Here is a 144,179-nt window from a genome sequence, read left to right on the forward strand (position 1 = left end):
CTCTGTCTTAGTGTTCAAAACCGTAAAGAAATTATCACTTTTAAGTGTTTTAAATTATTAGGCATACTTGGATCAGACATTTGTCTCATACAGAATAATGAAAGACCAAATCTGACTGCCTTTGTGGCAATAATGACTCAGGAACATCAAGGAAGTTATTCACTTTCTGCTGATAATCCCATTGGTATTATCTCTTTACCTCCAATAGTAACTCCAAAGAGGAAAGCTTTCCAGACAGGTTACACATTCTCAGGAGTCAGCTGCTTTGCTCAGCCACACACAAGATGCAACACTGCACTTTCATCACTGAAAATTCTTTGCATGTAGGAGTTCCTGTTGCAGAAGAAAAGTTCCATGTGCCCAGTGGAAGGGAGCATTTTCTCCACTGAGGAATAAATCAGTGGTGCACAAGGCCAAAACAGAAATTGCTGCATTTTTATATGTGTGTATATATATACATGTAAACTTCACACAGACATGTACATCTCTTCCTGTGCAGGGCAACATCAAGAATTATTGCTTTTACAAAACCAAGTAAAATCCAGCTCTGCCTGACAACTACCTGCAAAGCACAGAAGCTTTCCTTTCCTTATTTGAAGTACATGAAATGCTACTCCTTGCCCACACAAACCCAAAACCCAAAGATGTTTCTCTGCACACTTGCTGCTTTGCTGTCTCCCCTCAAGGGCAGAATCTTGGGGGTTTCATGTAATTTGTATGAAAATGTAATGCTTTCCAGCTCTTTCATTTATGTTATGCAAAGTCAGTTATTCTCCTCTCCAGAATTTAAAGCATACCCAGTGAAACTTGACAGGTAAGGGAGGGTAGGTGGAGGAAGGTCTTAGAGGTCTGAGAAAGTGAATATAATTTACAACGCCTAAACCCATAAAACCTCATTAAATATGTAAAGACAGCATACCTACCAGGAGAGGAAACTGGGTAGGGCTGGCCCCAAGCACAGCGGACACGCTCTACAGAGACTCCCTGGTGACCTTCAGTGGGGAGAGGACTGTGTGAAAGCCAGGGAGCTTTCCTGTACTGTGCCTCAAGTCCTGTGGGATGTTCTCCAGCAAGGCAAGCTGCTGGGAAACCTCTCCATTCAGCCTCCCCCTGCATCAGGAGCGGATGAGCGTGGGATCTGCGTGTGTATTTGTCCATTGGGCCACTCCTTTGCTGGCAGGGATTGCTGGGGTGAATGAGAAAGCATTACCCAGTTGCACTACATTCAAAACCCATTTCTGTGAAGTGTCCGTGATTTTTTTGCAGTTTCTGCAATAGATCTGATTATCTAGTGCTTTAAGCATATAGGTAGGGTGTAGGAAATGTTGCTGTCCTGTGAACTGTGATCCACCACAACCCAGGAAAGCCCACCACTGGGTAGAATTTACCCTTGTCTCTCATTAAATTCTTCCCCAAGTCCTCTCAAGCCAATTATAAGAAGAGCATTATTAAAATGCTAAGTCTAGGAAATTCTCAATGTTAAAAATTAAATTTTTCAGACCAATGCTGGTTTGGGATTTCCCCAGTCATGTCACACTCAGCCTGTAGACGGGGCCCATTTCTGTGGTCTCAGTAAGACCAGAGTGTCCTTAAAACCCCCCAGACCAGGTATGGAGCCAGATTCTATACTTCATGTGTTAAATCAGGAGTTCACTGGTCAAAAAACAAAAACCATTTCCAAAGATTTTAAAATGCCCAGTGTTCTCTAAAAGGAGGACTAAGTACATAATTTACTATGACACCAACTGAAATCCATCCTTCTCCTTCTAGTTCCTTACCTTTTTTTTACCCCTCTCTCTCCTTTTTGTTCCAGTGAAAAAAAGAAATGTTCCATCTTAAGCATAGCACTCAGCCTCTCAACTTTACCACGAATATGAAAAACAAATGCTCAAAAGAAATGCACCTGGCTCTATGCAGGTCTCTAAAACACAAGATACAGTAAAAGAGCTGTCACAAATCTCACTGCAAGTAAAAAAAAAAAAAACTCTGGGGTTTTTCCTTTGCATGCTTCACATCTAATCAATTTACAGCCTGACAGTATTCCTAGAAAACCTTCTTTCTCAATGTATAAAGGCCTGGAATTCAAGCATTTTTGAGTGATAATTCAATAGGATTAAATTACACTCATGTGACAGCTCAACCTCACTAATGAGGTACATTTCAGTAAACTGTTGACAGAACTGTCTGGAAGGCTTCTTTAATTTACCAACATGTAACAACATGGGAAAAGCATTAGTCAACTAGATGAAGATGAATAAGCACTGGGGTCTGGGGGCATTTTGCATTAACACATGACAACCTAAAAGTGTTTTTGTCATTTGCTCTTTTTAGCCCAAGGCAGTCACTGAATAGCTGGTACCTGCTAGTGTGATTGACTTACCAAAGCAACAGAAGGGATTATATTTACAAATGTCTGTATGGAAAACAAGCCAGAGAAATGTCTTTCTTTTTTCTTAAAAGATAACAGTTGTTCTGTGGGAAGATATCTTACAGCTGCAGCCAGGCTGAAAGAATATTTAAATCTCCTCTGCCTGCCAGTGTGCTACATCCATTATTTCATTTCAGAGGTTCTTTTAAGACCAGAATTTTTTAAAGATTGTTTAAAATATATAATTCCATAGAGTTGTTGACTAGCAATAGTATGTACAACTTTTACTAAGCAGAAAATTTAAAAGGAAGAGTAAAGAATGCAGAGACAAACTCTATGGCTTCATGTGACACAAAACTCTTCATGTGCATCAGTTTCTGCACATATACTACTATTAGCACGCTTAAATAGAAGCTGGGGGGTACTTAAAGAATTGATGACATTATTAAACTAAGGAGACACTTAGGGACACTTAAAATGCATTTGAAAGCAAAGACAAAACAATGCCAGTAATTTTAAATGTGCAGCTTCCTGTAGCTGTAAATCAGCGCAGGCGATTTTAAAGATGTGATGAAAAGTCTCTTGCGCAATGCATTCAACAAATGTATCTGCTGCATTTTAAAAACTAGGAAGGTTAAATACTTGCAAGTTGAATAAGATTTAAGCAAAACAATTTCCATGACTGATGGGAAATTGTTCACTGCAGGAAAAGTCTGCCTTTCTTTATAATCAGGTTGCATATTCTCTGTGTGTGTGTGTGTGTATTTTATTCTATTCTTCCTTGGTATCACTTGGTGCAATGCTCACAGTTCTGTGAGTTTATGTCCTCAACAGGGACTGTCTGTTTCAGAAGAATTAAAACTTTGCTTGGGGGGGGAAGACAAGTGAACCAGATCACAAGTTTTCCAGTGTAGTGGAGACAAGATAATCATCCTAAAATAAGACTGAGGTAGAGGACAGAGGGGTAGCAGGAGGTTTTGTAGGCTTACCAAAAGAGAAAAATTCAAAGGCTGAATTCACTTGAACAGGAATCAGACCCCAAAACCACATAGCTGTCTGATTATATTGAACTTGAACAATATGAAAAGAAGAGAAACAAAAGAGGCGTAAATTAATCTTGCCATGGGTAAAGTTGATGAGGTTAAGTAATAGATAACCACTGAGCCTTCTAAAAGATTCATCTTTTCCCATTTGGATTTGTGCTAGTCTGCAGCTGAAGGCTACAATCGCCTTAATTTTTTCCATCTGTACTGGCTGTACTACCTGAAGTCATCATTTCTTTCATCTGTTCCTTATTAAAACTATATCTCACCAAGGTAACCCTACTGTCTGTGACCACAAAATGAAAAATTCCAAATTTTGACACCAGCGAACAGCCCTCCCCAGTCTCTTCAGAATTTCAGACTGGTAAATATGACTGATGAGAACAAAAAGGACTACGTGGGTAACACCTGGGGAGTAATATAACTGGTGTGGTCTCATGCTGAGTGTCCCTGTCACCTCCCTGCCACTGACACACCGACACCCCTGGCTCTATACAGCAGCAGCTACACAGAACAACTCAAGCACAATATTAAGGACAACCTTAAAAGTGTAGAGTAACCCACATTTTTGTCCCTTCACACAAGTTACTTCCTACAAGAATAAAATTCTGAAGGTCTGGTGTTGGCAGGCACTTCTGTCCTCCTCTGCCAGCAATCCTCTGCACTCCTTCCCCTGTGACCCCCTCTTTTTCCAGCTGTGGTGCTGGAGATTTGTATGGGCTATGATCTTCTCCACAGCAAGTAGTTGGGAAGTCAAGAGCTTTTGACTGCATTTGCAAAACTGTTTTGAAAATGTATAGAGAAGTGTCTCAAGTGATAAATATCCAGAAGGAAGAGCAGAGAGGAAAGCTGATTCTCATATATATAAGAACTCACCTAAAACTGTTTCTGAAGAACCTTGCACCTTGTAATCCCAGTGGCTGAAAGCAATGATGCCACAAAAGGGGAGTAGAAAAACAGACGTGTGCTCTGCCGATTATGTACTATTTTTAAGAGACAGTTTGAGTCTCTGGGGCTAAAAAGGGCTGGTGCATGACTTTATCTCTTCCTCAACTCAGATGCAAGTGTATTTATTATGCAGCAAGCTGAAACCTTTCAGTCACAAAAAGTTAACTGCTTTTATTGAGTTTTACTACTTATTGGACAGGGGAAATACCCACACTCTTTTCATGACTGCCATGCCAGAGCAGTTCACAGTCCTGGTGCATTCATCGTCACAGAATTACTTGAAGGACGCTATTACCTACTCTTTGTGTGTGGCAGAACTTGAGCTCAGAAGCTGGTGCATTCAGACTCAGTGACTTGCCCAACATTACATAAACTTCTCTGCCACAATGAGGCCCTGAACTTGGGCCACCCAAGGTTGTCTATAAGGAAAAATCAGCAATTCAAAGAGTCTCCTTTTCAGACAAATCAGCTTCTGAAAACACCTAATTCCCTTCCTAATTGTTTCTTAGGTCTTCCAAATGTCTACAGCTACCACACAACACCTTGAATAAACCTCAGGATGATATGATCTGGCATATTAGTAAGTCTAATGATGGCTTCAAGTGTTTTTCCTGTTCTTCTATTTTATTATTAATAATTTTTAACTATGGTGTAATCAGTGAGACTGACAAGCCTGGTGTGTATTGGTGAGCCAGGGAAAGGCTAAGAGCACTAGCATCCAAAATACCAAGAGAAGCAATTGTCTAGCTTGTTGAAAACACAGGCTTTTTTTTTTTTTTTTTTTTTTTTTAAGCACAAAACTTTCCTAGCTAGTTACCAGTATCCTTAGGAATAATTTCAACTGGTTTCCAGGGGAAACAGGCAGGAATCTTGTAATTTGTTCCTGCCCATGAATACCTGACCCCTTACAGAAACAGAACAACAATTATAAGGGGAGGTGCTCTTTCAGACACCAGAGGTCATAGGTTTCCTCCCTTTTCCCTTCTAACAAAAATAATTGGAATTAGTTAGACTTAGGAAACTACTCTGATCCTCTGTAATGAAAAGCAGCTTTTTTCAAGTCTATCTCACGCCTTGCCAAAAATATGTAAAAAGCAGGGAAAGTCGAAACACTCACTGCACTCATTTACTTTTGGATGACAGAAGGCAGTTTCAGAGGATACATGAGCCTAAACCTTCTCTTACTTTATCAGGCAGTATTTAGGGACATCCAAGGATTTTGAACTATGTTGTGTTTTCTCTCACACTCCCTGACTTTCTCAGGCACAATCTAGATGATGCTAGGGAAGTGAGAGTAGCTGAATGAGCACAAAGATCTAAATCCATGTAGGCTCTGTAAGTACAGAGAACCACAGAATACTCTGAGCTGGAAGGGATCCACAAGAATCATCAAGTCCAACTCTTAAGTGAATGACCTATACTAGGATCAAACCCACAACCTTAGCATTATTAGCTCAAAGCAAACACATCACAGACATCCAGCAGAGAATTCACCAGTGAGTCAAATTGACACTCCACTGGCACACAGAACAACTAAGAACAACTGGCACTAAGAACAACTAACAACCAGAACAACTAAGTTTGTACTCAATACAGGGGAAGAAACTGGTCAGTGCAGAACTTGAAATAGGACACTGGGGTGGCAGAAAATCTGGTTTTGAGTGTTTCTTCCCCAAAAGCACCAACATGCACACTGCCCGAGCTTGCTGGCACTGCTCAGCCCCTCCAGCACCCTCAGCAAACTCCACAGGCACACAGAGCAGAGCTCAGCAGCCTCCCTTGCTGCATCCCATAAGGGAAGGACAGAAAGGCCGTCTCATCTTCCTGACAGTTTTACTGTGCAGTTCCAGAGCTGGATCTTGGGGCTATTTTCTCTCTGTGTTGAAATATCCATGAGTAACTAATTTGCTATGTGCCCATCACTGTCTTGACTCTTTTGTTCAGTCAAGAGTGCTGTAAGTCAGTGTCCTTTTTCAGGACTGTAACACAAGCACTTTATCCATGGCAATGCCTTCCGGCAGTGATATCTGCAAATCCTGTACTTTCCAGTCCACAGCAGCACAGGCAAGTGTCAGGAATGGCAGCCAGCTCCATCCTGTCCTCCTTGGCTCCAGTTCCTGGAACACAAGTCCCATTCCTATGTCTGCTGACCAAGGGTAACCTCTGGGGCAGAGGTGATGGGCTGGGCTGGAGGTGCAGCACCTGCACATGAGTCAGTGGCCAAGGGTGGCTCCTGCCTGCAGGTGTGGGCCTGAACAACAGTGGAGCAATGACCACAGGTAACACCTGTGGCATCTCACAGCCTCCACCTGGAGGCATCTCACAGCCAACAAACAACTGAGCAAATAGCTCAGGTCCCACCTTGTCCTTCAAAACATGTCCTTATTCATGTCTGGGCAGCACCACCTAATACAAGACAGAGAAGAGGCACCATCCAAAAAAAAATTGTAGTTGTTCTAACAAGTACAGCACCTGTCCCCAAAAATACACACTGCTTGTTTGTGATCCATGGCCTTGAGCTGGCCCAAGAGAGTAGCTGGGTGGGCAGAGCGTGGATATCCTGCTCCATCTTTCACCTCAGGAAGAAAAGCACACCCTAAACTGCTACTGCTGTTATCACTCTGCTCCTGCAGCTCGGAGCACTGACAATTCCAGATCTGCTGCCCTTATCTGCTTGAAGATCTGCCAGCCAAAAGATGACACACACATCTTGTTACGACAAATTGCTTAATTACAAGTTTGGCAATATGCAATACTTTGTATTTGCTGCTATCGTTAAAGCCAAAGAAAATGAAAAAAATTATCCATTACCCAGAGAAAAAAGTCTACTTTTACCATAAATTTCTGATAAAGAAATGAAGTAGGTTTCAGTTTAATCACACCAGCAGTAAATCAAATATCAGATTTAAAACAACGAATTACAAAGAGCCTCCTCACAGTCACTTAGCATTGATAAATTAGTAATGTAATATTAAATTATTCATATCTTTTTTTTTAGCTTAGGACTATAATGATATACTGTACACAGCACTGATAATTTACTTAGGCTGAGTCCATTCATTTAATTATGCTGCTAAACTTGGTAGGCCAATTGGTCATCATGAGAGTTTTCCAGGCAAGCTAATCACAAATATATAGAACATGTCCCTTATTGTCCCCAGCGGCTAAGTGCTAAAATGCTATTTAGTGCTCAGAAGGTTAATGTCCTGCTTATGTAAATTGTCCAATTTAACATTCAGCAGCAGTATCATAAATTCTGGCTCCAGGATTTCATTAAACGTATGTTCAAACTAGTTGACCTTAAAGGTTAACAAGCACAAGTTAAACAGGACAATTATTTAACTCGCTTCTTATCAAGAGACTGAAGCGCTCTAGCCATTTAATAGTTATGCATACTTCACAATTAGAATTCTTAAAAGGTCTCTGATAAAGCGGCAGGTCATGAATTTTCATAAGGATGTCAGATAATAACTATTTATCTGCACTTGTTTTTCTTTCTTATAAACTTAAACTTTGATCTTAACATTCAATTAGAAATTATTCCACAGAGAAAGACTAGGTGACTCAAGGAGCTTGTCTTCACATTAATTTGAATCTAAATTAAGCTTTAAAAACATTGCATCCATATTGTCTCCTACAGAAATTAATTCAGAAGTTAGTGACCTATTCTTCATGCAGAAACCATTTCAGCCTTTCAGCATTAGGCGATCGAAAACCACTGAATGCCAAATTATTACATCAGGTTAACAACCGCATTTTAATGCAAATCATAGGAAGAAAACTCTCCCTATACATCATGCAATAATTTGTATCATACACAATCAACTTGCCTCGTACTATACTAACCAAAGATGAAGACAGATTAGCTGAGATCGTTCCTTTTTTATGCTGCCCTATTTCTCACACAGCCTCTTTTCCGGAGGCTTTGGTGAAATATGAACAGCAGCAGCTCCTGGAAGTGGCTGCCAAAGCCACCGCTACCTATGGCAGCGGTGATGCATTGAGAGCAGCTCCTCTGCTGACATTTCAAATCCCAAACACAACTTCTAAATGCAACAGGATCAAGTCATAGCTTCAGGGAAACATTAAAACAGTAAACAGTAAACGAGAAATCTCTGGAGCTGACAGTACCTATATTCCAAGGAAGTCATAAGAAACCTTTTTTATTTTTTCCAAGCTCAAAGGTACAAGGTGATTTCACTTTCAGATAAAATAGTAACTGCAGTTTTGTATTTATAAATCATGCTATTGCCACAGTATTTTAAAAAGAAAGGAAATGCAAGAGAAATTGAATGGCTATTTGAGAGAAGAAATGTATTTTCCTTTTCCAATATGATTATACTTTCACCCAGCTCATGAGGCTTTTTTTTAGAACAAAATTTTGTTCCTGAGGGTATCTGCTGAAAATAGGACCACAGGACTTTTTAGAGCTAGGACCTAATATTTTCAGTTATACATATAAAAAAATGCAGGTCAGTTGCAGTAAGTCCATGAAGTTGGGAAAGTTGGCTACCATTTTCCAGTATTCTATTTTAAAAGTTTCCTCTCCTAAAAGAGATCAGAAAGCTACACACTTTTACAGTCAGGACAAATAGTCAAGAATAAAGTTACGTCATCTAAGGCTTGAGGGGAATGGACTGACTCTGAGAGAGCTGCTACCTGCAGTACATTTAAACAGCCCAAGGAAGTGTGATATATTCTAATTTTGCGAAATTAGCAGATTACTTTGGCTTGCTTCACCAGAGTTTTGTTTCCTAAAAGCACTGTAATGTAATGATGGCAAAGCAGTACATGATGAATACTCATTTGTTTTTCTAAAGGTTATTGAAAACCTTGCAGAAAGAAAAGAATTTTCTAGCATCCTGAAAGTGACAGCTTTTTATGACCTCATGTGTGGCTCCTTTTCCAAACTTCATCTTTTGAATTCTGGCTTCAAATTCTTCCTGAAAGAGGACATAAATAAACCTGAATGGCTAATGGACTAAAAACACTTATGATCAGGTTTTCATAACGAACATTATTAATGGCTTCCTTTGCACATGCACTGTCATATAGTGCAATACTCATTTCTAAAGTAAGATTTACAGCCCTATTTGCAATAAAAAGCTAACAGATGCAAATAAAAAAATAAGAGGTTCCATTACATAGCTACACACAATGGATTTCTATTAAAGATAAACAGAAACATTTTCTTCTAGAGGCAGAAAAAGCTTCATGAGAAACTCACATATGTATATAGGATTCACATTTTTCTTCTCAGATATGGGTATGTTTGTTTTATTGCTATCAACAGTACTAAAACCTTGGGTCTGGTTTTGAGTAGCAATGGAGACACACACAATCTATTTTGGTTCTTCCCAGAGTTTTGAATGTTCACACCTGAAAAATCAGGTTGACAGAATCCAGATTATCTCCAAACAATGCAAAAACTCCCAGCAAATAACAAAAAAAAACCCCAAACCAACCCTCCAGAAAAACTAAAAAATCAACCCCAAAGAAATGTATATCCTGACAGACTTCTAGTCTTTCCCCCACATCACACCACCACTACCTTTTTCTTTTTAAAGGGCAATAAAAAAACCCAAATTAAATCCAGAAATGAGGACAGGCAACTTGAGGAGTTACTGTTACATAAAAGTCTGTCCAATTATTGGTTCAGATCACCACAAATCCTCTGCTCTGACTCTTCACAAATCTAAGATTTAGGTACAAATTGTCGTCCCTATTTAGAAAGGCAGGTAGTTTTTCCTGCTGCCACAATGGGACCCCAGACAGTCCCATTCCTGCAGAACAAATAAGGATTCTGCCAGCATGGGGAGGTTCACTCAGGCAAGGAGGCTGAACAACTCCCTGAGCCTGATTTATTCCACAGGACTTAGTCTCGCAACAAACCCATGAACATTTACAGAACTAACTGCATTTGAATTTAAAAGTAAAGCTTATTTCTCCGACTCCAAGTTCTTTCAATAATTGCCATAGATCCATTCCAAACATCCAACTCATGGCATCAAAAGAAATTCAGAGATTCCACTTGCATTAATTATTTCTGTTGGGGCTGTGGTAAAAAACAAACAAACAAACAAACAAACAAACAAACAAACAAACAACAGTTTGAGTTTAGCTAACGCCAGTATTCAGATGAAAGCTGAAAGAGTACTTCTATAACAGGTTTGTTCATTAGCAATTCCATCATTAAGGTACATCACTAGAAGTGTATAGGCAAGAAAATGAACTTAACAAACAATGAGTAGTAATTATGGTTTTGCACAGGCAATAGAAATACAGTATGTAATTCTATTTTGCCAGAACACAGTGAGAGATTTGCTACTGAATTTGGGGGAACCAGGAACTTATTCACTTGTCTTTTGCTAAAGATGAAAGAGTCCTAAAATGTTTTGAAAAATAGTCCCAATGTCAACTGGGAGGGTGCCTGTTGTTAGAACAGAGGAAAACTTGAGGATGACAGATTGGATGACGAATCTCTCTAGCAAGTGTCTTAACAGAATGGGCGTCTGGCTTAACAGAGCCACATCTTCCTTTAATTCAACATGACTAAACATAAATTCACTGAAGAGTTTAGGTCCCTCTAAATATGTCCCAGGCCTGGTAATACTCTTGATACATCTCACCTCATTTAAATGAGTCTTAACTACTATTGTAGGCCAAATTCTCTTTCAGTTGAAGGAGTGTTAACTGAATTCACTGATTTGTAGATGATTTTCACTGTGAGGAGAAGGCAATGGAGGAGGGGGAGGAATTGATTTTTAGGAATAAATGACTTTGCAGCAATACATCTGAATGCAAAGTTTAGTTTTGTATGTTTAAAATATTCTTGTGACCTTACTTCTAGGAAAGTTCAGGTTCCTAAAAGCATACCATTACTTGAAAACCTGAGAGTATAACAGGAGACCAGTTGTAAACCAATTCCCATTGTGCTTCTGTTGTCAGGAGGAAAAAAACAACTTAATAATTTTACAGAATATTTGCTGATATGAGAATTATGGCTTTTCATCAGCAATTGGATGCAAGTAGCACACCCCAGTAACAGCTCTTATGCCTGCAACCTCACGTAGTCATCAAGGCTTCAATCAAGATAATTACACACAGGCATAGTAAGCATGTTTCAAGAACTCATGGAGAGATTTCATATACTGAGTGCTGAGCAGTCACAGGTATAGAAGTCTTGCTGAAGAGGGGTTCAGAAGCTTTTTGAAACTGGATTTTATTTGGTTGTTTGGGGTTATTTTTGCTGACTGGGTTTTTTTTTTTTTTATGTGTCAGGTGGTATCAAAGGGAGGTGTATCAAAATCTGGTATTAAATGAAGTGCAAGCATTCATACACTTGCTGATCTTGTGCAAACAAGCTTGAAGTAAAGGTCAAGTTCAGCCAAAACCCAGAATTTTCCTGTCTCAGGGTTTAAAAAAATATATCATGAAAATTTTAAGCTAGTTTAACATGATTTTTCTTCGGCTCTTACACCATTACACACAGGTATTATCTCATCTTCCTCAATTATCCCAGTACAGATTTTGCTTTGTGGTTACAATACTATTTTTGGCTAACTCTTCTGCATCTTTATTTTACAATGACTTTTATGGCCAATGTGAAATCATTGTAGGGAAAATTCAAGTGGCTTTGTGAAGACTGTTACAATAAGGAACAAAGTAGATCTGGAAAATTTTACTATCTGAGGTAATAATTAAGCATAATATAAAAATACTTAGGTGATAAATATATAAAGCTTTAAACTAAAAATATATATAAACTTCCCTGAGATTATTCTGTAGTACGAAATTACTCATAATTAGTCACCTTGCAGAATTATCTTTCTCTGCATTTTGTTGCTTTGTAACTTGTGTCCCTGCACAATCCTCAGTGCATACAAGCTAAGTTGTTATTCTGGCACCCTTGTCCCACTTGGAGGCTTAATTACAACTTGGGAATTAGGTATTTGGATTTTCTACTACAGACAGGCTCAAGCCACAATCTCTTCTGCGATTCTCAGGGAGCAGGAGACAACTTCCTGAGCTTACCTAAGCTTTTCTGATTTTTCATACCTGCAACTTTGTTCTTCTCTTCACTAATGATTACTGAAAAGTCTTAAAAATTATCAGCCACACCGAACATAGCTGACAATAATTTAAATGTAAAAAGCCCTATCCCTAAAGCCTTAAAGATTTGGATAAAATATTCATTGACCATCATGTTCTCCCACCTGCCCTCCTTGACATGTCCTTAAACACTTAAAACCTACCCAGAACATAAACCCACATTTTTGGGGAAAAGCCCTTTTTTTCGGTCGCTCATTGTAACTCCAGCCAACTCCTGCGATGCAGGTATTGATAAAATGGAAAAAAACTGACATGAATTCCTAAAATTCCAGTTGGTTAATGTTTTGAAATTGATTATTTCAGGTCACTACCAGAATTCATTCTTCTGAAATATAGGAACAAGAATGATTATTGAGTGTGAATAAATGAGTGAGTGAATGAATGAATGAATAAATGAATGCATGGAGTTAAAGAAACACAGAAAAAAAATTAAGATTTAGGTACACATTAGGTAAATATAGTCCTTTTATCTCTTTTTAATTTTCCCATATTGATGAGGGAGAAGATAATAACTATTCTTCAACATGACACATAAACTTACATATCACTTAAACCAGGAAGCTGTTTTTCAAATGGCACTGGTAGAAAGCTGATATATAATAATCAACAACCACATGCAGAGTAAATTGTGCCAAATAATAGGGATAGCTTCAAATTCAAGTACTTTAAGTTTGGAAAACACAGATTTAAGATTATCCAGCATCAGTTCACGCATACAGAGTACAAACCTGTTGCATTCAGTGGGCATGATTTCACAATTTCTTTTTAGAATCAATTTTCAGTCCATGATTCTGAACCTGGGGTTGTTTTCAGGTACACAAGGTCTTGTCTTTTCTATGTTTTTCATTGCTGAGGTAGCTAACAGTTGCACAAGCGTTCAGCTAAGTCCACAAACATGTTTATGCTTACAACTACAGGCATAAAGGTTTGAAAATGTTGTATTTACCACTCTGTGTCTTCCTCTTAAAAACATTAAGATTTACTGCACTGGTGTTTGTGAGGCTCAGGGATCAAACGAATTCACATGGAAAAAAGAAAATTTCCACCTGACCTTGCTGGAAGCTGGACTAGAACTCTCATGAGGTAAAACATTTGCAGAGGATCAGGTAGTTCTTTATTATGATTTATTAAATGTCAGTTTATATGAGTTTTATTGAATATGAGATTAAAGCAGTAGTTATTATATGACAGCACAGTATTCTGTGATTTACTCATGAACTGTTCTTTTTTTTCTTCATCTGCAAATACCCTGCAGAGCTGAGAGAGAAACATGGCATCAGCTAAACCAGAGAAATGGAAATGAGAATAAACATGTTTAAATCTTGGTGCACTGGAGAGCTTTATCATCCTCATCTTCTATCTGGTGTTATTGATCTCTCTTAGTGCAGGAATCAGGCTATGAATATGACCTACAAAAGTGGCAAAGATTTTAAACTTTATTATACTGGCTTGGAATTCAGTCTTCATTGGAACAGAAAGGACAATTATTCAGAGGATATGTGCAAGTCAAGGCAATTTGTTCAGAAAGGGAAGAGGAAGAGAGTGATAGCAGCCATAGGAGAAAGCTGGAAAAGAAAAAAACAGCTAGAAAGATCCGAAACACTTAAGCGTTCAGCTGGGATAATATGGGCTCAGATCTTGGGAAGCTGAGGACAATGGCACATGAACACGCGAGGGTTATTCTCCATTTTCACAGATGCCAGTAAAAATTTCCAGCACAGAACAAGGTGCTACATTTGTAATTATTATATTGTTTTTTCATTTCTATTCTATTGAAATTTAAGCATGAACAACTTGATCCAAAGGCTACTGGAGGCAGCAGTTATCTGCATTTACTTCCACACCCATCCAAATAAGCCAAAACTGGAGTCCTATCTAAAAGGCTTTTGGTGGCCTGCACCCAGGGTATCAAGAAGCTCCACTCCTGGAGCTGGGATGAAGATCACAGCCAAGAACTACAGCATGACTGAACGTTTTTAGGAAGGGTAATCCTGTCTGCCTAGGCAAGAGTTCCTTTGCACAGAGTGAGACAAGTCTGTGGAGACTTTCTCACAAGAACTAAGGGTAGTGCAAAACTTTTACTGCTTGCTTAAGCACAAGGTATGTTACTCTGACCTTGTTTTCCTTTATATAAACAAACCCACTACATGTTTCCTTGTGAGTCTGTGCCTTTGTGTTGAAAAACACCCTGCAAACTTCTGTCCTAGAGACAAACTGACAACAGACTTATGCAGACACTGGTCACTTTGTTGCTGTGATCTACAAATTCATTGTAACTATACAATACACCAGGACACAGGAACTGTACAACTCCAAAGAGAAACCAAAGGGAAGTTTTGTCATTATTTGTTTTCTCTTAAAAAGACAGACCAAGAGAGCTGGGGTTATTCAGCCTGGAAAACAAGAGAAGGCTCTAGGGAGGCCTTATAGGAACCTCTCATTACCTAAAACAGCTTAGAAAAAAGCTGAGAGGGATATTTCACAATGTGTGTGGTGATAGGACAAGGGATAGTGGCATCAAAAGGACACAAGGCAGGTTTAGGTGAGATATTAGGAAGACATTCTTTACTGCGAGGGTGGTGAGGTACTGGCACAGGTTGCCTATAGAATCTGTGAATGCCCCCTCCCTGGACGTGTTCAAAGCTAGGTTGGATGGAGCTCTCAGCAACCTGGTCTGGTGGAAGGTGTCCCTGCCCATGGCAAGGATCTGGAACTGGATGACCTTTAAGGTCCCTTACTAACCAAACCATTCTATTGATTCTATGAATTTGCTGTTGCTATTTTTATAATGATAAACACGTAGCAACTGCTTCAACTGAACTTTATCCCAGTATTGATATTTAAATTTTCAGCCAAAAAAATTGAATTTTAGAAAGAAAAGTTAGGATTGCAAATACCTGCACCATCCTTTTTACACTTTTGCGCTAGATTTTTTCCTGATGGTGGCCCTCGTGCACCCACAGATCAAAGTTTTGTGCACTGTTTTATTAGCCAAGGTTTAACTACAGACCCGTATGCACAGAAAGCCAGCTTGTGCCACTGCTGGTCTTCAGCCACAGCTCACAAGAAACTGAGAAACTGGGATGTAACTGCTGCTGTGTCTGGTTTGGAAAGATTCTGTAGTCTGGTTATATCTCCAGCATTCCTCAGACCACAATTTCAACTCAGTAAACATTCAGACCAGACTGATGGGAGACAATGACAGTCATTTGAAATGAGATTTGGCAACAAATTTTCTGACAAATGCTCTGGGATAATGCTCGTGGAGAGAATTGTGCTCTCGGAGATGTGACTTGTTAATTCAGTCTGAGGGAAGAAGATTCAGAGCCGTCATTTATTGGAACCTATTACAGGACTTAATCTGAAGATTTTGACATTCTTCCAAGACAAATAGGCTACCACAAGTGAGACATGTTCAATAAGGTGTGTATTGTAGGAAATGAGGGCTGTAATTGCCACGCTGAGAGAGCTTGTTGTCTGTGCAATTTAATGACCTTCTCCTCGCAGTGTCTCTTCCGACACAATGTGATTCAGAGATGAATCATGCCAAGCACATGGAAAGGGTCTTTATCATCACACAGCAGACTTGACCAAATGGTTACTGCTTATTATTGGTGGGCACTGTAGGATTTGAGCCCCACAGAGTAAAACATTAGGAATTACATCTCCCATAATGCTTGGGCCTCTTCATTAAACATCCTGGGGGTGTTTACAGTTTCCTCGTTACTCTGCAAATCACAGCAGTGGCCCAAGTTTTTCAGCACGAATTTTCTCTTTGCTTGTAACTGTTAGACTGAAATTTGTACCAGATAGCTCCACTTTGCAGCATAGATTACGACAGAAACAAGAAGTCCAATCCTGTTTGTCCTTAGCACTTAACTAATACATACTTACTCAGTCTTTTTAATCCTTCCTTGTGAAACAGTTTCCCCAGTCATGTCAAAATAACTGTCATCGTTTTCTGACCTCTCTCCAGCTTCTAATTTTCCTACCTGATACTGAAGGAGGAAAAGAAATTTGCTATCTTGGCTGTGATCCACAACATTGAGGAAAAAGTGCGGAATGACAGAAGTGCAGAGACATAGGACACTTATTGTGCAGGGTTGCAACACCAAAAGAAATACTTACAGAAAAATGTAGGTTGTAAAAATTAAACAACCTTTTAAAGGTTTTAAACCTAAACAATACTGAAGGCTACACTACATGTAACATTTTCCTGCTGTACTACCTATATTCCTATATATACTTGGCAATGTCCATGGTTATTTCTGCTTCACTACTTCGGGGCTCCAAGGAATCCTGGAGTTTCTGCCCCCCATCAAATTTTTTCACTACAAGAACAGCAGTTCTTGGTAACTAATTTTCATTTGTTTAGTTTAGAGTGCTTTTATGTAAGAAGTCACCTAAGATTTGCTTCTTTTACCTTTCTGGTGTTGTAGGTGGAGCTGTTCTCAGGATGTGCTCCTTACAGATTCATCAAATCCAGTAAATGGATTACTGGCAGGGTTACAATCTGGCCTTAAAACCTGAGTGCCTGTTTAGTGGTTGTGAAATGACAGAAAATTAGTGTTACTAAGATTTCTCTCACCTAAAGTAGGAAAAATGTTGTTTTCCTACACGTGGTGGATGGTTTGCTCTTCTGACCAGCCAGTGCTAACAACAAATACCAGTAAGAGAAAGCGATTTCAGTACATCAGCTGGAATTTATAAGTATTTCCAGCCCATCCTTTTGTGTCTTAAAGCAATGTCTGAAAGCGTGGCTAAGTCTTCTCGGGGATACCAGCACCGTGGCAAAGCCTTCAAATTCCTCTTCGCACAGGCACCCTATATATACAGAGACAGCATTAATTCATTCCTCCCACAGCCGCCCCCCACGGTGGAAGGGAACCATCGGCCGGAGCTCTGCCGTGCTGGAGCGTTTCCCAGGGTACTTCCCGTGCTCCAGGGGAGCGCAGCTCTCCCGGCACAGGGAGCCCCGGGATCGGGGCCTGGGCGACCCCACAAGGGCGCCTCCAGAGACTGGGGCAGCCGAAGGCTCTGCCCAGGGCTGGCAGCGCGGCAGCAGTGCCCGTGGAGCAGCAGGGCCCGGGCCGCGCTGCTCGCCTTATCCGCGGGCTCACCCCAGCCCGCCCGGAGCCCCCGGCCCCGCCGCACCGCCCCGGAAGCGCCGCTCGCCCGCCCGGAACCTCTGGCGCCGGAACGCAGGTTGGCGGCGCTGGGGCCGGGCCGGAGCGCGGCACTGGGCGGACCTCGGGGAAGATGGCGGCGGCCGTGGCGGGCCCACGTGGGCGCGGGGCCGCGGACACGGACACGGATACGGATACGGATAGCGGTAACGGGAGCGGGAAAGGGGTGGGCTTCCCTCTTCTTCTGAAACATCGCCGGCCGCTGCTGTGGGTTGTTTGTGATCTTGGAGGCCTTTCCTTTCTGCCCCGTCCGAGCCCGCCGGTGGGTCTGTGGTCCTTCATTCCCTCCAGCTCGGGACCCTGGGCCGAGGGCCGGCGCCGGTCGGCGCCAGGAACGGGAGCTCAGGCCTCGGCCCGGCCACCTGCTGGGGCCGCTTCCCAGCGGCGTGTCCCGTGGGTGGCATTCCCGCGGTGCCCGGTGCTGTGGCTGCTCCTGCCCGCCCTGCGCTGACCCTTGGGCTTTTCCTTCTCAACCCGGCGAGTACCGACAGCAGCTCCTTAATTCCCTAGGCCCACCGAAACGGCTTCCGCTGCCTTCTTTCTTGGAAGAGGGGGAAACGACTGTGCAGAGCTGCATGAGTTCCGTGTGTGTGCGACATCGGGATCTGCTTCTCTCCGAAGGAAGCGCCCGGGACGCTCTCGTTCCAGTGATTTGCCCTTAACGCGCGGTTCTGCACTGGTTCTGCCCTCCTTGCGCGTTGTGAGCGTGTACCTAACTAGTTGTGATCGCTCCTTAATTCTATCCTGTAACTGGATTTCTTTTTCTCTTAGTTCTGGGAGGAGTCAGGCTTGTGGCCGTTCGGAGCTGTGGCTTGCATTGTTTCTGTTTGGTTTGAGAGTCAAAATTGAACCCAAGGGGAAGCCTTGTGTGGGAGCTTCTCTCAGAGCTCACTGATGAACGTTTGCTGCATTTTGGCTGTCTACGCCTTGATCACTGAGTGAAATTAAAAGAGTGAAGTACAGAGATGCGTATGTGTATTTCACAACACCCACACAGAGAAACAATTAGCACCTTTTATATTAAATCTGTGCCAGATACCAGTCTTTTCAATTCAGAATATGGCCCCAGGTCCTACTTCTGATTGAGTTAATCTGGTTTATTTTTTTTTTAAGTACCTCTTCTTTATCTGATGCTGTTGGCTGATACTCTGATGTATTAAAAAGTAAATTCTGGCTGGTAATGAAAACTTTGTTAATTTTCTGCAATTGTTGAAAGCAAAACGTTGTTGGTATTATTCTCCTGTTATATTGGTGGAAGATGTTATGTAAAGGAAATGATGCATGCTTTTGCAAATTTCCTTTTTTTATAAGTCTGGTTCGGTTTTTATGGCTAACCACATAGTTAGCCATAAGTTGGTCCTAAGCAGTGGCAGGGATTCAGGTTTGGACTATTGGTAGTTGTTAGCTTTTGTGTGTGTAAAAAAAGTCACCAGCAGGGGTTGATTGATTCCTTCTTTAAAAGCTAAATAGCAACATCCTAGCATGGACAAGGCCGAGGGGTGAAAACTTGGCGTTGCTTTATGTGTGAAATGTCATGCAGTGTTGCAGTTACTTCTTTGCAGGCAATGGTTTGGATTTATTTTTTATTTGAAACTCAGAATATGGATGTGAATATCTAGAAGGTTATTAAAGGATGCCTTTAAGTAGTTACTGAATGTGTTGAGAAAATTTGCCAGTTTTAAATTTCCACCTTACAGTAAGGACTGTTGGAAAACAACCCCACAATTTATTTTGAGGGCAGCATGACATACCACTGCCATGGTAGTAATAAAAGTCATACTGATAGAGATAATGACCAAGTATTCAGTAATTATTTCTCTTCCACATTTGTAACCATAGAATCTTACTTATTTCCATCAGGATAGCTAAATGCTCCCCAAGCCTCTAAACATGCCTGGGCAGTAGAGGTTTTGTTTTAAATTGGTAAATGCCACTGTTTTGCTGTTATGTTGCTTGTTAGATTTTTTTTTTCTGGTTTAAACAGGAACATGGAGAAGGCAGAATAATGAATTAGTTTGGCAAGAGAGTGTATGTTTATGTTTGCTTAGTAATTAAATAGACAGTTCATTAATGAGGGATATCATTAATAGCTGCCTTCATGGTTTTGTGGAGAACAGATCTTGTGAAGCACTCCTGGCTTAATTCTCTTAATGGTTTGGTTGATAAAGGCACTTCATGGGACATAGGAGTGCTTGCAAAGTAAAGCACTTGGCTCAGTAGTATTGTGATTTAAAATGTAAATCTTGTAATTTAAGGAGTTTGAGAGTGGTAGATGGATGAAAGTGAACCACGTGAGGAATCGGTCCCTTGTTTGTGGGAGTGGGTGGGATCAGAAACCAGCCTCCTTCTGTTCAACACTTGATTTTGCAGCCTTGAAAGTTGTATATAACATCATCAATTTAAAATTTAATGTGGCACAAATATTAGTGGAATAGTAGTTAATGGTGGCAGAACCTTGTGTATGCTCTGCTCTTGGTTATGAAGTGAAATAACCGAGCATATTTTAGCATACTCTAAACCTGCAACCCATTTCATTCTAGTTAATAACTTGCACTGTTACAGAGTTCTATTTTTGCAGTTTGACCCATTGAACAGAGTAATGAGGACTAATCCTTCATGTATTTGTTGTGCTGTCAGTTGGGCTGTTTTCAGCCGTCTTAATGTTGCTTAATTCCAAACTTTGATATTGTAACTTCAGTTCCTTCTTTTGTTTTGAAGGGCTCATAGGGGTAAGGAAACTTGACTTTGGGGTTTTTTTATTTGTGTAACTTGAGCAGTTACTTATCCCAGAAAAGCTCAGTGCCTCTGGTTTCTTTTGAGCTGTCTGACGACTGTCTTGATGCTGTATTTCACAAAGCAGTCTCCCCTGGGTCCCTTATGCTTAGGTAATTGTATTTTTGCTGGCGGTGTTGTCTCTGAGCAGGTTTTGCTGTCACGTAAGAAATGTCCCCAAGCTTCAGTTTAATTCCTGTGGCTGTTTGCACTCAAACACCAGATGTCACTGTTGCAGTTTCTCTGTGAGTGTGTACATATATATATATATATATATATATATATATATATATATACACACACACATATTTGTGTGGATAGGCATTTGTAGGTTACACTTTTTGAACTGGAAAATAGACAGGTTTTCCCCCCACAATTACCAGCCCTAAACATAAAAATATTCAAAAATGTAATAATAAATATCCAAGACTTCCTTTTCCCTTTTGCTCAGCCTCTTTCAATCACTTTAAATCATCACTGAGGTAAGCAAGCACTTGCACTGCATAGTTTCTAATAAATTCAGTATAATGCTGTGTGCCTGCTTGAGGAATTAATTGTAACAGCACATTTACAGTAATACCTTGCTCTGAAATTGGATAACATTTACATGTGGAGCAAATGGCATTAGTGAAGGATTCTTACTAGAAACAATTCCTGACACTTTGTTTCTTTTCTTACTTTTTTTTTTTTTATCCCTAGATTCTGAGTTGAGCTCGGGACTTCCAGAAGACAGCTACTCTTCAGGAGGTGAAGCCCTGGATGGTGATGATGAAGACGAAGCAGCAGCCTCTGGCAACGTGGCTGAAGAGGCAACAAGCTGCAAAGATGGCCCAAGTTCAGGATGGGCAGATGCCATGGCAAAAGTGCTCAACAAAAAGATTCCACAGAATAAGTCCACCATCTTGGCCAAGAATAAAAGCCTGGAGAAGGAGAGAGAGAAAAAAAAACAAGAAAGGCAAGAAAAGAAAATGAGGGTGAGAAAAAGATTCAGTATTCCATGTGCAGTGACTGTCAGATGGGCTACATGCCATATAGTCTCAGAGTACTGTCCCATATCTTTACTGAGGCTGTTTCAGTTTTGGAGTCTCTCCTTCACAATGATCTTGATTAGCTTATGTTTTTTTTACTTTCCAATCATGCTGTGTAAGATTTTTTCCCTTACTGCTTCTTCTGGGTCATCAGGCAGGCTGAACTTTGGCAGCAGGAGCATTCCAGTCTGTCAGTTTAAGGTGCTTTCTTTTTTGAGGGGGTGAAAGCAGCTGCTTTAAGCTTACTTTTCTAATTGGTGTTGTTAATTTGGGGTGAAATTCACTTTGTTGGCAAATTGAAATAGTTCTCTACCACAGAAAGTGAGAGGGAGAAAGAGAACTTCTTCCATTTAAACTGTGCTGTGCCTTCCAAAATCAAGGCATCTAGGTTGAGATTGCAGTAGTCGTTGATGTGGTTGTACATTTTGTTTGCTCCCCTCAATCATTTTCCTGATTGGAGTTTTCTATTGCCATGTCAGTGCCCTAAATTGCTTCTGGTTCTGAAACTAGTATGCAGAAAACAAAACCATGTTGGCAAGTAAGTCATTTGTTTGTGCCTTCAGTGGAACTTTTAATTCCAGGCTCTGATTGATTTACCTTCAGGCTAGAAATACCTTAATAGTTCTAATGTCTCATCCTTCCAGTTCTGTTTCAGTGGGATAACCAAGTTATTCACCTGACAGTTTGGGACATGCTGCAGTTGGGCCATGGCTTGCCTTTTAAGTACAGAGAGCTTCAGTACAGCATCTGCACAGTTAATGGTTGTCCTAAATACCTGCTCTCATCCAGCAAATACATAAGAGTACTGCAAAACAGAGATGGGCCACTGGTCCTCAAAGTGACTTGTTTGCTTTAGAAAAACTTGAAAGTAATTTGCCTTTCATTGATTTCTTGCTGATGAAAGGAGGGATAGTGCAGTTCTTTTGATCAAAGGCCAAAACATGGTCATAAACTCAGAAATTCATAGTAGTCTGCCTGAAATGATAAAGATAAGGACTCTGAAATTCCATTAAAGACTTGTTGCATGAAACAAATTTAATGGAACATCACCAGACCTAAAAGACTGTTAAATTGTTCAGAGGGGAAGAAAAAAATGTCACTACCTTACTCCTAAAGCAGAGGTCGTGGAATAAGTGGTCTCCTATTGCAGCAGGAACAAAGCTGGTGGTGTTGTGTCTGCTGGTAATGGAAAAGTGCATCAGTTTGGTTTTGAAACAGAGCCTCCAAAAAGAGACAAAACCTAATATTGTACACGTTAAAAAAAAAACAAAACTCAAAAAACCTAATATTGACTTGTCATCTGGTGGACACTTGGTGCTCTTCCTGTGTTAGAGTTCTGCCTGTTGCAGTCTTTGCTGAGTGTCACTTTGGTCATAAAGCCATACCGAGACCAATTCTGTACGGGGAAGTCAAATTCCCAAGGCTCAAAATGGGACATGTCTGTCTTGATGACCCAATATTTTATTATGTATAAATTTTTCTGTGAAAAATTGCTGTGAAAAAGAAAATCCCAGCTTGTGAAGTCTGGGATTCGAAGGCTGTCTTTGAATAGTTTCCTTGCTCAAGGCAGTCAGTGTGAAAGCATCTTTCTCCTAGGCTTTTGTTACTGGAAGCAGATGACATTCTGAGATTTTTGTGTGGCCCTTGTTGTGTCAGTGCAGGAGACTTGCTCAGACCTTTTGTCCAGCCCTATATTGGAGCTCCTTTTGCTTTCAACCAAACTGGACTTTGCAGATACCTTTTTTCCTCCTGCTACATACTCTGTCAGATCATGCTGCATTCCCAAATGTCCATGTTGTTTCACGTAACAATATTTATAACGCAGCTCGATAAAAAGCGGGAATGGGAAATGATGTGCCGAGTGAAGCCAGATGTTGTCAAAGACCGAGAGAAGGAAAGAAACCTTCAGAGAATTGCCACAAGGTAAAAGTTTTTCTGAATGTTTTCCTTAAATATATGTGTATCAAAAAGAGGAGGAAAAAGCCTGTGCAGGTAATCTGTTTCCAATCAGATTGAACTCTTAAGAAGTGACTAGCAGGAGCTGAGAGATTTATAGACAGGTCTGCATTGTACAGTATCAAGTTCAACAAGACATTTCAGAAGCTTTATGAAAGAGTAAAAATTTAGATGGGAATCTAATGTTTGCTTAACAGAAGTGCTTTGTTGGATCCCCTGATTTTGTTAATTTAATGCCTTAAAAATGCAGAACAATTGTTCTACTGTTCTGGTTTGTTTTTTTTATTCTCTGCAGAGGATTCATCAGATCCACGTCTATGAAGTTCAGCTGCCTGTTCACATTGTGGTAGTTTGGTGTCACTGAACTAGTTGAACATTTTGATGTGCTGCCTGTTAATGTCTCCTTACTCATTCCTCTGCCTTATCCCCCAGCTTCAGCTGCCGTTAAGAAACTTGCCTGAGTAATTTAATAAGTGATTTTAGGATGAATTACATGCTCCTAAGGATGAAACATGCTCAAGGATGAAACTGATCTCAGTGCCATGTTACCAGGCTTATTTCAGTCTGCATAGTTTGTAGATTCATTTGTTACTGGTTCCTGGCAGTAAATATGAAGGAGGAGTAAAAATTGAAAGTCTTATGTTTTAGTAAATGTTACTTCTTAACTGAATTGAGGTTCCAGGTAACCATTTTGGGGAGCTAGAAGCCATCCAGCATCTGCACTGATTAGCTTTAGTGGGGGGTTCATTTCTGTAAAAGGAACCTGAGTTTACAAATTGGCTTTGTTGTCTTTTTCCCTGTTCCAGAGGCGTTGTACAATTATTCAACGCTGTCAGGACGCACCAGAAGCAAATGGAGGAGCAGATGAAGAAAGTTGGGAACTCTGAGAGGAAGCGTGCTAAACTGATGTCTTCTGTTTCAAAGAGAGATTTCATTGATGTTTTAAGAAACATGGAGGGGGCTAAAGGAGGCAAGAATCCTGCTGGAAAGGCCACAAAAAGTAAACAGGTAAGCTTCACCTGTGAGAAGAAAAATGCTTACAAGGTACCTTCTCAATATAATGACTCTCTGTTAATATGCCTGCTGTTCATAAACCTGTGGCCCAAATGGCTGGGATGTTTTGACACTTCTGGAAGGGAACAAGTTGCTCTTAGCCTGTTTTCCCTGTCTTTTGACTATCAAAGTACAAAAAACACTGGAAGCTGTTCTGATAAGGCATTGTGCCTTTTACGCAAATAAGTTGGTTTAATTGTGTGTTTAAAAAAAGATTACAAAACACTGGATTTTATCTTGGATTTTGCACCAGGCATGAAAGAAACCACTAGATTATGGTGGGTTGTGACATTTGGAATTTGGCCAATAATAGTTAGCTCCTTGAAATTGTTTAAGACCTGAAGGCTGTTCATCTTACATGGTATATTAGACTGTACTACTTGTGTGTCCCCACAGTTTGGGCATGTCAAACTCGCTTCCTTTGGGTGATTGTGGTGTCTGAAACTGAAAGATTTGCCACACAAAATGAATACCACAACAGAAAGACAGAGACACATTAAACCTTATATGTAGGTTTTTCTTTCTCTGATTCTCTGTGCATTGGGCTGGTGTGGCTTCCTTCATCTTGTGATGTTTTGGAAAGAAATACATTCCACTTTTTCCAACTGTGTTTGAGACACAGTGTAGTTGGACTTGTCCAATTTCATCAGTTCTTTCAGCTCACCAAGTAGCTCAGGGTTGAAAGCAAGTTGCTCAGACACACTCTATCTCGTATTTCAGAAGCTGCACGTTTTTGAAGCGTATTTGTGTTCAGGTTTGAACTCTGTGCTTGGTGGTGGGTGGAATACTGCAGTTGGCCCAGACACACTGCAGTTAACTAAGTGCTTTTCTGTGCCAGGAAGAAATACTTTAATCAGTTGGGAGACAACAGTTTGTCATATGTTTTTTGTTTGTGTGCACTTGGGGAACATGCTGAAACGCTGCCTGGCATGGGCTGCTCATACAATTTTCATGCAAGTGCAATATTAAAGTATTTTTAAAATTCTTCAGATAATGAGAACAATTTAGCTTGGTGCTGACACTTTATTTTTCCTTAAATAATTCCAGCTTGCTTACTTGGGGGGGGGGGGGGGGGGGCATGTGTATGTGTGTGGTTCTCTTTTTTTGGTTTGTTTGTTTGTTTTTCCTCCCTTGCCATAGGAGAATATTGGAACAATGGCACTGCCAATTACTATTGTAGTCAGCATTGAATTAATAGCTGAGCAAGAACTAGGACTTTTGTTTTGTGTCACATTGTAGCAGGGCAGTTTTTTAATTACTAGATCTTAAAACACAGATTGCAAATGTTTCTATACTAAAAAAAAAAGTTTTGTTTTGGCAGTATCATTTAACGGCATGTTTCCATTCAAGACCTCTGGAGATGCTTTAGATGCTGGCTGGTTAGTGCTGGGTTTGAGTATTAATGTAGGTGCTGCTTTCACATTGTTTGTGCACAAAAGCTGGGGTGGGGATGGGGGTTTTTGGTTAGATTTTTCAATTGCATGTCTACCTAGACAGGCCACCCCCCTTCCTCTCTCCCTTGTTGCCTTTGCTTCAGTGACTCTCCATTCAATTTAATACTGAACCAAACTCTTCAATAACTCCTTTTCAAGCTGTTCCTAATCTGCCTTCTTTTCTCTTGAGAACATATCTTACTCATTTAGCAAGCTCCCTTCCTGGTAGTTGTTGAAGCTTGAGGTTGAGGCCAAAATCTGCTCTTCATTCTCCTTCTCAGAATTACACAGATACTTAGCCACTGAACAGTTCTGCTGGCCTCCACTGTCATATCTCTGCTTCTTGGTCTTTGAGGGTGTTTCAGAGGGTAGGAAGCCTGGATGAGGCTTTTCAGTAATAAATTCCTTGCAGCAGTATTTCAACAGATTGTTTGTGCCATCTGAAAGCTTTTGTTTGTTTGTTTTGTGGGTTTGTTTGGTTTCTTTTTAGCAGCCGAGAGTATAGAGTGTATTCATTAAAAAAAAAAATAGAAACTGGGGAGGGGGAGATACATTTATTTATCTCAGCAAAAACAATGGAAGAGATGCCAATCCCAAAATCCAGGCACTCTGCCATCAATTAAAAGGCAGTCCAGAACAATAAAAACATTACCCCACCCACATAAAACAAGCAGTCAGCAGGAAAAATAGCAGAAAAAAGTTTTACCAGTGAAAGCAAACCTTTTTTTGACTCAAACCTCGTGCTATGCCATGAGACTTGACTGTATTTTGAGAATGGGCAAAAGCATTTTCTTGCTCTGCAGGAGTTTTTGAATGTGAAATTTGCTTTGTATTTTTGAAAGTTTGGCAATTTCCAATTTCTTTCAAGTGTCAGGCGTTGTTGAAGCAACTCCTTATAATGCTCTGTTGATTAACTATTTAGCCAAGTATATTTAGGTGTGAAAAAGGAAATTAAATGCTCTGTAAAGGCCCATCTGCAGCAGTATGATTTCAAAGTAGCATGACCACTTTTAAAATTCTGTTCTCTATTTCCATCAGCTTTATGTGTTCCTGGGAAGGACAGGTAATCTGTGCTCCACCTCCATTGTTTTTAGTCTTGTTTACTTTTAGCTATTGGCCTAAATGTTACTTGGCATATACCTACCAACATAACTATGAAGGAAAGACTGTAAGGCTGTGTAATATTTCATGTGCCCTTCTTGTGAAACTGAAGCCCTTCTTGGAGTTCTGTGTGCCCAGCTGGGAGTAATTACTTTTCTGAGCTGGAGCCAAAAGCTTTGCCTTTCATATCATTTGCTGTTTATCAAGGTATTTCTTAATCCTTGCTGAGCCAGCTGACTTGTGTAATATTTTTTCCTGTTTTTTTCCAAGTTACTGTGCATGATGCTTGCCTCTGGGTAAGGTCATCTAATTTCTTTCCCCTCACCACCTTGTCTGAAGCTTTGCAATGTGGGGGAAAAAGTAATTAAAACAAACAAACAAAAAAATTCCGCTTGTTTGTGTTCAGATGGGCTTTAAGTTTTGGGGTGGGTTTTTCTAGGAATCTTGCTCACAGATATGAGAGCATTCAATTTTGTTCAACACAGTCCTTACACACCAGCTTCTCATTTCAGGATGTGTTGGTCATATCTTCCTGTAAGACACTACAAGAAACATTATTAATCTATAGGTTTAGAGAAGGTCTGTATCAGAAATGCTGTTTTTTCAGGCCTGGAGGCTGAAGACATTTTTATGTCTGTAGAATGAATGAATACAAAAGTAGGTAGTGGAAGTAAAGGATTCCTTATAGGAACCTTTTGTTTTCTTTAGGTCCTTAATAAATTTAAGGGTGTTGTGAGGAAGTATGTTTGCTTCCAGGGTTGAGTGAAGTTTCTGTTCTCCTAGAGTTGCACAGAAATGTTGGCTAACGTAGTGAACTGCATGAGGTCTTGAAATCTTAATTGTAAGAAAACAAGGGAATTCAGAGGAAATTCAGTTATTCTCCTTGCTTGCTGTGTGTCAGTGACAATTTCATCTTGACTTTTCTCTTGTCATTTGTGCTGCTTCCTGTAAAGCATTTTACTGTGTGGTGAAACATTTTTTAGTGACACATAAACAACTGGCATGAAAGTTACAGGTACTCTTTATGACAAGCATAACCTGCACTTAAGAACCTTTCTTTTTAATTAGGACTTTGTAGCGTGATTTTGCCTCACCTTGTAAGCTTTTTTACACCAGATCTGTTGTAGAGCATTTCAATGCTGACAGTAAGAGCAGGATTTCCAGGTCTACTTCAGTACCCGTGAACCGAATTCTGCAAGGTAATCTTTCTGTAGGCTAGGCTGACTACATGACCTGGAGGTACAATTTGCTTCCTGTGTTGTGATGGCATCTGCAAAAAATTGGTGTGTTGGTCTCAAAATAGTACCTATTGTAACATAATTTATTGATGGGAAGAAAGATGAGTGGAGAAGAATACAAGTGCTATTTCATATCAGATATTGCTTATATGGGACAAAAAGTCCTTTTCCAGAAAAGTTCCTTCTACCTCAAGCATATTTTATAAATGCTCCAAGTATCTGGTAAGTAATTTGTAAGGACAGAAGACAGTGATTAGAGTCAGGCTTACTACAGGTTTTTCTTCTGTTCGTAAGACATTTTAAGCAATAGTTTGAAGATTGTTCCAGGGCAGGAGGAATACTATGCTTCCAACTTTGACTGATGTTCTTGCTGGGGTACAAGACATGGCATGGGGGCTTTCAGTTTTTTAAGCTAAATAGGGGTATAAATTGTGCTTTCCAGCTTAAAAGTCACATCAGTTTAAAAATTGAGAGTGACTGCTTTCTTCTCCTTGCAGTTTCTTGAGTACTGGCCATCAGCATGGTCTGTTTCTTTCCACTGCTTCCACAGTGTGGAAATGGGGAGGGTGAAAAATTGTTTTCATTCATATACGTCTTTGGAGTGACAATAGCCTGAACAGTTGCTTCAGCCTGTGTTAGGAAATTGTTTCTGAAGTGTGGATGAAGGCAGAGGTGACTTCTGGAAATTTGGTAAGGTGTATCAACACCTCTTTTAATCTTATCAGGAAGCTTCCTTAGGTGATAATGGCATTGCAGACTAGCAGAAGTTTTTTACTACAGCTGTTGTGCACTGGTTTTACAGACCTAATTGAAGGAGTAACCAGGCATACATGTATTCCAGCACATTTGAGGGGGCAGCCAAGTATTAATTTAGTTCAGCTGTAGCCAGAGTAGATGTATTCTCCTAGTTTTAATAAATGCCTTCCCATCATATCCACAAAAACTTTTAATTTGGACTCCTTTGGATCCTGCATTTGTATCTGTTTTTCCCAATTCTCCTGAAGGTCACCCCATATATGTAAGGAGCTGATGCTTTTAATGAAGTTTTTTGGTTTTGTACCAGACAGTTGCTGACAAGTAATTGTATGCTGTATTCTGAGGAATATCCTTAGGGATAAATGCAGTGCAGCCTGTCACCAGTTTGCTATATCCTATATTCCTTATGTTCTTTAAGGTAGAGTGTTATTGTATGTATTAGAGGTTGTTTGGTGGTGACATTTTTACATTAAATCTGTTCAGAAGTTGTATTTACTTACAGAGTACAGGTCATCAACAGGATTAGGTTTTTAAGATGTGCAAGCCCAGTTCTCTGATTGTTGTCATAGCAGGTAATGCACATCTGTGTTAACATGGGAATATAGGGCTTTGTCAATATTTAAATGTCAATTTAAACTTGTCAGTGTTTCAATATTTAAATTTGATTGATTAGATGGCAAGAACTGTAAATTCAACTCCACATAAGACAATTAAGGGTCATGTGAAGGGAAATATTTTACTAGGTTTACCCTTTTTCCTGTGGTTTTATACTCAGATATCCCTTTCTGTCCTCTTTTTAGATATTTGATCAGAAATCAGGAAGGGAAGATCATATGTCATCATGAGTCACTCACAGTTCAGCTGAATGCTGCCTGCTAAGATGCAAATAGTGTGTGATCAATGAGGACAGATATCTTAAGAGAATTTGGATGTTAAATGCCTATTGGATCTACTGAGGTGGTGACCTGAGGTTTGGGGAGGGCTGTCTTCCAGATGTTTATAGCTTGTCCAAATCCAGGCAAATGTTCATGCAGATAGCAAAAGATATGTAGCCAGCACCAAAACACATCCTTAACTGATTTTTAAGTTTACAAAGAATGAATGATGCAAGGTTTTAATGTGTCCTGTAGAAAATGTCTCTTTCTTCCTTCTCTTAGTGTTGAAGACAAAATATTTTAAGTTTGTCTTTCTGTGTAAAGGAATGAAGTGGTTGTATTTGAAACATTGCAAAATCCTTCAGCATGAAGCAGTTGAAGTTTGGCAAATTTTTAAGTGAATATAAACAGGGACTTGTGATTGAAATGTCAGGCAATGCTGAGACAGCTCCATCTGTCACATTTGAGAGTAACTTGCCTTGGTATTTGTTTATTAGTGCACAGGATACAATGATGGTGTTCTGTTTTCCCAGATGATGTTGCAAGGCTTTTTTTTTCAGTAAAACTTTATCTAAAACAACCACATTTAAAAAACTTGTGGCATACATCTTCTTTTGATCCTCTTGTGAGTATACAAAGCACAAAGAGTCAAATCCTATTAGACTTTTATCTGGTAAATCAAGTTGGAAGCCTTATAAAAGCAGCTCTCCACTTTTGACTTTGTTCATAACTCTTATAGGCAGGGCAATGTACTTAGAGAAAAATACATCTAAACATTTCATAAAAGTTTTATAGAAAAATGTTCTCTGGAAGTAAGAAGGTTTGGGTGGAGCTTGTCTATCTGAATAAGTTTGTTTCCCCCATTTGAGCATTTGCTATTGGAAATTATCATGAAAAGTGATTACTTTGAAGTTTTATTAAGGTATAAAGTGCTGTGATTTTCAGAGTGTGTGTGTTATAAATGACCTCTGTGGGTACCTACTCATCTGTTTATCTTGGTAGATAGACTTAAGGAGTGGTGGGTCAAACTGCTTCCAGCTTGCAATGGTTAGAGGGTTGCTGAGTTCAGTACATTTTTTTCAGTACTCTGGGAAATCCTGGCCAGTTTTTGATGAGTGTTTCTGAAATTTACTGAAAGATTAGAAAATGTACTTTTTTAAACCTGGTAGTATTACAAATTACACTAAAACTGCCTCTTGGAAAGGTCTAACCTATTTTTGGTTTGCTGCTGAACTTTGCACAGTGTTGTGCAGGTGGTCTGTGTCATTTCTTCTCCACCTGCAGCTGTTGGGAAAACTCATACAGAAACATAGAAGGAGATGGAATGGTCAGAAATGCAGAGAAAGGGTAGCCAGATGTTTAAGATAAGGGATTGGGATCTTGGGCAGTTTACATCTTCCTTCATCAAATTTAAACTGCTTTTAGAAAGCAGCCTGGGAGTCTTGAGGGGCATGATCTGTTCCTTAATGAGCTTGCCACAGCATGAGGGGAAATTACAGGGATCTAAAATCAGAGAAATTTGGATTTGGAGACCTCTAGGATATGTTGCAAAAGCCATTGAAGTAAAACCAAGGGCAGTGACTGTAGGGAAGTGAAATCAGACAAGCTGCTTAGCAGACATGAAAACATCATTATTTCATATTTAGTAATAAAATTGCACAAAGGTTAGTTCCTTGTAGGCTCTGTTTTGGTGGTGTTTTTTCTTTCCCTCACCCTTCTACCTCAAAGTTTTTTGGATCCTCCTTCTGGGATTCAAAAGTAGAAATCCTGAGTCAGGAAGTGGAGGTTTTTTACTTGCCCCACTTCTTTCTCATCAGCTGTTCTGTGAGAGGCTTTCTTAAGTGCTGGAAGAGATGGGCATGGTTATTACTGTAGCCTCTATTGTTTGAGACAACCTTTTGGGACTCACTCCATTATGCCTCTTCCTGGATCATAATGAAAAATGATGGATGATAGCATCATTTATTGGAAATAATTTGCGTGATATTCATATTATCCAAAATTTTTCAAGCTGCTAATTTATTGTAAAAAAAAAACCAAACAAACAAAAAAAAAAAGGAGAAAAAACCAACCCAACAGAAATAGTTCAAACAGCTGCAGGTCTGCCTGTTTCCTTACTGGGCCAACAGGCAAGCTTTTATAACAACTTGCAGAAAATTTTAGGTACCCGGCTGAGATAGCACATAAGTGTCTTTCAGAAATGGGTGGCATTTGAGAAAAATCTGTTCTGACTGGAAAATGTTTTTCTAAAGTAGGCTGTTGAAAGACATGAGGATGTGACTCTGAGGGACGGCACAGTGGAGGCCTTAATCTTAACTGCATGCATTTATACTAGGCACTCTTGCTGTATCTGTGTATTTTCCAGGTACAGCTTGGTGGTTTAGGAACTGTGCAGCTTGTAACAAAGATGTTTTGGATCTGAGGTGATGTTTAGTTTCGTCTTTGAACACTATGATGTCCTCATTACTGTGGGAAACACACAATAGGAAATGAAGGACCAGCTGATGGAGGGTGTTTTTATTACTTTTGAGAAGTTGTGTGGCATTTATTTCAGGGTTGAAATGCTGCTCATCTAGAAAAGTTCTTTATTCATTCATTTTGATTCCCATCCAAAGAGAAGAATCCTCAGTTCATCATCTTCCTTTTAGTTATAATGATGGAAACAAGTGGGGAATTGTCCATATTAGATTGTTCTTTGTAATTAACCAGAATGCTTTTAATACAGAATGAACAATATTTTGCTCTGAAGCTCATGACTAGCTAGCAAAAGTTTGTTTTTTCTCATGGACAGCACTGTCTTTTCCAAGTCAGAACAGTGATTCAACTAGTTTGGTCACCATAACTGGCCATACAGATTCTTGTCTGATAAGCAGTGAAGGTGTAACAGATTGCTTTAAGTACAAAGGTCTTGATCATGTTTTGTTTTCAACCACAGCACTCAGGAAGTCTTTGTATCAAGTATTACTTGGCGCTGATGCTGTGTGGTGCCAAGTACATGAAGCAGGAAAGCTGTGTGGAGATCTACAGGTGAATAAAGGGTAGGAATAACAGGTGAGTACAGGCATAGATAGGAATGGCCAGTCTGGTAGGCAGGAATTTCACTGTCAGTAGTATGACTGCTGATAAACAGGCATTCAGATGTGAAGGTATACACGTATAGAGGAGGGTGATGAAAAGTTTTGTTCCTAGAGGACACAAAAAGTAACAGGACTGAAAATTCGTATCAATGGCACATAGAATGAATCTGTAAACTTTCTGCTCTGATGTGTTGCATGAGAATCTCATACAGGAAATGTATAAATCCGTTCCTGTCTTTCCAGATAGTTTTTCTGTAATAACTTGCAGTCTACTCTGAACTAATCTTTGCTTGGTACCTACTTAAAAATGCTTACTGGTGGACCTTTTCTTTCTTTATGTTAGTGGAGTGTTTTCGCCTGGCAGTTGGGAAGGTTGTCATTACTTCATATTTGCACCATTGTAATTTTGCCTTGCATTTTAAAGAATTACAAATTTAAAGAGTTACAATTAATGGAGTGTATTCAACAAGGGGAACTGCTGGTATGGGTATAGGTAACAGTTCATGCCTGTGTTGTAACTACAGGATTGTTTTATTGGGTGAGTCTTGTATTCAGGTGAGTTTTATTATCTGTGAGCAGCTCCTGGTGTAGCATGCCCATGCTATTCATCATGCACATTAAAACATGGGAAGGGAGTCTTGATGCCAGTATGGCCAAACACGTCTTGCAGCAACATGTGGTGGAATTCTTGTGCAGCACAGGGGTTTCTGAGATGGCTGCTATCAATAGCTGGAGTACAGCACAGGCTGAGGAGTTCCAGAGCGTCCTGTGTGCAGAAGGGCCCTGTGTTAAGCTTGAATTCTTAAAATATTTTTGCTTTTCCTGACAGAAATAATAATTTATGAGGTTTCTGGTGAACCAAGCCTGAGGAAATCTGTTCTCTCATAAGAATTTTCCTAAGATTCTGCTTTGCAACTGAGCATTTAATAATGACACTTATGAGTTTTCTTCTTTGCTTAGGCCTGGATTAATGTTTGTTTTAGAAATTCTGTAATTGAGTTCTGACCCCTCTAAAGCTGGGCCGTGTTTAGGCCTCTGTGTGCCAACCCAAAGCATTCCTTCTCATTCACACATCCACAGTTGTAGTAAACCCTAGAGGAGAATGTGAGGATGGGGAGATTCCTTGTACAGGTTGTTAATCTCTGGGTGGTCTTCTGGCTGTGCTCAAAAGGAAAATCACTATTTATTGTGCTTGTAGTAATAATTCCAGTCTGATACTTTCAGAGAAGTTTGAACAGGAACAGCAGGTCTCAAAACACACTGTAAAAAAAATTCGTTCTTAGATTTATTTACTAGAATTGCCAGGGCAGATTCTGGTGTGTATGAGAGAGCTTATGATCTGAGTAAATCCCCTGTGCCACTGTTGATACCCGCAGTGTGGTGTCACTTCAAGTAAACAAGGGCAGTTTAGTTCAGTTGCTCTAATTTCTCATTCAGACAGAGAATGCAAATGGGTATTGAATAACTCTCACCCTAAGGAATAAATGACTGTGCAGAATTATACTGCAGCAGAATAGATTTCTGTTGTGCAGCTCACACTTTCTGCAAGCTGGAAAATGCTTCCCAGAGTGAGTTGCTGTGAGAATTCAGCTCAGAATTTCAAGATAATAGTGGTGCAGGTTGTATTCTCAGTTTGCAGTTTTGTGGGGTTTTGGCTGTTTGGGATCAGGCTAATGTAGGAGCCTTTCTTAGAGTTAAGATCTTGCTGCAATTCAAATTGGATAAAGTTGCAGGCAGTTCTAATGATCAAACCCAAGTTTGTTAAAAATCACTACATTTTGTTTTCTGCTTCTATTTCTGCTTTAGATACTTTGGCTGCAGTTTTTTTCAATTCTTCTCAGCCTGAGGGAAATTTATTTTCTTATCCTGTGAGCTTGCATATTGCTGAAAATAAATTTAGGAGAAATTATTATGCTGGTGTTCTTATTTTTTCTCATTCCCTCCCCCTCTTCTGCCAAGTGGAAGTAGTTGTTGCTGTTTCTGTTGCTGTTGTTGTTGTTGTTGTACACAGCTCATTGTATGCCTGTGCTGTTTGTTTGTGGTTTTTGGAGCTCAGTTTACATGGACTTGCTTGGGGATGAGAACCAGAATAGAAGCAGTCATTCAGAGCAAGATGCAGGCTGACAGGGAAGGTAATTGTCAAATGTATGTGAGAATGTGTTCTGGCAGTCACGCTTTTTAACTTCTTCGTCATGACAAAAAGCTTTGCTGTGTCTCAAGGTCTTAAATGTTTGTATTGAGCAAAACAGAGGAACCTGGGGAGACAGTTCAGATTAATTAGACACATTAGAATTGTTTTCTCAGTGCTTAAAGTTGTTGCTTGAGAGATATTTATGTTTGAAATTCCTCCCCTGACAGGTACAAATAAACATTTATTGTAGGTGATGGTAAAGAGAGATGCCCCTGCAAGCTCTGGCATTTCATCTTATACACAGCAAAGGCGTGGGGGTCCAGTGAGCTGGTTGTAATCCCTAGGTCTGAAAACTGTTCCTTTGTTAAAACTGTGGAGTTCCTGTCTTCTGCACACAGCTCTTGGGGAATCTCCACGGTGCTGCAGGCGTGCTGGCTGCTTTGCAGATGCACAAGCTGGAGTGTACTCAAGCTGGTGGACAGTGGAGTAAAATGCTATCTTTTGTCTAATCTCAAGGCATATCTTTTAATGCTATTACTTACCAATAAGCACTATGGACTTTAGTCTGCTTGAGCATAAGGTTCTGAAAAGCTCCAGCAGCATAAGGTTCTGAAGCTCCCCACTTCAGAATGGGCAGAGAGCATTGATCCACTGACCCCAGTGTCAGTGCTGTCTGCCACAGCTCCAGTGTTGAGTTTGGTAGGTCTCAGATGAAGATACTTTCTTGTCATTTACTGAGAGCAAATTTTGTAGCTCCAGTTTTTTGTGGTGGTAAAGAAGGGAACAAGACCAGGGAGATTTCCAACTTGATCATATAGCTGCTGCTGCTTGATCATATATGCTGCTACCATGAGGCTTTCATAGACCAATCCCTTTAAAAGCATCCAGGAGGAAGTTCCAGCCTGAATGCTGCAAGGGTCAGCTGCTCTTCTGTGTGACAGAACTAAGCTTTGTTGGAGCTTAGTTTGGGGCTTTGTTTGGTGGTTTTATTAGGACTTGGCCAAGAATTTCAGTTCATCTTGTCCTGGTGCAGATTTTAGAGTATGTCTTCAAAGCAGAATTAGCTCAGGAAGTATGTCCCCACTACAGAGCCCTACTTCAGTGAATCTTTAGCTAATGCTGTGATGGCCTAGCAAGTAGGCAAGGTTTTTCTGAAAAGTTTGGGGTTTTTTTGGTGTTTTTTGTTTGTTTGTTTGTTGGTTTGATTTGGTTTTGTTTTTTTTTTTTTTTTTTTTTAATTTATATGAACTCTTCAACTGGACTATGAGTCCAGTGAGTCCATCAGGGCAAGTACCAGCACTATAGTAACCACACTGCTTGCTTTGGTCTGCCTCATTTCAGCTCATGATAACAAGTTCACCACCAGCAATTAGTAAAACACCAGTGACTCTTGAGGTATTTTAGTAATTGCTGCCTCTCAGACCCTTTGAAATAGGTTGTCACACCCTTCTGGCAAAGAAAACCCAATTCCAATGTATAAAAGAGAAAAGGAAAAAAAAGCAACATGAGAATTTTTCACTCCTTGCTTTACTGAAGGATTCACATTATGTAGCATTATACTGTTGTTTATATAGACTGCTTTGTTTTCATTTGGGGATGTTCAAAGGGGACTTCAGGGTTGTAGTGAGATGTGCATGAACAGCTGACTGGGAGTTCAAAAGCATTTGTGTAGATTGAAAGCTGGTTTATTTTCCACGTGCCAAGAATCAGTTTTGTTTTATTTAGATGAAAATAGATTATGGCATTGAAAACCCAACTGTATTAACATTCTTACATAAAGCAAGTTGGGAAGTGATGTTGCAGTTCAACTAATTGTTAATTATACAAATACTCTTGCTGCATATTTTCTTAAGACTTTGGGAATGTTTTGTGATGCAGAGTTTTTGTGATGGAGTTTTTATTCTGAGGGGAAAATAGGGTAGTAAATGAGTTAGGAATGAAGATACTAAACAAGACGTTTTCTTCACTTGGAAGCGTGCTTAAAATTGATTAAATATTTGTTTTCAAGCATTTAATCTTCATCTTTGAGGCATGAACATGCTACCTCTGTCTTTCTCCTTTGGGCTTGTTGTAAAACTCTATTCAGGCCTTTGTGGTGCCTTACATAATGGGTAATGCTATGGAGAATCAGCATCCCTCTTTTGTTAAAGTCCTGCTTTTGTCCTGTTGTTCACTTGACATAGCCAGAAAGAAGGGCTAATGGTTGCTGAATAGTAGCTGGTGATGAATTTGAGGACTGAGCTTTTCAAACCCTGAGTCTGCAACTATCATTGCTGATAATAATCTACTCCTCCTGTGCTGTTTAAAAACCAAAACAAAATAAGAAAAAAACCTGTTCTGCACATCTGGGAAAAAAAGGGAGTTCTGTTGAGTTTATTCTTGAAATTGTTTTGTAAAATATATGGGATTTAAGTATTTCAGATTTAAGTTTTGGGTTCCCATTTAAGTGTTTCAGATTCAGCTCTCTTAAATTTCACTGTTCAAATAGTGATTTATCAAAGATCTGGGATTAACAAAGAAAGAACTTGGAGATTTTTGTGGGTTTTTTTAAACTATTCTCTACTCTGCAAAGGCAAAGATGTACAACTGCAATACCATTAAAAAGGAGAAAACAGCATTTACCCTCTCCTTGCAACCTGGAACAGACTACCTGTGTTTGCACTGTTGTAATAGTACAGATGATTCCCATGTGAATATTTTAATGTCTGCCTAGGGACCTACCTTATCTGTAGCTCTTTAATTCCAGGTGATCGATTGCCCCTGCCTGAGATGATTTTAGGTTTACTGGGTGTAGCACTTGAAACAGGTTGCTATAAGAACAGAAAGTGGTTAGGAGACACTCCCCTTGGGAAGAGGGAGTTGTTGGATGGGAGTAGCCATTAATGAGAGCATCTATGAAGGCATAAAAGCAAACCCTAAACCGAAACCTGGTGCAAATATCTTGAGGAACAGCTGTAGGATTTCTCTTGTTTTGAGCTGGGCCCTGGGAAATTCCTTTTGGGAAGGAAAGTGTTAAGACTTGTTGTCCTATTTTTGTGAGGGTGGTGTTTCATAAAGAACTGCAGAAGTCACATGGAGCATTTCTGCTTTGATTACCTATTAAAAACATATACCTTGTTTGGGAGACTTTTTGCACTCAGATAACTTCTGATGGTGTGATAAGACGTGTTTTATTTACAGTAACAGACCCACATTCTTCATTTCTCTTTTCTCCTGCAATCAAATTCCATATGCTGTTCTATCCCAAAGATTGATTCCCACAGGCTTCAGCTTAAATAAGCAGTGGTATCACATTCCTAGATGCATGACAGAGAAGAGGCATAGACAGATGTCTATGGTGATCATACATTTACTGCAGGTTTTGCATGCAGTAGGCAGATCTTGTCCGCAGAGGATGCTGAGGTCCCTTCTTTGGAGTAGTGTGGAGTGAGGAAAGCTTACCTGGGGTTCCAGTGTTAACTTTATTTTCAAAGACTCTGCAGAACTAAAGGAGTGTCCTAATTCCACTTCGGGAGGACAGTTTTTTGCTTGTCTGCTGGACACCGAGCCGTGTCGTTCCTCGGAAATGTTTTGCTGCTAAGGCACAAACACATAAAGAAATCCTTCCCCAGTCCGTGGAGCAGCTTTCGGTGTTTTCTTGCACAGCTCGCAGCTGTTGTTCAGAAGTGTAGCCGCAGGATGGGGCTGTTGCACTGCCCACCCGGGATCTGTCCCTCTTTCCCTGCTAACCTGGAGCTGCGCTCCCGCCCTTCGCTTTGTTATTCCATGGAGTGTGCCTCGACTTTATCTGCTTCCAAGAGGTAGGGAATTTAGAGTAAGGTGTTGTTGGCTTGCTAAGAGTAGATCAACTTTGTTTCTTTTAGAGACAGCTTTGTACCATGTGGCAAGCACAGGTAGTGAGGTAATAATGTACATAAAGGTGATTTGGTTCATGTTATCACTGAATATGTTAAATATTAAATTGGGGGGGGGGGTTTAAGCTTTTATTAAATCCATATTTGTGTTTTAGAAATGTGCCAAGAAGTGTTCTAATGAAGCAGCACCTGGGGGTTAATAAATGATATCATGAATCCATTCTGATTGCCAAGAAAGATTTTAATAAAAGAAGCTATGCCCAGGGTTGGCTGTTTCATCCATGAGGAATAATTGTTTTGTTTCCATACTTCTTTTATTGGTTGGTTAAAATAAGTTTGCATTTTAGCATCAAGTCATTTTTGGTTGTTCTGGGTGTTTCTGTACCATTTGCACAAAGAGCAAATGCCCTCAGTCTCCTGATTGTAGGAGGTGTTATTTTGATTGCATGGAGACCTTGTATCTTTTACTGCCTTCCACATTTATCTTGTTCCTCTGTTCTTTCTTCTCTTCCCCTCAAACATTCAGGGTGAAGTGAAGTCTGAAGAGGGGCCAGAATGGAATATACTGCGTGATGACTTCATGATGGGAGCATCTATGAAGGACTGGGACAAGGAAAGCGATGGAGAGGGCAACACTGAAGAAGGAGGTGGTCTGAAACAAGAAGATGACAGTGACTGAATGAAACTAAAACCCATTCAAGATAATGTTTTATCTTCTTAAGTTTCCTTGGATAAAAAGTCAGCATTCTGTGAATGTACAACACGTGGAGGAGAATTCTTTTAAAAGAAAAAAAGAGACTTGCACAACCTTGGAGTGTTTTCTCCTCCATGTCAAACTTTTATTTAATATAGCTCCATTTGCTATACTGAAATCCTGAAATATTTTCCAAAACAAGTATAATTTTCAACATATTTCCAAAACATTTTGTACAGTCAAAATAGTGGCACTTGCCCAATGAAAGACAGATTTTGCCAAGGTCATTAAAAGTTTATACATTAGTCATGGCAATTGATGTATTAATGTGCCTGCATTTCCAAATCACTGCTGCACTTTGGAAAGTTGTTGCAATTTGCAATAGAAATGGCTTACAATAAACACAGAAATGCCATCACCTTGTAAAGTTATCGGACTCCTATAGAGTCTTTACTGCTTTGGCCAGAAAAGGTTCTGTAGATAATAAAAGAAAGTAACCATTAATGTGATAGTTCTGGTCTTGGAGCATTAGTTTGATTGGAGACAACTCTGGAAACAGAATTGTAAAGAGAGAGAGACTTGACCCTACTGATAGGGTTTAGTGTTTATATGTGTGTGTATATATATATGCATACATATATGGCTTTTCCATGGCAAGTCTGAGACTGCATAAGCTAAGAGTCTGTTAGGAGAGCAAAGGACAGTCACTGCCATTGGTTTCACTGGGGAGGGGAGCTTTTCTAGCAATACCACAGAAAATTGTGTTCAGGCTTGTTTCATTTGCAGTTGTGGTGTTCTGGCCTTTTTCAGTGAGGAGCTGGAGCTCTGAGATTCATCCCGTGGGGTTTAACCAGCTCCAGTGCTAATTCCTCAGGTCTGCAAAGGGTCAAACCAGACCCCTTTGTCTTAGGTGTGGGCCATGACAGTAACAAATTTGGAAGTCATCTCAGGGTAACACAATTGCCTTTGTTTAAGCTACAGCAGTTTCTCCTCAGTAGTTTGCAAAGGTGCAGAAGCTAACACATAAGAATATATCTTATGTAAGCACATGCATACAGAAGGAATGGTGTGGTGATAAGGGTCTTCTAAATGAGAGGCTGGGGTTGAATTCTGCTGCCTTTGCTGTTCCAGACTGACTGTCTGATGCTGTGTCATTTGTTTAACTTTGCTATCACATTTCCCCATTTGCTATGTGAAGAAAAAGCCTTGAGGCCTATTAATTGATAGTTAAAATACATGGTACTGTTCTGTCCATTTCTGCAGATGCCTTCCAGACAAACCTTTCTTTGTACCTGCTTATAGGCAAGATATGATTAGGAGCAACTTTGAAATTTTCAGTCCTCAGCATGGAAATGTGCAGTAGGGTTTAGATTTTCCTAACAAAGGCATTGTTTGAACTTATTGTGTACTTCAGGATAAAAAATACAGGTACAAAATGGCAGAGAAGCCCATCCCAACAACTGGCAATCATTGTCCTATCCCTAGCCTATTCATCTGGTATATATTGTAGCATAATTCTTCCAGGAGAATTCAAAGCTAACAGTAGAAATGTTTAGATTTTCAAGCTGTTTTGAGTGTTAAACATATTAGATATCTGAGGAGACATTAGTTTGTGGCCTGATATTTATTATCACAAATGAAGGCTTACACCCAAAATACCAAGTGGCAAAACCACAGAAGTTTTACATATGGTTATCCCAGCTTCTGAAAGATCAGGATCTGTACAGCTGTGCAGTGAGAGTCACCATCTCTTCAGTGCAGTGCAAGAAATTGCTGCAATGGGATTTGAAGCATGCATGTGCTTCATGAAGCAGCACAACATTCTAACCTGACACTGCTTTCTCTCTACAGAGTTCAGCTGCTTTCTGTGGAAAAATTACATCAGCACCCTTAAATCTACAGTGTTCTCTGGTTTCATATCAGCAGGTTTCTTTTCATAATCAAACTTCTGGAAAATAATCTAAGTTTTCCTTAGGAACTGTGACATCCTGAGGTGATTATTAAAAACTTCAGACTGCTTTCCAAGTGCTTTTAGAGTACTTGGGTGTTTATTTGTGCATTTTTGGAGTAATGTTTTGATTAAAGCACTGAAGTGTCTCTTGTGTGTTTAAGAAAAATGTAGAATCTATCAATATCGCAAAAAGTATTTTGAGCTTCCATTTCATTTAGAGTGCATAGCCTATATGTGGAGAGCATTTCTTGCCTTTCTAGAAGCATAATACTTACATTTTAATGTATACTGAGTAATTATTTAAATGTTATACTGTACCTTGTCTTTGCCTTGTCCTTCTTTTGTGACATATATCGGGAAGCTCCAAGAATTGCTAAAATTGCTAACTACATGTTTTGACTTTGGAGTGCTTTATTTCACAAGTTCTGTCTTTGTTGACTAGCAGTTCAGAAGATCTTGTTTGGCCCAGGCAGCTTCCAGTCTCTTCTCTGGGCTGCCCTACCCCCTTTTTCAGTAATGTTCTTCCTCTTCAACAGCTACCAAGAACAACCTTTAGCAGCTTTTCCCAGCAGTCAGAGTGCTTGCTCTGTTTTTCCTGCTCCCATGAATATCTCTGCTCAAGCAAAGCTGTGCTGCTGCCCTTCATTCCAGAGAGCATGAATCATCTCAACTTTGTATATTTCTGTACCTATCTATATAAAGCCAATAAGGATGGGGTGGTTCCAGTTTTGTTAGGCTTCAAGCCAATTCCAGAGTATGTAAAGTTTAATATTCTATGGATTGCATGCAAAGCAAGGGTTTTGTTTAATAAGAGAAGGCACAGGGTCAGTTCTTCCCCATGTCTCTTGTCCCCTGGTCTAATTTCTCTTCACATTAATTGTGCTAACTTTCTTTCAGCAAGGAAGACATGAGTTGGCCTATGTAAAAAAATAACTGTCTTGTCCCTGCTTTTCTTCAGCCTCCTCTTAGGGAAACACTTTGGGAGTGGTGATGGGATATCCTTGTTGTGCCTGATGCCACTCCACCACAGCATCTTCTCTGCGAAAACCTGGAGGGAAGAGCTCCCACTTCTGCAGCTGTGAGGCAGGTTCTCTTGGGTTCACAGCTGAGCAGAACAAATGAGCTGGAAATTGCTTCCTAGTGAAGATAGGGCTTTTTTGTCTGATTTGTTTTAAAGAGAGAAGTTAATTGTTTGGAGGCCATAAAGGTTTTTTTACTATCTGATGCTTCCAGAAGAAGGTGGTCTGTAGAGCTGCATCTGTTCTGAGCTGGCTCAGTAGCGGTCTCCAGGGAGGAAGGCAGAAGTCATCTGGCACAAAACACTCTGCACAACTGAAAATGACAAGCTTCTCATTCTTATGAAATGAGTCCTGGCACAGTTAATATACACACAGAGCAGTCATCAGTGTTGTTCACTTCCAATCCCTGCAAATTGCTCAATGATTTCTTCAAGACTTGCTGAGGTAAGGAGTGAGAGGGCCAGGAGAAGGCTTGAGGTAGTGGATACTCAAAATCATGTTACACAGATTGGGTCCTTGTGCTAAATAAGATGTTAAACTCGGGAGTCTAAGACCTCAGACACTGGAGGCTGAACAAGTTCTTGAGTAACAGATGGTGGAAGACTGCACATTTCATTTACTGCTGTTCTAAAGCAGTGGCTTCTAACCTCTTGCAGCATGTAAACCTCCAACATTTCACCTCTGTAAGAGATCTAGCAGATAAGGGCTTTTTCTTAATCATTCTTCAGACTTTTAGCAACGGCTGATACTTCTTGGACAAAGCATTGTTTTCAAATGCATCTTTTCAATTGCTTTTCTGTCTTAAGGGACATGTTAAAAATGAAACTCCAGTCAAACTGAATACCTTCAACACGAAATATCCTTGTGTTTGTGTAATGCTCCATCCCTTGAAACTACTTACTTTTGCTTAAATCCATGTGTTAAACCTGTTGGATACAAAATTGTTAAATGAATTAGGGTACTTTCATTAAGCTTTTGGATGTGAACTCATGAGCACAAGCAGTTTCCAGGAGGTACTTTGGAAGGTTATTTTAGGAATATTCATAAAAAGATTTCTTCACAGTGCCACAGCTGGTTCAATAGTCCATTCTCATGCCAGTGCATGAACTTCCAGAGCATCATTTTACAACATTTTCTTAGTGTTTCTTCACTGTGTTCAGTAAATGTGGTGGTGTTAAATGTGAATTGCTAACTAGGATCAGACTTGCATTGAGGTTTTTGTACCACTAGGATTTCTTACAGACACAGTCTTCTCCAAGTAGCTGAATAATTAATAGAAGGTGTTCAGTTACAGGATAAACTGGTTACACTTCTTATCAGAAACTTCATGCCATAATCAAGAAATGGTTAAATATAAAACCTGCTGATGTTGCGTTAATAGTTCTTTAAGTCACGTGTTGTAGGTGTGTGTGATCATAAGTAGAAGTTAAAGGGATTTTTTTTTTTTTAATCTGTCGTACTTAAAGATTCCACTAGCCATTTATGAGCCCTTTATAAAGTGCATTATGAATATAATCATGGAGATTGTGACTTAAGGTCCATGGCTATTCAATCATGCTCTTGCTTTGAACTTTACTTTTTTTGTCCTGATAAACAAGGACTTTCTCATCTTGTTCAGAAAAGCTTAAAAGTGTTTCTTGATTCAAGCAACGAGATAGTGAAAAGCTTTCCTGATTAGGTGGATTTTGCATTGACTTCCAGGTTGAGTACAGTTTATTCAAAAAGAGGATCTTCTTTGGTTTTTAAGTGATCCATAAATTGCAAGTTTTGTGGGCAGTGAAGCAGCCTTTTACTTAGAGTGCCCTATGTCCAGGGACAAGAACTGGCCTGTGTCCATTTCAGGAAGGGTGCCTGAGGTCAGGCAGCTGAATGAAAATTGTCACTGGAGAGCTGAGTCCCTGAGCTGCTGGTAATTGAGCCTTTGACATACCTGCCCATAGCATCTTCCCAGTCACACCTGGCAGGGCTGCCTGGAGGTGAAAGACAGTCATTGTCAGTCTTTCCACCACAGGGTACTCTGCATTCTCAATTGCAATCCCAATGAGTTTCAAAAGAGTTTTTCACATTGCACTGTAGAGCAATATTTCTGCAATAGTGTAGTTTTGTATAAAAGGTAACAACAGTGTGGTTTTGTATATGGTGGTTTTTTTAGAGGAGTGAAGTATTTGAGAGTACCTGCTGAAAGTTGGTACATCCTTAGGAAAGAAATACTCACTAATTGAGAAAAGACTTAAAATTCTGAAGTGTCTCTTCATGATTAACAGAAGAAGACTGAAGATTTAACATAAGATAGACATAAACCTCAATTTAGGGATGCATTACTCAGTCAAAGCAATGTATTAAACCCAAGTATAAATATACTTCCAGTATGAACATTGATCAAATTGGGAGGATGAGTATCAATATGATATATTTTCTTGTGGATTGTGTTAGAAAGGGACCGGTTAAGCCTTGCAAGATGCTGAACCATCTTTCTGATGTTGTGGCGCTGCAACCAGGAGGTCAGACCAGGATTGCCACTACCACGGCTGTTCTCTCCATCTGCTATGTTTTGCCTTTTTTTTTTTTTTTTTTTTTTTTTTTTTTTTTGGTTTGGTTTAAAATTGCTGAGTGTTCTTTTATTTTAAATTTTTGTGTCATTGCCTAGAATTAGGCAATAGAATACATTTTATGTGAAGAAAATAGTTCAAGTAATAAGGGAAATGCGTGTCTTTCTGTGTCAATACTGTGCCTCCCAGACACAGGCCATTGTCTTTGATTCTCATTCAGTTCAGCTGCTGCTGAAGCACATTGCTGGACTATCTGTCTCATGATTAATTAATTGCTTTTAATTTCATAGGACTGCAGCGATGAGCTTGTGGACTCAGGTCCTTTATGTGAGACACTACTGAGTCTAATGCACATTTGCAGCCAATTTGTAGGCATTTTTACACTGATTAAATTGTTGATAAACTGGATGTTCAAATGGCACTGGAATTTGTGAGAGGAGGCATTTCAGCTGTCAGTTGGTATCCATGATGGGGAAGTTTAGGGACTGGTTTATAGAGCCCAGCTAAAACCAGGGGAGTAGGTTACTTTAATTGCAATCCCATCTAAAAGATCATTAATGTAGGAGAAGCCAATATTGAACACCTTTGCCACCTCTGCAGAGTGGCAAAGATCCAGCTCTAAAATAATCTGGATATGGATCAAAATTACTAATACAGAAATGGATCTTTCTGTTCTAATTCTAGATGGAGTCCCCAAGCTCAAACCATCTATATGTGAGGCTGTAGTTTGATCAGCCATTCAGGAATACTACTTTTATTGATTTCAGTAGCCAGGCACAGAAAATAGATTTTAAAATGTGTAAAGCTGAGAGGCAAAGACCTCTCCACGAATCTGATGAGTGCAGCACAAAAGCTTGGTACTGCATGTGGTCTGGTTTGGTAGTGGGTTTGGTTTTGTTTCAGGAGGTAATATGAAGCAATGCATTGCTTACTGTAAGCTTTCCAGGATGTTCTTGAACACATGTTGCTTAAAAACTGTTAAGAAAAAAAATATTTCTGAAGCTGTGTTAGCATATTCGAGCTTTTCATCTGTGCAGACTGCATAGGCAGCTTGTGAAGAAGTCAGGATGCCAGACGCAGAGCTATTTGTTTTTTGTAACTGCATAATATGATTTAAATATAGCATTACTGGCTGGCCCATTTTTGAAGTTGCTGCCAATTAATTTTGCTATACACATAATTTTCTTAAACTTCAACAGCACAATCTGGGTGCACATTCTAACTTGAGTTACATGGTTTTAATTTGTTGAATAAACTCCAGTGGATGCTCTGTTAGGAATCCAATATTTACAGATATCATTTGTGTGTTACTTAATGAGGTATAACCCAAATCATCACTATGCAGTTCAGAAATAGAAGGCAACAGCTGTAATACTGAGAAGGAGATGCAGGTCACGAGTTCAAACCTTGAGATTAAAGGGATGACTTTTACCCTACTGTCTTTACTTTGTCATGCTTGCTATAAGTAGATGTCAAGGCACTCTGGTTTATAAACCACTGGCTTATATTTCTCTGTCTTATTTAAATCATTTTTATTTTTAGTTAGTGAATCTGATAATTTTCCTCTGCTGATATTTAAGTCTTACTGACTTAAGTGGAAACAGGATTTCCTGTGGTGATTAAAACCACAGGTGCTAGGATTAAGGAAGGCCTTTTTTTCAGTGGCATATAGACTAAAACTGGAATGATACATAGAAGATTAGTGTGGCATCCTCAAGGCTGACAAACAGATTCAGGAAAGCACATGAGGGGATCAAACTCCAGGAGGTATAACCATGGAGAAACTTCTCTGGCAAAGTTTTTATGAAGACTTGAATCTTAACTGATTCAAAGCTGGAAATCAGCTCTTGGACGCAGAAACCTCTTTGGATGCAGCACTGATGTGTGCAGCCTTTATGGGAAACGTGTATGTTTTTAGGATACAGGGTTTAGGCTATTGATGCTTTCCTAGTCCCCTAATGTATGGCTGTACTCTGTGGAGATAGGGTGCAACTTTACTGGAGAGAAGCTATATTAGGAGTTGTAAAATCCCAGCCATGTAAAATGTGAAGAATGACGTAGCATTGAAATACAGACTAATGGTGATATTCCTCTCTGTTCCATTTTTCCTCTTATCCATAAGAATTTTTTTCCCCTTTATATTTTAGTCATTCTGGTTTGAGGTGTCCTGTCTAAAGTTCCAGTGTTGTTGTTGTTTTGGGTTTTTTTATGGTCTTTGGTAACAGTTTTTTGGGGATAATTGCATTCCAGGTGTCTTTTATTAAGATTCAGTTTTAAATACAGACTATACACTGCTGTGGGGGCATTACAGCTTTGTGTTCTTACTTGATGGTGGGAGATGATGCCATTCTTTAACTTCTCTGAGATGACATCTGAATGGCTTTTTGGATCAGATCCTGTTGACTGTCACTCTTGTGATTGTTTCCACTGAAATTATTAAATCAATTTGTAGGAATGAGAACTTTTTTATGTGTATAGGTATGTATGTGTTGGGGGTTGGTACATTATGTATGAATACATATATTTATAAACACACAAAAATGTGTGTGTGTTTAAATATATATAAAAATAATAGTTCTTATTCTTGTTATATATTTTATATTTATTCTATATATATTTAAAAGAAGTTCTGGTTCACACAAATAAATTATCTCCTTGTATAAATATCGGAAATATACCTTTGATTTGCAAGTTGACAAGTAGTTACATATGTATATGTGGATAGCAGTCTTGCGTGTCAAACAGCATGTTCTGTAAAATAGCCTTTATCTTCTGGAACATGAGTGCTGCAGGAATAGGCTGTGGTTGTGTGAAATGCAATCCTGGGGCAGTGGGGCTGCTTGTGTTAGTAAGGTCAGCAGGGTTTGCTCTCAAATTCATCCAGGCGTTGCAGCGCACACTAATGAAATGTGCAGCACAGAGGTATGGACTTCTACTTCACTAAGGATAATAAACAGTAAAATCTAAGGTTTTATTATAGTATATATTACAATTTTCCATTATTTGTCATCTCCTCTTTGCCTCACCTTTATTAGGTGCCACCTTGGCTCTCCAAGTTGAACCTTTATACGTGTATTTTTATAAAAAGGAGAATTCAAAAGTTTTTTTTTTCCCCTAGCACTCTGCATCAGAATGACTGAGATTCTACATGACCACAGTTATGGCTGCAGATTTCTGTGCGTGCCACAAAGAATTAATTGTGCAATCATCCTACACTCGTCATCAGTGTGAGAATTTACAAAAATCACCTCTTAACTTTTAAAAGTTATTCCTCTTCCAACAATGTTCTTTAGTTTATGAAATGTGACCAGCCACCTTATTTAATGACCTGGTCGTCAGCAGTTTTAGAAAGATTATTGCCTTTGTATTTCGCACGGCGCATTTGCGTATAACCAAAACAATCTAAAAAGAAACCACAAATTGTAAAATCCTGACCACGTAATTTTTAACTTAATAGGAAACATGAAACCTTTACATTTAGTGAAGTAACTTTCCAGGTGTCCCTGTTTTTCTAATAAACAGCTAGTGTTTATTAAAAAAAAATGAATATGTAAAAAAGACAGTATTGTATTGAATTAAAAGTGCCAAAACAGATAAGTTCTGTTCTTTCCCCGTATGCATGCTAAGGGCCCAATCCCACTTTTCAATTTACAAGGCTTCCACTGACAGCAGCCCCACAGGACAAGGCCATTTCACAGGGGCACAGGGAAGAGATAAATGTAAGCTGAGTTTAACCTTCAGTCTCTGATAATCCAGAGCAGCTTTTGAAACAGGTAGCCAGGTAGTCCTCAATAGAAGCTACTGTGGAATGAATAAAAACTAAAAAGCTTTGCAAGATAAAATAAAAAGCCATAATTGCAATAATAGTCATGAAAATTAACAGTAGAATGCAGAAGCAGAATTACCTCAGTAAAAGGCCATGTTACAGTTGAAATCTGAGATATAAAACTTTATCCATCTTTGTCGAGTGCCTGCAGTTTGATTCTGCCATTTCTGACAATTTCTGATTGCCTTTTCTATGTGTTCCTCCTCACTTTAGCAAGGTAAAAATGACACCTGTTTGAGTTTAGTTTGCAGGACTTCCGTGGCAAAAAAAAAGCCTCCTTAAATGTGCAATGGGGAGATTTTAGAACTAAGACCAGCTCTATCATGATGTAAATGTTCCAGGTATTTTCCATTTCGATAACAAAATGGAAAATCAATGTTTATGAATGTGGATGTGTATTTGAATGATTTGGCTAGCAGGTAGGTATCCCTTCCTAGAGCAAACTGGGGCAGCTCAGGGTATGTGTGGTGGGCTTCTGCAGCTGTTGGGGATTTAGCCCAAGTGGTCAGGGCTTTTAGAGTGGAGTTTGCATGCCTGGGAAGTTCTGCATGGCAAAAGCATCACCATGGAGACATTGGGAAGTTTTAGGGAATCCAGCTTTGTTGCAGTCGTAAGGCAAAATGGAGACATGCACCTGGGTAAGCCTATGTCACACTAAAAGGGTCGGAAGAGAAGCAAATGGCTTTTCTCAGATGAGAGCAAGCTCAAGATTTATCTTTTTTTTTTTTTTTTTCTTTCCCCTAGATGGTCTAAATGACGCTGAGGAATCATTGCCAAATCAGAAGGAATCTCAGCAACTTTCAAAATCTAGTCGGACTGGTTTGCTGTCAGCCTGGCTGGATTTCTGCCAGCTTACATGGAGGGTTTAGGGAGCTTGGACCTCCTGCAGCTCTGTGGGCAGCGTGGCCAGCTGGGCACTGAACACAGGGGAGTTGATGGCCTCCAGCAGGGCATCCCCTAAGGCTTCAGGGTTTGTGAAAGACTCTGCAAAGTTTGGGTTGGTTGGGTTTTTGTTTTTTCCCCCCTACGAATAATAAACTTCCAAGGATCAAAACACTTCGTAATCTGGAGGGTTGTGTCTGCAGAGGGATCCTGAGAGATGGGGGTAAGTTCCCTGCCTGAGGAGGGTGTCCAGCACTGACAAATCGCTGCTCTGAAGCCCTTGAGGAGTAGCACACAGTGCCAAGTGTTATAGGGCCGTCGTTGCAGTATAAGGAATTGCTTCATGGTTTCAGCTGTAGTTTTTGGAGGAAATAATTTAACAACCCTTTTCTTTAGAAGTATTTGCAGTTGAGGTAGCCCATGTAACAGAGCTGATTCCTCAGCTGGCTCGCAGTGGAGCTGTGAGATGTAACAGCTCAAGGAACTGTCCCCTTGGTTTTGTACAGGTGTGCTGCAGAAGTGAAACCAGCTGAGTCTACATGTTGAGCTTGCTTGTTTATTTGAGTAATTTTGGAAACGTTGCCACTCCTGACACTGCAGCTGTGTTTTTGAGGTCAGTAGGAGCAGGACATTGACATGTACAGCAGTAAAAGAGTGATGTTGTGGCAGAGAGGTTTAATCTGGCCTTGCAGGAATTCATGGATTTAAGTGGAAAGCACTGTTAACTCTTGCATTGTGAGGATGCAATCTGGGTTGTGTGTAGGGCTGTACATACCCACATGCTGGTAAAGAATGAAGTTTACTTTTAGAGTCTGTGTGTACACATACCTGTCAAAAATATACTTTCGTAGCTCCTCCATCTCTCAGAGAACGTCATCGTTGCTGGTACCCACAGCAGTCCGAGGTTAGCTGGTCGTGCTGGCACAAGATTCCCCTGCAGCAGAGCAGGGCAGAGCCTTGCCAAGGCAAATAGTGTGTGGCAGCTCCGTGCTGCTGGGTGCCTCCATCACCCCAGCACACAGCCACAGCTGCTCAGAGGAAGCAGTTTTCCTTGCTAGGAAGGAAAAACTTGCATTTAATTTGGAGACCAACGTTCTCCAGCTCTGGGAAACATCTGAAAATTTTGCAGAAAGAAGATGGCTCCTGAGGTGTGGTCAGCTGGAGGAAGCCTTCAGCGGTGTTTGGGTGGTTTGTGTCTTACATGATTCTCAGTGTGCTTCCAGGTCCCAGTCCTGCTACCTCCTTTCACCTCTGTGTGTTTACCCGTAATACCAGTGGCAATGGCTGAGCTGTTCTTGGGAATACCTATGGCCCTTCAAGCACCTCTTTCTACATCTTTCTTCATCTCTGAAAATAGAGGTTCTTTACAAACAGCCTTGCCCCACTTAGGATGATGTTACTGGAAAGTTCTGGCAAGTAAAACCTGTGATAACTTAATTCAGAAGGGAATGGAAAGCTAAAATGGGTGAGAGTAAAGAAAAAAAGCTTCTTGATCACTTTTTAAAGTTAATGTAAAGTGGTGATCAATGAACTGTAAAGCAACAGCTTTATGGCAGTAAGTTGAGGGGTGCCTAGTAGACTGTGGAGTGATTTCCCTGGGGCAGAGTCGGGTATGGATGGAGCCTGTGATATTTGTTGTGGCCAAAAGAGGCAGCGGAAAAATTGAATTACAGGCGTAGCCAGAGCATTTGTGGCTTGAGAGTTTCTGTCAAGTGCAGATGAGGATGTATTTGCACGCTTCTGACAGGAGAGGAGACCTCGGCGAAGGAGCAAATTCTCCTCATCTGCCGTCTCTCCCTCTTTGGCCGGTAGTACCGATTACCAAGGTATCCGGGGAACAGCGAGAATTGCCCAAAACACGCTTGGAAGTGAAACCGAGGGGCAGTGCCGAGGAGCGCTCTGTGACACGGGAGCGGGCAGAGCTGCCCCGCAGCCTCGACCAGGAACGCGTCTGAGCGGTGTCCAAGAGGCGTGTTATTCCTCCTCTAACGCCAGAGCGCTATTTGGCCCGATTACTTTAATAATAGGTGCAAGAAGCACTAAGGCCTTTATTTGAAAAAGAAGTAAAATAAAAGTCTGGCACGACTTGCTTATTCGTCTCGGCTCCGGGCTGCCTCTCCTCTCCTTGCCCCGGGGTGAGGCACCTCGGCAGCGGCCGGGCTGCGGCGAGTCCCTCGCCGGTGGCGCGGAGGGGAATAAATAGCCGGGCGGCGGCGCGGAGCCCTCCGCTCCCGCAGCCCCTCCACGTCACTTCGCAGCGAGCCGAGCACGTGGGGCGGGGAGATCGTATAAATCTCCCTCTCCCTGCGCGGCCGTGATGTTATCTGCTGGCACCCGTCCCCTCCGTGCAGGGAGAGCCGAGGGGCCGGGGGCGGCAGGCGGGGGGCGCCGGGCGGAGCGCTAGAGCCGCCGGGGACGGGGCCAGCCCCAGCCCCGCGGGGGAGGCCGGCGGGCGGGGAGAGCGGCGCTGCGCTGCGGCCAGCCCCGGGCGGCCGGCTCCGCGCCTGCGACCCGCGGGAGGCTGCCGGGGCGCGGCGGCGCTGCCTGGCTGACTGCGGCGCGGGGTTTGGCGTTTCGGAAGGAGGAGGAAGAGGAGGGAGCTGGGAAGAGCTGTGCGGCGCGCAGCGGCCCGGGCGGGGGTGGGTCGGTGCATGCGGCGCGGGGCGCACGCAGCAGCCTGCGGGACGCGGCCGGACGGGGGATCGCCGCTCGCCGCGGGCGCCGGGCGCCGCCGCGGGGCCGGGGCCGCCGCCTGCCGCTGCCGCTGCTCCGCGGCCGGGCCGGGCGCGGGGGCCGGGGCTCGGCGCCGCCGGGCGCACACGTGCGCGGCTCTCGGTGCCCGCGCCGCCGCGGGGGCTGAGCGCTGCCGGGCGCGGGGCGGTGCCGCTGCCCGCCGGGAGCCGTCGGGCGCCGCGGGCGCACGGCTGGGCTCAGCGCCGCGCCGGCACCCTCTCTCTGCCGGCTGCGGCAGCGCCCTGTGATACCCGTCGCTGCGCCTTCTCGCCCTCCTTCCTTTTTTTCGTTTTTTTTTTCCTTCCCCCTTTCCCCCAGCCTCCCCCGCTTCAGATTTTTGTTTTACAGCGCGCTGAGAGCAGCCTCTCTGCCATTTACTTGATTTGCAGGTTTGTTGTATCTGTCTGGGGGCTTTTTTCCTCTTTTTTTTTTTTTTTTTTTTTTTTTGCTGTCCGGCTCACTCCACCCCCGAATTTTGTCTAGTTGTAGCAACTTACTTTTTATTTTCTTTTTATTTTCTTTTTTTTGTTCTCCTTATTACTGGTATTTTTTTTTCACTGGCGCCTCCCGTGCGTTTTCCGACTGCGAGCCTCCCTCGCAGCGCGGTTTTTAAGAGCATTTTTTCTGCAGATCTCCCCTTTGTTTGCACAGATCCCCTTTTAATTTTTTTTTAGTATTTTTTTCTTGTTGCTCGTTGTGACAGTCACTTTTTTTTTTTTTGGTGGTGGTGGGGGGGGCGCTGTATTTAAACACTTAAAATGCACTGCTATCTCCTGAGCGTGCTCCTTACCGTGGATCTGGCCACCGTGGCTCTCAGCCTGTCTACCTGCAGCACCCTCGACATGGATCAGTTTATGCGCAAGAGGATCGAGGCAATCCGGGGGCAGATCTTGAGCAAACTGAAGCTCACCAGCCCCCCGGACGAGTACCCCGAGCCCGAGGAGGTGCCCCCGGAGGTCATCTCCATCTACAACAGCACCAGGGACCTGCTGCAGGAAAAAGCCAACCACAGAGCCGCCACTTGCGAGAGGGAGAGGAGCGACGAGGAGTATTATGCCAAAGAAGTCTACAAAATAGACATGCAGCCTTTTTACCCCGAAAGTAAGTCCTCTGGGTTTGTGCATGTGTGCCTAATTTCGCCCCCGGGGCTTAACGGTGCTCAGTACGTTTAAATAGTACCCCCAAGCATCGTAATCTCCCTTCTTTGCTCGGCTCGCTTGTCATCCTCAGCATCGTTTTGGTGGAGGCTTCTAGGGTTTAATTTAGGTAACGGGGTATGCATATGACCGGGTGGGGATATGTGTGTGGGGGGGGGGTCACCTGTTGTCCCAGACACGCGAGGTTTCCAGACCCCTCTGAAGTCACCCCGGAATCCCTCAGGGTACCTCTGCTGCCACCGCCACCTGAGCAGAGCTCCCCCCTCCCGGGGTCCATCTCCCTCCCAGCACCGGGTTTAGCTCCCCGGCAGCCCTGGTACAGCCTCCAGAAAGAGCCAATATCTTTCCACTGCTCTTGTTTCCCTTGGAGTGTCTGGAACGGGCAAGTTTCCATCTCTCCATAACTGAAAAGAAAAGGAGGTCTTAAAAAAAAAAAAAAAAAAAAAAAAAAAAGTCGCCGTTTCGTCTTGAGTGTGTCCCTCTAGAATATTGTCGCGCAGACGGCTGTTCGCGTTGGTGCTCAGGCAGGACAGAGACGTCCTCCCTCCTCTTCCCACTTTAACTAGCCTCCCCTTTCGGTTAGTGGGCACTTTTCATTTCAGGTACAGAAAAACTGTTCCCTCCTGAGTAGCCTCGGTTCTTGGAACCTGTCTCAGCCCGTCTGCCTTTTGCTGTTTTTAACGACCTTCTGGTGATCCATGCCACGTTTTGCAGCCAAAAAAAAAAAAAAAAAAAAAGTGCAAATGCTCTGTGTTGATCAAATCCGCTTAGAGTGATTAATAATAATTACGACGTGCCTTTTTGTTTTGGTTGTGAAGCTTAAGTGCACAGACTAAAAAAAAGAAAGAAACAAAAAGCACCGCACTGCCTTAAAAGAATCTAGATCATCATCATACTGAGGAAAGTGAAATACCAGAAGCAGAAAATAACTTCACCGTTCACATAACCAAACCCTAGTCCCTAGTCATTTCATTTAGCTCGCTTCCCTCCCCCACCACTTGATGCCCTGTATACTTGCTGTCTGTTTCTCAAAAGCACATAGCTCTTGCTTAAATAGATAATTCAGCCATCTTGGTAACTTTATCCTAGAGTTTCTAATTGCATTTTCCCCTTATTTATTTTTAGTTTAGCAAGTTGTAGCTTTGGGGCTTGCACCGTCTTGCATGGGATAGTCCTAGGATGCCAGCCAAGGTATCTGAACCCCACGCTCTGTGCAGCTGCCTCCTTTTCTTCCTTTAGTCTTAAATGGCAACATCAGGTACAGGACATCCTGGCAGTCAGAGCCATTTTATTATTGTAATTATGGCACCATCCTTAATAGCCATGATAAATACACTCCACCCTTGTTACCCTTGGGGAAGAAATACCTTCTTTAAAAAAAAAAAAACCCACATATTTGGAGCCAAGTGGGTATGAGCAGGGCGATTCAGTATAATTCATAGCTGCAGCCAGAACACAGAAGTCATGCTTGTTTTCCACGCTGATGTACTGTATTATTTTACTGGTGGTTTTGGTAGAAGTCAGCACTTCCCTTTGAGACCCATTAGATCATACCTAGGGCAGAGCAGCACCTTTGGGCAATGGTTGGGAAGAGCTATTATAGTGCCTTGGCTTGGGGAGTTGACTCTGTAACAGAGACTCTCTGAGAATTGTAAAGTGCATCCATCCTGATCACATCTGTCCTCTCTTCTTGCTTCAGCAAACTACAAAGAACCAATAGTCCAAAATGCAGCTGCATACTTCCCAGAAAATTATCTGTGGTGTGTGTGACTTGGATGGCATTGACAAAAGAGGATCTATTTTAAAAACATTGTCAGGGGCCAGATTTGGTCTGAAGTATCAATATAGGCTTTGGAAGAGCAAAGGAGATTGCAGGTATCTACCAACAGAGTGCATCAGACGTTTGGGATCTGAGGGCCAGCTAGCAGCAAATCCAGCACTACTGTGCGAGGGCTGTCGCTAACATCAGAGTAAGTAGGTTAACTGTTTTTCCACTGCTCTCTAGTTATGCTGGATGGAGCGAACCTTTCCAAAAAAGACAGTAAGGAAGAAATCACTCCACATATTTTAAAGGAAGAAATTGAAAGCGCAGCTCTGGCGGCCACAGGCACTTTCTCCTAGGCGTTTCAGAGTGGATTTTTTTAACTCTACAGTGTCTGCTGGGTTGGAGAGAGGCAGGAGGGAGAAGGGGATCAGTGTGAAAGCGCTGGAGGTCAAAAGCTGCTGGAAGGCAGGCATGGGAAAGATCAGTGGTTCAGTTTTTAACCACAAGTTGTTAGCGTTCAGTAACTGACTACAACCCAAGTATTACAAATATGCTCTAATTATACTCATAGTCAGCAATATATCACTACAGATCGCTGATAGGTCTTCGTGGGGCATTTTGTAAAGTTCAGACTAAATATTTTTAGCAATGAGGAGATTTAAAAGGAAAACTATAAGAGATATTGTATATACCCTAAGGCATATTTTGTCTTAAATATTATCCTTGGCCAACTGTACTGTATAAATACAGTAAATATGAATAGAACTGGCAAGATGCCAATCTCCTGGGATGAATTTTAGTCAAGAAGGTATTTATGGGATATAAATAATACTGTGTCAACATTTAAAGAAGGGATCTGATTAGTTTTGAAATTATTCATATTAATCTTTTCACATGCTGTTAATTTAAGGCTCAAACTAAAGTTGTGCTAAGGTTTACTGATAGTTTGCACTGAGGAAGTAAGGGTGCATCTGGCTTGAGAGTCCACTTGAGGTTAAGGACACATCAGGATATAGGTGGAAATTCAGAGAGTCAGGGACTGCCTGACCCAAAAGCAGCAGATGCAGAAGGAATGTCAGAAAAAAATACTACAAAGACATTTGGTAAAAACAGAAAGCTTTAGTCTGTCAGGGATGCCTTGTGCTCAGGACAGTATGTATCTGTACGAGTCTGAATCTCCTAAGTGGCAGCCAGAATCTGACGTTTTTCAAAGCAGTTTAAACAGGAGAGTTGGATATGGTGTTCTCTGAGCACAGCATCAGAGAGTTCATGGGAATTTTGTGCCTAGGCAAAGTTACCTGAGTAAATGCTTAAAACTGGTTGCTGTGAATGGTGGATCACATTAGAAGCTTGTTACTTACCAGTTCTTCCTTGAGTATCTAGGGCCTGATACTTACGCTAAGTGATGATTGCCATTGCACTGAGAGTAAACAGAAATTTAATGCCAACACAATTAAGGATTGTGAATTGTAATGCTAATGAATAACGGGCATACTTGAGAAAAACAGGCAACACGTGTATCTGGAGGCAAAGGCCCATTCAATCATCTTCATTCAAAGCAACTTTTACCACAGCCAAATGAACTGGTTTGTAGTGATAGCTTAAGGCCAATGCAGGTAAATTTTGAAGTTTTTTGCATTATTGAAGATAGGTTTGTAAATACTCATTAGCCTAAGAAAAAAACAGTTCTTCTGGGTTTGGGCCTCATTTCTCATGAGTTTTAAGCTACCTTAGTGTGAAGGCGCCTCCATGGGTTCCATCCTGCACTGATGGTTAGGATTAGTCTTCTCAGGAGCTCTGTCCCGTGAGTATTGCTGTACGTGGGCCATCACTCTGCTGAATATTGGTCCCATGAAAGACAACATTATAAGCTGGTAGGGCACAATGGCATGCTTCTACTTTATCAACAAGGACTCAGTTTACCAGCAATTACACACATGTGGGTTCCTTGTCTTCAGAACTGCTCCTGCAGACGGCTCCCAGCATTGACTGCATCATTACCACAATGTTAACAGCTCACCTGTGTTTGCATGTAGCACAACACAAGAGTCTAATCTGTCAGGTTTTCCCATGTTATTAATGATATGGAAACAGACTCGGGAGGAACAACTTATTTTAAAACTTTCTAGCTACTCTGGACCTATGGTTGTGCTCTGAAGCATGTCTTGTAGGAGGAGGGTTTTGCCAGGCATCCTCTCTGCATTACAGAGAGCACCTGAAGCAATGTGAAGGCTTTCCCAAGGAGAGACATGGGGGTTCCTTATTCCTTAAGAAATGACACTTAATGCAGTCTTCATAGGTGGAAAACCCCAGGAAATCCCACATGTCTTTAGAAAGGCACAGGATAATTTTGTAGACAGTAGTCCTCTACATACTGAGAGGGATAATAAAATAACATGCTCTGGTGCACTAATGAAGGGCAGCACCACATGAGCTTCCTGCCTGGCTTCTGAATCACCAGACACTTTTACTGTAAGCAGGGTGCCAAGCTGGGAAGCAGGGGGGAAGGTCTAAGAGCCGGTCTGGAGTGATACATGGTCCTTCAGTTTCTTCCAGAGGATGAAGCCTACAGAAATGCTAAATACCTATGACCCCTCTCTTTAACACTGCATGGTCAGATGAGCTACAAGACAGGGCTATATTTCCAAGTCCTTTCCGTAACCCTCCTGGAATTTCTCTCTTGTGTCTGTTTTAAAGAGGCAGTTTTCACTGTAATTTGGCGAGTAAGAAGGTTTGACAGAATCACGGAATCATGTAGGTTGGAAAAGATTTTTAACATCATCTGAGTACAGCTGTTAACCCATCACTGTGAAGTTCGCTGCTAAGCCTTGTGCCTGTGTGCCGCATGTATAAATACCTCCAGCGATGGTGACTCAACCTCTTCCCTGGGCAGCCTGTTCCCTCACTTTAAAGCCCTTTTGGTGAATATGCAGCAGTGCCCCTGCTGCTCCCCACCCTTCAGCCTTTGACAGTGTTCATGTTTTGTAGTCCCAGAGACCCTTCTGGAAATGTGCCCTTGTCTTCTGCTCTGTGGCTGGTGATGTGCAGGGAGTGCCCAGAGCTTGTGCTGTTCTTGCTGGCTCTACTTGCAGGACTAGTGTGAGTAGGGGATTGTGTGAGGAAAGCAGAGCATCATCTTCATTAGATGCTGGTTTTAGCCTTGCTCCTCTTTGGTACCCTGCATGAGAAGTGTAGTGGCCATCAGTATGGCTGTGTTACTGTGGAGTTACTACTTCCATTCTTTTGCTGTCAGCTTTTGCTGCACCAGAGCTGAGCAAAAGGATGAATGAGAACTGGCTTTCATTCTCAGGGAGCTTCTTCAACACAGCCCTGAAACATGCACGGAGCTTCACACACATGAACAAACTCATTAGCAATAAGGCTCTGTGTATGCCTAATTAGCTTCCTGAGTTGGGGCCTGGTTTATGGTGCATTTGCAGGGATGAACAAAGCGAGACAGTTCAAATCCCTCTCACTGTGTGGAAATCTGTCATTTGGGCATGGGAGCCCTGTGAGAAAGAAATGCTTTACAGCATGTTTTAGAGAGGAAAGAAGAAACTCTTCAGTGATCCTGAAGAAGGCTGACCCTGTTGGGCAGCTGGCTTGCTTTGCCTTTGCACTGATGTGCTAGACTGCTCCTGTATTACAGATAAAGAGAGGAACCCCAGGGTATGGTGACAAAAGAAGTCATGAGTGAAGACACACGAACATTTTCGTTCCTGTTGTGAAACCACATGCAGCATGTTTTCAAGCAGGCAGTTTTTAGCTTGAGGAGGATACGCTCCCCACGTATTATTTAATGTAATAATGTGTTACGGATGTTTCTGCTGGTTTGTTTAGATTAAAGAATTGGTTTGGTCATTTGTTTAGGGAAAGCTTACACCCTGCCTTCCACCACAGGCTGTTGCTTGCTTCCCCTTCAGTCTGTGCTGTGCATAGTCAGTGCCTAGCTCCATCATCACTGCCAGTTGTCTTTCTGTAGTAGTCAATCTGAAGCAGCAATGTTTCTTCTTAAAACATCTCCCCCATGAGTGTCCTTGCTGTCTGTGCTGTGTTAAGTGATTGCAGCTGGGCACTCAACTGTACAAGACATAATGCTGCAAGGTATGGAGGAGAAAGTATAGAGGTAAAGAGAGGTATAGAGAGAAAAGATTTGTCTGTAACAAGACAAGAAAATGTTGGGGAAAAAGCCCTTACCATCAGGGGTTGTGTTTTATCTCCTTCCAGTGTGAGCAGTTGTGTTTGGATTTATGAATTACTCATGAGGTACACTGCTGTGGTTCTCTCAGCTTGAATGGCGCAGGACTGGCTTTGCAGAAATGAAGTGTTAGACCTAGCTTTGTTAGACCTGTCTGGTATTCATAGTTTTTTACATGTGTTTGGTGCTCTGCAAGTTGGTCCTCAGTAGGGAAGTTGCATCTTTGGGTAAAATAGCATTCTTTAAAACAACCAGGTTTGCCAAAGGGAGCATGGCAGTTCATGCCACTGGGAGATCTTCTGGCTCCTTGTATTGGAGGTTTTGTTGGATGAGTTAAGGCCGCTGTGCAGAGAGACTTCTCACTCGCTGTGAAGAGACAGGTTCTGCTGAAATCCATCTTGTGTTGTTGTTCAGGCTCTCTGGTGTCCATGTTTGGTTTCCAGGAGATGCTGGATCTCACAGGCACCACTGCAGCAGATTTGTGGCAGAGTGTGGAAAGGATCCTGACCACATCTCTCCCTTGTTCAGATTTTAATTTAGACAGTGACTGAGGAGTGCTTCTCATTTCAGATGTGATGCTCATTGACATGTTCAAGCTCTTCGCTGTAGAGCTGAGCTTTTCTCCTCTGAATCCCCTTTAGGGAGGAAGCCTCTTTTTGTTGTTATATAATACTTAGTACAGTGTGGTGCTGACTTCAGGTTATTAAAAATAACTGTATAAATTATAAAACATGAGTTGACCTCATAGCTGACCCTGCTTTGAGCTGGAGGTTAGACTTCCAGCATGAATTAACCTGTAATCCTTGTAATACTACATTTTAATACAAGGAAAACAATGCACTGTATTTCAGCTTCCACAGGGTGGTCTCGATTCAAGTATTGCCATGTTTCTAAAGATGTGCTGTTTTCTGCCAGTCTTGGATTTGTCCCTCTGCTGTAGCTTTCTTGAACCGAAATGTTCCTGTTCTTCTCTCCCTCTGCACGCAGTTTTATTTTGCTTTTCTCACTTGAATGTTGCTTTTCAAATAAGCATGGTAAAATGCATTAAAATAGACTACTGTATTGGACCTCAGCAAAAGCTGTGGCATAGTTTTAGGCAAACTGAGGAGGGGCGGGGAAGGAAAATGTTGTGATACTGACCTTTCACTTTGCTTGTTTGGCTCCTTCCCATCATATCTAACCCACACTGCACTGACAAATACCGCATCTGTCTTGACAGGCAAGTTCACAAATAACCATTCATTCATAACTTGGAGCTGCTGTAAGACTCCTTATGGATTGCTTAATCTGACAGTTGTGCATTTGAGCAGAGACTTTGAAGCAAAGACTTTGTAGAATGACCGTGAGTTCAGTCTGACTTTGTGAAAGCTGAGAGGGAGGTCTTGCGTGAAAGAGGATACTGTACTCGAGGGTGTGCTGCGTGTGTGCATGCGTGCACACATGCGCGTGCATGCATTTTGGAGTATTAAAACATCTCTTGTTGCCAAAGCCCAAATTGGAATGTTCTGGGGAAAGATAATTTAATTTTTAGCTTCTGGATTCATTTCAGTGATGGCAATTTCAACACTTCCTGGGGAGAGTCTATTGGTGGTTATGTGCATCAAATGCAGCAGTAAATCTGTCATTCTTTCCATTTCAGTTTTTCAGGCTTACAACTTCGTTATTTTTCCCTGTTTGGCTGGTGTTAGTATCCAGTGTTTTCCCTGGCTTCATCTCTTTTAAACCCCTGCCTTGAATTTTAAAAGGCCAGCTAAGCCTGGTGAAGTGCTTCTCTTTCTTGTTTTTGTTTACTTACAGCATTGGCAATTGAGCAGCTAGCTAGCTGAGCTAGTAATGGTAATATATCTTTACCATAGTGATGACTGAAAGATAGGAATCAGAACATGTTGGTTTTCATTCCTTGCAGTGGGAAAAAAACCCAATCTACAAAATCCCCCAAACCTGTGGGTGAACTTTGTAATCACAAGGCTGAAAAACTAGTAGGTGTTAGCAGCTCTGACTCTTTTGAAGTGATCAGAGAGCACCTCGCAATCACATATTTGATGAAGGCTTCTGCACAATAATCCTCATTAATCCTGAGCCCACAGTTGTGTTTACAGCTCGTCTCCAGTTTGAGAGACTGGAGATCTCCAGCCCCAAATTTAGAGAACGGTCCTTGCTTATTTGAGTGGGCATTGTCCAGTATGTATAAAAGTACTTATTTTGAACTTTGGGCAAATGGTCATAAAGCTCTCTAGGACTGCCAAGATGTACACTTGGAAGAGCACCTGCAAAACTTTACATCTTCCAAACAGTGTAAAAACAACGCTGCAAATTTAGCCTCTTGAGGTGTAGCAGTGGGTCGGAACAATGGCACAAGTGGTGATCAGGGCCTGGTGTTCACCAGAGCCTGGGACAGGCTGCTGCTCCGTGTCCCATCTCCACTTGGTCTCATGGGTGGCCCAGACTAGCAAAGCTGGGAGACGTCCCTGCTCTCCCTGAGCGTGGAGGGTCAGCTCTGCCCTTTGCATCGCAGTTCCTGCCCTTTGTGCTTTGAGGCTGTGGTGCAGGAATTAATCCAGCTGACTGGAGAATAGTTAAACAGAGCACTTAATGAATGCTTAGTAAGCAAGATTTATGGATGCCAAGGTTCAGGTCCACTGGCAGTTCATTTCTGCTTTCAAATGCCTGCAGGGGGTATAAGGGATATTTGCCTTCTGGGAGGGATAAATGATAGATTGTATTTGCCAACATGATAGGACATTGTAAACAGTCTGGAGATGTGCTGGATCTATGCAGATCATTGGTGTTCTCATTCTCGCCCAATCTCCAAAAGATCCAACCCAGTTTTCTTGGCTGTTGCAGTTGGCTCTCGGCCTCCCTGGCAGAGCAAGGGCTTGTACATCTTATGCTAATCACTGCTTTATGCTCATATTTTTCTTGATGCACGCCTTGGAAGTGAAGTAGCCACATTTCAACATTGAGATTTGCTGAAAGATGTCTGTAGGTTTTGCTTTTTGTGCTCGTTGCGTGTTTATCCAGCCTAGTTTAGCAGGCTGTTGCAGCAGACACACATCCCTAGGTTTGTGAGTGGGGAACAAGTTCCAGCTTTCTTGAAAATCAGCCTGCTGTTCTGATCTGATGGTGTGATAGGGACTGAGAGGCTTCCTGCCAGGATATACAGATTGCAAAGCAAGGGAACTAAGTGAGCAGTTTTGGCCCAGGTTGGATGGACTCGACTCGGAACAGATTGTTGGGGGCCTGGCCTTTCTCTCCCTCTTTGAATCTGGGTTCCCCCATTCCAGCTTGCATTTCTCCCTGATGCTAGGAGCCATATATCTGGAAGTTTCACGTTCCCCTTGCTAATCAGGGAAGAAAAGAGCCCCATAAGAATCTAGAAAAAGAGATCTTTATGAAGGTGGCCATAGTCTGAATTACAACAATATCATGTGTCTGAAGGAACTTGCCTCCTTCCAAGCTGCAGTCCCATTATTATTTACCACACTCTATTGGGAAACCTAATTTTCTCTGGCTGGAAGTGTATTTGTTGAGGTAGAGTCTGGAAAGGAATCTTCCTCATGCACAGTTGCCACCATTGGGCCAGCTATACATGTGATACAGTCAAACCTTTCAATTTCTCTGCCATTTGAGACTATGTTCTCCAGTCTAAGGGCCCTGGTCCAAAGCCTGCTGAAAATGCTGGAAGTCTTTCCACTGGCTGCAGAAGACTTTGGTCAGGTATTAAGTGTCATTCCTTTGTTTCAGGAGTGGCTACATCTCCAGTATATATTGGGGTGTATTACTGTAATGTGATGCTTTCTCCTTTATTGAGTTTCCACTGGAGACATTCTTCTGCATAAGGCTCTGAAAAACAAAGACCACGCTTGAAAATGAACACCTTAGTTAGCTTTATTGATGGACTCATTTGTTGGCAGATGTCATCTGGGATCGGCATATGGTGGCAATATGGTAAGAAGTGCAGAATGCAGAGAAGGAGGAATGAGTTAAAGTCCTGTACTTCTTAGGTATTCCACGTCTTCCCTGGTCTAAAATAAATAACCATCTGACTGCAAAGGTCTTGGCAAATAAACATGCCATAATATACCTTTATCATCCTCCCTACAGCGAGTTTTTGTCTAGAAGTTCATCACTCCACATCCAGAGGCTTCTTAGAAACATGTGCAAAATCAGACCTCAGCGCCTGGAGCAGGGAGGAATCTAAAGGCTTTGACTAAGAATGTGGCAAATCTCTGCAGTGGAGTGTAAAGAAGGGTCAGGGCTAAGCCAACAAGGTGTTTTTATGTTATCAATAAAATCTTAAAGCCAGTTCTGCATAGAGCTGGAGCCAGGAGGACCATTTCTCAAAGCCAGTTTGCTGCATGGTATATGCTGAGTTTACAAGCTGGAAAGCCAAGAAGTTTGGGAACAGGAGCTGTGCTTATAGCATGAAGGTGCATGTGGTTTTACATAAAGCTTCTCTGACTTGATGTGTCTCTAAGCTCACAAAATAATGAGTTAACTTTTGAGATACATTTTTTTTTTTTTTTGCATGGATGAAGAGCTGGAGCAATTTAATTTGAGTCAGTAAAGTCACTCCAGATTTTTTCCTGTGATGTTGAAACTGGATTCTGTGCAGTGATTGTTTAGGCAAGCAGAACAGTCATTGTGGCCAGGACTTAAAGCAGCACCTAAAGGAGTGGTTTCTTTGTAGCCTTTGAGAATCCCAGCCTTTTGTTTAGATGAAGACTGAGGCAGTTAAATCTGCTTTGCTGATAAGAAATGTCCTGAACGCTGTTTTGTGTCATATTTGTACTACTGCTGTGTACTTCTCAAAGTCTGAAAGGACTCAGCATCCACTACAGGTTGTGGGGTTTTTTTGTTTGGTTGGTTTTTGGTGGTGGTTTTTTTTTTTTTTTTTTAAAGAAGGAAAAGGCTTGGTTTGTATTCTGTCTATGTGGTACTTCCTTTGTCCTGGTGGGATGAGATTTCATTTGATTCAGGATATGAAACCAAATGGTTTGGTTCTTGTTTAATATAAGGCAATATTTTAATGTCACAGGATATAAAGTGCCTTAATGTAAGGACTTCCAGACCTGCAGGCAGCTTTCTGGTTGAGCCTTTATGTTGCCTAAAGGAGATGCTCGTCTCAGCAAGGATGAGATGTTCTTCTCAGGGTGCAACATTTCCAGGTCTGTTCACACTCCCAGCTAATCAACATTTGGTATCATACTTTAGAAAGGATGACTGATACTGCTCTTGGAAGCTTTGAGTAGTGATAGAATGGACAGGTTAAAAAAGCTGAAAGCCCTCATTATGGTCTTCTGATCTCTCTACCTACATATTCCAGGCCATTGAGTTTTGAATTAATTCGTTTTTGAAAGGGAGTTCACAGCACACTTAGTAAATTATTCCAGTGATTAATTACAGGGACTAAGAATGGATATCTTCATGGTTTAAGTTGTTTAGCTTCAAGTTCTAGCATTTGAATCTGGTTTAAACCTTCACTGGCTATTTTGAAGACCCACTGTCAGATCTGTGGGCTTTCTGTAGGTACCCACAGGAAACAGAAATTTTGGAGAGGGGGACAAATCTGGCTAAGAGGAAGCTGGCCGGGCTGGTGGAAGACCCTGCAATAAACAGGAGCCTGGCGTGGACTGCTTTATCCAATTTCCATTGTCTCTCATGTCTGTGGACTGTGATCAAAGCTCATCTCTTTAAGTGTGCTGTAATCCATGAGATACTTCTAGCCTTTTCAGTTGTTCTCATGGTTGCCCTCTGAAACTCCTCTGCTTTGTTCCTGTTCTGCTGAGACTGTGGACAACAGTACTGGACTCAGTATTTCAAGAGTGGCTGTGCCATTATCAAGTTACATGCATGTTGCAGACTCTTTTAGTTCAATACTACACAGTTCATACAGCTGACTTTGGCAGTAGCTTTGCCAGGATATCTGTAGGGAGAAGTTAAAATCCATGCTCAGGTAATTATCCACCAGGATATCTCCCAAGTTCTTTTCAGAGGTGCTGACTGTCAGATAGAGTCTCCTACTTTGTAAGTATGGTCCAGTTTATCTGTCCTACAGCTGTATTTCCGTACTGAAAAACGTGTACCTCTTGATAATTCAGGATTCTAGTGACTCTATTTTCGGTGCATTTTCTTGATTATTTAACACATCCGCATCACTATTGAATCTGCAGTTGATTAGTAATGGTTTGGTTTCCTTCCAGATGAAGGTTAAAAATATTAGATAGTAGAGCACAGTAAAATGGGACCTTTGCAGATGCTTTCCTCTCAATAATGGTTTGCTGTCTACCATTGTATTTTAAGTCTCATAAAAACTCAAGGCTTTGATTCATTTACTGCCTGGCCCTGTTTGTGTCCTGTTTCCTAATGGAGCCATTATGTAGAACCAGCTTAAATGTCTTGCAGCTACCCAAGTACATTATATTAAAATAGTTGTCCTACCTACCCATGTCACTCACTAAGGTACAGACCAGTGGGATGCCTTTTCCTGGAGCTGCTGTGGATTATACTCACTTGGTTCCTCTGAGCTTGTTCTCATTCCCACACTTAACATGTGTTATTCTGGGATCAGTATAAGGCTGACTGTGTAAGTGCAATATCATGGATTGCCTATTTAGGATTGTGTGTGAACAATTATGTTCTGCCTCAAATCTTTAAGGTATATTTCAGTATTTAGGATTTATTGAGAGCTAGTTTTAATAATTCACATTCTTCCCTGGATAGCTCTTTAAAAAGTCCTTAAGCAAGTTACCCAGTCTTACTTGTTTTATAATGTTGTTTTAAGACCTTCTGAGTTTCTGCTGGCATTAAAAAAAAAAAAAAATCTGTTCATCTTATACTTGCCTGGCTTTTTTATCTCCAGAAGTGTATTTCATACTTCTGTACTACTACTTCAGCAGTCTTTATGTAATGGAGGAATATCGCAGTTAAGCTTCCTTGGTACTTAAGTAAATCTCATCTCTGAGTTTCTTGGCCATGGAGCTGGCCTGCCCATTTGTTTTTTCTCATCTGTTATCTGCAGTTCTTGTTTTCTGGTGTTACAGTAGTTCTCAGCAGCTATTAGTTTTAGGTTTTTTTGGTAATATATAGTTGCATTTTTTATCTTCTTAAGGTAGCATTCTTATGGCTTCATTATGGTTCACAAGACAGTTTCCTAACCTGAGTGGTCTTATTTGTTGATTGTGTATCATTTCTACTTGTCCAGCAAGCTAGTTGTCAGTTCATTATCCTGTCCAGTTTTTTTCTGTAAATGCTTCTGTCCAGTTGATTCAGTTCATCATTGTATCATCTTTGTGTGACTGTCACCTTCATGATACTAAACCCACCTGTTCAGTTCTTTGGGACTTCCTGATTCTGTGCAGAACATCAGGTAGTATCTTCTGCCTGAGCTTTGAATCTTGCCTGTCAAGCACCTAGCCTACATCTTAAAAATAAATCAGTACTTATGTCTGGCTCTTTGAAGTTGCTTAGTTGTTGAAGTGCCAGCAGCCTAAAGTCAGGGCTCTGTAGAGACCAGCTCATCAGGGAGTCACCCTGTTTCCTCAGGAACCAGGTGTGAAGACATGGTCTGGCAGACTTTGGTGTCCCTCATGCTGGTGAAAGCGGTGCCACCCGCTGCTCCAAACTGCAAGAGTGGGTGGTGATGGGTCATCTGGGGCTGGTACCATTGTCAGCTCTTCCCTCAGGGAGGCAAGGGGCAGACACTCCTGCTGTGAGTTTGCTTCCCTTCTCAGAAACCATAATTTTGGAAGGCAAATAATATTTTTGGGCTTCTTTTCCATGTTCAAAAGCACAAGACGTGGGCGACCTTCAAGTCACTGACTCAGGTGGTGACTCCATGTGCAGAGTAGTTAGTGGATGTGTTCTTCCTACCCCACGCAGAGGTCTGAGCTCTTAACCTACAAAGAAATTTCACTGGTGCTAAAAATAGTGTAGAGGGCATAATGGATCATAAGTCATCCTAGTAATTGTGACTTAGTAAAAGGACCTTGGCATTAGGGTTATCTGCACTTAATAGGAGTCGATAACACTCGTTAGCACTAAATTGGAGCTTACTCTAGCAAGTATCTTCATGGAGGAATCTGAGATTTTCTTTTTAACAAGCTACTACGTCAGAGAGAGTGACCAGTTACTCTGCATTAATCCTCTCTGTGTTAGTCATGATTCCATGGTAGCAGGATGTGTGGCTAGCTGAACATGAAGCTATACAGATGAGTTTCCCCAGGTTTTCTTGTACTGTTCTGTCCTGTCTGTGCTGCTACTTCTAAGCCTTCCATATGCATCTCTGTAGCCGTTTCTGGGCTCAGTGAGCAGACACATTTCCCATGCACTACATGAACCATTTTAGGGATCTTCAGAAGTGGCCTGGGAGCTTGCTGGGCCGGCTGCAGTGAAGAAGCAGAGGAAGGAGTTGAAAGCTGAGCACCTTTGCATGGGCAGACAGTTGTGTGTTCCCTGTATGCAGGCAGCTAGTGGCACTTCTGGTGGCTGCAGAGATTTCCTGAGAGAGGCTTACAATCTCTGTGCTTTTCTGTTCCTGATTTGCACTGCAGCAGGGTGTAAATCATTTTAATTGTAATTACTGTTACAAAGCAGGAAAGATCGAACAATTTTAATGTGGTTTAAAACTTTCACTTCCCTCTGTCTCTAGCATTCATCTGTTGTCTGCTGTATTTATCTTAATCATTTAAAGATGTGTTGCCTGTGCTTTGAGTCTGTGAATTTTGACTTCTCTGCAATGAAGAAAAAACTCAACATAGTTTCCTTCTGCTTTTCCTTCTTCATTACACTTCTACTTCTTGTATAATTCTTTTTAAGTTTTGTTTTTTTTCTCCCCAGAGTAAAAGGGTTGGACAATCCAATCTGCTTTTCTTGAAAATAACTTGCTTTCATTTCCTCCTCCAGCCAGAGAATAGTTTGGAAAGGCTGTTCTCTGGACCCTTGGCCGAGCAGGAGGAGGCAGCCAGCTGTGCTGCTTGCCAGGGGAACAGGAGCGCTTCCTGGCAGAGGTGGGGCGGGAGGAATGGAGCGTGTGCCGTGGGACTTGCTTTCATCTCCTCCACTCTCTGCAAGGCAGTCCTGAAATTTCCTGACCACTGTTAGATCTTCCAGTTAGACTAGCTAACTAGTGAGGCCCACTTGTGTAGAAAAAAAGCCATAAAAGAAGAAAATACAGCTTGCACTTATAAACAGCAATAGATTAAAAATACTAATAAGGGAAGATGGGTGCTCCCATGTGTCTGATCACCATCACTATTCCCCTGGTATGAATGCCCTTTTTGCATAATCATGCACATATTTAGTTTAGGTTGGGCTGGAATGTTTTGATTCCTTTTTCTTCCTTTGTTTTGTTGGTTTTTCTTTTTTTTTTTTTCATTTCCAAATTTCTTGGTATGATTGGATTTTTGGATTTGCTTTTGGGGACCTTGAGTGTTGCAGAGTACCTGAGCCCTGTTGTTGAGGTGAAGTCTTGGGCAGGAGGAGTGCATTGCATTCTATCTTAGGACTCTTGCAGACAAGTCGCTGTCAGCACCACTGCAAACACTTTACTTCTTGGAGTATTTTCTGAAGTGAAAGGTTTCCTGGTAAAATCTAGTTAAACTTAATTCCTGGTCTTTATTCCTGGGGCCTTTATCAGAAATACACAAGTAAGAAGGCTTCTCTTTTAAGCCTCTGGGAAAAAGTTGGGAAGTATCTATCCCCTTTTATGGTTTCATCACAGACATGTTTCAGAGGAGGTCCCAGTGTGAAAATGACTCCCATGGAGAAGCCTTTTGTTTGCCTCCAAGTCCGACTCGCCTAAATCTGTAACTGTTTGCTTTCTTCCTAAGGCACTTCAATGGTACCTGGAGGTGCCATGGATTCTCATGCCAGCTTTTTAAGTGATGCATCCCTCTATATCTGTGGTGGTTCAGTCTTTACCATGAAACTTAAGTGAAGTCAGCAGATGGTGAGAGGTTCATGGCTTGGCTTGAAGTCACAACTAACCTACCACTGGTGACAAAGATCCTGACCTGAGGAGATGAATCCTGCTCTGGCACCAAGAGTGAGGTGAAATCTTTAAGCTGTACCAAACATAAGCATCATGGGGGAACTTCACTCATGCTCCCGCATGTTTTCAAAGGTGGAAGAAACAATTTGTTTGAGGCAATATTTTATCCACTTTTGTGAAGAAGGTCTGCTTATGGCGAGGTGAGCTTTACAAACTTCTAGTTTGGATTGTTGCAATTCATGATCCTGCAGTTGGATGCAGAAACTGCTGGTGACTGACTTGACAAAAAAGCAACCAATGCCATCAAGAGCAAATACATCTCATGTACTGTGCAAATGGCATTTGCTCCGCCAAAATATTTCTGGCCAAAACTAGTGTGCCTGACAGGAATTTGGAAACCCCATAAGAGTTTGGGAGTCTTCTGACTTAGAGATTTTGTTAACCTCAGGTAAATACAAAAATATCCATCTTACTTGTAGCATTGTGAAGCAGTGGGTAGTGTTTTTGGGTACTGACAGCTAAGCAGGTGGGCATGAGCACTCTTAGTTCAAGGGCGTTGGCAGCTATTCTGTGTTGTTTGTAACCTTTTCATTGCTTTTGACAAGGAGCCTTAAACTTTTATTGATGCCACCAAAGGAAAAAAAAAATCTACATGAAAGCAGTCTTGTTCTTCTATGCCGGAAAAAGTGAAAAATAGAGAAAGAAGTTCACTATGGATATTACTTTTTTTTTTTTCCCTTTGGTGTTATTGAGAGGTGCTAAGTAAAACATCTATGGGTAGGAACGGTCCAGCTGGGGAGGCTGTAACTGCCCATGTTTAGTGAGTCAGGGCACTCCACAGCTCCTGTAACAGAGATCCTTTTCTTTGCTCCCATTCTGGTCCTTCTAGTGCATCAGCCAACTTTCACCCCATATTGCAGCTGCTGACAGAGAGGTTTTCTGATGTGTGGAGCCAAGGGCCAACCACAATTTGTCCATGTATTTACAGGGATCATTTCACTCCTCTAGAAGCGCAGCCAAGTATTTCTTGATAGAAACATGCTGCATCCATCTAACAACACTATCCAATTGAGGGGAAGTGGAGAGTGCTGTAATACTTGTATTACAGTAGTTGCTGAAGTCTGAAGTCCCAGTGAGAGATCAGGGCCCTGGTGCATGAGGCACTGTTGATCTCAGTACTTTTCCCAGCCCTACAGACCTTCCCATGTAAACTGACAAGTCAGATAATGATGCTCTGTGGTATTATCAGTAACACTGCAAAAGGCACGTGTGCTTGAAAACAGAGATTTTCATGTGATCTTAAATATTTCTTCATGTGAGAGTGTTCATCATCTCATCCAGATTCTTATCTAGGAAGTGATCACACATGAGAAATGGAGAAGCTTCATGTGTTCATTCTCTGCTACTGGTCTTTCTTTTTTTGTTTTGGTTCAGAGTTGCTTTTTTTTTTTTTTTTTTTCTCAGGGCCAGACATTAATCTTGGCCTAACAGCTCCAATAACTATTATTTCTCATCAGCAGCATGGTGAGTCTGAAAAGAGAAGTTAGAGTCAAGAGGATATTTTCCCAGAAGATTACAGCAGTTATAATGGAGGTCAAACTTTTGGCTTCAGCTATTGGACTGTTTTGCTTCAAACTTGAAATGCACATCAATGAAAGGAGCAAGTTCAAAGTTTAGCATGAAATAATGCCAAAGACTAAGGGGGAAAAAAAGCATGTCATAGTAATTTTATAAAAATTTGCCATCACTCTTCACACTGAATATAACTTTTCAAGCAATATAGCAAACAGTCCCAAGATAATGAATCACCAGTGGAGGAAAGTGTCATACAACACAGAGTCCTAGTTTGGGGAATTTGCAGTCAGGGAATTGAGTATCAGTTATAATTATTTACTGTGTTGTTTTAAGCACAAACTTGGTTTTAATACCACAGAGAATTTACTCATTATACTTGCATTATTATACATGTCAAGTGTCTTGGTATAAATTCCTTTAACACAAGGCTTATCTCTTTAACTTAAGAAGCTGTTATGATTTATTAGTTAGTTCCAGGATAGTTGCAGCAGACTTCCAAGTGCATTACCCAGGAAACAGAATGCTTCAAAGAAACATTGTTCAATTTTTAAGTTAGCTTGTCTCTGTGTGTGTAATTGGTAACCTGCAAAAATCATTCCCGGGAAGGGTTTTAGAAGCCTGCCACTCACTCTAGATGCAGAGGGAGCTTTCTGTGCAAGGCCCTTGTTGTCTAAAGGTTTTTGTGATGCTAGAACAAGCCTTAGCTCAGAGCTACTCAGGATTTATCCCTCACGAATGTGGAAAATTGATCATTCCCCTGCTTTCTGTGGCAGCTGTTTAGATAGCTGGGGGCTGTTTTTATCTAACACCCTCAGCAGTCTCTTTTTGCCTGAACAACCCAAGTCATGAGTCTGTGTTTGATAGCTCAGTAGCAATCTCATTCCTCTGCAGCGCCTTGGTGGGTAGAGCTTCTATTTTAACTAGGAGCCACTGATAGCTGCTGGCTCAGGGCAGCTTTCCAGCCTTGCAGCTTACCTACTGTCTGTTTTTGTCTGCACCTCCTTCCCCTCATTTGCTAACAGGCTTGTCAGGGTCCAAACTTACAGAAGTCAAGAGAAGTGTCATCTGTGGTTTCTCCTCTATTTGTAAAGTTTGTTATCCAGTCCTGAAGGCACTTCAGCTCATTTGGACATTAATTGCTCCTGACAAGGCCATGTGAGCAGTTATTCAACTCCTTGTTTTCTTCCAGGTGCTAACAAATTGTTTGTTTGTCTATTTTTCCACTCTCGTTCTGTCTTTTAAGTTCTCGCTACCCCTTAATTCCCTCACCTCCCCTTTTATTTTATTTTTAATAGATACCATAGGTTGCTCCATTCCAGTTTTCTGGCGCTTGCTACTGTATTTAAAATTACCTTTTCTTAATTGTAAGAGTAGTGTATTAATTTGTGGCAGGTATTTGCAGAAGGTTAGGTAATTGTAGAAAAATGTGCAGGTGTCCACAGTCCCTTGCATGCAAGGCTGTGCACTAGAGCTGCATTGCTTGTATAAGAAAGGTAGAAAAAAGAGGGATTGGATGTGTGTGCCAGAGACTGTGCTTGGGTCTCTGCCTCTGATCATGGCCTGTGTCTGTCGTTTTTTACACTCTGACGTGACCCTGGTTCATCAGCTGGTCTTTTAATTCATTTGTAGCTTGCTATGTACTTGGAGAAGCAAAACAAAGTTTGTTGAAATGTATTGTAAACAGCCAACTGACTTGCTGGTTGGATGTTAAAGTCACTTGTCAAATTTGTAGAGTGTCATGATCATGCCTTTTTTTGTTTTCAAAATCAACCTGAGGAATGATGAGTAGTATCTGTAGTATGTACAGTAGTGTTCTGTAGTATCTTTTACTCATATTCTGTAGTATCTTCTACTCAAGTGCCTACATGAGGCTGTCAATTGAGAAGAATAGAGCTCAGCTGTGACTCTCCCCATCTCACATTATTATTATTTTGATTCCTTTGTTCAGATAGAAATAGGATTTGATGCCCTTTCAAAAAAATGAAAGCTATGAAAAGAATGGATAAAACAGCTTCTAAGTATTTTCTCTCAGGCCTCTCTTTTGAAATAACTGAATTAATTAAGAGTAACTTTCCCATACTCTTTTCAAGAAATCAAAATAAGGCTGTATCATCTTTCTGACTCAGTGTACAATGTTGGCTAGGTTTCCTATCCCAGAGCATACAATTGATATTTACAAGAAACATAATTTTCTGCATTCTTTGGGCTTTTGTTCTTTGGATAGGGACTACTCAAGTTTCATGCTAACCCTAGTACCCTGCCCTAGTCTCCAGGACAGTGGTATTTCATCTCTTCTGATTAATAGACATTTTCAAGCATTTTTTTTTTCAGTGACCTGTATTTGATGCAGTGGATTATGTTACTTTGCACATGAACTTAGCTTTTTTACATTTCCTCTATTCTTTTTTGCTTCAAGTCTCCGTGGCTCCCTTGCTGTGTCCAGGTGCCCTTCCTTCCACTCTGGGGATAGCTGGCAAGGAAGAAAGAGGCATTATGTATTTACAGTGCTTTAGGCAAGTGGTGCCACAGGTTAACTGGAGATGTGGTTTATCATATGTAAGTGCTTTTCACCTAATCCTTAGATTAGCACTTCCATAACTTATTTCCAAAATGAACTATCTAGTTTCAAAACTATTTGTTTTCTTTCATTGCACTCTGGAGCCGTTGGATCTCCTTGCTTAGCCCTGACTTCTCTCCATTTTGACAGTATCCTATTGGAAAAAGATGTGCAGTACTGAAAGGAAATATTTTGTATGTGTGTGTGATCCCAGTTAATTTCTGCAGTAAAAGACTTCACTTTTCCTTGCAGTCTGAGAGCACATTACTTTTACTGCAGTGATGCACTGAGAACTTGTTTATCTGCTGTACACTGTCAACCCTTGTCTTGCTGTGTCCTTGCAGTCAGATCATTTTTTTAAACTTTTTTTTGCAGTGATTTTTATTTTTATGATTATTTTGTGCATACTAGTAATAGTTTTGTGTATGTAAAATAGCCTATTGTTCTGTACATTTTAAAATAACAAAAAATTATTCTCTGCAGTTTAGTATGACTGTAGGGTGGTTAGTGTTGTCCTATACTTCTCATTTGTATCTGTGATCCTGAGGTGCTGTGTATCAAGAACACAGAGCCAGGACAAAGGTGTCACCTCGTTATTGATGTAATTCTTGTGCATTTTGAGTACAAATTCCTTTCTGAAGTTTCATCTCTGAAATGTGGATCTTTTCCTTTTGATGGAGGGTCAGCCTTGGGTTGAGGAGAGCTAGAATAGTCCTGAAGCATTCTATGTTTTGTAGAAACAGGTGTGATATTTCACTGTCACCTGTTCTTTTGTATCAGCATCGAGGAGGACTCTGCCTCCAGGGTAAGCAGCCAGTACTTCAGACAAAACACCCAACTGAACGACAAACTCTTCAGAGAGTTCTCTGTTTCACAGCCACTTCTCAGGGCTTGCTCCCTCTGAATATGATCCTTAAACTTAAGTATCATGTGTAATTCATGTCAGTGTCATATGACTGGAGCAGTAAAGGCTTGTTTCTGGAGCCGCTGCTGCAGGCACAGGTCAGCTGAATACCTGCAGAGCCCCACGAGTAGGAAGTATGACTAATAATGCATGTAGAGCAGAAAATTTAAAACTTGCCATGATAGAAGAGCCACGATAGTTTTCATGCTCCTTTGAACTAATGTGTTTTCAAATAATTCTTTAGCTCATTCCAAGAAGCTGCTAAGGCATTCCTAGTCTGTTTTTCGAGCCTTAAGAAATGCAGACATTGACCCTGTAGTTGCAATCCATATTCATTATCACAGTCATGGTGTTGTATGATGCAATTTGTGGAGCTCTTTCACTGAATGTGATCTCTGTCTGGAGTCTGCGTTAGTTTTGGATTCTTCTGAATCATAAATGGTCAGAACATCTTTTTCTAATATTTAGTTGGATGTCATTTTGTTAGTCTGAAACATATTCTTCAATATTTTTTGTTTTTTCATGTGCATATAAGTGTGCCTGTTTGTATGCACGCCTCTTTCTCTAGAATATTTTGTCTCAAACATTTATGCTCACCCAAAAAAGTAAAAAGTAAAGTTGCTTGTCAATTTAAAGCAAATTTTGGGGGGGGGGGGGGGGTATTACTGTAAAGATTTGGAAGAAAATAGGTGAAACTTCACATGGAGGCAAAGAGTTTAAATTAATTGAGCAAAACCTGTCATTAGAACAGGAGGCAATAAGCAATCTGTTGTTGAGCTGGGGTGTAGTTCCATTGTCCTGGTGATACCACTGCCCTGCTGGAGGTGTGTGTCCCTACCCCTGTCACTCAGGTACCTCTGGGGCACAGCTGTCCTGCACCACAGTTCTGTTGTCATGGTGCCTCCTCCAGGCTGTGAGAAGGCTCACCAAGGAAAAAGGAATCAGGAACTCACTCCTGGTGGTGTCTGTCCAAAAGCCAGTTCTCTGCAGTTGAATCTCAGGCAGATGGCAGCACTCTGAGTGATTGATATTTGTAGTATTTCGGGGAAGGACCTTATCTTGCCCTTTGGAAAATCCAACTGGATCAACCTAGCTGTTTTATTTGGACACAGGAAAGCCAGTCTAGCCTTGTAATCCTGAACACTCAGCTGTGAACAGCACAGACCAGAACTGAGTGCCCACTATGATACGAACTTCTGGATTTCCTCGTGTGTTAACCTGTCACGAGGAGGGCCCGTGCTATAAAATGACATTTTCGTGTCTGTAATGCCCTGTATTACCCTGTGCAATGCACAAAGAGAGTCCATACCTGAAGCAGCCCTTGCAGGGAGCCATACCCTTCCCCGTTCTCTTTATTCCCAGCTCTCCCAATTCTCTTCTGTCTCAGACAGTAGAAGGTTAAAATATAAAAACTGCATATATTGTAACCAAAAAAAACCAAAAAAAACCCCCAACTTAATCCTTTTTCAATCTGTATATGATTTTACTCCAGACAAGGCAACTTTCCAGATTTACATAAACCAACATTTGAAATGGGATGATTTTAAGACTTAGAAAACTGTCTAGGACATCTTACTATGTTAACTTGAAATTATTCAGAAGAACAATCTCTTTTTAATCTTTTTTTTTTCCTCCTTACTTTTCCTTCTTTTATCCTTTTTTTCCTTGCTTTTCTGGCAATAAATTTTAAAAATTTTTTAGTTTTTTTTTTTTTTTAACTGTATCACTGTTCAGGAGTGCTCTGGGGGCTTTCACTTGCTCAGAAAGGCCATTGTTTACTCACTCTTGCTGTGCTTGGACCAGTAGAGACTGGAGGCCACAGTTTAGATCAGACTGGAAAGAGGTGGGTTTGTGTAAAAAGTGGACTGTTGAAATAAAATTTAGTCATTAGTATCTAGAACGTTTTCAGCATTGAAATGGAAAAAAAGGCCAAGTTGGAACAAGAGGGTCTGAGAAGCTGTGGTCTTCCCACACCTTGCTACTAGTCCGAGATTCTTGCAAAAACATCTGTGATGAATATTGGTGTCTTTTCAGATTCAAAGGCATTTTGTTTATTTCTGCTTCAAATTTTGAGAGGCATTTGGTCCAAGGCTTCTGAGGATTAGGTTAGCAAAGAATAACTTTCTGCCTCAAGGTCAAGCAGACCTGTAGCCTGTATGTAAATTAGTCAAGTTATACCATTCAGAGCTTGTACCTGTTGGGTTGGCCAGCCATTGCATTCCCATGGGAAAGAAGCTGGGAATGCTGTCTCTTTCTGACTAGTACTGACACAAAGCATCTCATCCATATGGTTAATTAATACAAGCAAATGTTAAATTCAGAAGAGCTCTTCCAGCCTTAGGAGGTCTTGCAGTTTGGAACAGAGAGCACTTGGAAGTTAGCATTAGTCAAAACTGAGCCTGTATGGACACAGCCCTAGGTTAGAAGGTGAGAAATGCTTGGAGTTGATCCTTGCCAAGCTATGCTACATGGTGCCAATCACTAAGGCTTGATTATAGAGAACTTGAACTTACTTGTTGCTTTATGGCTGTTCTTACTCTTCAATATCAGCTGGCTCTCAGTGTTATTCTGTAAACTCAGTTATGGAATGAAAGAAGTTTGCCCATGTTGGTCCTTGCTGTTGTGCAGTTCATAATGTGACGGGCAAGGATCGTGTAGGACAGAGCATGACAAACTAGCCATTATCTTCTTTCTCGTCTTTAATTTGTGAAGGATGATAACAAAAATATAATCATATATTCTACATGGAAAGGTCTATTTGAGATGCTGCTCTTTTTAAGGACTCTAAAAAAGCATTTAGCCCTTTTACCTTCTCTTAGTGGCATTTCTTAGAGGACATTTCTCTTAACTGTGGTTTTGATTTTTAAGAGGTTTGTAAAGTTGTGGGATTCAGTATCTTCATTTGAATTGAGTAAAACTGGTCAAATACTGTTTGGCACTAGGCAACAAGGTAGGTATGAGATGCCAAGAAGAGACTCTGCTGAGCTCTAGATGCTTCACATTCCAGACCTGTTACCTTGCAAGTGTAATATTTACTGAATTTAATTTCAGCTGGAGATGAAGAGCAAGCCTGTGAAGGAGAAGGGGAGTTAGGGGGATTTTAAGCTTGTGGAAGAAAAGCTTGACTGAGCTGTTACAGCATGCTAAATTCTCCCTGGGTAACTGACTGACTTACATGAAGATATGTAAAGAACAGTCACTCATGGGCAGTTTGTTCATGCTAAAATCAATGTGCGCTGCAGTAAGAGGAAAACAAGAAAAAGAAGGAAGGAAAAAAGAAAGGCTCACTCTAGTTCTGAATGAAAAGCACCAAGCTTTTATGTTTGCAAACATGAATGGATTCTTGAAAGGGCACAAGAGCAGTTCCAACACTTCTGCTCCTCTGCATACTTTGATTGATTCCCAGATGGCTTTATCAACTCAGAGGACTTCTGTAGAGGGGCTCATGGTCCATGGTTCAACTGGTGCTTGAAATCTTGTTTAGAAACAGTTAGTAAATGAGCAAAGCTGAAAAACTGGAAGTCATAGATAGACATTTTTAATGGGTGCAAATCATAAAATCCAAAGCCTGAGTATAAGTGAGGAAGCTTTGCAAAATCACCCTGATATTGCATGTTTCAGTCCCACAGGAGTGCTACTGGGGAATGATTTCAGATTTTTGTCTACCCAACTAAGTATCAAGGAGAAATTGGATCTAGTTCAGTTGGACTTCATTGAATTATACCTTCATGGTATTGTAGCTGAAGAAAAAGGCTATGATTCCAAATATGATGTTTAACTATTGTGCAAATTCCTTAATCCTGTTTTCCATTCATTTATGTAGTAATTAAAACCATAGACCTGGAAACTATTTTCACAGGCAACTTTCATTTGCAGCGACCTATTTAATTTCCTATGGTTTATGGCTGTATGTTCAATTTTACTTTCTTCCTCTTCCAGAAGAGGGTGAAACCTGATGGTGTTACCTTCATTATCTGTCTGTGCCTTGGCTTGGTTTCTTACAAGTTGTTCAGAACATGACAGTGTAATTTTGAGAGGAAAGAGGTTTATTTCGTTTTGTTCTCCTTAGAGAGCACCACAAAATGCACTAATGAAAAAATAATCATAAGCTTAAGGAGGAAGGAAAGTTTTAAGGGACTAATTGAAGAGAGAAAATGCCTGAGTGGTTTAAAGGAATGAAATGGTGAGAGAGCTCCAAGTGAGATGAGGCAGCAAAAGTAAAAGAGCTACCACCAAGTGTGATGAATGACAGATGTGCACCTAAAAAACGTGGGTTTTCTTTACACAGATAGAAGGAGGAAAAGGAGAGCTCACGGTTTCAAAGGTACATTGCCTTACGTGCAGTAACCTGCAGCTATAGGTAACAAGCAGGACTTGGTGCTTCAAACCTTTGGCAGTAGGACACTACTCTTTCTAGGTCCATCTTAAAAGGAAAAGTAACTTAGGACAACTTGGTTTATGGTATACTCTTACTCAGTAGTCATCCATGACTGAGCAAAGACTGCTGCCCTCCTGGGTTCTGTAGGATGCACTGTTTAATTTAATCTCTGTGCAGGGGACCTGCCTTGACCAACTTTTGTCAGTTGAAACTGTACTCTCGTCCCATACTAAAACCAAAAAAAATCAGGGGAGACTGGATGACTCCATCTAGCCTGGGATGTACTCCAGGCTGGGGGGGCCCTGGAGAGGGTTAGTAAGAGGTGACTGTCCACAGGCCAGTTTGGGAAGAGTGGGATGAGTAATCTCTGCAGAAGGTTGACACTCACTTTCATCTCTCTCACCACACTGTGAACTGCAAGGTCACCAGGAGCATAGGCAGGAAAACTATTGCCTACTCCTGCTCCTACTTAGAGGAGGCCTTTCCAAAACAGGTTGGGTAGGTTGGGAAAGCTGTAACAAAAATCACATTCCAAGTGTGAGCTGCACGAAGGATTTGGTCCTGCAGGCTTTCATCGGTCTGAGGAACATCACGAGGACTGCGTTCAACCTGTGCTCCCTCAGTGCTATGGGCTCTGAGGCAGGAAATCCTTTAAGCACATGGCTGCGTAATAGGCTCACAGGATGACTGTGAGAGGACTATGTTCACAGGGAAGCCAGTCCCTATGCTCTTTCTCTGAAGCAGAGTGACAGACTTCTTGCCCTGTTTATGTGCTAAATATTCAGACTGGTTTTACCACTTAGATCACATACATTGAATTCCAGCTGATTGAATTGCCCAACAGAAGTATAAGAGGAGAAATAAAATGTTGGACTTGAGAACAAGAGAAACGATATTTAGATTATTCTGTGCTAAGGTAGAGAGGCACAGAAACACAGCAGCTTAAACTGAATTGTGAAATATCCTGAGAATGTCTTTTTGCTGCCATTTCCTTGATTTCAACACCACTGAGTTTGTCATGTATGACGGCTTTGTGGTTGTTGTGACACTGTTGGAGAAAATTGGATTTGGGGAAAGTTTTCTTAGTTCTTTAAATAATTCAGAATATTTTCCAGGTCTGTTTTTTTCTCACCAGTGCAGCTTTATTCTGCAGTGGTACATTTTTTGTAAAGCAGATTTTTGTATAGTTGCATTGACCTGGCATAATATAATCCTTAGGACATATCCAAGAGATTTCCAGCCATCCTCGTGGATTTCGTAACACAGCTTGTGATTAGAAGCCCTTCTACACAGAAGATTAAAATGGAGATGGCATTCATGGGCTTAAAAGGCAGCTCAAGTCATCCAGCACTAAAGGCACAGGTTGGAGCCTGTGAGGAGCGTGTTTGCTGTCAGAGTGCAGCAGCCTGATTTTACAGATGGGTAACCACAGCTCGCCTTAAAGGAAGCACTGAGTCCATCTCCTTCGAGGGGTTAGCCCTATAAACCCTGGTTTCTAGCAGTGAGAGGATATGCCTGTGCTTCTCTCCAAGGATCAGGCTTAAACACGATCCTCCTTCCTGGAACTGCTTTCAGGGGTCCCCAAAAGACCACCCTGGTCCCCAGGTCTGGGGACACCTGACTGGGCTGGCCCTATAGGACCAATGTCCCGTGGTTCTTGCGAGCATCTTGACCCAGTGGGCTGGTTGACTTCTCTGCCTTGGGCACCGCTGAGGGAGGGCAGCTTTCTTACCTTACCATGGATGGCAGGTCCCCCCCAGGGCAGCAGGATGCTGCTGCCTTGGCTTCATGCCTGCGGAAACCCTGGAGCTGAGAGGAGGGAGAGACGCAGAGTGTGCAGAGCTGTGTGCAGGCATGCCAAGCTCCTCTCGCTGACAGGGAAGATAGATTTATAACAGAAGGAATTTTTGGTGTGAATCTGAGGGATTCAGTAGAAGTACATCTGAATAAAGCATGTTTATAAAATACAGTTCCTTAGTAAAATGGCACTGTGGTAACACAGTGAAGCCAGTCTGAATCCTGCTGGCTGGGCTGTGAGTGCAAGTGAAATTCATCAGAAAGGTGTCAGGAAGAGGAAGGATTTAAAAAAAATTAATAAACATATATAGACTTTCTCAAACACACACACATAAATAGAACCTTACAGCCAATCTGCCACTGAGAAGATAAAATGTTGTTGTTAGATAAAAACTATTCAAGGTGACTTGGGTTTAGTAGGGGAGGTTGAAGCATTGATGGGGTTGAAGCATAGGGGGTTTCAGGCACTGCAGTCAGCATCCCAATGTCTGTGTAAAGCAGTGGGATACACAGCAGTGCAGCTGGACTTGTGGTCTTGTCTGCCTCCTCAGCCTGCCAGCAGAGAGGTCTCTTTTTACAGAAGGTATCACTTCAGTAGCCTGCAAGCAGAATGAGATTGGGAAATGGAACAGGAAAAAATGTTACAGGGAAGACAGTTGGTCAGTCTTGTGAATGGTGGAAGGTTGGTTTGCTCTGTTTTCACTCACTGAGGTCATTGCAGCCATGTAACCTCAGCTGAACTGTGCCAGCAAGTCAAGTCTTAGTCTGCCTGTGAGAAAGGTTTATGTTCCTTGGTGAGCTTTGTCTTTTTACCCCACCTTTTTTTTTTTTTTTAAGATGAGATAGGCAATTGTACTTGCAATTCTTCCTTATGATTCCTAGCTGAAAGAGGAGCAGCCTTTCATGGAGAGAGATGAAAGACACTAGGAGTATTTTTCTTGCATTCCAGTGTAAGTAGAATAGCGAAGTACATACCTGAGTAGTTTCCAAACACAACACACATCTATTACATATTTGATTTCAGTGGTGATATGTGATAACCTGGGATTTCATTCAAAGGATCCTGATGGGGATTTGAAAGGAGTTCTTCTTCCCTGAATGTTCACAAAATAACTGCTGAAAGCTGAAGGGCCTTTTGTTGGCAGATGAATTCACAGAGAGGCTGGAGACAGTTTCCTTGTACTGAAAATCTCTGTGCTTGCAGCTGTGGAGGTAAATTCCTGGCCCTTTTCAAAGTGTTGGGAATGTTTGGTCAGTGATTTCAGCGGGACCAAAACTTTCCTCAGGTTTTGGAGAGGCTTTAGTATCTTCGTAACTTGTTCTAATGCCTGTTGACAGACACAGCAGCTTTCCTGTTAGCTTATCGTGCACCTTACCTGGAGAAAAGGATCAGCTTCTCTAGGGAATGCATGGTCATGGCCTTGCTGTGCTGGCATCCAGTGCAGGAGTGAGGGACACATCTGAAGATGTGTTTTTCTCTCTCACTATTAAAACTGCAGTGTTGCATACGCAGCAGTGAGATTAGAAGGGGTTTATGTGTGAGAGAGCGAGCAGTTGTGCTGTACCTTTACCCTGTTTGTTTTAACCTGCTGCAAGATTAAGACTCCTTTGTTGAGGAATAAAGACAGTAGTAGGGTTTGTGTTTACATTCCCTCTCTGGCTGCTTCACATGAGAGGTGATTTGTAAAGAGGACTTTGAGAAGAGGAGAATCGAGGTCAGACCTTTCAGATTTCCTGAAATGCCTGGAGATTTATATATGGGAAAGATGGTCCGGAATGGAAAACTCAGCATTTGCTGCTCTCCAAAATAATCCCAAGTAATTAAGTTACCCCAATTAAGCATTGCTCAAACAGCTCAAAATTTAGAACAGCTGAGAACAGCACTCATGTGATTTGTCAGTGTAGTTTGTGTTACCCAGCCCCTGTGTTTCAGATTGGATGAGGGAAAACAGGCCAACAGCCTGGAAAGCTTTGAAGGCAGGGAGAGGAGGGTCTGGTGAGTTCACATGGTGGAATTTCTCTTCAGGAAATTCACATTCAAGCAGTCGTGAAGAGGCAGAAAGTGTCTCTTGAGCACCGTGCAGGTGTTCTCATGTGAAGTGCTGGTTTACTCCAGGTAGGGAAAAGAAGTATCAGGCATGGGGCAGTACTATGTGTGCTACTTTGTCTCCAGAGGGTCTGCGCCCTAGGAGGGTTTCCCTGCTCCTTTTTAAGAAAGAGGAGTATTTGGGAATGGTCACACCCAGTGTGCCTGGACTGAAGTTCTGGTTTTGTGTTCCCGAAAGGGACCAGACAGTTTCCCCTTTCATCTTAGCCAGAGGTTTCAGTGATTTCAGCAAACTTTTGATTCTCCTCCAGCTTCAGAAGTTTGGATCCAGGAGGTTGATTCGAGAGGCTGTGTTTATTCAGATTATTCTAGAAGTTAATACTTAGAGAGCTTTGTTTTGTAGCAGAAGTGGTCTTCTGGGTAGTCTTTGCTTTCTTCAGAGCTGCAGAAGAAAAGTGCACTTTCCTAAAGGAATTCACTCAACAGAATATACTCTCAGAACAGGAGACTTTGTTAAGGAAGAGGATTGTGTCTTGTAGTTGCCTCAGGACTGCTCTGTGGAGGTGAAGTAGTTACAAGTTTTTGTAATCTCTGTGCTGGTTTACCTTACCATACATCTGAAGATGTAAACTCATACATGTAGTCCGTAGTTCCAGGTGTCTTCCTGTGTATTCCACAGGTGTTAACTTTTTGTTCCAGACATCCCACACAAACAACTCATTTCCTACAAAGCAGATTGTGTAGCTTGTCTGGAAGGACTGTGTATGTTTTCCTTAAGTATTTTTCTCCCGTTGCTGAAACACATTTGTATTTTCTAACCTCCCCTGCAATGAGCAGTGATGGGGGACAGGTTTTCTTCTGTGGCAGGCTGCACCCACCTGAACTCTCCTTTGCCCTGCAGCAGGAATGTGTGAGGCAGCAGTGCCTCTCTGTCATTCACAGGATCCTGAAGACTTTGTCTGATGCTTTTGGTCATCTCAGGTAAAGCAGAATGCTCCTGCAGCTTTTCTCTTTGGTATCAAATACGATTTTCCTTTGCCTTTTGAGTGGTGGAATAGCTGGGAACCTTTTTCAAAGGGGATCCCTTTAGGGTATCTGCTGTAGTCCAGACTCTTGGTGTTGTGCCTCATAGGAGGTGAATAAACCTATGTGATACTGGCCTAGTTTCTTATTTTTCTATGGAACCCATAAAAGAGGGAGGAGAGAAGAAGCCATTACTGCTATTCAGGATAGGTATTTTCTCTTCCTTCTTTATGCCTGGTGTGAGTAGTATGATTTTTTTTTTTTTTTTTATGCTGAATGCTGTTTTGGACTGAGTAGCTAGTAGCTTGAAAATAATGGTGCAAGGGTGGCAGAGAGAGAAGGTCCAGTGGAAAGAAGGATCTAAATTAGGGCTTTCTGTCAGATAAGATTCACTTGAATCAGACAATTCAGTGATATAGCAAAATTGCAGCTCTTCTTGCAATGGTCTGCATACCAAATTAACATCCAAAGCAGTCAGTTTCAGCTGCAGCATTTAAACACGGTTGAGGTCAAACTTGCAACATGATTTTACCCAGCCAAGGGAGAACAACAAACAGAACAACAAAAACAAACAAACAATCAAAAAGACACAAAAAAGCACACACAAAAAATTCTGTTGAACTGTTATAGTCTTAAAATAGCAATGGTAGCTTTTCAAGGCAAGGTTTCTTGCCCTCTTTAAGACTCATCCAGCTCCAGTGTTGTAATAAGGCTGAAGTGACAGAAATTAAGGGAGCATGTAATAAGATGCCTTTCTCTTTGCATCTTTATGGTGACCCACAAAGCCAGGACTTAAACCTGTTTTGTAAAAGGATCCTATGCAGCAGCTTTGCTACACCACTAACGATTATTTGAGTTTATTTTGCTACTTGTCTTTGTGAGAACTTTAAACCTAAACTTAAACTTAATCCTGTGATTCTCCAGAGGATAATTACAATGTCTCAGAATACTTACTATGCCAGTTGCATTTTGACCCAAAGATGACTGCAGGATGTTTTTCACCATTACAGAATTTGAAAGTAAAAAAGACAATTATGTAAAAGTGTTGTCAGAGTCCATCAGACTCCAGAGCAATAGGAGTACCTTGAGGGAATGAATTATTTGGGTAACTGGAAACCTGACTACCAGATCTGTTTGCTGTTGAGATGATTGCTTTGACTAGTCATCTTTTGATTCAGGCTTGGTGAACCAATGAAGAAGTAGTAGCAGAACCAGAAGGCCCTTGTCAGATTTTTAGTAAGGAACACGTAATTTCATAAACGTGTCCCCCGAAAATTCCCTCTTTGCCTCATTGTGCCTGTTTTTTAATCTGGAATGTCCTGGTGTTGTTTACTTTTCATATATTGTCATAGATCTTAAATATGTTTTAGAAGAGGAATAGCAAGTGGTTCAACAGTGAAAAATATGTCACAAAATCTGCTAATTCAGTATTTATTCTTTCTCAACCTACTGTGTTCCCAGTGGGTTTTTTTCTGAGTTCTGGTGCACAGTCCCTCATCAGTAGCAAATGGCTGATGACAGATAAAGGTAATTCCTCAGAGGCAACTTTGTAGATAAAAACTGGAATATTGCAGTAAGTCTCTTATGCTGCTTTTATACTGTCTGACTCGGAAGCCTTGCTGCAAGAAGCCTGGAAGCTATGCCTGAGGAGGAATAGCACAAGTGCTTGGTCCAAGAGCACTGATCAGCTAAGGGATGTACTCATAGCTTAATGTCATAGTGGGATTTACCCTTGAGGGCCAGTCCCAATTCCTGGATATGACCTATGGCTTCCATTATTAAGTCCCCTTTGATTGCAGAGAGACAGTTTCCAGCAGGATTTTGCAGTCACATCAGGGTTGGGAGGGATGAGCAGTGTGATTATTATGGGCTTTGGGAGCCCAGATACATTAAACAAGCTTCTCATTTCTTGGAGAGACTTCCCCTGGAAAAGAGGAGAGGATTTGTGACCCAAGTGTGCCTAACAGGAAGGATGGGATCCTGCTGGAATGATGTGCCATCACAGCTGACAAGATGTTCATCCTTCCAGCGCATGCTGCTTCACTTACCGTGTCTTTGAGGCAGCCTGACCCAGCTCCTGGCAGGGACCCCAAAGCTGAGCAGGGAGAGAAATTCACACAGAGGGAGAAACGATGTCACGTTATGCTGCCTGTTAAGAAAAAAACCATAGAATTTGTTATCAGTGAGCTGAAATCTAAACAGCCTAAATGGTCCTAATAGTTAGAGAGGTTAGGGAAGCTTGCCAGAGCATGGAAAGCATAACAACTGCATTTAATAACAATCAAGCTCTTCTTATAAATATTTGCATGTGCTGCTTCAAAGCCTACTACATGGTCATTCATGTACTGCAGTTAGAAAGATGAGGAGTGGGGAAAAAAAAATGAGAGTGAGAAGAAAAGGGCACTCCGTGTTTTGTAGCTGCCATAATAAAGAATGGGCAAAGCACCAGAAAGAAAAGAAAAAGGAAAAGAAACCCTCCAAAGTTTAATAAACACAAAAGGGAATAAAAATAAATCTTTGGAGCATTTATTACAAGCGCTTGATGGAAGGATTAGATTGAAGCTCTCAGCCTTTCCAATGTGGGTGTATGTGTGAAGGCGGCCTGTCTGGCCTCTTCCAACGAGAAAAGAAAAGTTGTTTACATTTCCTAACTTGGGCTGTGCATGTAATTGATTTCTCTTTGTTTCAATAAGAGAAATGAAAATTCAGAGGGGAAAAAAAAGCCTAAATTGGATACAATTGAATTTCGGTCTTTTTCCTCGCCAGAACGAAGGCTCAGCTCTCAGAAGAGCTGTGTCAAACAGAGTGTTTTGTTTCTCCTGAAATGTCAGTACATGCAGTACTTGTGAGGAAAGCTGTGGATATGCAGGGCCTAGTTCATCAAACACAACTGCACAAGGCAGAAGCGTCATCCTTTTTTGCAGGTTATTCCTGATTTGGGGAATATCTTCAGCATGAAACAAACTTCCTATCCCCACTTTCAGTTTCAAGGTGCTTGACTACACCTTGCTCTCCTCCCAGGTGCTGCTGGGGGCCCGTGTGCTGTTTTGGATAGTTGGTCAGAGAATGTGTTCAGTTCCTCTCACTGACAGTGTTCCAACCTGGAGCAATAGTGAAGACTGTGTTAGGATGGGTCTCCTCACCCCTCCCATCGGTGCTTTTCTGCTCTGTCAGAGCAGGGCTGTCCAGGTTGCTGGCACAGAAGCCTGGAGGATGCTGGACATTGAACGAAGTCAGTAAGAGGCAGAAGAGACCACAGTGTCCTTATGCACTTAATCACTCACATACCAGAGTACATTTCAACCTGGCAGTTCAGACTTCTCCTGTAAAGCAGCTGATGAAGTTTCAGCTTGTTCAAGACAGAAGAAAAAATAAAATAAAAAAAAAGTAATAATAAAAAAGAGTAAATTTACGACGCTTGGTGTTTAGTAGCCTAAAGGGAGGAAGGATGGATGCTGCCTTCACGTTCTTCAGCTGTGTTGTGCAACTTGTCTCAGTTGTGATGGTTGTGGTTGTGATTATTACAGCTGGAAGTCTTCAGGTTTTTTTGAGGGTTGATTTAATGAGTAATTTAAAAATGATAAAAATGGAACCTTTCATTGCATTTGGTATTTTCTCTCCCACCAAAACAAAAGAAATCTGTGTTTTCCTAGCTCCAGGAAACATATTGATTTAATTCCACTCATTAATGATAATAGTTCAAAGAATACTTCAGAAGTCAAGTCTGCAGCAGGGTAACTGTGTTTGCAGACTAGCTTGGTCAGAGTCATCCATGTGTCTACTGGAGTCATGGGGCCAGCCAAAACCAGAGGGGAGTGCAGAGATATCCAACTGAATCTGAATTGATACAACTGTGAGGTTAAGGTGGAGTCACAAAGAGAGATAAATTGCAGCATCTGAGATCACTTAAAGGCTAATCCAAGACCTTGTAGGCTCTGTAGGGTTCTTACTGTTCCTTTAAAGGGAGTTGCAAGTCTCATTTCTCAGACTTCATGTTGATTAATTTTCACATAAACCCCAGTTGTGCAGTCAGCCATTCCTCCTTTTTTTCATCAGTCCATGAGTAATGCCTTTTCCTCAGTTGACTTCCTGTGGATACTGTCATGAATGATAGAGTAAAGAAATCAAATTTCTTATGTGGGATTTTGTACATAAAGATGTAAAACTATCTTACAAGAGAGATGAAACTTCTGAAGGACAGGAATTCCTGCTTACTCACAGAGTTGTCCCAGGCCTGCCTTCCAGTGGAAGGTAAATGCAGTTTTTGCAGTGCTCACATGTGAACACAAAAACAGGCACACTGAAAGAGTATTCGTTCTCTGTCTTCCTTACATATGAAAAGGAGAAAAAATATCAAGGCAGGAATGGTTCAGGAATATCCACTCGGATACGTATTCAGAGATTTGTAATATGCAGTACCTAAAACAAAGAGACGGGAAAGAATGCCTACAAATATAATACAAGAAAGTTCTAGGAATAAGAAGCTAAATATAAACCCAAGTGACAGTTAAATAGGGCTTTTCGATCTAAAATAAAGTCAAGATGAACAGGGTTTGTCTGTGCCAGGGCAAGTGAATGGCTGCTAGTTTGGCTTGTCCACAGTGAGCAAAATGGTAGGTTGATGCCTCAAACAAATGTCAGGGAAGGACAACTTACAACTCATCCTGGAAGCATCAATCTTATATATACATATTATTATGCCAAATTATATTCCTAGTAGGATTAGGTTTGGCTGAAGAACAAGTAGTAGTCTCGGAGTTTCCTACAGCAAGAAAAATAAACTGAAGATACTGTTACTCTCTTAAAGGAGGATGTAATCTCCGAACCAAGTAGCTTTTATAAGAATTTGCAAAATGTATCAACATCCTAGTTGGACAGAGTTAAGCCTTTCTCAGCAGCCCTTCCTTACTGTTTGGGAGACTCTAGCACTGGTGTGTTGCTGATGGGAGAGAGGAGTGGCTTTGGCGTGGGAGTAATTTGCATCTTTTTGCCTTCGAGTTCTCACTGTGAGATTGTAGCAGTTTCCTGTCAATAAGCATGGTAGCCAAGAACAGTGATTATGATGCCTGGGGGGTTATTTTCAAGCACTGCAGATGTGAAAGTCTGAGAGCACTTTTTTCTTTAATTAAATTGAATCATAAGGAAGTCTGGGGTTTCCTGTACATAGTTGTACCTGTTTGATCATACTGAGGGTTTGCTTTGGGGAGTACTCTTTCAGAGGATTGTTTTGAAATGTTTTGAGAACTTTTCATCTCTCACTTAGAATGCATCTGCAGTTGAGACTGAGATTATTTCTTCATCATCAAAGATTTTCTCATAGCTACATTTATTAAGTAGTCAGTTTGAACTTACTCAAAGAGCTACAAAAAGTGGGTCATTAAATGTGTGACTGTGAGAACACCTGTGCTTCCTCAGCTGAAAATGCCTTTCCAGCCCCCAAATACAATTTTCCTTTTTCCTCTTTTTTTTTTTTTTTAATTTATCCACTTCAGTTTTCACACTGTAAGAGAAGAATAAACCATTCTCTTGATTTGAACAGAGATTTGTATCAGGCATTTCATCTCCTGTCTGAGGAGTGAGAGCTTGTCTCCTTCCACTCTCTTCCCCCGTCTCCTCTCTGACGAGTTTGGGTGTCAGGCAGCAGTGTTGCAGGCACATTTCTCTTGGTGCTGCTGCTCTGGACAGTGTGGAAGGGCCTCAGATGATGACTGAACCCCTTAGGCTTTCCTGGTTTGTGCAAAACTGCCTTGCTGCTTACCCTTAGTCAGGGTTTACCACTGGGAAAAGGAGAAACATAGAACCTAAACTAAGAAACCTAAACTGAGATGTCTAACACTGCTGTTGAAGACTTGAGGCCATTTTTCTGGGTTTTTTTTCTGCTTTTGCCCAATATATAGTAAAGGGTGGTTATGTTCATGGCTTTTAATTGCTTCCAAGTGGTCAAAATTCATGTAATCCTTTTTACAGTGTCTGCTGCCTGCTTGCCTTTTCCCTTTTGTTTTTCCTTCCTCTTCTCTTCCAGCCGTCATCACTATAATGAGAATTACTATTTTGTTCCAAAAATATCCTTTAATAACTAGGTATGGAATAAAATCTGAAGCTGGCTAATTCATGGTCCATATTCTGGGGGAAAGTGGGTTTCAGAGAACATACAGATCAGATGAGCTGCTGTTATTTGTTGCCTTAGCAGATCCTTGTGAACACTCTGTAAGCCTGAAGGCATTTACTGTGTACCAACTTCTATGCTTTTTTCTCAGTTGATAAGTATTTAGGATTTTCCACCAGTAAGTTGAAAGAGGGGAGGTTTAAATGCATGACTTGAAATGGAGTTGAAAGTAGTTGTTAATCTCTGTTAACATGGCAATCTTATAGAAAACTCATGGGGTAGATTTTCTTAATTTTCGTTAAATTGTTAATAGTACTGAATTGACCATTAGAAACTGAACCATGCTTCAGATATTTCCCTGACTGAGGCCATCTTGTATTCAAATGTTTGAAACAACGACATATTTTATCATCAAGAAGAGTCATAAAATCCCACTGCTTTCTTGCAGACGCCATCCCGCCGAACTATTACAGCCTTTACTTCCGAATCGTCAGGTTTGACGTGTCAGCCATGGAGAAGAACGCCTCCAACTTGGTGAAGGCTGAGTTCAGGGTCTTCCGCCTGCAGAACACCAAGGCCCGCGTCTCAGAGCAGCGGATAGAGCTGTACCAGGTATGGAGGCACCTCGCACGCCTCAGCTCCCCACCTGGCTGCTGCAAACCCTTCTTGCAGGCAGAACAAACCGTGGGGAGAAGCAGTCGGGTCTCCTGTCTTGTCTTGGTTTGAAGGACGGGTGTCTGCTAAGAAAGGCAGGAGCCTCTCTTGAAATGGAAAATGTAACCCCCCCCCCCCCCCCCCCCCAAAGTTATTATAATTTTGAAATTAAGGGGCTCTCGGGCAAAGATATGGGAATAGGAATAACAGTTCTTTACTAGGAAAATTAAACTAAAAATGCAGTAATACAAAAAAAGAAAAACCAAAACACTGACAGAGTCAGAATACAAGCTGACACCCCGTCATTCAGTCAGGGTGTTGGTAGCAGTCCCATTAAATGGTGGCTGCAGTCTTCCTGGAGTGACAGATGTGGCTCTGTTGGAGCAGTGCTCCTGTAGAAGGGTGCAATTTTCCTCCAAAGGTCCAGTGATGATACAGAAGGGTCTGGTTTTCCTCTGGAATCCAGTGGAAAAAGGCTGCCTTGGTGTTCCAAATCTCAATTTTTATCTAGGTAGGAAATGCTTTGCTCCTCCCCCTGGGAGGAGCATCTCCCAGTGTGATGATGTGATTTTATCAGTCATGCAGTGTGATTGAGTGGCCCATTAACAGAAGATACCTGCCTGGGGGAAGGATGGGTTGTGGAAAATATAAAGAACACTGCCCCACTTCTTTTTTTAACAGATGGTGATAGAATACATACTATTGGTCACATCCTGTATTACAACCTAAGGCATTTCTCCAAAGCAGCCTCTTATTTCAGTGCCTTCCCTAGAAAAGACTTTATTTGAAATCATACTAAGCAGAAATGTGCAAACTTTTTCTAGCAGTTAAGCCTCAGAACTGCAGAGTTTTGAGCCGGTGGTTTGCCCAGGTGGCTCAGAGGGCCAATGGCATCCTGGATTGTATCAGCAATAGTGTGGCCAGCAGGACCAGGACAGTGATTTTTCTCTCTCTCTTCAGCCATGGTGAGGTCTCATCTCAAATCCTGTGTCCAGTTTTGGGCCTCTCACTGCAAGAAAGGCATTGAGGTGCTGGAACATGTCCAGAGAAGGGCAGCAAAGCTGGGCAAGGGTTTAGAGAGGTAGTCCTATGAGGAGTGGCTGAGAGATTTGGGGGTGTTTAGTCTGGAGAAAAGGGGGCTCATGATGACCTTATCACTCTGCAGCTGCCTGAAAGGAGGGTGTGACTGGGTGGGGATTGGCTTGTCCTGTGCAACCAGCAGCAGGACAAGAGGAAATGGTCTGGAGCTGCAGCACGGGAGGTTCAGGTTGGACATCAGGAAGAATTCCTTCGCTGAAAGAGTTGTCAAGTATTGGAATAGGCTGCCCAGGAGGTGGTAGAGTCACCATCCCTGGAAGAGTTCAAGAAATGAGTGGACATGGTGCTTAGTACCATGGTCCAATTGACATAATGGTGTTTGGTCAAAGGTTGGACTCTGTGATCTTGGAGGTCTTTCCCAACCTTAGTGACTCTGTGATTCTATGTTTCGCAGCACATAAAAAAGGGTGAGAGAACAGGACATCAAAAAAGTTTTTCCCAGGATCTCTGTCTCCCAACACCTGACCTGAACTGTAGTTTACATAGAGGTCAAATTCCTCTCTCTGGCCCATGTTCAGGAGAAGCTTTTTAAGCCTTCCTTGTAGAAGTGGAATTAAAACTGAATTTGCTAAGCTTAGGAGTTTCAAACTTGGCTTCTGTATAGGAGTCCAGGGTTTGAGGCAAGGAAGCAGATGACTCGGGGATTGTGCAGTGAGTAAGAAAATGCCCCATGACTCTATCACTCCAGAGTGTTGACAGGATTTATGTAATTTAATCTTTGAGGATTTTAGAGCCTCTAACATTATTTAACGTAGAGTCTGCCTTTGTGCAAACACTGTCTAGAGCATATTTCATCTAAAGCATAGTTCTCCTTACTGAGAACTAAACAGCAACTAAAGGGGGCCCAGCTCCTAGAAGTTTTATACTGAGTAAAACTCACGGGTGTTCCAGCAGCCTGTGACATGTTCTGCTGAAAACCCTGACGCATAGAATACCACCTTGTAAAAGTGTATGGAGACCCTCTTTAGCTCTGTTCTTGCTGCCTGCATGTTCTTGCTGCCTGTGTTTGGGAGCTGTCTTGGGCTTGCAGCACTGTAAAGTTCAGCTTGGATCCAGTGGGTGCAAATTTGAGTCTTCTCCCTCACTTTGAATGTTCACCTTTTTCTGCCTGGTCTGGTCAAGTGGAAGCCAAACTTGAAGAAGAGAGAGGGGGCAGTTTGGGTTCATGGGCTTGCTGAAGAGACAGCAAAAGCCAGTCATGGAGGCTGACAGCAGGAGAAGTGTGTTGGTCTGTTTAGATGTTGTTTAAATGTAGGAAAAGCTTAATTCCCATTTGAATGTGTTTCAGGTCCACCGGCATCACTGGGTGCTGCTACCTGACTGCCATCCTTTCCAAGAACAGAATGGCAGAAAAGTTGAGCAAATAATGTGTTATTTTTTAAAAGGGAAATAAGAACCTCTATTGAGAATCACTCACTGGTGTCGCCTGTATAGAACAGCCATCCCAGAGAAATACACTGTGAGTCCCAGTGGTGCTGCCACAGCAGCCTGCTGAAACAATTGTATATTCTGGCTTGACCTCACTGTTCAGACATCCTAAAAGGAGCTGATGGCATCTCTGGGCTTTCTGTTGTTTTACTTTTGAGCGCTGTTAGCCAGCCACCTGAAAAGAATACAGCTGTGGTCGCCTGAACTCAGTTAATTGCCTTTCTGTGTTTGAGGAACATGGGACACAAAGAGTTCAGCAGAGGTATGGAAGAAAGGGCCTTTGCTTGGCTGGGATTTTGCCTTGTGATGAGAAACAGCTGGGGCTTACTTGAAAGGAGTCTGACTCCAGCAAGCCTGTGCCCATGGAAATGACTACGCCTGCATCCAGGGCAGGTACTTGGGTCCCTGGATAAATACATGGCTGGTGAGTAAGGCAGTTTCTTTTTTAGGCTGGGTGGAGCAAACTAAGTGAAGTGTTAGGTGAGTAATGAGTGCAGGTTATTGTAGGATTAGATCTTTTCTCCACCAAGTAACAGGCAAGCCAAAGGCAGCATGCCCTGTGTGTTTGTGCCAGGCATATTTTAGGCATGTTACTTTGTTCCTTGCTTGTAGAGAGGCAAGCTGTCTCTGGATCATTTCCCTTTGGTCATGTTTATCTCTTGCAATCTTGTATACAGCTCTTCCTAAAACCTTGCACTGGGGTATTACAGCTCTGTGATGGGCAGTCTGAACTGCATGGGAGCCTTGGCAGGAGCTCTTCTGCCAGGAGCATTAGTTCCTAAATCTTGCTGCAACTGATCTCCATCACAGCATATGAAGTTAGGATGTAATGCTTAACAGGAAAAGCAAAAGGAGGGAGAAACTGGAGGCAAGCCACCCAAGATGCTTTCGGGTCCCTTCCAACTTGAGATATTCTGTGGTGTATTGTAGAACAGTGCTATAGAAAGCATTCTAAAACTTACTATATTAATTCTAGAGATTAGAAAGAAGAAAATCTCTGCAGATGAAGGTGAAGAACGATGGATAAGGAGGCATTGGTGCCCCAGTGTGCTGGAGGTTCAGGGCTGTGTGCTGCTGTAGTGAGAATGCAGATAGAGTTGTCTGGTGGTGAACATGGTACACACGTGGGAGGTAAAAGGGGAGAGTGAGGAAAGTCCTCTTTTCAGTAGAAGTGGGAGAGGCAACTGTCTTCTGTAGGGGCTGAAAACGTAGTCAGATATCTGACTCCAGCAAGAAAAGCCATGCATGGAGAGCAAGCCTTGCAGAGGAGATTGCTGGTAGAGTTGGCATGAACAGCTGCCGCTCCTCCTCTGTGCATGAGCTTTGCTTCCTGTCTTGTGACATACATGCTGGGCTTGCCAGGGCTGTTGTGCCCAGAAGGAACAGTGTGGTTTTTCATCTTGCATAAGCAACATTTAATTATTAGGGGTTTTTTTTCTCCTCCAACCAAGTTTCAGGTTGCCTAGTTATTTGCTTTGTTGTGGGGTTCTTCTTGATGAGGGTTTTTGGAATTCCTCTCATACCTGCAGTTTCAAGGAATGATTGTTTCTTTGTCCCCTTGTCTTTCTCAGTCAAGCAGGAGGAGAGGGGCAGAAGCCTTCTGGGGGAGAATCAGAACTCTTATGTGGTTCACTACGATAGTCCCTGAACATGTGCACATCTTCTAATTGCCCTCCAAGAGCTTTCTGATTTAGTCCAGTGGCAGCTTGGTAGTGACATATATACCACTGATGCAGAAGGGACAACCTTATTCTAAAGAACTATTTAAGGAACAGCTAGAGACAGATGTGCAGGGTAAATTGAAAAAATAAGCAAGCAGAATATAAATATTTTGTTTCTCCGCCTGATTCTTTCTTTGTGTGGTCCTCTGACCTTACAGATCTACCCCTTAAAATGAAAGAAGAAATGCAAAACTGCACCTTTTCAGCTAAGCTTTCCTCAGGCTGTACTTGGCTCCCTTTTCCAAACCACATCAGAAAGGGACTTTGTGTTTTCCTACAGCCCTTGTTTGCACTGACTCTGGGAAGGCAGTCTGGGGCTGCTTGGCATGGTGAGCCAGGGCTGTGGCCCCTTGTTCCCAGCCCCTGGCGCAGCAGCAGCAGGACCCTGTTCCCACCTCAGAGGCTGAGTTGGACCAGAGTGCCCCATCATATTTGTGCTGGGAGTGAGTGGTTATGAATCTGCTTGCCAGGTTTCCTGCAATCTGGATTTCTCCAGGCAGTGAATCCTACAGATTAATTCTCATGCAGGTGCCCTGGATGCATCCACAAAGCCAATGGGCAAGTAGTAATCCCTGTGTGCAGAAAATGTCTGTTTTCACCCAGAATACTTCTCTTGGTATTTAATGATTAGTCAGTCACATCTGTGTGTTCTTGCACAGATGGGAAGTGCATTGCACATACTAAGTAGTCTTAGGATGGAAAACAATAAAACTCAGAGAAGTAGGAATTAAGTTACTTTTATAAGGCTGGTATGAAAGTTTCTGTCTCTTCTTGGCTCTGGTTAACTGAAGCCGCAGACAATTAAATTCTTTAAAGGCACTGCCTTTTCTGTTGTTTCTTCTGCCTGAAAGGGAGGCTTAACCTAATGGTTATGCTGCTGATCATCAGCACATTGGAGAGTGAGAAGCCGAAGGGAAGGGAAGGGAAGGGAAGGGAAGGGAAGGGAAGGGAAGGGAAGGGAAGGGAAGGGAAGGGAAGGGAAGGGAAGGGAAGGGAAGGGAAGGGAAGGGAAGGGAAGGGAAGGGAAGGGAAGGGAAGAAGCGGCGTGACGTTGGACAAGGCACGCTTCTCCCATCCTTCCACCGTGCCATGTTCACTCAATGCGCTTCCCAAGACTTCAGAAAATATTAAGAGGATAAAGTGCTTTTGGGGAAGGGAGGAGGAGTAATATTAAATAAACAAGTTTTAGCATCCTCCAGTGGCCCTTGCTATGTTTTTAAAGATTTATGCCAAATGCGGACTTTATTGGAATTTGATCAGATAAAGCTCTGTTGTTATGGGAATGTCTTTGTTCATCAGTTTTCTTGCCTGCTTTGAAGACTTCATCACATCTTTCTTTTATTAAGGTGCTTCTGTATTTATGAATAAAGTTCCTGCACCCTTTAAAAAAAGCCTTGTCTTCTATGAATAAGCATTCCAAAAAACAAATAGGCACCATTGCAAAGCAGAACTAGTGGAAATCCTTACAGGGTGAAAAGACATCCTTCAGAGAGTACTGTGGTATTGGGTTTAAGGTATTTTTATTATGTACAGGCAGTCAAACAGTAACAAGTAATAATTACTTCCTGTGGAAGCAGTGCCATGTTTTGTTAACACATCATAAAGCATCACAAAAAGTGCAGCTGAAGCTCTGTGGTTTATTGTTATCATTATCTGAGGCTGCTGTGAGTGGGATTATCTGAAAGGCTCTGGATGGGAGGGATACATCCAAAGGATGTATCAGAGCAAGGGCTGGGGCAAATGAGCAGTGCTTGGGGGAGACCCATCAGATTGCAGTGAAGAATTTGGGGCAAACAGGAGCAGACCTTTGGACTTTCTGTGTTGGGGAGGGCCCAGTCCATGTCAAGAGCTCCTGTGGAGCTTGCTTGGGGTCTAGGAAAAACTGTCTGTCCTCTAGGCAGTGGTAACCCCCACTTCTTCCAGGGCCTCTCTCCCTGCTTGGAGGTATGAGGAGGAAGATGCTGTGGAACATATTACCCCATTATGAGTCAGATTTAAATATAAACCGCACAGTCAGTTGTTCAAATACTTTCAATTCAGACAGTGTTTTGTCTTGTTTTTCAGTTGGGGAATATGTTTAGAGTGAGCTACTATAGATTTGGGCCAAATCTCCACAGTGCAAATCTGAGACAATTTACACTGACGGCAACAGAGATCCTTCAGGTTGATCTCCGTATAATCAGGAGCAGAGGGGCCTTGCTCTCTTTTCTTGCCAAAAAGTGCCGTCTCTAATGCCATGGAAGAAAATACCATGAAGCAGGATTTGTGGCTGTGAGCTGGCGCAGGATGTCTGTATTACAGATATCACCTGGGGTTCTTGGTTATAATTGACTGCCATCGCTGTGACCCACATCTGAAGTAGTGCATTTAGATTTCACAATTAATGTACTGCCATCCTGAAAACAGACTCTTGCATTTTGAAAGGTTACAAGGTTATGTTGAATGGCAAATGTACAGTGTTCTTTGAAGTGCCAAACCCAGTATGAAATGTGGATGCAATAACTTTCTGCTCTACCAAACTCCTTCTTTTTCCCCCCAGCAACAGCTCAGGACCAGAGGAAGTTAATTTGCAGTATATTTCAGTTGAATTGCTGTTTTCTCTTTGTTTCAGAATTCTCATTTTCTGATTCCAAACGTTATATGCCCTACAAAAAGTTGTCAGAACTTTGAAGACCATGTCTAGAGTACCTTCGGCAAATACTCCGTGAGCAGGAGGGCAAATATTTATGGCTGCATGATCTTCACTGTAATTCGAGAGCATATCTCGGAGGCAGCCATATCTTGCCAGGAATGGAGCAGTTACTGAAGACAACTTGAAGAAATACGTAATATTTCCATCAGCTCCTGGCAAGGGCCAGCATATGCTTCCCAGCTGGACAGTGCCATGTGTAGAATTCCAGGCCACAGATGGCTGTATTGCCATTTGTGGTGCCTCTACATTATTGGAGGCATGGGAATGCAGGCCATGAGTCTGAAAACAGCAGCTGGCTTTGGGTTCCTGCTCTTCGGGCTAGGGTTTGTTGGGTTAGCCAAGACTGCTTTACACTGGGACAAGCAAGTTTGAACCAAGCAGCTCAGTGTGGTAGTCACTGGGCTAAGGAGCATCAGGTTAGCATGACGGCTTGAGAGGCTGTTGGAGGGGGAAAGATGATGTTCCAGTTCTGGAGAGGTGTAGGAAACAATGTGAAGCTTTGTTGGAGAGAAGCCAATGTGGAGAATAGATGATGGGAGAAAATGGAGGAAGGTGGGAGTGGTTTTGGTAGAAACCTGTAGGTGGTGGGAAAATTATGAGGAGAACTGTGAGTTATAGGGAGCAAGGCAGGCAAAAGGAAGGGAAGCAAGAGGAGGGACTTGTGGAAGAAGATGACACCTTGGAGGAAGTACTGTGTCCAAATACTCATTTAGCCAAGAAAGCTGCGTGCCAAAATGTTGTAGTAAAATGCACATGAAGATGAGATATGGCTGTCAGGGACAGGACCGAGGAAGAGAAAAGGGCTTAGGAGACTTGTGCATAAAGAGGAGATGAACACAGGAGTACCCTGCAGGATCTGGGAGATTTGGCTAGAAGACAAGAGAACCCACTCCATTTCTGTTGACTTTGGCTCCTCTTTGTTGATATTTTAATAAAACATAATGTGCCTTTGGCAAGTTAAAGCTAAAGGCTAGATAAGTTTACAGGATTTTTTTGTTTTGCTTCATTTTATATAAAATCTTTCTTTGGAGCTATCTTAAAATCTCCCAAATGGCAGGAAATTGCCCTCAATATTTCAGAATCTTCCAGGAGAAGGACCCCAGACCCTCCGTTCTTGTTTATTGCTTGAACAATTCAGAGTCTTCCTGCCTGCTTAAACATAAATCAAGCTGGACAGCCTCAGGGCTCTGTCCCCAACTTACACTGCACATATATCTTCAGTATCAGGAGGAGGGCCCTGCTTGGGGAACAAATGGAGAGGAAATCCCTTCCCAGGATCCGTCCTCTTCCCAGAGCTCATCTCCTTACTGTAGGGTGATGCAATGAGTCAGTCAGAGTGATTCCATGACATACTTGACTTCCCCTCCCTTTCTCACCTGCTGAAGTGCTCACCTCACACTTCACCTTCTTTTACCTTTAAGTGAGCATCAGCCAACACTGTAAGAGAATCCTTCTGCAGCTGTAGTCCATCCAGATATAAAAGAGGTTGGGTTGTGTGTGCAATATGTTCTTTTTATTTGCAAGTTTGCATGAAGAACGTGTCTGGCAAGTTCTGAGCAGATGGAGCAGAGCTATGGGTTTTTTACAAACTTTGGCAAGTACTCCATACCTTTCTTTGTATTTTGGCAGGAACTCTGCATCTCATATACTAGTCTCTAAAGATTCTGCCCTTGGTTTCAGCCTAATTCGGAGACCATTGCAAGTAATGGAAATACTTCATTGATAAGCAGGGGGACTCTAAAGCACTTTTAACTCCATTGCACTGAAGGCAGAGTCTGAATTACTCAATTGCAGGAGTGGTTACAAGAAGAGCTTGAAAACTCACACTGACAATTTTTTAAAAAATATGCAGCCGGTCCCTTGCGCTTAGAGGCAGCTAAAATTTTGATAGCCAGTAGATTCCTGATTGTCTGGCAAAAGGTACTATAGGGAAGCTTTGCACTTTACACCATATGTTTTCACATATAATGAGTAAGAAACTGGAGAGGTTTGCAGCAGAATCAAGGGTTTGCCTTTCCTTGTGTCCAAGATAGGATCAAAGGCCTCGGATTTAACCAGGGAATGAGAAAGGATTGATAATTAGCATGGCCATTTTTTAACTGTAAGTTCCAGAAAGAGCTGGCTGAAGTCCCTGAGAGCTATCCGAAGAGACCTTTGAAATATGGAACCAGGCAGTGAGTGAATCTTTCAGCAGGGTGAATACTATGTAAGAATTTGGAAAAGCCAAGCAGCTGCTTATGCAGGCTTTGGGAATCTGGTCATTCCCATGTAGAGAGTTAGCTTGGAGTCCCCTGCAGTTTCTTCTAGTTCAGTAAAGGTCATCCTAAATGGCAGTTTCAGCCAGGCTGTGCATAGCTGAACTTTTCTCTGCCCTCATGTTAACCAGCATAAGCGCATCATTTGCCGCTGGATCTCATTGTACGGGCTTATTTACTTAAAGCTTACAAGTACATGTCAGGTTACTTCCATGATTTTTAAAAGGGTCGTGAAGTTCTAATGGAAATCATGGATAATGACTGATAAGTAAGAGAAAGAGTAGTGACCCTGCCAGGATGTTGTAGTACACAAGAACATCACAGGAGTCTGAAATGACAGGGAAGGGAAGGGAAGGAAGTTATCAGGGGGCCAACAGCATCTGGAGGGAGGAGATCAGACAGTCCAGAATGAATGGACAGGAAAGAGAGACTGATAACAGGTTTTCACAAGATAATGCTGTATTTACTGCTGTTCAGTGACTGCAGAACCCACACTGGCTGATAGCAGTGACCATTTCAAGCTTCAAGGCAGTGCAGGAAACATGATAGATATTTTTAAGTGGCCATTTGATCTTATTACTATGTTTGGAAAGTTCATCAACTTGTTTCAAGAAACTGTAAGTCACCAAAAGAGTCGGTGACCATAATTTTCAAACCCAGCTGTAAAATGCTCTTGGTTTTCTTGGCTGCAGCAAATGTATGTCATTGATGCATCAGCCTGTGTATCATCACTGCTGAACCACATTCAGTTTTTTGTTTGCTTGCTTGCTGAGGAGATGGTGAATTTATTAGCCAAAACTATTCCACTGAAAATTATACTTGCAAGTTTTCTATTCTTCTGCATCTGATTGTGGTGACAATACAAGACTAGAAGTAGTTATTGGCCAGAATACCAAATCTGAAATGAACTAAACAAGCTGCTGTTCTGGAGCTCTGCTTATTTGAAAGAACCAGTGTATCTTCATGTCAAATTTTTTCCTTTTAGCTGTGTAATGAGTCACTAAGACAGGCTGTTCTGGTGTCTGCTGTCAGTGGTTATTGTCTAGAATACATACACTAATGTGTTGATTCAGTTATCCCCTGCTTTAGCTGCCTAAATATATGAGCGGGGGAGTAGGCAAAGGAAACTTTGAGCAAAATAATTATGTTTCTTTTAACAGTCTTGGGCTTAGGAGTTCTTTTCGAGTCTGTTTTTGAACCAGTTTAATTACACTGACTCTTGAGTGCTGCTGCTCTGCTCATGTCAGCTTCTGATATGCCCTATTCTTTAAAGAAGTCATGTTTCTGCTAATTCTCTAAGCGTTCTGCTTTGTTTGTTATCATGAATTATGTAGTGTTCTGAGCGTACTTTACAGTTTATAAAATACAGACTAAGATAATCCTTATCCTTACTTTTATACTCAGAACTGTATGATAGTTGCTTGAGGGTATAAACATGTGTGCCTATAAATAGTCCCATCCTCCACTATTTTAATGAAGATTTCAGCTACTTGATACTTAAATTTTTAAAAAATGTATCTGTTAATGTTTTCCAGTTAGTCTGAAAAATAAGCATAGCAAGTGACAAAAGTGATTTACAAAACAGTATTTTTTGGAAACTCTTCATTCTTCTGAAACCAGTTTGTGACAAAACTAAAATTTTTCACTGCTGAATGCCCTGGCCATGGTGATTTTGGATATGCTTTCAAGATAACATCTTGGGTCAGCCCCTGCCAGCTGAGCAGAGGTTCTCCCCCAGAACACTGAGCAGAATGAAGAGTAGATTTCAACAGGATTTGTAAAATACCAGAAGTCTGGCAGGCCTGATGAGGGTGGCATGTGAGTGCTGTCATCACCAAGATCGCCGGCTGGGCTTCCTGAACATACGGAGCTGTACAAACAAGAGTAATGCTTCATTTGCGTCTGGCTTCTTCATCAACCATTTCTTGCAATTACCTGCATTATTCATTTAGTCATGTGTTTGTTTCACCTTGATCTTCTGGCAGTAGCTGCATGTAAGTGATGTCTAGAGACTCTTCATGTGTATTTGTAAGATTGTATTTTCACCAGGTGTTTTCAAGAAGCCTCAGAATTGAAAAAAAAAGTGCACGAGAGGTAGGTTAGGGGTGGGCATAGAAAAAGGTAGGTAGAAGGCAGTGTACAAGACACTGGTCAAGAGGAGATTAAGAAGTTTTTTAGTTGGTTATTTTCCTGTGAAAGGGAGCAATCAGATATAGAAATGGGCTAGAATAAACCTGATGTTGTTCTTAGAATTTAGAGCATTGCTACTGAGTGAAAATTACTCTGTATACTGGTCTAGAAGTCTGGTGGATCACCTTTTGGTAACACTTCTTCCAATTCTGCTCATCCCCTCAGCATGTGATCATATGCGTAGGTTCCCTGTGTAATCATTTATTATAACAGGCAGTGCTACATTGTCACTCTGTTGGAGGCAAGAGCGGGTGAGCAGATATCCCTGGGCAGCCATCCTCATGTCCAGAGGCCGGGTTTGTTGGCTTGGAGCCTTCTCTGAGGCATGTGTGAAGGTGTGCCTGCCCACACCTGTCCGTGCGCAGCTGCCGTGCATCGCCAGCTGTTTGCACATGTGGGTGTTGGGATGTGTCCCTCCTCAGCGAGGGAGGTGGGGCTGCTTGTGTGGAAACTCTGTCTCCTGCTCATGCAAATGATGGGATCTGTGTCTCTGCATGCAGTGGGTGATGCCCAGGATTCCCCCATTGCAAAACCTTAGACTTCCACGTCATGGCCTGTAGTCAGACCTAACCTTTTCTACTTCTTTAAGAGGGTGTGTTTGGGTGCCAGAAGGAAGGAAGGAATGATTAAAGGGGAAGTTTAACTGATCTGACTTTCTCTTCTGTGGATTTTCTTTTTTCCCCTTGCCCTCTGTTAATATTTTTAGTGCACTGAAAACTTTTGCACAAAGGCTTTCATTTAGCTCCTGCAGGTACAAGGTGTGCAGCAGCAGTTCTGATAACTGTTTGATGTGGTTTTGATGGGCTAGGCATGAAGGGGAGGTGGTGTTTATAGGTAAGGCAAGGCAATGTTTATAGGTGAAGGTAATATTTCCTCTAAGACCAGTCAGTGTGTTTGGAAGAAGTAAACAAGCTTTCAAGCACAAAAGCTGCAAGGCACAGAAAATGCCTTTATTCTTTTTTTAAACTAAATTAGTTGATCTAGTAGGAAGAAACTATTAGAAACAATGAAAGAGAAGGTTTTCATTGAGGATGTAGGCTTGAGGGTGTATTGGAAGAAAAGGGTGTGTTGCTGATGGGGAAGGTTAAAACCAGAAATGCAGGGCAAAGTAAAAAGAAGCAAACCAAAGCGGGGAAATGGAGAGAGAGAACCTGAAATGCTTTTTTCATGTAGTCATTTCTGGAAGACTCATGTGAAGAATATATTGTAGCTGAAAAATTTCTGAGAGATTCCTACAAAAAGGCTCCTTTGTTTACCACTATATAGAGTGCAATTGCTTCAGAGTGGATGGAAAGAGAAAGCAGTGTAGGAAAAGAAACTTAATCAGATTATTTTGCAGGAGAAAATGGACTCTGAGGATCTAGACTAGGATTTTATCTTCCATTAGCTTTCCATACTTGCAACAACGTAAGAGAAAAAGAAGGGAAGATGGAAATGGTGAGGCTAGAATATCATTCTTGCTTACAAGTACTGAGATTGTTAAGATCATACATCACCCTAACAGTACAAAGATACTTAACCCAAGAAAAGGTGACTGAAGTTAATTTCACTAAGTGTAACACTCTTTTCACTTAACAGCCTTTTGCTTCAGACCTGCCAGCACCTGTTTAACCCATGGTGTCAATTGTGGAAATTATCTCGTACTTAGTTTGTAGCTTTTTACCTCATTCATTATAATTTTCTTCCTGAACATGCTGCGTAAACAACATGGAGAGAAACTTTACTTTTAGATCTTGTAGGTACCATAGGATGGGTAATATCCAGCTCTTTTAATCCACAGTATCCACCCTGTCCCACAGTGCCATACAGTTCAGAAACCTGCCAACATTTTCCTTGTCATTCAGCTCAACAGCGCAGACAGATTTTCCTTGTACCATTGGATACATTCAGTGATGATTTACTGTACTTTTGCAAATGCCTTTTATACCAGGTATACACTGACAGCACTTGACTCTGTCTTTTGGTAGCAATTGGGATAAATACTGGGATAAATACATATATTTTTGATACCAAGGCACAGCTGTGTCTTCAGAATATGTCTAAGACCAATTATAGTTAACATCAGGAGATTGCTTTTGGCACATTACTTACTTTTAGTCCTTACATCACTGCCAAAACTGAGGTATGCAGTTTCTGGAGTCTTTGGAAAGATATGACTGTGCAGAAAGGAAGAGAAATAAGCCAAGTTCTTGTGTCCCATTTGCCTCACACCACCCCCACTGCCCCAGCCCCTACACATCCTTGCAGAATGACAGCTGCATTACATCCTCAGAAACACTTGACCTGATAAAGACCAAAGGGAAGGCAAAGTTATATTTGTACTTCTCTGGGACTTTCCCAGCATTGATTACTGATTCTCTCATCCCTCTGGCACTTCTGAGCAATGGTAGTCCCCTTGCTGCTGCCAGACTCTCTGTAAACAGTTGTTCAGACACTTTGTTTGAAGGTTACCTCATAAAAAGGAGTCCCAACGTTCACTATTTGAGTGACCTTAGTTTCTGCTGGGGAACTCGGCATCACCTACCAGGGGCCCTTAGTAATCTTCTGGACTTGAACCAACATCTTCTCATGGCTTTTTGCTAAATGTGTCAGTCAGAAAGAAGACAAAGAGCTTGTCGTATTGCTATTCTTTTCATAAGACAAATGTTACTGTAGGAGCCATGCTGTTGGCCCATGAGAGAGAGATCCAGCACTGCTTTGCTGGATAATAAATAGGGAGACTCTACATGCTGACTCCACGTGCTGGACAGAATCTGAGCTTTTCAAGCCTTTTAATTACAAAAAGCCTGATTTTATCATGATGACATAGTTTCACACCTCTTTTGAAATATTTTTCTTTACATGTATTATGTGGTTTCAGCATGATTTTATTACAGCAGTGCTTGCTAGATGTCAGGTTGTTTTGGGCTGAGAAAATAGGAGGAAACAATGAGATATTGTCAGTAACTCATTTGGAGATGGACTTGAGTGCTTAAAGGACGGAAAAACCCAAAACAATATATGAAGTCGCACAGCTGGCATGCCAAAAGTTACAAAGTGATGTTATCATGTGATGTCTTGATTGGAGCTAACTTAATGTTGCATGGCATTCCAGCTCCCTGCATCACAAAACTATCAACAGAGTAATAACCAGAAAACCAGAAACCTGTCAACAGCCAAAAGTCCAATTGTTTTTGTCCTAGAGTTAGGGTAAATAATAGCAGGCAATGCTTTTATATGGGAAGGCACTCACTGAATTGTTTGTCTGGGATGAGGAGGACTGTGAGCACTTGAAATTCTGGTCATGCATGGCCTGGGTTTCTTTTGTGCAGGTATTTTTTATTGCTTGGTCAGTGATAGCTTTGCTGAAACATTTGACACAAATACAGCCTGCATCAAAGTGTGGATGGAAGCAGCCTCACCTGTTGTACAAATCCATGCATGGCCATCTGTTTAATGTATGTTTAGTACCTGAAATTAGAGGGAGGGCTAAAAGCATGAATAAGGCAATAACATAGGTTAGTTATAGGGGAGCAATGTAGTATCTTCAGTGTACAGACTACATTGTACAGCCAGGACTTTGGCATCTTACGCTCTAGCCAGTGTAAGTATTACTGAAGAAGGTAAAATAGCTTATTTTGATGATTGCTGTGATCTCTTCAGCACTTTTATTACAGGATAAGTTTTCAGGGCAGTTTTTTCTGTGCGATTTCTCTCACGAAGGAATATGTGATTGTGCGTTTTGCTTGGGTGCCTAAGCTGATTTCATAAGGGTGTTTTTATATTGTTCTTCTCCTTACACACCCTAAGAAGATTCTTTCTGAAAATGTGCAAGAATGTTCATCTGCTGCATAGAGGTTTCAGCTGTAGTTAGTTTCTTGTGCCATTTTCTGATGTTAGTGGTCCATTTTAAAAGCAACCAGGTAAATGTTAACCTGCAGGCAATCTTACTTGTTGTTTCTTGCAGGTTTTAAAATCTAAGGAATTATCATCCCCAGGACAGCGCTATATCGACAGCAAAGTAGTTAAAACAAGAGCTGAAGGAGAATGGTTGTCTTTTGATGTCACTGAGGCTGTACATGAGTGGCTCCATCACAGAGGTGACAACAAGTGCTCTTTGCCTTCACTCCTGCCCCAGCTGCCCCTCCATTAATTCGGGAGTATTTCAGAGTCATTCAATGTGTAAAAACCAGCAACATTCGCTTTTATATTTTGCAGACAGGAATCTTGGATTTAAGATAAGCTTACATTGTCCATGCTGTACCTTCGTGGCTTCCAATAATTACATCATCCCAAATAAAAGTGAGGAGCTTGAAGCAAGATTTGCAGGTAATGAAAGAAAAGAAACTCCAAGTTTTTATATGTACTAATTGAGTAGGGAAACAAAATAGCTGTTTCTGCGTCCTGAATGGCATTCAGCTGTTTGAAAACTTGCTCGTTTGAGAATCATGATTCTCAGCTGGTAGGAAATGGTACTTAAATCACAAGGGTAAAACTATATCACCTGAACAATTCTAAAATCAGATGGCATGAAAAAGCTGTCTCATTCTATGCATGCAGCTTTGATGTCCCTAAGAGTCTGTGCTACAATTTGCAGCATGCTCGCAGGATATGCATACCATTTTGGATTTAGTGAAGTCTCTTGCGCAGTTTGCCATCTGCTGTTGGATAGTAATGAGAATATAGCTCAATATTTTCAAAGTAAACCTTTTGTTCTCCATCCTAGTACTGTAATTAGTCAGACTTAGTTGAAAAGATTTGAATGAGTGGGCATTAAAAAATAAAAAAACTGTGTAGTGAGGGTTATGAATATATGTGCTCTTTATGGACAGCAGGCAAGGTGATATGGAGTAAATATACCAAGATCATATAGGCTCTCTTGTGTTTTTAAGCCATTAAACTTTTGGTTTCACAAGGAGAAATGATATTTAATTGACTTTACTACAGTTACCATTCACCAGCACATATGAATATATAGTTCTATTAGAAACAATTTTAATCTAAATTGTGTTCATGAAGTTCTCATTTGTTGAAGTGTATCATGATTTAGTTCACTTGTGGTCTAAGTATTCGGCTATATTCCTTGTCAACTATTAAGTTTTTCTAACCATTGTTTCACTGCATTGGAATTTTTGCCTGTAAATAAATACATGTACTATTACTATGATTAAAGCCATTCTGTGCATTTAAAAAATTATTAGTATGATGTTTGGTCATTGTAATTGCACATGTTAAGAAAAGAAGAGAGTATATTTTTCTGTTTAGATGATAATATCTGCTTGGGGAGGTTAATTTTTTAAAGGATCTTATCAAAAGGCATAACTTGACTCCTATAAAAGGCCAAGACCTTGAGTCTCTTGTCTGTGCTACTGCCATGGTAAGAAGCCAGCAAGGCAGTTAGTGTAAAAAGAGAATACCGAATGTGAGGCCATGGATTGCCATTTCAAGAAGAAATACTTTGATCAGTGTCTTTGCCATGCCCATATAAAGGAAGAGACTAGAATAACTGACTTTCTGGGGAAAACTAGCAGATTTAAATAAACTGGCAATGAAAGACAGGGAATTTAGACGTATCAGAAAGGATTGAATGTGATGGAGCAAGCTGACAGGATAGAAGTAAGAGTGGGAAATGAAGGTGAAGTATCCAGAGCAGCTCTAAGTGTGCTAAAAGGTTTTAAAAGGTACATACCTGTTGAAAGTTGGGAGTACTGCTCTAAATGAAGCAATGAAAGAATCACTGCTTGGGGCATTTGAAGCTAAGACACACAGATACAGTGACTGAAATTGCCTTCTCTGTAGATCATTTAAACGTTTCAAAATGCCATTAAATAAATGAGAATGTGGGAGGGTTCATACAATAGCTAACATGAGAACTGTGAATATCTTAGGCATCTTGGGTTGAAATTTGCCCCCACTTCCCCAGTAAATATACCCAGCTGACACCATCGTGGCCCAGTTTCTGAGAGATTATTTTTAAGAGATGGTTTATTTAATTTGTGAAGAAAAAGCAACACAATGTTTATCACCAAAATGTATTTTTTGAAGGTATTGATGACTACACATATTCCAGTGGTGATGTGAAAGCTTTAAAGTCCAATAGGAAAAAATACAGTGGGAAGACCCCACATCTTCTGCTAATGTTGTTACCCTCCTACAGACTTGAGTCGCAACAGCCCAGTCGGCGGAAGAAGCGTGCTCTAGATGCTGCCTATTGTTTTAGGTAACTATGCCTGCATATCCAATATTCTTACACAGTCGTGCCAGCCTGGGAGGTGTCATGCAGTTGTTTATCATGTTTCTTTACAGCTGGCATTTAATACTGAATGCAGACCCTCATTCTCAGACCCAGAATCTGTGTGCAGCAGGTCTCTGCCCAGCGGTCTTCAATCCCACAGAGACAGGGGCAGATTGTTGTGACCTTAGACAGCAGAAGCTCAGTTCCATCTGGGATGATTCCCAGATGCATTAGCCCCGTAGTTAGAGCCAAATTATCACCTTCACTTTGTTCAGGTACCCAGAGTCTCCCATGTAGGACCTGGAGAAAAACACTTGAGTAGTCCTCCAGGGAAGCCATTAGCTTTGTCTGTGTGAGCAAGTCCTGCCTTGTCTAAGCATCCTGTAATAACTGTAATTTCAATTACAGCATACGATACTATTGATTTGATTTAGTTGAGAATTTCTGTGACTCAGACTTGCCTACCTCTAAAGGATCATTCAGGGAGCAAGCAACTGGGTTATTTTTATTCCTGGTGTTGTGTTTGTTATGACCAATGTGTTTGTATTTTATTTCCCAGGAATGTGCAGGATAATTGCTGTCTGCGTCCACTTTATATTGACTTCAAGAGGGATCTTGGCTGGAAATGGATTCATGAACCTAAAGGATACCATGCTAATTTCTGTGCAGGAGCCTGCCCGTATTTATGGAGCTCAGATACTCAGCACAGCAGAGTAAGTACTGGATTTGCTAATTTTCAGCTTCTGTTTTGTAACTGCAGGTTGAGCTATGTTTCTGGGACTGACATCAGCATCAGTGTCCAGAGTTAGTCTCAGTAACTAAGGATGATGAAATGTGGATCCATAGAGGAACTTACATATGGCCTCAAGCTAGTGTAGAAGCAGGAGAAATGTATTGTCCCAGGGATTTACTTTTTTTTTTTATTTTATGTTCATTGGTATGAACACATGGTTGGATTGTATACTTTTTGTGAGTACGTAGCCTTTGGAGGTGGCTTGGAAAAGGCCTTTCATTGTAGACATGAGTGGAAGATGGCACAATGAGTTTGGTCAGCAAAGACACAGAGGGAGGCACTTCCAGAGTAACAAAAGGGCTGAGTTATAATGCCTGGTCATCACACACTTTTATGATCTGCCATTTCAAGGTTAGCACCTGCTGTGCTGAATTTCATGAAAATCTACTGATAGCTGTCTTTTTCTTACTTCAAAAGACATGTTTTTCTTACACTTTGAAAATTTATATGGGAAGGAGGGACTCTGTGTGTGGCATATTGAAGAGCCGAATCACAGTTGTCTGAGATGGGACTTTTTATTTTAGGGATTAGATGTGGTGTTTTAGCCAACTGCCCTAGGATGAGTAGTATTCTGCTGTGAAGTGCTAATTTCTCAGCTGTCACTGAGGGTGTCTAGACAGTAAATGCAAGAGACAGACATTTGCATCATAGTTGTCATAAAGTAAGAATTTCACCCTCGGGTCCATAATAAGAATTATGTCTCCCCTTTTTCAAGCCTCCCTTAAAATGACAGATAAGTGTCAGCCAGCAGGGACAATTCACCATGTCCAAGGCACAGCTTGAGCTCCTTTTGGTTGGTAAAACCATGATACCATGTTCTTCCTGAGTTTACAGACCCCTTCATAGCAGTCACTGTCTGTGACATTGTCATTGACACTGTTAGCAGTGTCAGCAGGCAGAGGTATAAATAAGGTGAGTATGTTTCCGTGCTGGTGTGGAGTAATGGTGTACACGTTTTGGAACTGCACTTGTTTTTAAAGGAAAGAGGAAGAGTAACTGTCATGGTCACAAATATGTGGTTTGGATAATTGCCCGAGGAGCCAGAAGTTGCCTAATAAAGTAGTTAGTGTTGCTGTTCTGAACAGATCTTCTGTCTCTCTAAGCTGTAAATGTTGTGTGGAAGTTCTAGGAAAAGGTCACTTGGTGTTTGGCTGAGGCATTAATGGCATCCTCAGGAGCACCTATGTATCATCAGTGGCTAACCCTACATACTTCCCTTGCAGAGAACCATGCATAGGAATCCAGGATGCTCTCAGCAGGAGTAACTGCACCTTGAGTCCTGGTGCATGCAGGGTGGCATTAATAGACTTGATTAACATAGCCAGAGGGTAAAAGAAGAGGAGTGCCTATGCTCTAAAGAGGTCTCTTTTCTCTTTTGTCACTTATGAATCCAAAATCCTGTACACAGCAAATGGCAGCCTGAAGAAACCTTTCCATTTCCTCTCTACTCAAAATATAGTGTGCCTGTTGTTTCAAAGGGCTACGCTTCAGAGGCAGACTCCAAGTATGTACCTGCTTTGAGGTTTAACTGTATGGACAAAACCTTAGGAAATTCAGGCATATTGTAAACACCAGATTGAAGTGGAAAAGCATAAAAAACTAACTGAAACCTAGGAATCTTCATACCACTTTCAATGGGCATTCTCTCAGGTGCTGTGGGAAGAACTGATGCAGCAAACAGTTTGCTCATTAGAGATAGCTGCCTTAATCTGTCTTTCTTTTGGTTTCTCCTTCTAGGTACTCAGCTTGTATAACACCATAAATCCAGAAGCTTCAGCCTCTCCGTGCTGTGTATCCCAGGATTTGGAACCCCTCACCATCCTCTACTACATTGGAAAAACACCCAAAATTGAACAGCTGTCCAACATGATTGTAAAGTCTTGCAAGTGCAGCTAAAGGATATCCCTGAAACAGCATGATGTGTGTTTAAAAAAAAAAAAAAAAAGATAACCAAGAAAAAAAAAGAAGGAGGGTGAGAAGGAAAGAAAGAAATAAAAAAAACCCAGGTTCATTTTTTCAAAAGAAAAAAAAGAAGATAAAAAAGCGGTACTAGTCTGAACTCTTTGAAAGTTTGTTTTGTTGTTTGTTTTTTTTAAACTGGCATCTGAAGCAAAACATTGAAGGCTTTTTCCTACATTTCACCTACACATAGTGTGAGATAGACAAGAAGCAAAGTTAAAAGAAAAAAGAAACCTTCTAAAAAATAAACACTGGAAGAAATTTGTTAGTGTTACTATGTGAAAGGAAAAAACCAGGAAAATCCCATGAAGTGGAGTTGCTGTATCTGTCCCATGCCTTACTTGATCTCTCTGTATTGTTATGCAATAGGCATCCTACCCATTCCTCTTAGCTATAGAGTTAACAGTGCATTATTTATTTGTGTGTAAAAACTATCAAATGAACATTACTGTATCATCATTGGAAAAATGAAAACCATCCGATGTGGACAAAGTGGAGACCAAATAAGCTGCCAGAAATACATATAAAGCCTAAAGGAACACAAGCTCAAAAGAATCAGAAAATTAATGGTTAGTTTAGTTCAATTACAATAGAAATCAGTTATTACATTACTGACAAACTCTGCCTTTAAAATACCTTATTTTTCATGCCATCTGCCTAGAGAGACTTCTTGTAAGGTCTCAAACCCTTGTTTTAAATACTGAATAATTTACTAATAAAGGACACTCTGTTTCAGTCTCAAAGACAAGTCTATAAGATTTTTTTTTACTGTAAATGATTTAAAATGTCAGTTTAGTAAACCAGTGAAATATTTAACATGTACTGGTCTAATCTTCAGACCTTAATATGTTGCTGTATAGCTATGCTATGGGAATTTTTTTTTTTGTTCTTTTGGTATATGTAACCATACCTAAAGTATTACAGTAGGTGGGTAGTAAAAGCCAGCTTAATTGGAAACATATCTGTAGATCTCTATTTGTAAACTATTAAAAAATTACGTACTTTATGTGTAATGTGTAAATTTTCACCATATTTTTGTACTCTGTAATACTGTCAGCTCTCATGACTTTGAATTTGAATTTGGGGCTCTTTTTGATCACTCAGAATCATGTGTTTCCCTCTAGCTGGCCAGTATGAGTAGAGTCCCTATATTTTGACTTGCACTACAAATACATGTTTTATAATAATTGCTATACATGTGCTTTGTATATTGTTCATCATTATGACATAAGCTACCTGACTCCATTTGTTTTCCTGTTTCATAAAAATGGATGGATTAAACCAATCTCCCCCCCTGCTCCTCCCCTCCTCCTCCTCCTCCTCCTCCTCCTCCTCCATTTGTCCCAGTTCAGAACACTTGGACCGCGATGCGGTTCGGATTTCTGGGCCTTCCCATTTTCTTTTGGCTGTAGACTTTCAAACAGATGGGCAGGGAGCGAGGTGTCGAGAGAAGAGATCTCCCAGCCTGGCTGAGGCAAGGCAAACCCTTGCAGAGAATGGCATTGTGCACTGTGCAGGAGGCTGTAGGCAGCAGCTATGTATATTTATATATATATATCTGTATATATCTATATATATATATAGATATATTTATATGTTGCCTGGCTGTAGGCAGCGATGCCCTGGGCGGGAGTGGAGTGCACTGGGATGCATCAGCCTGGCACACGGGAACTTGGTCCTGCAGCCCCTCTGTGGGGCTGCCCCTGCTCCTGCTGCAGGTAGCAGAGGTTTGCCTTTGGCTTCTGCAGTGGCACAGAAGGGCCCTTCGGGCTGCTGGGGTTTGTGTAAGGACTGGCAGGATCAGACCCTTGGTTTTTGCAAGTTTACCGATTCTTCTCTCAATTGAGTTCATGTCAAAGCTTCTTTTAAAAAAATCGAGAAAGGAACATGGGGGTTCCTAGGGTTTTGTTGTTACGCGTTTTCGTATTGTAGAGGGAGTAAAAAGAAAAAAAGTCACATCGCATACTTCATTTCAAAAAAGCCCCAACCTAAATAAGAATAAAAAGAATTCTGAAGGAGGCACAATCGTTTCATTTCATGTGATGAATGCTTCTGCAGAGCAAAGCTGGAAACCTGCAATGCAAGCATTCTGCTTGGATGAGAGGGACATTTTCTGCCACGTCCTGAGCAGTGTTGGGAGGACGCTCCTGAGCTTGGTGGTGTCAGCTTCAGTTTTAAGAAGTGCAGTTTCTTTGGCTTCAGCAGAATACTGGTGCAAAACTGAGGTGCCATGGTAGCTTGCACAGGCAGCTCCTCAGGACTTCTGTGGAGCCTGTGCTTACTGCCTAGATGGAACATAGCCCCAGAGATGATCTAATCTTACCCACTGGCTCAGGAGGAGAAGGTATGCTAGACTTCTGATTTTAGTGAGCTGAGGTGAACGGGTGAAGAATCTGTCCTGCTAACACTTGCTTGAGCCAGACTAACTCCAGTGAAATGATGCACTGAACTCAGTGAAACTTCTCAGGGTAATACATACTCTGGATTTTGTTGTATAACAACAGCAAAATTAGTTTTATCAGGTTCAGTATGAGAACTGTATTTTTGTTGGACAGGAGAGAAGACAAGGGTGAGCACATATTACAAAACTTAAAAATATTTTTGCAGTTCTCGGATACAGGAATGCAGCTCAAAACCAGTTTTTAAAAAGTGGAATGGGAGATAGCATAGTTGTCCAGCTCTACTCACTGTGTGCTGGATGCAGCTGAAAATCTGGACCTGGATTTAGAGTTTTTCTCTAAGAATCAAGCACTCTTTCTGTAAGTCATTGCCCCAAGACTGATTTTTTAAAAATTTCTAGTGTTCTTCCAAATGCACTGATAATATTTGAAATTCTCTATTTTAAAGTTCCTGTTTTGGTTTTTGTTCATTAGGCACGTATTTCCCTTTAATTACCAAAGGTGTTAGACCTGATCCTACAATATGCAGAACACATGGGTGAAAGTACCCACTGCAGAGTGGGGTAACGTGAGTCCTTAGCACCTCTCAGGTCTGATGGAAATACCCCTGGAATGATCGTTAGATGGGTCTGCAACAGCTCAAGGGCTTTGTGCAACGGGGGCCTTATTTAGGTGAGGTGATTGCCACTGTCTGAGCAAAGTCCCTGAGAATTGATGGGAAATGTTCAATATCTTCAAAGATCAGACCCAAGGGGCTGACTGGGGCTGAGGGGGAATCATAGCACTTAGCTGGGTGGGGTAGGACAGCACTTCTTATGTGTTGAGCATCAATACAACTGTATGGTTGGCATGGTTTAAAGGAGAAAAAAGAAAGGAACCTAAAGGACAGCTGTGTTGTACTTTGGTGATTGATTACTCTGTATTTTAACACATTGTATGTCTGTTTTTGTGGTGCTCTAGTGGTAAATAAATTATTTCAATTATATGCTGGTGTTGCTTTCATATGGCGATGTTCTTCTGGCACAGGTAATTCCTCAGCTCTGGAATGTTAAATCCCTGCAAAGCCTGATACAGTGTGGGATTTTGGCATGTGTGACCTTGATGTGATCTGCCACAGGCTGAGGTGGAGAACATCCATCCAGGTGAGGGTGGATCATATCTGCTATGGGGGTTGCTCTCCCCTCAGCCACTGTGGTGGATGTCTTGGTCTGCAGACAACTGCTTTGGTTATATCAGTTTGCCAGGAGCAGCCATGTGGCACATGGAAGTATTTTTTGACAAAAAACTAGGGTTCCCTAGTTTACTGTCTATTTCCATGCACTCTGCAATATGCCATGGGATTATCTAAGCAAATAAGAATTAAGGAGCCTGGAATTGCAGCTTTTCTTTATCAGGCTCTAATCACTTAAATAAATAAAACTGATGGCAGGAAGGACTTCAGAACTGAATCATTGCTTTTAAAGCTGATAAAATTATATATGAAAATTCTTCCAGACCAGGGACTGACAAGGACACCAGGGACTGCTCTTCCTGGTGCCTTCCCTGGCATCTAAGGAGTGCATAGCACTTCTTGGCTTGAATGAAAGAGCATGCCAGATTGTTTAGGGTTATTGTGATAAATTACAACAAATTGACTCTGTGGTCTGTCAATATGTTTAAGAATGTAACTTGGGATGAGCACTGAAAACAACCTTAGGGGCGATTCCACCACAGTTATGCTCCAGCCTTAATTGATTTCAGTGAATTTATACAGGCATAAAACTATAGCCCTTCAAAAATTTCCAGATGCCATTTTTTATTCTGTCTATTTTTAGCTACCCAGCTATGTGCTTTGACATGAAGGTAATCCACCAGCCTCATTCCTATCCAAAGAAGCCCTCATACTGTCTCGAGGTGAGAATACTTTGCAGCCCTGTCTGCTGTATTTGTGAAGTCAGTGAAGAACAGAAGGGTTTGAGGAGGAATTCTAATTGGAAATTGTAGGTGAGAAAGTGGTCATGGTGCCTGTAACTAAAGAGCAACGAAGTGGAGGAAGCACTTGTGTGCTTAAAGAGATTTTATAGCATGGGGCTGAAAAGATGGAAGATCTCCCATGATAATTGGATTTATGTAGAGTATTTTGATGCTGGGCTTCCTTTTGTTAACACAGCCTCTCCAGACTGTATCAGTGAAGCCCTTACTGTGCTTGAATCAAATTGTGGTTAATAAATGAGGAATATTCAGTAAAGGAAAAAGACCAAACCATGTAAATGCCTTGAAAACCATTTTTTAGGCCAAAATCTGCCTCTTAGTTCAGACAGAACAGATTCTATGAGGAGCCATGAGTTCTGGAAGAAAATAAACCAAGAGGTTATGTAATTATATGTGGTTATAAAGTAGATGTGAAGTAATGTAGTTGGCTTGTCAGTGGGTATGGGTGTAACAGTAATTTCTTCATCTGTATGAAAATAAAATTAAACGGAACAGAAAGCTGATGAGAACTTCCAATCAAATTTGATATGCTCATTTAATGAAGTAACCTGCTGGAATCTAATACAGAACCCCTAGGGTATAAACCTTTCTTCAACCATATGGTGGTCCAAGAAACAAATATGTCCTATAAATGGAGTGTTTTGGTGCCAAACCAAAATGATGGCAGGAGGAAGGGTCAGTGATCACTGATCTTTGGGTCTCAGCACTGTTTGTATATACTATAGGCAGTTCCTGATTTAATGATTCACAAACTCATTCCAAAAATATTTTCTACAAGAAAGAGAACAAGAAAGATAAAAATGGCAAAGGGGACCAGAGTCTCTTGTTGTTCAGTGAAGTACACCATGAGCTCTCACATACTGTTTGATCCAGCTAATTATAGATGGATGCAGCCAAAATGTTAACATGTGAGTACACATTTGATCAAAAATCAGGGGGCTGAGGCTCTGAAGTAGTGTTCAAACCAGAATCACTTTTATGAAATTCTGTTAGGTCCAATCTCTGCAACTGGTTTGTAACTGAAGCTTAATCAACAAAGTTGTTGCTGGGGTGTGTAAAGCTTTGAGCTCAATGTCAGAAGTTCTTGCACTTGAGATGCTCTGAGCATGCCAGATGCAAGTCTCACAGCCCAGCCTTCTGTTTTTTCTCCCAAGAACAAAGGCACATAAATAAAATTGCCATTCATAGGAATGACAGTTGGAAACAGTCAAAATGTCCCTATGCATTAAGGTGTTGCCCAGAGGGCTGAGAGTGTTACAGGTCACCTCATTCTTCAGTGGTTTAAAGACCAGCATTATGGGACTATGTGATGGTTTTTTGCCATCTGATGGAACCCACATGAAATGAATAGATGGATTCATTCCAGTTCCTAGTGTAAATAAACTTGTTGGCAGTCTCCAAGGATATGCAGACTAATTTCATCAATCAAAAGCAGAAAATATCTTTATCTGGAGAAAAAAAAAGTATTTTTTTCCCCCTTTGGAAAAATGTAAACACAAGACAAAATATGCAGCAGTTCATGGGCAAGTTATGCATTCCTCTGCAGTGTGTAACCTGTTCTCAAAGAGGTGGTCTGGATCAATTTGTGAACAGTTGGGAGGGAAAGCTGCATTTGGAGATACTCTGAAATATATTGTTTCCTCTGCCTCTTCTGTGAAATCCTCATTTCTCATAAGGGAAAAAAAAAAAAAAAAGAAGACTGTAAATAAGCAAATGAACTGACATTTTTCACCTTAATGCCCAGCTCTGAAATACAACACAGAAGGTGAATCACTGCATATCCTGAGTGTCAGATGCAGCCATCTGATGTACACAAGCTTGGGACGCAGAAAGCAGAGCAGCAGAGATGAACACAACAGTAGGTTTTTGTCAGCATGAGTAAAGGCCCTACATAACACCACAGGAAAACCGGACAAGTTTTTGTTGTACTTTTTGCTTTGGACTGCTTCCATAGCACAAAGGGCCATTCCCATTTCTCATGCTTTAAGAAAAGAGCTATCTTTAGGGAGGTCGGAATTTATCTAGGAATAACTGAAAGTCATTGATATATTTTGAGATCATTAGCAGTCGGGAGACATAATTTAAATGAGCTCTTAACAAAACTTTAATTAACTTTTCCTGTAGCTAAGCACCCCTTGCTGTTCTCCTGGCCTCTATCTCTTGTTTTAGTGTTAAAAGTTCCTCCACTGCTTTGTGGTAACAGATGGTGTCTATCAAATAGTCAAAATCTCAGCAAGTATCCCAAGGAATGAGGAGGAGATCTCAAGCATTAAACCCCCAGGTTTCTCTAGTTCCTGGTCCCTTAAAGCAGTGCTGTAACACACCAGATGATCTGCAGGCTGTGCACAAAGCAGGACCTCAAATGCACTCTCAACAGTGGGCTATCCATGTAAATGCAAAAATACTCTGTTTTGATCTCCACAAGATACTCATGGACGCATTCAAACAGCACTCTCACTGATCAGACCTCCTCTCCCACTGTGAGCAGTGTAGGAGAAATCCATGACTCTCATCCACGCGAGGGGAAGTTTGTCCTCAGAGGTCGATAAATATGTATGTGCAAAAAATATGTGTCGTGGGTTGCAGATGGGAAACCCTCATTGTTCTGATTTTTCTCCCAAGTAAATTTCTTCTCGGTAGCTGTTTAAATGGTGTGTTTTGGGTTCAGAATGAGAACAGTATTGATAACTCACTGATGCTTTGGGCTTTTTGCTAAGTCATGTTTATCCTAAGGCAAAGACTATTTTCCCCCCTTGTCTCATGCTCTGACAGTGAACAGGTGAGCAAAAAGAAACTTGGAGGGAGCACAGCTGGGACAGGTGACCTGAACTGACCAAAGGTACATTCCACATCACAGAACAATATTCCCAGTATATTAACTGGGGGGAATTACCCGGAAGGGCAGCCAGTCTGGTTCAGGAAGGGGGTCTGGCATCGGTCAGCAGGTGGTGAACAATTGTATTGTTCATGACTCGTTTTCTCACTTTTATTGCCAACATTATTGTTTGCCATTATTATTGTATTTGACTTTATTTTCAATCGTCAAACTGTTCTTATCTCAACATACAAGTGTCACTTGGATTCTCCTCCCCATTCCACCGGGATGAGGGGGTTGAGTGAGCAGTTGTGTGGTGCCTCATCTCCAGCTGGGTTTAAACATACGACACACTTGCAAGCAAGAATGTATGTAGTGAAAAAGGAAAGAATCAAGTCATTCTTGATCCATTGCTGTGGATACATAGTTAAAGTGGTGTATATAAATTTAAAGACCTCTTTAAAATTTACATTGGGCTGCAATATTTCTATGGGTTTTTTTCTGCATTCATAATCTACTCCCTCTATTTGCTAAGTAACTTTGCACTTTCTGGACAGTTTCACTACATGTATTCTTAGCAGTCTTACTGTATGGCCCCAGGGAGGAAAAAAGGAAATTTCAGAGACTGATTCTCTTCTGGGTTACTCCACGATAGCAGTTTGGGTTTTTAACCCACATTGCTGGATGCAGGAAATTACTTTTGGAGGCAACAGAGTTGAACAGACTGGTCTTATTCACAGCACTCTTACTTCAGCTTTACTATAGCACAACTATTTCAACAGGGGACAAAACAGGCTTTAAAGTCGTTTGTCTAAGAATAGTCAGGCTCAGTTTGCCATTTTACTAGAGCCTTCACACAAAGCATATGTGTTTGTGAAATGTTTGAACACTGATTGCCACAGTAGGCTGCAAGAAGGAATTTCTATTTCACATTTGAGCTTGTATTTGAAATCTAGAAAGATGAGGAACATGGCAGTATTCTGGAAAAGGAAATTAATCTAATCATTTAACTTGGTGTATTTTGCAAGGTGTTGCTGCCATTTTTATCTTATCCAGCAACATTGAAAATAACATTCTCTAATGCTGGAACCAATTCTTGTGCTGTATTTATTGCATGTGTGTAATATATTACTATAGCCTGGGGAAAACTATCCTTTTCAGTTGCTTATAGTGCTCTCAAACAGTTTTCAGTCTGACCTTTTGATATTGGAATCCAGCCCAGAGATAAATTTGTCTGCACAGTTTTATCAGGCTTTGCTGAGATATCTTTTGACTTCTGAGAGTAACAGGTAAGTATATTTGCCTTTCACTTTTCAATCACGCACGGCTCAGTTTGAGAGAAGAATTCAGTCATTTGCACTCTAGTTTGTTGTGGTCATGGTCAGATGAGTATATCAGCCTTCATTTTAAACATGAAAGTAGATTTCCAGTGTTCCTGACTGTAAAGAAATGCATGAAACCACGAGCTGTGTTGAATTAACATCTACTTGAGTCTGCAGAATTACCAAAGCGGACCATGGAGTCAACTTCTGTTCTTTGTAGATTTTCAACGGAGAACATGCTCTTTTCAGAGTAGAGGCCTTTCCCCCACGCCTCTGGGGGCATCAACATATCACAGGTGAAACAACTGGCATCTTTTTTCTTTGGAATTTAAGAATGAAAATGTCAGGATTTCAGGTTCTTGTTGAGGGGGAAAAAAAAAAGGGGGGGGGGGAGAAAAAAAAAAAAAAGAGGAAAAATAAATAGTCATCTAAACTGTTTTCAGCCTTGACAATATTCCTACCAGAAAAAAAAAATGCAGCATGAACTGGTACACCTGTGTAAGTGTACTAGTGAGAAGCCTCTCTGGAAAGAGCCCTGCCCCTTCCTATCTCTATTAAGAGGGCAAACACCTCAGTGCCAATACTCTCCACCAGCTAATGGAAAGGGCTGAAAGACATGTCTTAAAACTGCTTTTAGCTGCACTTCTCACTTTCAGTTGGGCCTTTATTCACTGCTGAGCAGTGGCAACTTGACAAGAGAATAAAGCTGTAATGGCCCTTTGGAATAAGGTAGACGCAGAAGACAAACTGTGTTCAGACACTGTCTTCAACCACTGTCTGACCTAAGAGAAAAAGTAAGCGTGAAGGAATCTCATTCAGCAAAAAATGACCACAACCAACAAGAATTGTATCCTGCATCTCCAGAGACAAAAAGGCAGAAGGAGAAGGTTTTTTACCAAAGACCTGCTTAGGAAAGTATAGGAGCAGTGACTCTCTCTCAAGGCACTAGAAAAAGTGATGACACATCCCTGGGCTGGCCAGGCACTGCGTGGGAGTAGCTTCAGCACAGTCTAGTTTCAGCTTCTTCATGCACTTGGGTTGTTTGGTGGTATGTGTCTGTCTCTGAATCTTGATTTATTCCTTTGAAATCTTTTCAAGGGTAATCTGCCACAGAATGTGCTTGTACAAAGGGATGAAAGTAGCAAATGTCCACATGAAAAATAAAGGTCAATCAGACACTTTTTATGTGAATCATCATTACACCCATACTTCCTGCTGGAATAATTAGGAGATTTGTTTAGAACACTGTGCTTCTTTTGATTTATTCCAAGTCTGTTATAAATTACTGACTAGAGATTACATGCTGAGCATCTTTGCACTAAAATAGTTCTTAATCCATACCAAAAATTTTCAATTTGCTGTAAGGGAACTGCTTCCAGAGGCTAAAGGACAAATCTGTTTCTTTTATCTCTTCATTCTGCAGCCTGTCTCCTGAAGCTTCTCTGTATCAATGCCATGAGTTCATGGTGTTTGATTTTTCTTGTATCTTTTGTTGACATCTCCTAAAAAAGTGTATGGCATTGAAGTTTGTCCATCAGTTTGCACACAGGCAATTGATAGCTAGGAGACACATGTGACTTTAAGTAAAATGGGTTTGGCTTGAAGCTGTGTTCCAAAAAGAGAAAGAAACCTCACAAATTCCTAATGTTGGAACCCATACTTCAAAGTGTTTTTTGGGTTCCCAGTCACAGTCATCCCTCTTCAAGTCTGCTTCCAGAAACTAAACAGAAGGTACCTTTCATGGTGGAAACAGAACAGGAAGGCAAGAAAGCTCTTTAGATCTGTTTATAGGCTTGGAAACCTAAATATATTTCTAGCTAAAGAATACTTACGTGAATACAACTAACCACGTGTATTGATTAAGTACAGCCAAATTCTTCTTGTCTTCAAAAAGCACCCATGGTGAAAAGGGCTGGTTAAAATGGGGATGTCCCTAGAGGTGTTCAAGGCCAGGTTGGATGGGCCCAGGCAACCTGATCTAGTGGATGGCATCCCTGCCCATGGTGGGGAGGTTGGAACTCCAAAATCTCAAAGGTTCCTGCCAAGCCAAACCATTTTGTGACTGATGATTAGCTCCAAGTAAATAATGAAGTTAACAGTGCTGAATAGCTATTAGACTTCCAGCATTCACCTAACATTTTATTTGTTTGATTTGCGTATTTTTTTTGGACGGGGTGGGGGGGTGGGGGGTTTTAAGATAAAATTTGGTGCATTCACTCAGCCATCAAATCCAGCGTTATTTAATTGCTTAAATGAGAAATATCGTGTTTTTGTGTTACCAGTTTAATGCAGCAAGCAAACAGAGATAAAAGTATCTTGAGAACTACATTTCATTATAGTCACCACCACAAATGCCAGAGCAAGATGTGACTCTGCCATAAAAGAAAACAGTAAAACAATATTATGCAGTTTACAAATTCCATCAAACCACTATAGAAATAAACAATGCTACTGAATCACACAACAAATCATCTTACAATTAGGCCACACAAGACCATCTGGTTTGCAAACCAGCCTACAAGCCAAAGAGGAAAACTTTGAAGATAAATATTGCCATATGTGGAAGCCCAGGAAAAATATTGCTTACTAGCATGGAGCATCATTTTGAAATGTAATTCTCCGTGGGAATAATGAGGCTAATATGTTTTGCAAGAAACCTCAGAAAATGGAAGCATAAGGTATTACAGATAGGCCCAGAGACTGCAAAAGAATGAAAAACTTTTTTTAAAGCAGCTGGATTTAGCCTGTCTGCTGCTTGAGTACCTAAGTTAAATTGGAAGTTGTAACATTTTGTCTGTCCAGGACATTTGTCTAGTTGCATAAGGAAAACATCCTGTTCTTTCTCAGTCAAAATGTACTGATAGTGGAAAAAAGTAGAATTTGGTCTACACAAGCTATAAATGGCTAAAATAGCATTATTTTACTACTCATTATTATACTGATAATCAGAGATTCTTAGCATTCTGATGGAACAGTTTTGCAAAACTCAAGGTCTAAGGATCAAGATTTACAAAAGCAAACAGATACTTGCGAAGTCTGTCTTCAAGTCACATAATGGTTGTGCAGTTCAGGAGCCTGGAATTCAGCATTCTTTAAAAACCAAGGCACTGTAAGACACCTAAAAACAGACACCAACAAGCAGTAAGAATGTCTAAAGTCTTCTCTCAAAGATGTTGGCAAAGGAACATATTTCTTCTAAAGTTCCTCCTTAGTATAATGGTGATTCAGGGTCAGGTCCTGAAGCATAATGGTCAGTAAAGGAGAATATTAAAAAAAGAAGCAAATCATAAAAAACACAAAATCAACATCAGCCACTTACCCATCTGAACAATTTTTGATTTAAATAAAAAAATGCAGAAGTGTTTCATTTGTTTGACATTTACAATCTCTGTGCTGTTCTGCTGGTTTATTCCCAATTTGTTTTGCCTTATATCGTGAAAGACCATGAACATTTGAAAAGGGTATATCTTTCATGCTTTGAAAGAAATAAATGAAAAAAATAGTTGAAATATTAAAAGGCATAGTTTAGGACATTTATAGAATGATAAAATACACTTTAAATTGTATGGGTTAATATGAATTATATAGGCTATAAAATTGCTTGAGAAGTTAAAATTGACATCTCTGGCTCATTAAATGTTTTCTTTGTGTCACAGGTATTTCTCATAAAGTTAATCAAAGGTTTGGATTCTCCAGAAAGTGGCTCATATGTTAAGAATAACTCAGAAGTGCTGAAGTCACATTTTTATTCTTGCAGTTTTACTAATGAAATCTGTACTCTTGGTACCGAGGTTTTCTAGAGATAGGTTTAAGCAAAGTTTTTACAAACTAAGAAAATACCTTTCGAAAGGCAGCGCCCACAGTTTTCAGCCTCACAGCAAATGTAACATCCCTACAGTTGTCCTGATTTAAGATTTTTCCCATCTGTGGTGTCCAGTGCATCATCTTTTAAAGAGATGTTATGAAATTAATTGGAGTTGTAGAGCTTTTTTTTTCACTAAATTGTGAAGTTACATACAACTGTGTCACATCTCAAACTGTCTTTTTGCACACCCTTTGAGCAGGGTCTCCATTTGCTGCATCAGTGCAGTCCAGCCAGTCCAATAATTTTGGGAGAGGTCTGATTTATGTCAGCACATGCCTTGATAAAGCAGAAAGCGAAGCAAAAGTGGTTTTTGCCTGACTTTGGGTGGTTATAGGTTTGTGGCACCAGAGTACTTCATCATGTATCCAATGGGTGCTGCATGTCACAGGGAATGCTACGTGCTTTACATACATTACCAGCTCCTGAGAGTATTTCGTTCTCTGAAGTTTCTCCTAAAGCTCCTTAGATCACAGGGTGGAAAAAACATGGCCAGTTCTAATCCAGCTATAACAATTGAGTCTTTTCTCAGGTTTGCTGGCTGATGTCTTACATGGTTTGAGGTGCAGTCCCTGCATTTTCAGGCTGTTTGGTCTACATGGCCAATGCAGAATGGAAGATCTCTCCGTTTGGCACCACTGGGCAGCATTTGTCATGTAGATTCAGAAAGTGATTTGTGAAGGTCTGCCAGTTTACATCACCTATAGATCCCAATTTTGTCCGAGTTGGGGATTAAAGTGGTGAGCAAGCAGGCTGTGCAGGTCTTGATTTATGATCTTTGTGTTACTCACTGTTTTTTTATTTCAGACAGTGGCAGTTTTATTGCTAGCATTGACAGCAGGCCTAGACCTACACAAAATAAGAGCAAGAACTGATCTTTGCCCTTTCGCTGAGGCATAGAGAGCTAAAGCTGTGGAGAAAACCAAGACAAGTCCTACCACTGAGAAGGATTTTCTCCCCAAATGACTATGGTCTCAGGCCTTGACAGAGCAGCACCAACTTCTCCTGGCTGGAAATGTGCTTGTGGCTGGGCATCAGCACTACCCCAGAAGTGGCTTAATACATGTGTGAGTCACAGAAAGGAGTTTTGGTCGGAGAATTTGGAAAGGATGTGCTGGGGTAGGACAAGGAAGGGCAAGAAGGGTGCCCATGGCTGGGGAAAAAAGGGCATTTATGGTCACTTTATTCAGTTGTATGGAACATTTTATGTTGTTTCTTGCTCTGCTGTCTGCCTGTCTCCTGGTATTTCCACCACAGCACAGGCTGCAACCCTTAGCGTGTAAACAGTGGGAAAGAAAGATGCCTCCTCCCAAGTGCCTGGATTTTGTCTGAAGTGGGAGCAGGAGATGCAGGAGATGAAATCTCCCTCATCCTTGCTGTGGCCTGTCTCTGCAGCTGATTTTGAACGGCACTGAGTCACAGCAAAAGACATCATGAACTCCCTGAAGCCAAAGAAACCTTGCCAGCATCCCAAAGGGGATTCCCAGCCACCTCACTCATGTGCAGTGCCTCTGGCATCCATTGGCTTGCCCAGATTCATTTATTTATTTGTTTTATTCACCTCTGTTTTGTCTGGAAAAGACTTATCCGTTTCTCCTCCCGCGGCTCAGGTCTTTCTTTCAGCTCCTGCCAAATCCAAGGGCCACTCGCTTTGCCAGCCTCTCTGAAGGAGGAGCCATCCCTCGTCCCTTGTCAGGTTGGCCAGCAGCCAGTTCCTGGGAGGTGACCAGGAGCTGTGAGGAGAGGGATGCGGTGCCACAGCTGGAGGGAGAGACGTCAGGTAGGAGATGTGGTGTTTGGCACTCTGCACAGGCTGTGGGGCTGAAGTATCACCCTGGGATGTGGCTTTAGCCCTGTGCTGAGCTTCCAGTAGGGACAGAGCCCCCTCTCACACAGGGGTGATGGCAAAGGCAAATGGGAAGGCGAGAGGAGGAAAAGCAGTGCTCAGTGGCACCGGGCAACTTTGAATGCTATAAATATGGCACCTGGCACGTGTAGGCTTAGCACTGCCACAGAAAGCCTCCTCCCCCTTGCCAGTGGGTGCCATTCTGGCTGGGACAAGGCTCAGCTGCTGCCACAGCCAGGCCACTGTCTTCCATGGAAACACACCAATTTGATTCATCTTGGTATTTTCATCTGTGCCTCTCCTGGGGAGGTGCCCAACTAGCATCTCCAAGCAGGTCCACACACCCCTGGCAGTCAGACTGCATCAGGGGAAAGGAGTGGACCCTTCCTATCTTTTGGGGTGTCCCAGGCTGGCTGTGCTCCCACCACAGGCTCAGAGCCACCGGGTGCAGGGGAGAGCATCGTCAGCACCGCCGAGATCCAAAGCCCTTCACTGCGGCTGCACACACAGCACTGTCCTGACATTAAATAAATACTGAAAAAAAGAGAGATGGAGAGAAAGAGTGAAATGTACACCCTCCATTTCACACAGTGTCCAAAAAGCCTGGCTGTCAGCGTCCTGCTGGACTCCCTCCAGACAGGTATTCATTACATAGATTTGACTTTTTAAATACGATAGAAATGAGAACTGCAAACTTAATATGTTTTTCTTCTTGGGAGATGAGGGGGCAGGAGGGAGGGGAATAGCATTTACCTCATAATTTCCCTTTCTCTTCCCCCCTCTGTGTAAGCCACATTATTCTTTCTGCAAAGGTACTTGGGGAAACTTGCTAAAATTTTCCCTCATGCTTGAAATTTACTTACCCTGGGTAACAGGAAATGTGGTGTCTTGTGATGTAGATTGTTATACCAGATGGTAATCTTAGCACATGCTATTTGTGTAGATCTGCGGTGCAAGTGAGTCATCATTCCTAGCTGACCTTCACTGCTGTGAAAATACTTCTTTCAATAATAACAACAACAATGACAATAACAATAACAAACAACCTTTCGACAGGGTTCAGCTCTGCCTGGCGTGAGGACAAGGACCTGCTGTGCGGCCGCTGAAGGTGGGTCCTGGGCTCTCGGCAGAGCATGGTTACAATCCCTCTGGAGCAGGATCCAGGGCTCCTTACGAGTCTTTCCATTGGCTCTGCTGAGCTCTGGATCAGGCCCAGGTCGTGTTGCATCACATTTCTTTACAGGCTCCTTACATTCCCCTCTCTGCACTCCTCTGTTGACAGAAACCACTTGCCCTTTTTTTGCCATATAGGAAGACGCTCAGCCCCAGAATCAGACCTAAATAACGGGACCAGCTTGCTGCTCTTTCCAAAGTCCCTGCAGCATGCTGAATTTAGCAGAAAGAGAAGACTGTGAGATGCATTAGACCCCTAAACGAAATTATGCTTGCAATTTGCTCACCTTAAAAAGGAGTATTTTTACCTGAGACAGGTAACAAAACCTGTTGATATTTCAATAGTTTTGCTGGAGCCTCGCACAACACCTCTGGCAGCTCAGCCTTCCTTATCCCTTTTTGTTGCCTGCACAGATAATTCTGAACACAGGTTCCTGCACTTCAGCAAATCTGCAAATCTAAGCCCAGATCCTGCACAGACTCTATTGGTGCAGGATTGAGCTTATAAATTGAAATTACAGTTGTTATTAGTAGTGCCACTGCAATCCTGTAGAAATCCAGACATAGTATTTGACTCCCGTGTTTCCTGCAGCAATGAATTGCACTCTGGGAAGAAGCATTTCCTTTCATTTTCCTGAAGTTGTCCTTCTACTGTGGGATTTAAGACAAAGATTCATTTTTCTTTCCATTAAAATTAAAATACTGGATGCTAGCAGAGAGTGGTTTCTGGCTCTTTGTAAATATCAAAACCTCAGACTTTACTAGCTGTGATAGCTTTCCAGAGTTATTCTTCCAGGCATTTCAGCATCTACTCCACTGTGTCCTAGGAAAGAGGGTGAGAGTTTCAGACCAGGGTGCATATTCTGCTTAGAAAGTTGTTTGATAAAATAAATAAAGCATTTAAGTAAGGAGAGCCCAGAAGCCTATCATATGTCAAACTTTTCAAAACCAATTACAACTCATATCTGATAGAGTGAAAATCACACTGGCAATTAGATCAAGAATGGCTGATTAAATTCCTCAGGCTCCCCAAATCACAACGCCAGTATTTGTTTCAAAGACCTTATAATTACTGTATTTAAAAGGCTGTTATTCAATACTCTCCTCTACCTCTAAATTGCTCCTGATGTCAGCTCGAAGTACATGAAATCCTGCCTATGGCATATGCTATGGCTGATCAGTGCACATGACCTTCATGGCAGCATGCATATCTTTTGCTTTGTACTAATCTTCTCTAAGATCAGAGGAGATGGATATTGTAGAAGAGGTAGTAGGTCTGACTAAAAGCCTATTAAATCAGTGGAAAAACTGGATGTTAATGGACTTTAGATCAGGTCCTTTGTGACTGATTTTGCTGGATCACTGTTGCAATAAAAATGCCTCTTTTCTCATTCTGAACTGTACTTATCTCCCAGCCAGGCGAGTACCAGTGGCACATACATTCATCTTAACTTACTCCACATTTTTCAGCTACTTTTATGAGTGGATTGACCAAGCAGGAATTAGTTGCAACACAACACAACACAAAACAAAACAAAACAAAACAAAACAAAACAAAACAAAACAAAACAAAATTACTTTGGAGTGCTGTGAAATAATGTATTTCTTCTCCAACCCGTCCTGTTCAGGAGAATGTAATATTTGTTACATTGTCCTGCTGGTAGCATTGATAAAGTGTTTTAAAATTGAAGTCCATTTTCTTGCTCTCACATCCAGTATATGCAGCCCTTGTAAAAGACAGAAAAATTCCTGATGTTTGAAAAAGTTGTTTCTTGTGCCAAAGCAGACAGAAAACGTCTATGCTCCTGTAGAAATGCAAGGGGAATAAAGCTGTTTCTAAGGGGATAAATGTCTCTCCTATTTCCTATTCCCTGTTACTTTGGTTACTGTTACTTTTAAACATTCCTAGCATTTTGCACATAATAAAAAAATGGCAAAATCCCTGTTCATTTCTAGACACTATTTTGAAACCAAAGCTCCTTGTGTCAAAGAAAAGTGTAAAGGCCAAACTCCATCCCACTCCAGTATAGCAACCTATTGTAGGTGAAGCTCTTGCTGCTCTGCTTTTTGAAGAAAGGAGATACAAGGAAAAAAAAAAAAAGTAAAAATGAGAATAAAAATTGCGCAAGAAGGAGGACTTGAAAAACATAATCATAAGACCCAGTGATCTGCCCATTACCTTTGGTCTTATGATCACCATCGACTGCATTTCTTCCTTCTGTGGTTTGGTCCAGGATGCAGGTCCTATATATGGCCATGCTGTGACACAGCATAGAGTGCTCAGCTGTGGATAAATGTGGCTGTCACAGGAGTTATTCCTTGCATCCAGCCATCATCACCTCTTCCCCTCTACTGCCACTCTTTCCCCCAAAACTGTTCAGAGGAAGCAAACCAGCATGCAGCCCTGTCCCCATTCCATTACCAGAGCCACAAACCAGCATGTCCAGGACAAAGAGCTTACCACTAGGAACATTTCCTACTGGAAGCTTTCATAGCTGTTCTGCAGCTTGTGCTTCTTTTATTTATTCAGGGATCTATTTTCAGCTTGGTATCTATCCGTGCTCTACCTAGGGCAGAACAAGAGTTTACTGGACATCTGAAATATATTTTTTTCATAAGCATTGTCCAGCAGTGCCCCTAGGTTTATGTCTTGCAGGACAGAATGCATGGGATTGAACTTGTACATTCATAACCTATGAAAATGACTGAGAGATGCCACTATAGGTTTGCTCCTCCTGAAAGCATTTCAGCTTTCAATAAACAGTAGCATCTGTATTTGCTCTGTGTTTGTTTTTGTGGTTTTTTTTTTTAATTCTTGAAAGTGTAGAAAACCCCATTATTTATTTTCCTCCAAGTATTGCATAGAAAACACCCCTAGCAGAAGTATCTACAAATATGGCATTCTCTGATATTCCTCATTTGTCTGTCATTAGTAATAACCTTTAGTAACCTCTGGCTAAGGCATTTTTCAGATATGCAGCTCTTCTGGTAACTTATTTACTCAGGACTGTTTAATTCAGAGGCAACATCTGGATTTCCATGGAAGTCAGTCTTACAGCTTAGCTGACTGAGGTACCACAGAGGTCAAGAGAACTGCCTGTGGTGATACTTTAGCTGCCATTGAAACTTAGGACCTTCCTGCCTCCAAAACACTGTGTTGTAACTGTCAGACTCTCCTCTCTCATCAAAAATCATATTCTTGGGGATGATCTTCCTTCCTTGGGTCCTGATTACATCCTTCCTTTTTTATAGTCATTTTTAGGCCAATTTTTTCTTTTCACTGTATCAGCCCTGCAGTACTGTGTTAAGAAATATTGCTTTGTTCTGCATTTGCTCCAAATCACATTTCAGTGTTTTCTTCAGATGACAGACAAGGTTTGAAAGTGTCCTTTTGACCCTTGAAAAATAATTTTCTATCCCTTGCAAATTTCTGAGATGCATAGGTATTTCTTCATCCATGATCATCTTCTGAAATCATATATCGTTCAGAGTGCTTTGAAGCCATAAAAATCCATACAAAACAAAACTGTTTTCTCTTCAGCTATTGTTTGTGTGCTAATTAAACAACTCTTTGAACAAACGGTGTAAACTCTCTAATAAATTTGTAATGAAAGAAATATTCAAAGCCTCAGTGATTAATGACCAGATGTTAACAGGGAGTGCAAGCTTATGGGGACCCATTTCTAATAGTGATGTCAACAGAGAACAATTCACAGACATAATTACTAAAAAATTATCAGAGACTTCCTTGTCAAGTATTTTGTATGTTTATAAAGCTGTTGGTGACTCATTTTAAGCAGTCTGGGAGAGTTATTTGATTTGGAATCAGGGTTTTATTATAGCTTAGCTGTTATGTAATAGTTTACTCAGACGGAATGGTCAGTTATTCTTCCATCTCAGCGTAGTCCGTATGTGTGCACTGAGATTCCTTGTAATTCTTTCAGCAAATCATATCTAAATACTTTTCCATACTTTGGAAATACGGTTCTCGTTAAAGCTGAGTAGTAGAACAGCCCTTTGCTTAATTACCCATTAGATTGTCTGCCATCCACTATAAAGTTCAAATGCTGCAGTATTAGCCACCCTGTGCTGCTCAATTCCCTGTGCAGCGGCTCTCTCTGACATGCAAGCAGCCTCGGTAAATTTTGTCTGTGTTTGTTTTAGAAGCAATTTCATAGCAGGCAGAGTGCTGCCTGCTATGAAAGGCAGGTGCAATCACTCATTTTTTAGGTTACAGCACAAACTGCAATTAATGTTGCCTGTCTCTCCAGTGTCATTAATGTTGAGGTAATCTGGATGTAATTTTTGCATTGGCACTAAAATGACATTTCAGTGAATCCACGAGTTTCTTTTTCCAGGATATTCAAGTACAATCATCTAAATAATTACCTACCTTTTCCTTTGGTTGCTTGCTTACAGTCATTCCTTCAGTTGAACTCCAAAACCAAAACTTGGTATGTTGAAAAAGGCAAGCATAGCTGTCCTCCATTCCTGGCTCTTCTCTGGGAGACACTGAGGATTTTATATAGCTGAGATGTAGCTGGTATTTGTAGAAAGCACTGAGATTTTTGGATGTTAATACAGAGCTGTTGTTTTGATTTCTGTGTATCACGGTAGTGACAAGCTGTGGCAGATGAATAATGCCCATCAATATCATATTTAGACATGCACTACCAAACTGTGCTTGGTGTTGCCAACAAACCAAGATAGTTTTGGGCCACTGCTCTGTGAACTCTCTGTAGCAGACTGTTGGTACATCTCTGCATACTTGTATGTTTTCTGATCTACAAATATTATTTAAATGAAATTAAAATGGTCAGCAGCAGTCAAACCTGACACAATTTCCTGGAGAATTATTTGGCTGCACAAACACTAAAGCTTATCAGTACAAACAGATTTTGTAAGCAACTCAGACCATAATCATTTTGGGGCAGAAAGAGCCTATATTTTTAATATGCATAGCCAGCCAGATGCTTTTGGTGCAGATGAGGTACTAGTGCACATTCTCAGCCTGCAAGGAACTTCAGAAAGATTTGTCAGAAAAGACACCTTCCTAGAGATGGTACTGATGGTTTGGTACTCCAGATGTCAGAGTGCTCATCAGCACCCAGGAAGGGTCTATTGCAACAGGGAGCAGAGATGTCAGAGTTTGACCCACTCCTACTTCAATACAGAAACTCTTCTGTGTCTTAGAGATGAAATACCTCAAGGAGTTTGGCTTCCAAGGGTCCCTAGAAGCCAGTAGGAGGTGGGTGCCTAAAACACACTTCACAAATGCTCTGGGAGCAAGAATGAGCAAAGAACTTTTGTGGCTGGAACTTTTAAAGGAACTGCAGCTTTTTAGGATATGATGGAAGTATTTTTAATCAGGAAGCCAGTGGGTGAAACATTGTTCTCAGATATATGGATAGATCTGAAATAACTCCTCTGATTTTGGGACACCTGATCTTGTATTTTTCTCTTGCTTTTTCCACCTTCTACTACAGCCTATATGGCTCTGGTCCTGGAAAGATCCCCTCTCCTGGAGGAACTTTTCAACAGGAGATGCAAAAAAAAATAGAGAGTTTCTAATCACCTTGGTGACTTCTCACTGCTGTAGGAGTTTTATGAGGAGTGGTTTAAAAACTGAGAACTGGAAAGAACTATTCACATCCCTCTCTCTCAAATTCTTTAGTCAGCACTGACAATGTGACAACCTGGACCACCTCATCCCCAAGCTTCCCTGGCTCTGGACTACACACAGATCCCTTGTGCCAAGGAGGGGGTTTCTGCCAAAACAGTGCCATGCAGGTGCTGCTCCCTTTTGCCTGCAGGTAATTCATTCCAACCTCGTAACACACCTGCAGTACTTTGGGCTTGTATCTAACACCATACTTTTGCAAATACATCAATATCAAACAGAGATGGGACAACAGAGACATGCTGCAGCTTTTTCTCTTTGCCACAATTTCTGTATCATTACTGGGGAGATGTTTACCTGAACAACATCTGTCCTGGAAAATAGGATAGTGCCAGGACATTGACCTGGAAAAAACAATTCAGTGCAGAGAAACTGCAATCCTTTTTCAGGATTCCCATCAGCATGGCAGACTTGTGAGGCCTTATGGGGGCATCCAGAAGTGTGCATTGCCTAAACAAGTACCTTCAAAATGTGGATAGATGATGCAAAATAGGACTTAGAAGGCTGAGAGACCTTTTGCCTTTCCTTCTGTGTTCAGCTCTAGAGCTCTCTTCCCCAGGCTTTGGGCCACATGGGATGACAATACAGCCTTTGGAGGAACCATGGCAAAACAGAAGCACTTGGTGGGTCAAACCATCTTTGCAGAGATCCCTCCTTACCAGCCCTGAAATCTCCCAGAGCACGGATGAGTGGAAATTCAGCAGTGTGAAAATCTCACTCATCAAGAGCGAGTCCCGGCCATGTGCCATGGTGGGAAGGGGCACATTGGCCAGTTTGATGTGAGTTACTGCAGGAGCTGAGGTGACCCAGCTGGGAAGCCCCAGGGACAGAACGTTCTCAGCTCTGTGTCCTTCAATGGCAATGCCATCTGAGATGGAAAATTTGGAAATGGACAAGAACATTTAAAGGGTAAAACGTTATTTTAAGCACACAGTGTTTTCTAAACTATTTACGTATCTAAGCTATACTCGTTTATGGCATGATCAAACAAGGTACCAAAGCCTATATTTAAGCATGCAAGAACTCTAATCAACTCCTTATTACAAGGTCAGCATTGAGTCCCATCATGAAATGCACTCCTCAATTCATGCTTTTCGCCGGCTTTGAAAAGCCCATCTCCACACTGCTGAATCACATGTGAGTCTTTCAATACTTGAGCCTGAGCCTCGAGTCAGCAAGCTTAAGTCTGTAATATTCATGTGAATAGTAATTAAAATCTTCGATGGATCATTTAATTATAAAAATATTCTGCTTTTTATGGAAAGGTGTAAACAGCATGCAGTTTGGTGAATGGTAACAGCAGAAATATTTAGCGGTATAGGAGAGATGGAGGGAATGACTCATGTCTATATAGCTCTGAACACCATTTTTTTTTTGAAGTGACTTCTGGATAGGAAAGTTAAAATTGTAACCAAAACAATAAAATTCAGAGCTGGTTTTATTTTGAAAACCTTTGAAGTAACTCCCTTTAAAATATTTTAATATTTTAAAATCCTAAACAAGACCTTTTGTGAAGTTGTTTTCAATTGTTTTTTGTCAGAAAAATTGTGGTGAGCTATAAGCATGCGTATGTAAAATGAGCAGTAATAAAAGAACATTGTAAAATGAAAAACAACCTGAACAGCAGGTACTTTCCAGAAGTGTTTTTGTTACTTTTTGTTTTTTTTTTTTAAGATATGCTTGGAGGAAAATTGAGTGTTGCAGTGTCCAAATGGCTAAAAAAGCAGACCCAGTAAATAAACCCTGTCTTGGACTGTTTGTATCTAGCTGGAGACTACAGAGCAGAGAAGGGAGGTGCTCTGCACAGGGACTGCTTGAACTTTGTAAAAGGGAAAAGAAGCTTTGGGGGTATCCTGTGCCACAGAAAGAAATGTGTGTCAGAGCTGTATGTGTCTGTATATTTATGTGGTGTGTGTGGGTGAGAGAGAGGGTCCTGGAAGCAGAAACTAAATGAGGGATGTGGTCCTGGAAAGAGAAAACTAGGGAAAGGCCAAAGAGCATTGCTGAGCTGGATCCAGCCCTGGGACATCACTCCAGCCAAGGAAGCTGTGAGTTAGATTTTTTTTTTTACATGTACATTTTTTATTACATTCTGAGTAATTTCCCACAACATTCCACATTTTTAAGCCTTTTCAAAAGGGGAAAGGGAGGGAGGCTTGAGAAACATCAGAACTATTTTTATTTTTTTTTTTTGAGAAATTCCAGATCTCTTGGGAGCATAAAGCACTTCTAAGGTTCCTTACCCGTATTTAAAAACCTAACGATGACATAACCAAATAGACTAGAAAGGAGCAACAGCTGCTCGGTGAGAAGAAAACCGTAGGGGGCAGATCCTCCGCTGGCAAAATTAGAGGCAGCCTGACAGATGTCAGCAGCTGCATGTTCCCAGCGATCAGGAAAGGCTCCGAACGCTGCTCGGTGCGAGCCGGGAGCGCGGAGCGGAGCCCGGGGCCAGCTGAGTCACCGGGATCGCCCAGCGAGCAGGGATGAGCGCTGCAGGCAGGGACCAAACGCATCCTCCCTCCGTCCCGCCGGCTGGCACCCAGCCCCGGCCGCATCCCCGCACAGCAGCGGGCCGGGGAGAGGCGGTCACCGAGCACACGACGAGCCGTGCCCATTTCTGCCTCCTGCTTGGGTCGCTTTTGCTGCCTGGGATAATTATTTCTATTATTTGTCGTTGTTACGGTCCGGTTTCTTAAAGTTTGCTCTTACTGTTTTCACTTTTCAGAAGAGCTGGGAAATGGTTACAGCCTTGGGGGTGATGATGGTAAAACTCGCTACATAATTTCTGAGTACTGTGGGAGATACGTCCTCCCACCATAACGTTTTTATGGCAAGTTTAATGTTGGGCTCATCTGGAATAAGCTGTGAGAGCCACACTACAGGAAGCTGTCAGGGTTACTGCCGATTTTTTATTCTCTTTGGAGAAGAAGAAAACACAGGCTTCTGTCCTCAGTGGATTCTGTGATTTGTGAAGCACTGAAAGAGATCAGATTTCTGCAGAAAAGGAATATCCAATGGGTAATTATTCGTGCCAATTCCAGTTCAAACATAAGCCTTTCTTATACAAATAGTTCATGGCAGAGCATGAGGTATTAAGAGGGTTGTGAGCTGTAACCAAAGTGGAGGGAATGCTAATATTTTGTCCGGACTGGGGTTTGGGAGGTGGGTTTATTGCTGTTTAGAATAAGAATCAAGAAATGCTGGAACAGTGCTGCGCTTTATTTTTGTTCTGTTGTGAAATTCTATCCTTACAGCTCTGTCTTTCTGTCCACACAGGAAACCCATTTCTTTTCCAAACGGGCAAGACTCTGCATTTTCTACACTACCCTACATTGTGGGCACGGCAGAATGGTACCAACCCGAGAAGGCTGCACTGCCCAACCCTTTGCAAGCAAACTACCAGCGGGGGAAAAAACGTGGGGAGGAATTTATTACTGCTCTCTAAGTGTTGCAGCCACTCTCTCTCTTCTACCACATGGAGCACAGGAGGGGGCAGAGACATACTTCTGAGCCTCCCCTTTGTCCTCCCCCTTCCCTGCCTCCTCTCTAAAGAGTTGCTCCTGTGTTCCCTGGAGCACAGAGGCTGTGATTCTTGGCAGACTTCATGTCAGCTACTCAGGTCAGGGGGAAGTCATTACTTCCTCCTCCCACACTGCTCAGTCGTGTTAGGTTAGGACAAGACTTTGCGACACGTTGCCCAATGTTGGCAATGTGTCTTTCCCATAAAGGAAGAAGCTGAAATGCGTCATAAACCATAAAATTCCAGAAAATGAAGCTGCTTCATTGATAGGTGAAAACATACCAAAATATAATAAATAAGGAATTTGAATATAGTTGTGGTTACAGCTCTCATGTGGGAATGGGGAGAACTTGAATTATCTTCTTGACCACACCTCAGACTTGGAGTTTTGATTAGGCTGAGATGCTCTCTGTCTTTGTTGTTGTTATTGCCCCAATACTTCAATAATTTTGAGGTAGTTAGCTCCCTTTGTTGTTATATTCAAAAACTTTTGATGATAGAAGGGCCTTTATTTTCCCAGCTGAAAAGAGATTATCCACCTGGGAAGATGGAATGGGAGGCTTTCCTGTTTACAGAGTGCCTTTGTTGTAAAGCAGCCCGAGACAGTGAATAGACCCTCATTATTGTTGTAAGGTTTTATTTATCGAATGCAGTTAACAGTGCAACATCAGTACATCTATAATGAGGGTCTTTAGTCACAAAAGTAACATTGGGATCTCGGCTGACACATTTAAAGGAAAAGAGAAAAATGGGCAGGCTAGTGGAAACATTGCTGAGACTTCTATCCCTAACCTATTTCTCTTAGATAATTGCATTCCCCATTAATACTAGTTATTATTATCTACTACCTGTTAGTAGAACTTAGTAATGTAACAGCCTTTATTTCTTATCATTATTACGGGTAATGCAAGCCCCACAAGGAAGGTCAACCACAAGAAGAGCATACAGAGCTCAGCTAGGGAAACACAGGTTGCCTGCTATGGAAAAGGAACTCTGCACTGGCATAATAATCACTGTGGACTCCTTCCCCTCAAAAAGAGAGCCCCCATCTTATCAGTTAAAAAAAAATTATAAGCTTGGTAATTTCACCACCTAATTTCACCTACCCCTTCTACCCTTAGAAAGTAGTGGAAGCCAAACAGGCTTTATGGTATGGTAGCCTAAACCCCTTCTCCCCAAAATTCTCCTCTCCCTCCTCACCATCTTGCAGGAAAATTCTGGGTCCTGGTATAGTATCAGGCAGCAGAGTGCTAAGCAAACACCTGGGTGCTGCAGAGCATCACTAGTGGCAATACCTGCTCCAAAGGAATTAACACCAAAATCTGGGGCTCTCATTTTTTCCACAAGCAAGGTGCTCCCAAGCCAGCTCATGCCTGTTGCTAATACTGCCATGCCTTTCCAAAGCTTTCACACCAGAAGCAATTGCAAGTGGGGACATTTCTCCGTGTCACCCACACCTTCCCATTCGGGATACTCTGTCTTTTCCAGGTTATAAAGATGGTGTGTGTTGATGTTGTTCTGAACTGCCTGGCGGAGCTGCCTGCCATATCTGATGGTATGTTCTTGCACTGGCACTGCAGCAGACTGGACTAAGCTTCCAATAATAAGCACTGACACTAACATAAATATTTGTGGTTATGCTTCCCATTTTTTCCTTATAGGAAGCAAGCTAAAATTTTGAAATACTTTGGCGATGTGATCAGCAGACAGTAGTGGGAAAAATTTTCTCCAAAACTTGATTTGTGATGAAAATAAGGACAGAAGATCTGAAAGATGAGAAAATATTTTTGTTAATCAGGATATGGTAGTTTACAACATCTGGATGTCAAAGCAAGTGTTTTGAATTCAATATTATTTACATGTGTCACTTAAATGATTCTTTTTCCTTCAGAGATGATTGGGTGGTTAAAATTTTTGGCAATGATTTTGCAGTCTGTTGCTTACATTACCTGACCCATGGTCTGTTTGTCTTATGATGTCTGTGGGAAAACAAAACAAAACAAAACAAAACAAAACAAAAACCAGTTTTCACTCCCCCCCGCCCCCTTGCCTCTCCTCAGTCCTGAAAATAGCTCAGGACCCAGAAAAAAGCTCTAGGACTGAGTCTCATCCTCTCAGTGAACTGTTCTGACCGGAGGGTAACCTCATGGGATTAATGCTGCTTTTGTCTATGACATCATGTAACACCAAACAAAAAAGTATCTTATTCTTCTGAAAATCAAAGAGACATGATTAAACAATATAACAGCCTGGGAATGTAGCAAAGAAAGTTTGAATAAAAGGTCAGAGAAAGATCAGGCATCAGTTCTTGCTCTCTGCAAAATGATAAAACTAACAGGGAGTAGTGACTCAGCTTCCCCTGATCAAAAAGCTCCTTTCTTTGCAGTGTAAACAACTGTAGTCGGTGTTCTTGAAATCCCAGACTGAAACATCAACCAACACTGGAAAATAAGATTCCCCAGAATGCTTTCCTTATCCTAGGCATAACCTGTGGCTGATGTTTCAGGGGATTTTATTCCCTGTGACTGGGATTCACTGTCTAAAAGTGGCTGCTGCATGAGTAGAAGGGAAAACGTTTTGTGTGTGGATTGTGACCTCAAGAGTGTGAAACAAATATTTTGTTCCAAATCATCCCTTAACCCATTTCAGCAGTAAATTGAATGACCAGAATTATAGACCAAGAAAAAAAAAAAGGGGAAGAGTGGCTTTGGAGGAACGAATAAAAAATGAAGCTAACAAAGAATAACTCTTCCAAGCTAAAGCTTGGTGTCTAATTTTTTGCTGAATAACTTGTTTTGAAAAGTAAGAGACTCCTGCTCTTGCCAGGCCCCTGCAGCTAGATTTTATAGCTACAATGAGCAAGTATGCATCTGTGTAAATGCTCCTTAATTTTCTTTTTACATCCTATTTACACTGCTCAGACAGTAAAACTGCTGAATGTTTCAATTAACACTCCCACGGCTATGAAGTTGTCTGAAACTTTCAGACGAAGTGAAGAGGCTGGCACACCACTAAAGGCTGCAGTTTCTCGATGCTGACAAAGGGGTCGAGGTGTTTGAAGTGCCCCAGTTGTATTTGCTTTGGGCTGGGGACCGGCCGGAGTGCGGGATTCCTCAACCCGTACACACAGCCCCAGCGCCGCATCCCACGGGACTCCATCCTCCCAGGAGCCTTGAGCTCAGCCTTGCAAAGTCAGGCTCAGGAAGGGCTGGAGCCTCTTCCTGCTCCGAGGTGGTTTCGCCAGCATTTGTCACCTGTGGGAGCAGGGGTGGGGAAAGTTTCGTTCTCACCATTTTCAGAAATTCCCCAGTGAGGTTATTAAGAAGAAATCAAGAAGTTTGAATGCAATGAAAGCTTTCTAGGGAAACCTTGTTTTCATTAATGCAATTTTAATGTAATTTTCATAGACTTATAGAATAAATGAGGCTGGAAAACACCTCCGGAGGTCATATAGCCCAACCTCATCAAGAACAGAATTTTGCACGTAAATGTGGAGCTGGCAAAACCTGGTGGCTGCAGAGTATCTCCTGTCTTTGCTTATTGTAGAACATTTACAACTCTGCAAACTGCTTAACACCCACCTGTCAATTCATTTCAGGCCTCAGTCCAGCCCGTGGGGTGAGGAGCAGGTCCTGTGTGGTGTTTGGGCTCTGTGTGCACTCTGCCAGCACAGCTGCTCATCACCAGAGGAGCGACTGCACCACTGGAGGAAGCCTGCAAGAGATGCTCTTTGCAACTGCTCTATTGAGGCAGGACCAGGAATCTCAAAGCTGTGTGGGCCTGCTGTGTTTGCATTTGCCCCAAAGACCTAAACTGAAACCGTGGTTGGTGCTAACATTTTATAATGTCCTCTGGAACTTTCATAGCTCGGATATCAATCTGACAAGTGATTGCTCTTAGCTTGGACTCAGCACCCCCCTAAAGACCAAAGGAGCAGTCTTTCACTTGGCATTGAAGAGAAAAAGGAAAATGTAGGGACAGAGCAAGTAAATAAGCCCAGAGACTTGAGAAGGGTGTTAAAAAAGATGAGAATTTATTAAAGTTCAGGTGAGTGCTAGAAAAAGTATGACAAGAAAAAAAAAAGCAGAAAACCTGTAGGTAAAAAGATAGGTAAAAGAAAACTAAGATGATAAGTAGTGACAAAGAGCCAGTTATCCTCATGTTTCTTCAAACAAAAAATGATTCTTAGGAGGACACATTGTACTGCAGAAGGTATTTGTCACTTCTGTGTATGAGGTGTCATAAAGTTGAGATTTGGTGTGAAGAACCACAGGCCAAAGAGCAAAGAAGAACCTGAAACACTCATCTTCTGTAACAACCCCAAGTTTCATTAACATTACATTTTTTTGTACTTTGGATTCTCAAGTTTTAATGTATTTGCATTGTTCTCTCTGAATTCTGGTTTGAGGTCAGCTTCTGATTCTTGCCATCTTGTGGTGTGGTGCTGCACTGCGACCATCCCTCAGCTCCTCTGCAGACACAGCAGGTGAAAAACAACGTGTTTTCATAAAGGTGTCACGGGAAAAAAAGACCCTTTCTTTGATGACTCCTTTCTATAACTTGCAGTATTTTTCCTGTGTCTAGGTCTTCATTTAAAGTCTGTTTCTTTGTTTCCCCAGTTCTTAGAAGGAGTCCAAACTATTCCCAGTCTGGAACCTGAGACTGAAAGAAATGACCTCTCTCCAAATCTCCTTCTAGCCTGAACTCTTGGGCCATTTCCTACTTGCAAAGCCACAGAGTCTCCACAGTCTTCTTGAAGCTATTCTTGGATTTGAAATACTCCAGTTCATCATAGTCTGCACTGTATCTCAGACACTCATTTACCAGAGCTAAGATCAATTTTTAAAACAGTGCTTTAAGAGGGAGCTGTACAGTTCATGCTCCTGTCCTCCTACCTCTTTTGTCTTAGCCTTCCATCCTTCCCAGGACTGTACACTTTTAAGCAGGGGATAGTCAGAGGAGAGATGGCAGACCTCTGGAACCCACAGGCTTTAAAGGGAACTGCTGTACTCTTGCAGTGCTCTTTACTGCACCAGCCCGCAACCAGGAATCAAGCCCCACAGAGCTACCACAGGTGTTTTCTATTTTTAATATTCTAAATATCAGGCATGTGTGCTATTAGTTACATGCTTTTGTGCTTCAAGATGCTGGAAAATGATTAATGTGTACGGGTGTCTACTGCCAGCATCTGATCCAAGTTTACTGACTCTCAGTTAGTCAGTTTGGAAAAGTCATGTCTCGTGCAGTAGTTCTGTCTCAGTCTTCCTCACTGAGAGGTCTCCATGGAAGACATCTGAGGCTTTGCTGACTTTCAGTTCATCTCAGACTGTTCCAATCATAGTAAGAGTTGAGTGATTTTGACACTGGGGTCCTCTCTCTCCCAGTTTGCCAGAATAATGACTTCATTCTGGGCTTGAACACCTTGGAGGTAAGTCAAAAAGATGTCTTGCTAACTGGCTTACCTAAGGGTGGCCAGCTGTGGCTGTCCTCACTATCTGGTAAGCCTGGGACCCAGTGAGAAAGAACCTGTGTGTAACAAGTCTGCAGGAGCAATAGTCCTGTTTGACAGAACTCCAATAACAAGTTTAGATTTTATTATCCCAGTTTTATTGTGAGGAAAGAAAATATCCTCAGGTGTCTCAGTCTGTAGACCTGGTTGCAAAAAGATGCAACAGAGGGAATAATGAAACAGATGAGTTAAAATTAAAAATAAAAAGAAATAAGTTCCAACTCAAAGTTCATGTCAAGGCTTGCTTTTTGTTTTGTTTTATTTTGTTTTTTAAACAACAACAAAAAAAGCAAAAAAAAAAAACCCGCAGAACTGAGTCAAGTAAAGCATGAATAAAGGCTTCTTTGCTCTAGGATTTTGATCAGAATCCACAAGCTTTATCCAGATACATGAATTTTGCACCCCTTTGTGTAACTTTAAGAGGATTTAAGAAAGTTTGTGCTGTTCGTTGTTGGAGGTGGAATGTAGAATCAAAGAATGAATCATAGAATGCTATGGATTGAAAGAGACCTTCAAGATCATCTGGTTCCAACCCCCTGCCATGGACAGGGACACCTTCCACTAGACCAGGTTTCTCAATGCCCAATCCAGACTGGAATTGAGCACTGTCAGGGATGGGGAATCCACAACTTCTCTGAGCAACCTGTTCCAGTGCCTCAAAATATATTGTGTATTGCATTGTCTGATATGTAAAAAACCACTGAAGTGCTAGTAGATGTCCTGAGGAAAATTTGAACAGGTTTCTCCAATATTTTTGTTTTCAGGAAATGTTATTTTCCTTGCAGCTGGTATGAATTTTAGCTTTGGTGAGTTTTTCATCTTTTTTTTTTTTTTTTTTTTTTTTAGGAAAACATTTGTTGATGAGTAACACTGCCATTTCTAAGTTAAAAGGTGCAGTGCAAAAGCAAAACACAGGAGCAGCGGCTCCCTCTCTCCTGCCAGGGGCAGTGAGCTCTGTGCTAGCTGATCAGAGCCATACAAAGTGCAGGAGCTGCACACACTGCAAGGATAATAAAGAGCTGACACTTTGTGCCTGGCAAAGGGAAAGCCTGAAAAACAAAAGGTCCGTGGGTTGTCTTCCCATCACATCCAGGACTGCACTTGACAGCCAGAAGGACTAAGAGTGCCCTGCACTCTCAGCCTGCCTCCATACAGATATAGGATGTTCAGTACTGCCCATCTTCTTCCTACTTCTACCTGCCTGTTGTTTTTTGGGTGTTTTTTAATTGTATCTGTAAATGTTTGCTCCTAGAGAAGACTACCCGAACTAGAGGAAGGCAAGGGCAGAGCATGAGAAATGGTGAAATAAAATCCTTCCTCACTTGAATTTGCCCCAGACTCCCTACAAGACATGGCTGCTTGATAATACATGCTAGAAGTCTGAATCGTAACACACACTCACTGAAAAAACAAAACCCCAAAACCCCCCAAAATAAAAAGAGTGGCACATACCAAAGTGTGGAAGACTCAGAGATAGAAAAAAGGCTAACGAAAAGAAAAATAGAAACCATATCAAACACTGGTTTCCTCTCAGAGTTTTGACTAATATGGGGGGGGCCAACAATGAGTATACCACATCAGAGACCCTTTTCACCTTGCCCAAAGTAATGAGCTCATGTTTGCAGATTGCCTAACACTTTGTTTTCAAGCCAAAAGTATCAGATTTACAGTTGAGTAACAAATTGTTACAATGTGGGAAGAGGTTATGGACAAAGTACAAATCTGTGGGATGCTTTAACCATCAATGATTTTGTTTGTTAGACCATGGAATAGAAAAGAGGCAATCTTGATCACCATAGCCCCTAAAGGGGAAAGCTGGAATGGTGCAGTGACATTCAGCCCTGACATTTGAGGATATTTCATTAATGCAAAGCAACTATACATGTATTTAACAATGCCTTTGGTTAGCTCATTTCTCATTTTAATACTAAATAAGCATAGTTTTGAATGTTGTGGGGAAAATTACACTGGGTACCTTCTTCCAAAATGAATATTTGCTTTTTCTGCTCCTTGGTTAGATGAAGCACTGAAAACAAGCTCCAGCTTTCTTTGTAGGCAGGAACCTGTGGATGCAACTGATGAGTGTATGTGTGTTTTCCCTGCCCGTCCCAACTCGTCTACTCTCATCTACCCCGCTTCATTCTCCAGTTTTCTGCTAAACTTTGTCAGAGTTAAATTAAAAGAGAATTCAGACTTAAATGAAGACTATAAAGTTGTTTCACGATGGACCAGTATATCCTATTTGATAATTCAGCATTCATTGCCTCTATATGTCTTCAGTAACTTTTAAAGAGCAAGAGTCACTCTTGGCGGTCTCCAGGAGCACTTTGAAAATTTTTAAGAATATATTTTAGGTATGAACTGTGACATGATAAGCTCTCTGCTTTGTTTTCTGCCTTGGCAAGCATGGGTAAGTATTTTGAAGGATATTGAATTAATTTACTTAGCGTCTGTTTCTGCAAATACATTTTGTTATACAGCTGGGTGTTTTTAGGAGCACTGCTTCCCTGTGTACTGAAACTTCTTTCTTACCTGGTTTTATTTTAATTATTGGAGACAATTGCTGTAAATGCATGAAAGCCTGAGTCACTTTCTTCATTTTATAGGTTGAAAAATCCATCTCTAATCCTGGCTCAGAAAATCTTAAAAGATAATTATTTTGTGTTCTCTCTTTAGATAGTGGAAAATGTTTAAATCAATGCCCCCTCCTCTCCCTCTCTCTCTCTCTCTCTCTCTCTCTCTCCTCTTTTCCTCTCTCTGTCTTGTCTACCACCCCTCTTGTAGCTTTCTCTCTTGATCTCTTATTGAACAGGAAAAGGGAGGGGGAAAAAAATGCGGGGCTTGAAGGAAAGTCTCAAAGTCATGAGGCACAAATCCTCTTTCCATAGTCTTTCCCTGCTTCCATTCCCCCAGGGCCCTTGAAGGCAAAGATAAAAGTATCTCAGATGGCCAACAAAGTGTCTCTGCTTGATTTTACTGAAAGGGAGAGCAT

At 41.5% G+C, this 144,179-nt stretch overlaps 2 protein-coding genes across 3 annotated transcripts; both read left to right on the forward strand.

The window, feature by feature from the left end:
* The first annotated feature begins 17,730 nt into the window (after nt 1–17,730).
* On the forward strand, nt 17,731–40,033 carry RRP15 (ribosomal RNA processing 15 homolog). The gene is made up of 5 exons (XM_062489307.1): nt 17,731–17,803; nt 21,129–21,403; nt 23,283–23,380; nt 24,220–24,421; nt 39,458–40,033. The coding sequence occupies exons 1-5, from the start codon at nt 17,731–17,733 to the stop codon at nt 39,608–39,610; spliced, it is 801 nt and encodes a 266-aa protein (XP_062345291.1). The 3' UTR covers nt 39,611–40,033.
* Nucleotides 40,034–52,727: 12,694 nt separating this feature from the next.
* Nucleotides 52,728–111,634, forward strand: TGFB2 (transforming growth factor beta 2). 2 transcript variants are annotated; one of them, XM_062490434.1, is made up of 8 exons: nt 52,728–53,703; nt 63,946–63,956; nt 90,557–90,714; nt 106,099–106,200; nt 106,319–106,429; nt 108,146–108,320; nt 108,895–109,048; nt 110,866–111,634. In XM_062490434.1, the coding sequence occupies exons 1-8, from the start codon at nt 53,344–53,346 to the stop codon at nt 111,022–111,024; spliced, it is 1,230 nt and encodes a 409-aa protein (XP_062346418.1). In that variant the 5' UTR covers nt 52,728–53,343; the 3' UTR covers nt 111,025–111,634. The 2 variants fall into 2 exon arrangements, with proteins under 2 accessions (XP_062346418.1, XP_062346417.1); XM_062490433.1 differs by lacking the exon at nt 63,946–63,956 and having other exon boundaries at nt 52,728–53,686; nt 90,532–90,695; nt 106,068–106,200.
* Nucleotides 111,635–144,179: the final 32,545 nt, after the last annotated feature.

This window comes from Cinclus cinclus, chromosome 3 (assembly GCF_963662255.1).
Source record: "Cinclus cinclus chromosome 3, bCinCin1.1, whole genome shotgun sequence".
NCBI lineage: Eukaryota > Metazoa > Chordata > Aves > Passeriformes > Cinclidae > Cinclus > Cinclus cinclus.

What these genes read in the sequence shown, in the direction of transcription:
- RRP15 (XM_062489307.1), top strand. Translation starts at nt 17,731, where the DNA reads ATGGCGGCGGCCGTGGCGGGCCCACGTGGGCGCGGGGCCGCGGACACG. An exon ending in GGCAAGAAAAGAAAATGAGG is followed by an intron (nt 21,404 to 23,282) that starts GTGAGAAAAAGA and finishes TTTATAACGCAG; the next exon opens with CTCGATAAAAAGCGGGAATG. An exon ending in CTTCAGAGAATTGCCACAAG is followed by an intron (nt 23,381 to 24,219) that starts GTAAAAGTTTTT and finishes TCCCTGTTCCAG; the next exon opens with AGGCGTTGTACAATTATTCA.
- TGFB2 (XM_062490433.1), top strand. Translation starts at nt 53,344, where the DNA reads ATGCACTGCTATCTCCTGAGCGTGCTCCTTACCGTGGATCTGGCCACC. An exon ending in GATGCTGCCTATTGTTTTAG is followed by an intron (nt 108,321 to 108,894) that starts GTAACTATGCCT and finishes TTTATTTCCCAG; the next exon opens with GAATGTGCAGGATAATTGCT. An exon ending in CAGATACTCAGCACAGCAGA is followed by an intron (nt 109,049 to 110,865) that starts GTAAGTACTGGA and finishes TTCTCCTTCTAG; the next exon opens with GTACTCAGCTTGTATAACAC.